The sequence below is a fragment of the Lepus europaeus genome, chromosome 4 (genome assembly GCF_033115175.1).
Source record: "Lepus europaeus isolate LE1 chromosome 4, mLepTim1.pri, whole genome shotgun sequence".
NCBI lineage: Eukaryota > Metazoa > Chordata > Mammalia > Lagomorpha > Leporidae > Lepus > Lepus europaeus.
Genome location: NC_084830.1, coordinates 138759402 through 138882591, shown reverse-complemented (window position 1 = coordinate 138882591; position 123190 = coordinate 138759402). Strand labels below are relative to the sequence as shown.

Below are 123190 nucleotides of genomic sequence, written 5' to 3'. Positions count from 1 at the left end.
TTATAATAATTCTAAGGTCGTTTTGCCCACAGTTAATGAAGTGTGAGGATAGATAAGAATGTGTTTTCTTTAAGGCAGAGTAATAAACCACCTTTCTAGATTACAGTACTTATTTGAAGGGAATACATTTCATTTTATGTACTGACATTTGTAATAATATTTTAATATTGCACGTTTGTACTGGCTGAAAATGAGCAAAAAATGTATTCTACTAAAACAAATTAGTCTTAGGTTTGCCTGAAGTACATTCACCATGACTGACAGGAGAAAGCCAGGCCATTGGGCTTTTCCAATTGGCATGAAAACATTGTTTAGTAAGGCATCTGGTTGGATACAAATCTGGTTTTCATAATTTTGAGATGCAAATTGCTATCAACTGGAGTCCATGTTTTTCCAATTACATAAATATATGATCTGTGAAAGCTTGTTGGTAAAATTAGTGCCCACTCAGCACTACTTTCGTCAGTCTCTACTTGTTATTTATGTGCTGTTTTAGGGAGAAAATATTTTCTTTGCTTCTTATCTTGGTTCCCTCCTTTGGATTTCAAGCTGACATGACTTAGGATTATATATGATCCTTCTGGGATAAAAACTGTCCATCCACATCAGCATTCTATCTCCTACATTGTAATTAAAAGGAGATAGAGGCTGGCTCTGTGGCATAGTGGGTAATAAAGTCAACCTGGCATCCCATATGCATGCAGGTCAGTCCCAGCTGCTCCACTTCCCATCCAACTCCCTGCTAATGTGCCTGGAAAAACATAGGAGGATGAGGATGACCCAAATGCCTGGACCCCTATACCCATGTGGGAAACCCAGAAAAAGCTCCTGGCCTTGGACCAGCCCAACTCCAGCCATTGAGGCCATTTGGAGAATGAATGCCTTTCAAATAAATAAGATCTTTTTTTAAAAAAAAAGATACATAAGGATAGGAAGAGGAGAGCACAATATTGTGAACATTTAAGTTATCTACAAATAATAAAATCTTGAAGCAACTAAATCATCAAATATTTTGACTGGTATTGAAAAAACATTTTCATTGATTTAAAAGGCAGAGTTATAGAGAGAAAAAGAGAAAGAAAGATCTTCCATCCATTGGCCCACTCCCTAAATGGTTGCATTGGCTGGAATCGGGAGCCAGGAACTTCATCTAGGTCTCCCACATAGGTACAGGGGCTCAAGCACTTGGGTCGTCTTACGCTGCTTTTCCAGGCACATTAGCAGGGAAATGGATTAGAAGGGGAGCAGCTGGGACTCAAACTAGTGCCCACATGGGATGCTGGTGTCACTGGCAGTGGCTTTACCCCCTGGTACCACAATGTTGACCCTGAAAAGCTTATTTTTAAATAGAAAAATATTTAATCTTTAATTATAGAAATTTAGGGAAAATGTTTTCTTCTCACAGGTATTTTGTCATCCAGAGAAACAAAACTTTACAGGAATTGAAAACTTATGACTAGTAAAAAGAGAATTGAAGTTCTCAAAGATTTTGAAAATTACCAAAAGAGAAAAAGAATTTAAGATAGACATGCTCAATTGTACTTGAAGTGTACATATAATCACATTAAAATGGCATCATTTTATGAAACTGAGCATCAAATGCATAAATCCTTAACAATCAGGAAAAATGACATTTCCTTTCATTTGAAGTACTTTGTAAAGATATTTGAATCTGATTATTTTAGTCATATTTTTTCATTGGACCACACTTAGCTGAGTTTCCATGAAGATCGGGAAAAAAGGCAAAAAAAAAAAAAAAAAAGTCACATCCAGGGAAGTATGCAGTTAGGGAAAGAACAGAGGGTAATTCCTTATTCACTTTTGAGCCAATGTATTATATGCCCCAAGACTAAAGTTGGAAGGGCTCTATGCTAACGACCATTTAGACCTGGAAGATAGAAGAACAGGTATTATTATAGTAACTTAGTTAATAAATATATTGTTAAATTCTGTTCACCTTCTCAAGAATGTATAAATCCAAATCCAAACAATGGGAATCTGGACTAAAAGCTGAAAAACAGTTACACCTTATTCTTGGTTCAAAGTTGATGTTCTTTCTGGGCCTTCAGAAATATTTTACTTTTCTGTTCGAAGACAACTTTCAAAGACTTCTTTATCTGAATATCTCATTAAATGTAGGATGGGGAAGGCATCACATGTGTAGTTCTGCTACTTTCTGGAATTTACAAACTGCATGTTTGGCCCAAGGTAAAGGAGATGATTTTATGTTTTAATAATAGTGAATTACTAACTTTTCTTCTAAGAGAGCTGATATATCCATCAATGTAAACTATTTACAAATTTTTCAATGCTGCTGCAGTTTTCAAAAAAGTAAGAGAAATTAAGTAAAAAATTGAGCCCTTCTCTCCAGAATACACTCTATGACCTTACTGGATTCTAAGCAGCTTGAAAGTAGAGTTGGTTTCTGTTTTATTCACAGTCATGTTTCTAACAGAAAGCAAATGTTTCAGACAGTAGATGTTCAACTTACATCTGCTGAATAATTGAAACATCTCTGAGAAATCAATGAATTTTCTAAGGACGTGTTTATCTGAAACTAATCTACACTGAATTTCAAAAGAACTATTTGTGTTTAGAAAGACTGAGGTACAAGAGAATAATTCCAGCTTCCATAGAACCAATTTATTATCTGATGGTTGGTCTGTCTGCTTGTTCAGATTTCTGGAGACTAGGAGAACTGTAAAATGATGTATGAATCTCCAATTTAGTTCCAAATATTGAGCTCATTCATATCTTTGATTTTGGAGACAAAGAATAAATTAAATTCAGTATTTTTGCTAATAAAATTAACTTCCTGTAATCTATATTTAAGTTCTATGGCCTCTACTTGGTGCTTTCATTCAACTTTGCTTAGTCTTCATGGTATCCAAATTAAGTGAATTTTGCACATCCAAAAGACTTTAAAAAACTTTCTGTAGCCAGTTTTTTAAAAGCATAATTCTAGATCATATGTACTCTCCTTTTTATTCCTACAAACACATCAGCTTAGAAATAATTTTGAGTATTTCCTAGATTTTCATTCTGGATTTTTAATTTTAATATGGGATTGCTATAAGACTAAGCTATATTCAAATATCAATCATTAAAACTATGCACCATACTTTTCAAAAATCTACAGCCCTCATATACTGCTTCCTTTCATATTAGGACTTTTAAAAATGTTGTTTACCTATACATCCTGCCACTATATTATTGGGTTATCTTTGGCTTCTCAGAGTAAATTGTTAGAGTTTTTCAAATCCAAAACCCTATTAGTTGCAATTTAGAGTTAGTTTTCTGTCAAGTACATATATGTTTAATCAGTTTTATTTAAATAGATTGAAACATTTAAACTCATTTTCCTTTTATTCTTTGGGTTTTCAACACTTTTGATGAACAGTATGGTATCACTGTACTCATTTTTTCATCAGTAAATAAACTTCTTCACTTTCATTTAGATTTTTCTTTATTCCTGATATTCTGACATTTTCTAGGCTACAACCTGAGATTGACTTAGTATGCTTTTCTCGGTAACTATAGTTTTTTTCATGATTTTTATATGTCAGATTTTTACAACTTGTTCTACAATTGCTATTTCCCTCTTTGTTTGAATAAATTATTTTAAGTTCTTTCCATATTGTTCTGAATCACTTTTTCTTATAGCAGAGGAATAGCTCTGTTATTTGTTGGGTCTATTTTTCCTGGTAGTTTCTCATATGTGATTTTTTTTTTAATTAATGGCGTATCTCTTATTGGTGGTTTCCTCCCCACTAGTACTGGTTTTGATAATCTTGGTATAGGGAGGAAGAAAGGTCTCATGATGATTTTAGCTCCAACCTCTGCAAATCTAAACCTTAAATAAGAATTTTAACTCCACTTTGCCACATGTGGGTAGTAGTTCTGGAAAACCCTCTAAAGATTTGTTGGAGCTGGGTCCCAGGCTCCCTCAGGTAGAACTGCTCTGCATTCGCTCTATGAAGCAAGCATCTCAGGGAAGTTCTTTCTTCTGGGCTGTCATGGTGTCTGCCAAGGCTGTGGATATGGAATCTAATGGGTAACTTTTTACTTTGCAATCTTCAGACAAAATAAACTGGTTTTGAAAAAAATGTAATAGCAACTAAAGTAATTCATGCATGGGGGATATATGGAAAACTCAGTCTTGATTCAGGTTATAAATACACATTATAATGCTCATAAATAGAGTAGTATAATCCAGGATTTCTCTGAAGTGGTGGTTCCTATTTTTTATATATATAAAATAGCATGGGACTCTGGTGATGGAAAATTGACTTGGACCTTCCAATACATCACCTATTTAGAAAACAATCTATCAAAAGTACCATCTGGTAACAGAGGTCAGAGTGAATACCATTTTTTCCATAATGGCAGGGTCTTACATGCAGAAATAGAGCATAACATAACTACTGTTGTCCAGCAGTGTCAAAAATTTGCTAACGCAGACCTCATGTACCTTTTTAGTTCACAAAAAAAGTCCTACCCTTCCTGCTGGTAAAACTGGAAACTCTCTAAGGACTAACACTGAAGTCATTTTTGCTCTGTTCCCCCAGGTTGTTATCTCAAACCTCTTTTTACGTATCAATATAAGCAATGGAACTGTATGTTTTGGTGTCTCTGGTTTTTAAAACTCTTGAAGAGTTTGTGTCCACAATGTTCTGGGTTCTCTAGAATTGAGCAACGAGGCTGTTGTATGCAGTGGTCCTGAATGACATGCACAGCTAGCTCTGTGACAGAGAAAAGTCACAGCAAAGCAGTTCTGCATTGTGCACAGAGCTGGCCAAGGAGAACAGGGTCGTAACCTGGATGACAACTTGGGTCGGAATGTGTGATTATTTTATTAATGATCAGAGGCCTGAAAGTATTGGCTGTTTAGCACTGGCACAAACAGCTGGAAAATACAGAGCATCTGAAGCACATCCCAGCACAGCCTTGTGCTGTTATTGAGTAACTAGAAGCCACCTCTTTCTTCCAAGATTACCCTACTCCAGATGAAGGACTTCCCTGCTCTCATGCATAGGATACTCAAGCCAACAGGTTCCCCATCCTTAAGATCATTTACTTGATTCAGTCTTCTCTCTCGTTCAATTTTTTCTGCTTCTGAGATGTAGATGATGAACAAGGAAACTTTAATGGACTTCTGCTCATAAGAAGGTCCCTTTATAAAAATGTGGCCTATCAGTGCTACTGGAACTTGGTTTCAGAGCTGTCACTGTCAGAGGTTTATCACAGGGATGTCAGGAACAAATGTGTTCAAGTCTTCAAAGTTAAATGGCTTCAGTATCAGCTGTTGACGAGGAAAGACTTCAAGGAGAAAGTTAACTTCTAAGACAATTTCATGGTTATAAAAAATTAAAAACCATATTCTCTAGTGTCATTTTGGTTTTTTCTTATATTGCTTTATCTCTGGGGGAATGAATGTCTTCATCTTGAATGTCTCATCCTATTCAATTTAGAGTAGACAGCTGGTTGGGTTGATGTTTTGTTGCTCAAGTTTGTTATGACAAAATGTATTCCATCATATTTTACTGTAATTTTAAAAAATATATATATTCTGGCCATCAGTGACAATAGTAGGGAGAGGACCTCTGAAAAACTCTTCTCCATAAAAGCAATGCACAAATTAGGAAAGAGGTCAGAATCAACTTTTGCTTTCTCTCTCTCTCTTTTTTTTAAAGATGTATTTGTTTATTTGGAAGGCAGAGTTACAAAGAGGCAGAGGCAAAGAGAGAGAGATCTTCCATCTGCTGGTTCACTCCCCAGATGGACTCAATCCCAGAGCTGGGCCAATCCAAAGCCAAGAGCTTCTTCAGGTCTCCCACGAGGGCACAGAGGCCCAAGGACTTGGGCCATTTTCCACTGCTTTCCCAGGCCTCAGCAGAGAGCTGGATCAGAAGTGGAGCAGCTGGGACTCGAACTGACACCAATATGGGATACCAGTGCTGCAAGTAGCAGCTTTATCCACTGTGCCACTGCACTGGCCCCCTCAAATTTTTTAAAAGATGGGAATTTAACCAAAGGTTTGCAGCAATATTTGGAGAATTTATTGAAGAAAAATAGGCTTAACTCTTGGCTAAAAAAAACAAAAACAAAACAGTGATTTTGTGGTGCTTTAACTTGCCCTATTCCCACCTTCATTTATCTAACTTCCCAATGAGCCTTAAAACCTAACAGCTTACAGTCACAGGGGAAACATTCAGTTTAGCAGCCACAAAAAAGTGAACAAACTTGGAGCTCCTTCAAGGTCTCACAGAGAACTGTCATTGTGTGGTCAGTGTGCTGGCTTCCTGGAGGTCTCCACTTGCAAGTCTGTCTTTATCTGACCCAAACCAGAGCTTACCTAGTGAAGAAAATAATTTTGAGGGCATCTGTTGAAACCATTTAGAGGCATTTATTTAATTTTACAGCTCCCAGGGTGTCACACAAAATTTGGTAAAACAATAGGCTGATGGAGTACCTGAAATGAAAAATCTGAGGAGACATCCATAAAGGCTTTGAAAAGTTCTTATATATTCCTCAGAATTCAGAAGGCCACAGGCATGTGTAGGCTTTTCATGTGCTCAGGGCTGTATGCATGGTAAGGAAAGACCTGAGGGGGATCAAAGCTCCCACTTCTAAAAGGGCTTTGGTCTCTGTGCAAGTAGGAAGGGAAGGCCAAGATGGAGTTGTCAGTTGTCCCGCTGAGTGTTGAAGGAATAGCCCAACATGAACCTGGAGTCCCTTAGCAAAGACTAGAAGACCATTGGCTCCCTGAACATAGGCGTGTCTTTGTCCAACCCTTAAGTAAACTGAGCAGAGAATTTTGTGAGCACAGATCAAAGAACACAATTTACAGAAGCCATGCAGAATACAAGTCCAGTCACCCTGTGAGCTTCATATCCATAAAGCCCTTTTCATTTTCTCTCCAGCTCTCAGAAACTGTGATTCTAATATTTGTCTGACTTCTATATTTAATGTGGGTTCACACTGTAAATGACTCAATACAAACCAAGATATCTCTTTATTCAACTGCATTGTTATTTGCACACTACTGTGGAAAAATAGAACCTAATCCTTTAGACCATGTGGCACAGTACATCATAAACTTTGCGTCATCCTAAAGTCTCCACATTCTTGTAAACAAACACATATAGCTAGTATGAATCAAACTGAAGTTTTAGAAGAACTACCTCCCCTCATTAGTTTATGCAAAGGTAAGTGGAGTTCTTTAAAGTTCCACTGGAAAAGGTGTGGGGCGACTGAGATAGCCTCTTGCTTCGTTCTCACAATTACCCCGTTTCATGTCCCGTGGTTCAACAACGTTATCAATTATACAACTCAAAGAAATAACAGTTTGCGAAGACTCTCTACACTTAAAAAATGGCTTTCCTTTGGAAACCTCAAAAAAAGAGCTTTGACTTGCATATATGAATTTCTCAGTCAAGACGCTGGGTGGCGCTGCAGGCTAAGATTGTAAATGCACAAAGAATCCTAAAAAGCTTGCGTATTCTTTTGTGTTGCAAAACGTAATAACACACGCACACAGGACGCTTTGCAAAGCAGTACGGGATGACCACCGGGTTTGGGCAAAGACATACTAAAGAAACTTAAGCTTGGGAGCAACTGTGGCGCTTCCTTCCAAGCAAGAAATCAGAACTGAATGTCTCCGGTCCTTACTGTGACTGCGGAAGGAATTAAGCACCCGGACTCCAACATGGAGCAGCCACAGAAAACTCATCCACACAGGCAAGTGGTGGCCTTTATTTTCATGGTGTTCTTGTCTCGGGTTCGTGCCGAGCCGATTCGTTACTCTGTGCGGGAGGAGACAGAGGGCGGCTCCTTCGTAGCCCGTCTGCAGGAGGACCTGGGCCTGGGGGCAGGGGAGCTGGCGGCCCGGTCGGCACGGGTGGTGTCTGATGATGACCAGCAGCCTCTGCTGCTGGATCCTCAGACGGGAGACTTGCTTCTGAGGGAGAAACTGGACCGGGAGGAGCTGTGTGGCCCTGCGGAGCCGTGTGTGCTGCATTTCCAAGTGTTCCTGGAAATGCCGGTGCAGTTTTTTCACGGAGAATTATGGATCCAGGACATCAATGACCATTCCCCGGTATTCCCTGATAAGGAAGTGCTCTTGAAAATACCCGAAAACAGCCCGCCAGGGACTCTCTTTCCTTTGAAATTAGCCCAGGATTTGGACGTGGGCAGCAACGGGCTTCAAAAATACAACATCAGCCCCAATTCTCATTTTCACGTTGTCACTAGAAATCAGAGTGACGGCAAGAAGTATCCGGATTTGGTACAGGACGAAGAACTGGACCGGGAGGCACAGGCTGAGTTCAGCTTAACCCTCACTGCGTTGGATGGCGGCGCTCCTCCCAGGTCTGGCACAGTCCTGGTTCGAATCCTGGTCATGGACGTCAACGACAATGCTCCGGAGTTTGTGCACACCCCGTATGAGGTGCAGGTCCCGGAAAACAGCCCCCTAGACGCCCCTATTCTTAAGGTCTCAGCCAGAGACTCAGATGCTGGAAACTTCGGGAGTGTTTCCTATGCCTTGTTTCAACCGTCAGACGAAATTCAACAAACATTCTCCGTTAATGAAGTCACAGGAGAAATACGACTGAAAAAGAAACTGGATTATGAAAAAATAAAATCTTACAGGGTGGAAATCGAAGCCACCGACGGAGGAGGCCTTTCTGGGAAAGGCACTGCGGTCATAGACGTGGCGGACGTGAACGACAACGCCCCCGAGCTGACGGTGTCTTCTCTCACCAGCCCCATCCCCGAAAACGCTCCCGAGACGGTGGTCGCCATCTTCCGAATTCGAGATAGAGATTCCGGGGACAACGGGAAGATGGTTTGCTCTATTCCAGATAACCTGCCATTCCTGTTAAAGCCGACTTTCAAGAACTTCTACACCCTGGTAACCGAGGGAGCGCTGGACAGGGAGGCCAGGGCCGAGTACAACATCACCATCACCGTGTCCGACCTGGGCACGCCCAGGCTGACGACCCGGCACCACGTCGCGGTGCAGGTGTCCGACGTGAACGACAACGCCCCGGTCTTCAGCCAGGCCGCCTACACCCTGCTGGTGCGCGAGAACAACAGCCCCGGGCTGCTCATCGGCTCCGTGAGCGCCAGCGACAGGGACGCGGGCGCCAACGCGCAGCTCACCTACTCGCTGCTGCCGCCGCCACCCCAGCAGCAGCCGCAGCCGCAGCCGCCCCAGCCGCAGCCACAGCCCGACGTGGCGGCGCTCGTGTCGGTGCACGCGGACAGCGGGCAGCTGTACGCGCTGCGCGCGCTCGACTACGAGGCCCTGCGCGCCTTCGAGTTCGGCGTGCGCGCCGCCGACCGCGGCTCCCCGGCGCTGAGCAGCGAGGCGCGCGTGCGCGTGCAGCTGCTGGACGCCAACGACCACGCGCCGGCCGTGCTGTACCCGCCGGCCAACGGCTCGGCCGCCTGCCCCGAGCTGGTGCCGCGCGCGGCCGACGCGGGCTACCTGGTGAGCAAGGTGGTGGCGGTGGACGGCGACGCGGGCCAGAACGCCTGGCTGTCGTTCGAGCTGCTCAAGGCCACGGAGCCCGGGCTGTTCGGCGTGTGGGCGCACAGCGGCGAGGTGCGCACGGCGCGGCCGCTGAGCGAGCGCGACGCGGCCCGGCAGCGGCTGCTGGTGCTGGTGCGGGACCACGGCGAGCCGCCGCTGTCGGCCAGCGTCACGCTGCACGTGCTGCTGGTGGACGGCTTCTCGCAGCCCTACGTGGCGCTGCCCGACGCGGCGGCGGCGGGGGCCGAGCCGGCGCGGCCCGACTGGCTCACGGTGCAGCTGGTGGTGGCGCTGGCGGCGGTGTCGTCGCTCCTGGTGCTGAGTGTGCTGGCGCTGGTGGCGGCGCGGCTGTGCGGCGGGGGCGGGGGCGGGGTGGGTGGCGGGGTGGGTGGCGGGGCGGGGTGTGCGCTTGGCGTTGGCGGCGTTGGCGGCGGCGCGGGTGCGGAGGGCCGCTTCCCGGGGCCGCTGCTGGACGTGAGCGGCGGCGGGACGCTGTCGCACAGCTACCAGTACGAGGTGCGCCTGACGGGCGACGCTGGGACCGGGGAGTTCAAGTTCATGAAGCCCATTAGCCCCAACCTCTTTGTTCAGGACCCTGGGAGAGAAATTAACGAAAATCCTAATTATAGGAATAGCTTTGTATTCAATTAAGTGTTGACCACGGCTAAGTGAATCGCATTACTTTTGCCAACTTCCCGTTGCAATGTTTGAAGATATTGTATTGCTATGTAAATATTCATAGTAGAATTCCAAACCTATGCATGTCTCTGATCACGCTGTTTGCCTTTCTTTATTGGTGTTATTTGCATTTAATATATTTAGTGATATCGGCTTTAGGGCGTGTATTTCCTTCATATTTGACCTCTCTGGTGATTAATCTTTCCACAACTATAAATTAATCAAGCAGTATAGAGAGAAATTTTATTTTAATGATGCTCTTAAGTTGGTGTCTTTTTTAATGAAACCTTCTGAAGCTTTTCCGTGATCTTGATTTTTTTTTATATTGGTGATGCCTTTTTTACCATTTATCTTTTCACGTTTCAAATTCCTTGTAGTTCCCTCCACATTTCCTGATGATGTCCTGCAGGGTTAAGACTCCTAGAGCCCTGGCATAAAGTGTGGCATTCTTGTGTCTTCCAAATTTTGTATGAACATGCACTTCATTAAAATATTAGTGCACCCTTTTCTTGTCGTACGCAGTCTTCATACTCAAGATTGTATGTTTGGTTACTACCTACCTGGCTCATTCTAAATGCCCCATAAATACCAACAATAGATTTCTACAATAATTTTTACTTACAGCAAAAGTTAAGACACTACCTCATATGATTTGCCATCCTTTTCATTAAGAAAATCTGTTCAATAACTGATTGATATTATCCTCTTTTAAAAATCTCAGACCTGAAATAAGCCATAAGCTTCTCTCAAAGAATGCACAAGGCTTGAGAGCATCATAGTTTTCCTTGCTTTTGCCTGGTAAATCCACGTCCAAGTGCACATTAATGTGTGCATTTTCCTTCGGTTTTTCTGCAGCTTTCCCCAGATTTTAAAAGAGGCATGAAATTTCTTCTGAATCTTTGCTGCTCTGCTTCATTGAGATGATCAGCTGATCTTAGATTTTTCACTTTATTTTACTTTGCAGGTATAGACAGTCTTTATCAGCAAAATAGTGCTTTTTTATGTTTAACCACCTTTTGTCTTTTTCTTTAAACTTCAGTTATTTTGAATCAATATAATTTATTAATCATACCATTACATTAGGATGAAATATGTAAATATTTTGTCCATAAGTAGATTGGGGTGATAATGAATTTAGCTGAATCATAATTGCTTTACTTTGTGTTATGTAAGCCACTTCTAACTAGTTAAATGTATGTGTATATCGCTCTAAGACAGTTCTGTTAGAATTTTGGCCATGTATAAGCTTGCTTTATAATCTAACATTTGTTCCTAAATCAGAAGTGTCATCCTACTGCAGTATACATACTTGCACTTTTGACCAAATTACTCTTTTTTCCAAAAGCTATAATTAAATAAAAAAGGAAAATTGTTCAGCATTTAAGTCATTCAGCAAACAGTTTTTGGTCTGTATTCAATTTAAATCTTAAACTTTTTTTGAAAACTAAAAAAGAAAATTTTACTTATTTTTTTAAAAGATTTATTTATTTGAATGTCAGAGTTACACAGAGAGAGGAGAGGCAGAGAGTGAGAGTGAGAGTGAGATTGAGAGAGAGGTCTTCCATCCGCTGGTTCATTCCCCAATTGGCCGCAATGGTGGGAGCTGGGCCGATCTGGAGCCAGGAGCTTCTTCTTGTTCTCCCATGGGGATGCAGTGGCCCAAGGACTTGGGCCATCTTCTACTGCTTTCCCAGGCTGAGAGCTGGATTGGAATTGGAGCAGCTGGGACTCAAACCAGCACCCATATGGGATACCAGCACTGCAGGCACTGGCTTTACCCCCATGCCACAGCGCTGGCCCTAACTCATCATAATTTAAATATTTAAAACCTTCCTACTCCAATTCACATTGGTGAATTCTTCCAACTACTTACCTAAGAATTAAACTAATTTATGCAAACTCATAGGATAGAAAAAACAATGTCCAAACCTTTTCAGTGTAAGCATAATCTGAATAGGTTATAACAACCAAACCTGAATAGGACTTTGTGGAAAAGGAAAATTATAAGCCTATATCTTTCATAAACATGGAAAAATAATCTTTTAAAAGATCAACAATTTAAATTAAATTTGCAAATCTATAAAAGGAAACAGATTATGAGAAAGTGAGGTTTATTTTAGGAATACAAGTGCATTTACTATTTGAAAATTAGTAGTATGATTCACCATAAACACAGATAAAGGAGGGAAAAATCATATAATCATCACAATGGCTATATTGAAAGTGATATGATAGATCAGTTAATGGTAAAATTGTTAGCAAATAAACTGGAAGGGAACTTTCAGAGAATCTTTAAAACCTACAGTAAATATTATTAATAGCAAATTACGAAGAATTTTGCCTGGAGATCAAGAATGAAACAAGGATGCTCACCTTTACTCCTTCAGTTTTTTATTATAGGTTGTAACTGCTGAAATAAGACAACAAATAAAATATAGAAGTTATGATAGTTTTAGTACCCAGGAACAAATCTAACACAATATTCATAATACTCTACATTAAAAACTGTAAAACACTGAGAAAATAAATGAAAATCTAAATACAGCATTTACTAGTTGGAAGATTCAATGTTGGGAATACATCAGTTTGTCCTCAAACTATCAACACAATGAAATCCTTAACAAAATTTTATCAGCTATCTTTTTAATAGTCGATGAGCTGAATATAAAGTTTATGCAGAAAAAAATGACAAAAGTAAAGAAATCTTGAAGAGAAATAAAAAAAACTGGAGATACCACAAGAAAGGCATGACCCAAAGGAGAAAGGATTGATAGGCTAAACTCCCTTACAACTCTATGCCCTGCCATACATGGTTCTAGCAAGAGAATGCAAAGACAAGCCACTGGCTGAGAGCAGATATCTGCAAAACACACATGTGGTCAAGAACTATTAAAGCTCAGCAATAAGGTAACAAACAACTTCATTTACAATGGACCAAGGAGGAGAACCGTGCGGAGAAGCAGGCTAAGCTCCACTTGGGACATCTGGATATGCTGTTGGAGTGCCTGGTTCAAGTCCTGGCTTCTGATCAGTTTCTTGATAATCTGCCTAGGAGACAGTGATGATGGCCTGACCAAGTACTTGGGTTCCTGTCACTCATGAGGGAGACCTGGAAGGAATTAGTACCTCCTGGCCTCCACCTGGCCTAGCATTTGACAAGTGAACCAGCACATGGAAGATATCTCTGTCTCTGCTTCTCTGGGTCACTCTGCCTTTCAAATAAAAAAGAAAATATTTTTATAAATGGCCCAAAGACCTTAGTAAACACTTTACCAAAGATTTTTATTTGGCAAATAAGCGTATGAAAAGATGCTCCACATCTTACATCCTCAAGGAAATGCAAATTAAAATAACAAGGAAATACTGTACCCTATTAGAATGACCAAATTCCAAACACTGATGTCAGCAAATGCTAGCGAATATGTGGCGCAACAGCAACTCCTGTTCACTGCTAGTGAGAACAGAAATGGTGCGGCCACTTTGGAAGAGAGTTGGGAAGCTTTTAAGGGAAGCACACATGCTCTCACTGTGTGATCTTGCAATCATTGCATGGAACGAAATAGCACAAGTTACATGCAATAGTAACTAAGGACGCCTGGTGGCGCTGCAGGCTTGCGAGTGTGCACGACCGGCTCTCCAGTTACCCAGGTCGCCATTAAGCTGCGAATCAGAACTCTGAAGGCTCTCTGAAAGAAGGAAGCGTTTTGGGTGAGCTCCAGGGGAGAGATGCTCAGAGAGCCTCGTTTTCAGTGCAAGTCGCTGAGGAAGGTCTAATTCGAGGGTAACCGAACTATCTGGGTGGCCGGTGTACTGAGTGGAAGAAACTGCATCTTCTGGACCAGCTCAGAACAATGGAGACTGCGCTCGCAAAAACGCCACACAAAAGGCAAGTTGTCTTTCTTGTCGTACTGTTGCTGTTGTGGGAGGCTGGCGCTGATGTACTTAGATATTCCATTCCAGAAGAAACAGAAAGTGGCCATTTTGTGGCCAACCTGGCTGAGGACCTGGGGCTAGGGGTGGGAGAACTGGCGGCTCGGGGCGCGCGAATCCATTACAAAGGAAACAAAAAGCTCTTGCAGCTTGCTAGAGAGACTGGCGATTTGCTTCTCCGCGAAAAACTGGACCGGGAGGTGCTGTGTGGGGCGACAGAGCCCTGCATTTTGCGTTTCCAACTGTTACTGGAGAACCCAGTGCAGTTTTTGCAAGCTGAGCTGCAGCTCACAGATGTAAATGACCATTCCCCCGAGTTCCTGGAGAGGGAGATCCTGCTGAAAATCCCCGAAAGCGCCCAGCCGGGCTCCGTGTTTCCTTTGAAAACAGCCCAGGACCTGGACACGGGTAGCAACACTGTTCAGAACTACACCATCAGTCCCAACTCCACATTTCATGTCGTCACTCATAATCGCGGGGACGGCAGAAAGCACCCAGAGCTGGTGCTGGACAAGGCACTGGACCGAGAGGAGCAGCCCGAGGTCGTGTTAGTCCTCACGGCGCTGGACGGCGGGGTTCCGCCCAGGTCGGGGACCGCCACAGTGCGCATCGAAGTCGTGGACATCAACGATAACGCCCCCGAGTTTTTACAGCCGCTGTACGCGGTGCAGGTTCCAGAGGACAGCCCCGTGAGCTCCTCGGTGGTCGCGGTCTCTGCCCGGGATTCGGACGCAGGAGCGTACGGTAGAGTAGCCTACGCTCTGTTCCAAGGCGATGAGGGTGCCCAGCCCTTTGTAATAGACGAGGTCACGGGAGAAATTCGTCTGAAGGGGGTGTTGGATTTCGAGACCACTAGAGGTTACAGCGTGGAAATTATTGCCACAGACGGAGGAGGTCTATCAGGAAAATGCACCGTGGCTGTAGAGGTGCTGGACGTGAATGACAACGCGCCTGAACTGACCATGGCCACGCTGACCAGCGCCATCCCAGAAAACTCGCCTGAGACCGTGGTTGCCGTTTTCAGTGTTTCTGATCCGGACTCCGGAGACAACGGGAAGATGGTTTGCTCCATCCAGAACGACCTTCCCTTCCTTTTAAAGCCCACATTCGAGAACTTCTACACCCTGGTAACGGATGGAGCGCTGGACAGGGAGGCCAGGGCCGAGTACAACATCACCATCACCGTGTCCGACCTGGGCACGCCCAGGCTGACGACCCGGCACCACGTCGCGGTGCAGGTGTCCGACGTGAACGACAACGCCCCGGTCTTCAGCCAGGCCGCCTACACCCTGCTGGTGCGCGAGAACAACAGCCCCGGGCTGCTCATCGGCTCCGTGAGCGCCAGCGACAGGGACGCGGGCGCCAACGCGCAGCTCACCTACTCGCTGCTGCCGCCGCCGCCCCAGCCCCAGCCGCAGCCTCAGCCGCCCCAGCCGCAGCCGCAGCCCGACGTGGCGGCGCTCGTGTCGGTGCACGCGGACAGCGGGCAGCTGTACGCGCTGCGCGCGCTCGACTACGAGGCCCTGCGCGCCTTCGAGTTCGGCGTGCGCGCCGCCGACCGCGGCTCCCCGGCGCTGAGCAGCGAGGCGCGCGTGCGCGTGCAGCTGCTGGACGCCAACGACCACGCGCCGGCCGTGCTGTACCCGCCGGCCAACGGCTCGGCCGCCTGCCCCGAGCTGGTGCCGCGCGCGGCCGACGCGGGCTACCTGGTGAGCAAGGTGGTGGCGGTGGACGGCGACGCGGGCCAGAACGCCTGGCTGTCGTTCGAGCTGCTCAAGGCCACGGAGCCCGGGCTGTTCGGCGTGTGGGCGCACAGCGGCGAGGTGCGCACGGCGCGGCCGCTGAGCGAGCGCGACGCGGCCCGGCAGCGGCTGCTGGTGCTGGTGCGGGACCACGGCGAGCCGCCGCTGTCGGCCAGCGTCACGCTGCACGTGCTGCTGGTGGACGGCTTCTCGCAGCCCTACGTGGCGCTGCCCGACGCGGCGGCGGCGGCCGAGCCGGCGCGGCCCGACTCGCTCACGGTGCAGCTGGTGGTGGCGCTGGCGGCGGTGTCGTCGCTCCTGGTGCTGAGTGTGCTGGCGCTGGTGGCGGCGCGGCTGTGCGGCGGGGGCGGGGTGGGTGGCGGGGCGGGGTGTGCGCTTGGCGTTGGCGGCGGCGTTGGCGGCGGCGCGGGTGCCGAGGGCCGCTTCCCGGGGCCGCTGCTGGACGTGAGCGGCGGCGGGACGCTGTCGCACAGCTACCAGTACGAGGTGCGCCTGACGGGCGACGCTGGGACCGGGGAGTTCAAGTTCATGAAACCGATTTATCCCAATCTCTCTCCCCAGATCGTTGGAGAACAAATAGGAGAAAACTCTGCCTCCCGGAATAGCTTTTTATTCTCTTAGAGAACTGATTATGAAGCAAGTTTTCTGCCTTTTATCCCTACCTTACCCAGCCATAGGAGTTGAGAATATCACTGAAAAAAAAAATCCACTTTCAAGTGTAGCTTTGTTTTCCCCTCTGTAATGGATCTGTCTATCTTCTCCAATTTTGGAAAATTCCTTTCTACTTCCTTGCATATATTTACATATTGGCGTTCCACACCCTGCATGCTGTAGATTTCCTGAGATGTTCCCTCTTCCTTGGTCTTTAATCTGATGAACTGTCTTAATAAAGTCAAACATTAATTATATTTTCTACATAGTGTACCCATTCTGATTCATCTCACTCTATTTGTATTTGGTGCTGAAAAATTTTTTTTCACATCATTTTTTCATAGGAATGCATACTTATGATAACAAATCAAGTAGGTGAGAATAGAGGATAAGACGGTGTAAGTTTGGCAGCAGTAATATTGCGGCCAAGGATGCCTGCATCTCATATCAGAAAGCCTGGGTTCCAGTCCTGGCTCAGCTCCTATTTCCAGCTTCCTGATAGTGCTCCCCGCCCCCAGCGGGGTTGGTAGTGGTGCTGGTGCTGGTGCAGTAGTCATGGTTCAGGTTATTGAGTCCTTGACACATGGGAGACCTAGATTGAGTTCCTGGTTTCTGGCTTCCAGCTGGCCCAACCCTGGCTGTCACAAGCATTTGGGAATTGAACCAGTGGTTGTAGCACACCCACCTTGCCTTTCAAATAAATAAATAAATAAATAGTAACAAATAAAAAGGCTCAGTATCCTCTACTTTATTTCCCTATATTTAATTTGTTGTTTGAAAAAGTAGCAGAAAGAGAGTGAAAGATCTTCCATCTGGTAGTTCACTCTCCAATGGTCACATTGGATAGGCCAGGCTGAAACCAGGAGCCTGAAACTCTATCTGAGAATCTCATGTACGTGGCAGGGGTCTGCTGCTTTCCCAGGAGCATTTGCAGGGAGCTGGGTTGGAAGTGGAGAGGCTGGGACTTGAACTGGTGCTCATATGGGATGGCAGCTTCTCAGGCAGAGGCTTAACACACTGTGCCACAACACTGGCCCCCAAACTATTTTTTAATTCAATTATGGCATATATGCAGAAAAGTGAATAAATCCTTAATGTACAGTTTACTATACTTTCTTTCACAAAATAAACATGCCTGGTGGCAGTAGACTGATGAAGAAAAGAAACATTATGAGTGCTCCTGTTGCCACACAAGTTACTCTGCAATCAGTACCATCCCAAGTTGTCAATTATGCTTTCTTTTTTTTAAAAAAAGATTTATTTATTTGTTTGAAAGTTGGTGTTACACAGAGAGAGGAGAGGCAGAAAGAGAGAGAGAGAGGTCTTCCATCCATTGGTTCACTCCCCAATTGGCTGCAACAGCTAGAGCTGTGCAGATCCAAAGCCAGGAGCCAGGAGCTTCTTCTGGGTCTCCCACGTGGGTGCGAGGCCCAAGGACTTGGGCCATCTTCCACTGCTTTCCCAGGCCATAGCAGAGAGCTGGATCAGAAGTGGAGCAGCCGGGACTAGAACCAGCGCCCATATGGGATGCTGGCACTTCAGGCCAGGGCGTTAACCCACTGTACCACAGCTCCAGCCCCTCTGCCAACTTTCAATATCACAGTTTAGTTTGCATCTTTTGAATTTATATAAATGGAATAATAGAGTAAGGACCACTCTGCATCAGCTTCTTTCATTCAACACTATGTTGATCAAGTGTATCCATAATAGTTTTTCATTTTAGTTCCTCCATTCTTGTTGCTGTATAGTTGCCACTGCATGAGTGTGCTACAATTTATTATCCTTTAGAGGCATATTAGGGTAGGTGCAAGGTTTGGTGTCACGAATGATTCTCCTATGAACATTCTTGTACATCCTTTGGCAGGAGGTGGATATGTGGTTCTGTTGGGTATATATCTACAGGGGCAATCGCTGCTTATTTAATAAATACAGTACATGTTCACTCTCGAAGATATTTTGAAATAATTTTCCAAAATGGTTGTACTCACACCACTGCATCAGTGAATGGATGTACAATTTCCTCCACACATTTGCCAGCATATGATACTGTCTCTTTTTTTTCATTTTATCTCATTGGAAATCACTTTTAAACCTTTATAAAAGCCCTTTTTTATTTACTTCCTTATCACTAAGGAATATGTTGTTAACAAAGACTGAATTGTGCTCTCTAACTAGGTTAATATGTTGATGCTCTAACCTCTACTACCTCAGAGACAGGAACTTTAAAGAGAGAACTACATTAAAATGAGGGTAGTTGCAGTGGGTCTTAATCGAATATTACTTACAAAAAGAGGAGAGTGGGAGTGGAGGTGAGGAAGAGGGAGTGTGGGAGGATATGGGCACACACAGCAGTGATCATGTGCAGACACCAGAGGAAGGTGGTGAGGCAAGGACAGAGGCCTCAGAGCAGGGAACCCCGCCAGCACCCTGCTGAGACCTCCAGCCCCCAGAGCCCTAGGAAGAATCCCTGCTGGTTTAAGCCTCCTGTTCTGTGCTGTTTGTGATGGCAGCCCTATAAAACATATGCAGTATTTTTTTTTCATAAACTTAGCACCAATTCCTTTTAGGATTATTGAGTACCCACCTCACTTAAAATAACTGCGGTCATCCATTCTTCACACCCAGCTTTATCACTATTCTTGGGTAGTTCCGTAGTCAAACAAACCTGTGATTACTGTTTAATTAATAAGACTTTCACTTAATTTTTTGCATGAATGAAAAGAATAACCTTTATATCTGCTTCTCCTTTAAACCTTCCAACCTCTCTCAGTTAAATTATGTTTGAATGGCCAAATTTTGATGACATTTTACAGTTCTGCAGCCATAGCTAAGAATTCCTTGTGTTGCCTATAGATCCATTTCAGAAACTGATAAAATGTATATGCCTTCCCCTTTCTCTCTCAGATTTCAGAATTTTCTCTTTCTTCGAGGTGACTTAAATTTCATAATATCATGATCTTTTTAAAATTCATTTTGCCAGAAACTGAGTGTACTGTTGTTCTAATAATTCATACCTTTCACCTCTGGAATTGTTCCCACCATTATTTCCTACATAATTGTATCTCTGGGGTTGGCGTTTGGTTAAGATGCCATTTAGGTTGGCAGTACTTAAGATGTCACCTAGGACGCCTGCTTCCCATGGTAGTGTCTGGGTTTGAGTCCCAGCTCTGCTCCTGATTCTGGCTTCCTGTTAATGTGCACCATGAGAGGCAGCAGGTGTTGGCTCAAATTCTTTGGATCATGATACCCACATGGGAGACCTTGATGGAATTTCTGGCTCCTAGCCTAATCCTGGCTGTTGTGGGCATTTGAGTAGTGAACTAGTATAGAGCAGACTCTCTCTCTCTCTCTCCTCTCTCCTCTCTCTCCTCTCTCTCCTCTCCCCGCCACCCTCCTTCCCTCCCTCTCTCCATCCCTTTCAAATAAAATGATTTTTAGTTGTATCCTTAGCTTTACCATCCTTTTCTGAGTCTTGAGCTTGTCAGATATTGACAATTCAGAATTGTATCTCCATTGTGTCTTATATTTGTTTTATCATACATCTCTGTCTTTTCCTCTACATTCTGGCAAGTCTCATTTTTTAGTATTTCTAACAAATTATTAATTTTGGGAGTGTATTTAAATACCTAAGAATGTTTTGTGACTTGATTATGCCTTTTCCATAGTATTGCTTGGCATTTTCTAGTATTATCTGTTTAGTACAGTGTCCATATTTTTCTTTATCTTTTCGCTGTGGTTGTTGGTAAGTGTTTCTGATTTTCCTGTCTGATGAGCTGTGCTTACCTGTCCACATGTAAGGAAGAACTGTGTAGATCTCTGCTCTTGTATAAGGTGGTCTCCACAAAGGCTTCTGCCCTAAGGAGAAATTCCCACAGGGTACTTGTGTGAAGCAGTGCAGGGCCAGGTTTGCAAAATGTCAGACTTTAATTTAGGGTGCACTGTGATGAGCAGGCAGGGAACTTTTTATTGGCTATGGTTCTTTCAATGCTGGAATGTCAAAGGCTTTATGCTGAGATTCCAAAACCTTGCAAATGTCTTAGTGTTCACCAGAAGATTTTTTTTTTATTTAGAAATGAGTCTTAAGCATTTTTTTGGGGAAAATTTTTCTTGAGGGAAAATAATAATTATTAATCATTATTATATATTATAGTTCATTATTATACTTTCTATGTATTTGAATATTTTTAACAATTATTTATATATACTTCAGTTAACCCTTGAAATAATGTATAGTTGATTTTCTATTTGCAATACGAACAATCTGGAACACACAGAGGTAAAGCAACTTGCCCAGGCTGCTGATTTAGTTCGGGCTGCAGTAACAAGGTACCACAGATTTGGTGGCTTACCAGGGCAGGCACTTATTTCTTACAGTCCTAGGGCCTGGAAACCCAAAATCAGAGTGCCAGGATGACTGCATTCTTGTAGGGCTCCTTGCAGATACAGCCTGCTGACTTCTCATTGTGTTCTTCCATGGCACACAGAGGGTGAGAGAGCTATCTGGGTCCCTTTTATAGGGACCCCAACCCTATTCATGAGGGACCCACCCTCCATACTTAATTACCTTCCATAGGCCCCATCTCCTAATATCATCACACTGGCAGTTGGGATTTCAGAAGGTCCCCAGCTAGTAAGTGCTAGAATCAGAATGTGAATCCAGACAATTTCCACAGGAATTGCTTCCCTATTTTATTTTACTTTATGATATTTTTAAAATTTATTAGAAATTCAAAAAGTATATACAATACTATATCCATTAATTTTCAAATAACTGTTAGTGAAATAATAGGCCATGTACCCATTACCCATTTTAAGAATCAGGTCAATGCCAAAATTTTGGAAGTTCCCATGTAGCTCCATCATAACTTCCTTTATTTCAATAAAAAACATGCTATAGCCTAAAAGTTTAAATTAATAATTTGTTATTCTCTGTAATTTCAACAGATATGCATATATTCTTTAAAATATATATTGTCTAATGTAGTCTGTCTTTGTAGCAGAGAGAAATGGCTTCATATATGGGCTCTCTTTTACTTAGTCTTTGTCGTGTTGAATTCATGAATGGTAATACAGTTCATTTATTTATATAACTTTATAGTAATCCATTGATAAATACACTTTTACCTTCCTATTAATTTTACTATGGATTGACTTTCTGATGGCTCTAAAAGTTTTGTTAAAATGGACACTGGTGGTATAAGCATTCTTCAGTATAGCTCTGCATGCATTCAAGTAAGATTCCTTTTGACTGAATACACATCAAGGAAGGGACTATTTTTTTCATATCAAGAAAATCTGAAAGTGAGTTCAATAGACAATTAATATATTCCAGCATCAAGATAACAGAGATGTTAGAATTATCTGACAAAGATTCGAAAAGAGATTTCATGAAATGTTTCAACAAGCAATTATGAACATAACTGAAAGAAATGAAAAAATACAGAGTCCAGGCAATGAAATAGAAAGTCACAGCAAAAAAAAAAAAAAAAGAAGAAGATATAAAACCACCAGTGGGGGCTGGCGCTGTGATTGTAGTGGCTAAAGTTGCTGCCTGTAGTGCCAGCATCCCATATGGGTGCCAGTTCACGTCCAGCTGCTGCACTTCTGATCCAGCTCTCTGCTATGGCCTGGGAAAGCAGTAGAAGATGGCCCAAGTCTTTGGGCACCTGCACCCGTGTAGGAGTCCTGGAAGAAGCTCCTGGCTTCTGATCAGCACAGCTTCAGCTGTTGTGGCCATTTGGGAAGTGAACCAGTGGATGGAAGACCTCTCTCTCTCTCTGCTCTCTGCCTCTCAAATAAATAAATAAATCTTAAACACACACACACACAAACACACACACACCAGTGGAGGGCCGGCACTGTGGTGCAGGAAGTGGTGGGAAGCTAGCAACCCATATCAGAATGCTTTGAGTCCTGGCTGCTCTGCTTCCAACCCAGCTCCCTGCCAATGCACCTGGGAAGGCAGCAGAACATGGCCCAAGTACTCGGGCCCCTGCCACCCACATGGGAGACCCCGATGGAGTTCTGAGCTCCTGTCTGGCCTGGACCACCCTCGCCATTGTGGCCATTTGGGGAGTAAACCAGCAGATAGAAGATGGATCTGTCTTTCTCACTCCCCCATCACTCTTCCTTTCAAATATGTAAATAAATCTTTAAAAATAAAAACATCAGTGGAAATCTTAGAAAATAAAAATACATTTGAAACAATTCAGTGGGTGGGCTCAGTAGCAGCACAGAGAGGACAAAGAACAAGTGAACTAGAATCTAGAACAATAGAAATTACCCAACCTGAACAACAGGGAGAAAATAGACTGTAAAGTAATCAATGAAGCCTCAGGGGCCTGTGGGACCTTAATGAAGTTCTGAGATTTGCATCATTTGAGCCTGGGAGAAAAGAAGAAAGAAGGTGTGACTGAAAAGTTCAAAATCTAATCACTGAAAACTTTCCAGATTTGGCAAAAGACATAGACCTAAAGGATGAAAAAGTGAAACAAATACCAAAGAGGATAAGCCCAAAGAAATCCATGCCAAGAGACATCATAATCAAACACAGGAAAATTAAGATCAGGGAAATATCTTGAAGCAGTAACAATCTGAATGACACAACCATGGAAGTCAGAAGGAAGTTGCACACTAGTTCTCAGTGCTGAAAGGCAAGAACTGCCACAGCGAGACCCTCTATCCAGTGAACATCGCCTTCAGGAGATTTTCTTGCCTCTAAACCTACTCTGAAAGAGTGGGTAAAGGAATTTTTCCAACCATACAGGAAACCTAGAACAACCACTATACAAGCTATACCAAGTGATACTCTAAAAAACTCTATAATTAAAATGAAATTCTAGGGGGGCAGGTGCCATGGCTCACTTGGTTAATCCTCCACCTGCAGTGCCGGCATCCCATATGGGCGCTGGGTTCTAGTCCCGGTTGCTCATCTTCCAGGCCAGCTCTCTGCTGTGGCCTGGGAGGGCAGTGGAGGATGGCCCAAGTGCTTGGGCCCCTGCACCCGCATGGGACACTGGGAGGAAGCGTCTGGCTCCTGGCTTCAGATCGGCGCAGCGCCGGCCATAGCGGCCATTTGGGGGTTGAACCAACAGAAGGAAGATCTTTCTGTCTCTTTCTCTCTCAGTCTATAACTCCACCTGTCAAATACATTTTTTAAAAAATGAAATTCTAGAGAAATGTTCTAATAACCCTCAGGAACTTAGAAAAACCAGAGGGGGGGGGGAAACCTAGAGCAAAGAGAAAACAAAAACAAAAAGTCAGGTTTAATCTCTACCATATGAATAATTACATTAAATGTAAATGGTTAAACTTACCAATTAAAACCAAAAATATTAGAATGGGCTTGAGAACATATTGTCTATAAGAAACTACAAATAAAATCATATGTATGTATATATATATATATATATATACACACACACATATAGGGAGGTTGAAAGTAAAAAGATGGGAAAGCATACAAACATTAAACAGGAGTGATTATGTAAATGTCAAAGTAGAAGGCAGGACAGGGAATATTTCTGTAGATAAAGTACAACACTGTAGAATGATAAAGGAAGAAACATAGCACTTCTAAGTATTTAAACACCAAATAACAGAGCTGCAAGTTATAGGAAGCACAACAGACAGAATGCATTGAAGAAACACAAATCTACAATTATAGTTGGAGACTTCAACTACACTCTCTCAGCAACTGATAAAACAACAAGACAGAAAATCAGTAGGGAATATGCAAGAACCTGATACCTTCATCCACCAAAAGGACCTAACCGATATTTATGGAACATAGAACTGACAACACCAGAATACACATTCTTCTCAAGTGCTCCTGGAATATGTACAAAATAAACCACCTGGGTCACAGAACAAATCTCAATTTAAAAGTGAGTCTTCAATGGCAATGCAATCAAACCGAAAGTCAATAATGGAAGGACAACAGGAAAACCTTCCACTTGGAAACTAAAGGTCACACTTCGAAATAATACATGAGTCAAAGAGGAAGTCTCAAGTGAAGTTTTGAAAATGCACTTAATGGGGGAGGGGGGCAGTGCTGTGGTGCAGTGGGTTAACGCCCTGGCCTGAAGTGCCAGCATCCCTTATGGGTGCTGGTTTGAGACCCAGCTGCTCCACTTCTAATCCAGCTCTCTGCTATGGCCTGGGAAAACAGTAGAAGATGGCCTAAATCCTTGGGCCACTGCACCCATGTGGGAGGCCTGGAGGACGCTCTGACTCCTGGCTTCAGATCAGCGCAGCTCTGGATGTTGCGCCCATCTGGGGAGTGAATCAGCAGATGGAAGACCTCTCCCTCTCTGCTTCTCCTTCTCTGTGTAACTCTGACTTTCAAGTAAATAAGTAAATCTCTAAAAATAAATACATAAATAAAATGAAAGGAATGGAAATTTAAAATAATGAAGTTTTATATGCTTTAAAATCCTCTATCAATCAAAGCACTATTTCAGGACAATGGTAATTAGCCTGCTAAATTAGTGTTTAAAATATCTATTGGGGCCAGTGTTGTCTCATAGTGGGTAAATCCTCTACCTGCAATGTCGGCATCCCATATGGGTGCTAGTTTGAGTCCCAGCTGCTCCACTTCCAATCCAGCTCCCTGTTAATGGCCTGGGAAATGCAGTGGAAGACGGCCCAAGTGCTTTGGCCAGTGCCATACATGGGGAAACCCAAATGAAGCTCATGGCTGCTGGCTTCAGCCTGCCCCAACCCTGGCCATTGCAGTCACATGAGGAGCAAACCAGTGGATGGATGATCTCTCTGTTTCTCCCTCTTTCTCTGTAACTATTTCAAGTAAAACTTTCAAATAAACACTTGGGCCATCCTCCACTGCACTCCCGGGCCACAGCAGAGAGCTGGATTGGAAGAGGAGCAAGTGGGACAGAATCTGGTGCCCCAACTGGGACTAGAACTCGGTGTGCCAGCGCTGCAGGTAGAGGATTAGCCTAGTGAGCCATGGTGCTGGCCCAAAAAAAGTATATTCTTGACATACCCCACTGATATATTTTTGGGGTATGTTGAAATATTATATTCTTTCTGTCATAGCTACCAGTGTTCTCAGAGGAATTTGAGTGATCTAAATTGAGTTTAACCCAAACTATATTGCTGATAACATTTGCTTTAAAATAAAAAAATAACTAAAAATTTGTGTTTGAGGATGCCTGGTGGTGCTGTAGGCAAAGAGAGAAAATAAATGATGCTGTGGATGCCATCAAGTTGGAGTTAGAACTCAGGATGTCAGTTCAGGAGGACACATTTAGGGGTAGGTGCTGTGGCACAGCACGTTAAAGCCCTGGCCTGCAGCATGGGCATCCTTCATGGGTGCCGCTGCAAGTCCCTGCTGCTCCCCTTCAGATCCAGCTTCTGCCTGGGAAAGCAGCAGAGGATGGCCCAAGTGTTTGGGTCCCTGCACCTGGCCATTTGGAACGTGAACTAGCAGATGGACGACCTCTCTCTCTCCTCTGTTTCTACCTCTCTCTGTTACTCTGCCTTTCAACTAAATACAATTAAAAAAAAATAAAGGACACATTTAGAAATGAGCTAGAAGCAGCCTGTTTCAGAGAAGACACTAAACCCAGCCAAGCACGATGTTTATTGGTTTGGCTCCATCAGCTCATTTTGTTATCCATAACCTCAAGACTCTGTTCTCAGTAACATTTACCAAGTGAGTCCTGGAGGCCAATCACATCTCTAGCTCCTTTCAGGTGGTGTTTAATTACAAAATGAGCTAAGCTGTTTAGACTTTAGATTTAGATTTATTTTACCTAGAGATGAAGTATTTTGAAAAATACTCACTTTTGGTCTTCCATCTTCTTGGCTATGTTACTTGAAGATAATTTTTCTTGAACTCAACTGATTTGACCTCTTGATAAATGTGAATTCTGAAATGAATTTTGTTTGGCCTATTTTGTTTTCTTATGTGTGCACTCAGCCACATGTTATTTACAGATCCATTTTCCAGTTAATCAGAAACTGGTGAGATAGGAATGGATAGAGCCATAGTGTTCCATAATTGATGTCATTCACCAAATTGTCAGTCACCTCATTTTTAAAGATTTTTATTTATTTGAGAGGTAGAGTTAGGGAAGCAGAGAAAGAAGGTCTTTTTTTATAAAGATTTATTTATTTGAAAAGGAACACCAAAGCCAAATTATTTATTTATAAAGAGACAGAGGCAGAGGGAGAGAGAGAGAGATCTTCCATCCACTGGTTCACTTCCCAAATGGCTGCAACAGCCATAACTGAGCTGTTCCGATGCCAGGAGCCTGGAGCTTCTTCTGGGTCTCCCACACGGTACAGGTCCCAAGCACCTGGGCCATCTTCCACTGCTTTCCCAGGCCACAAAGAGAGAGTGGACTGGAAGAGGAGCAGCTGGAACACTAATTGGAGTCCATATGGCATGCCAACTATGCCACAGCTCCGGCCCCAGTCATCGTTTCAAATCAGGTTATCTGCCCGTATTAATAAAGGATTTGGTGTCCTCTGCTGTGAAAGGATCATGGAGGTGATTTTTGAATGCTTATTTTTCTGCATTACATCACGTTCTTAAAACAGGGTAATATATTTTGACCTTAATTAAAGAGTGTAATTCAACAAAAAATCGAATACAATGCACAAACCTGAACCATGACCAAATGTACCCATACAAAAATGAAGTGGAATCCCAAAATGCTTATGATGAGTAACACTTGGTTACTCTTAGATCCCCATTTAAATAGCTTGATTTGCTTAGAATAGATAATTCTCTCAGGGGTATCTCTTGATCTCCATTCTCCTGCAAGTAGCCCAATGGTTCCCTCTCCTGCGTAGGCATAACTGCATGACAAAGTAAGTCTGTTGCTCAGGCATTCATGAGTCCTGTGACTTAGAGAATTTGCTGTTTGTTTTACATTAAGGTTGCTAACCAACTTTTACATTTTGTATAGCTTGTTGATGTGTTTTGGGGACAATTATAGAATGTATCTCTGGGACTCACAAATGCAACTGCTTCTCAGATGTAAATTGCACTGCTAAGGAAACAATTGATTATAGGAAGTTTACCTTGCCTGAGGGAATGGTTCTTAAACACCGCTTATGCATAAGAATCACTTCAGGAGACAGATTGAAGTGCAGATTCTCAGAGGAAGCACCAGAGAATTACATTCCAGAACTGGAGGGAGCCCAGGAATCGGCTTCAAAAGCAACACCAAATCCCAAGGGCAACGACAGGGCTCCCCGGTAATTTTTTATGCATGTGGCTCACACACCAGCCTAAGATGCAGTGGGAAATGGTGTTGACCTGAAAACACCCCCTGAAGTTACTAGCTTGACCGCATGGTGGCGATGCAGGCTAAGAGAATGAATGAAAACTGGAACGCTGGAACGCTTCCGCGGACTCCATTTCACCCAGAAGCTGAGGTAAAAACGCAGAAGGCAATCCAGCTAAAGCCAAGCTAGGCGCGTCCGGGGAGGCAGTTGTCGCCGGACGCGTAAGAATCGAATCAAAAGTCGACAGCACAGACATTGCAGAGGGTCTTGCGTGGTCGTGGTGATTAGGAGCTGGGAAGGATTCCTCCTCTGGATTCCGGCGTGACAACAGAGATGGCGGAAACAAAAGCGCAGCACAAGAAAAGGCAAGTGGCACTCCTCGTGGTATTGTTGCTTTTGTGGGAGGTGGGCTCAGAATCCATGCAGTATTCCGTACTGGAAGAGTCAGAGAGTGGCACGTTTGTGGCCAACTTGACAAAGGACCTGGGGCTTAGAATGGGAGAGCTGGCGGCACGGGGCGCCCGGGTTGTTTTCAAGGGGAACAGACAGCTTCTGCAGCTTGACCCGCAGACCCATGATTTGCTGCTAAACGAGAAACTGGACCGGGAGGAGCTGTGTGGCTCCGCTGAGCCCTGCGTGCTGCCTTTCCAAGTGCTGCTGGAGAACCCTCTGCAGTTTTTTCAGGCTGCCTTGCGGGTCAGAGATATAAATGACCACGCCCCGGAGTTCCCTGCCAGAGAAATGGTCCTGAAAATATCAGAAATTACTGTGCCAGGAAAGGTATTCCCTTTGAAAATGGCACAGGATTTAGACAGCGGCAGCAACGGCCTCCAGAGCTACACCATCAGCTCCAATGCTCACTTCCACGTTGTCACCCGCAATCGCAGTGACGGCAGGAGGTTCCCCGAGCTGGTGCTAGACAAAGCGTTGGACCGTGAGGAACAGCCCCAGCTCGGACTGACCCTCACGGCGCTGGATGGTGGATCTCCACCCCGGTCAGGGACCACGAAGATCAAGGTACTGGTGTTGGACATCAATGACAACACCCCGCAGTTCGCTCAGGAGCGCTATGAGGCACAGGTGCCTGAGAACAGCCCCCTGGGCTCTCGCGTTATTGCTGTTTCAGCGAGGGATTCGGATGCAGGACCCTTTGGGGAGGTGTCTTATGCGCTATTTCAGGTAGATGACGTCAACCAACCCTTTGAAATAAACGAAATCACAGGAGAAGTTCGGCTGAGACAGACTTTGGATTTTGAGGAATCTCGAATTCATCATGTGGATATTGAGGCCACAGACGGTGGGGGCCTGACAGGGAAATGCTCCTTAATCGTCAAAGTCCTGGATGTGAATGACAACGCCCCCGAGCTGACCCTGTCCTCACTCACCAGCCCCATCCCTGAAAATTCGCCAGAGGTCATAGTGGCAGTGTTCAGTGTTTCAGACGCAGACTCCGGACACAACCAAGACGTCGTTTGTTCTATAGATGATAATCTCCCCTTCCTCCTAAAGCCATCCGTGGAGAACTTCTACACCCTGGTAACCGATGGAGCGCTGGACAGGGAGGCCAGGGCCGAGTACAACATCACCATCACCGTGTCCGACCTGGGCACGCCCAGGCTGACGACCCGGCACCACGTCGCGGTGCAGGTGTCCGACGTGAACGACAACGCCCCAGTCTTCAGCCAGGCCGCCTACACCCTGCTGGTGCGCGAGAACAACAGCCCCGGGCTGCTCATCGGCTCCGTGAGCGCCAGCGACAGGGACGCGGGCGCCAACGCGCAGCTCACCTACTCGCTGCTGCCGCCGCCGCCCCAGCAGGAACCGCAGCCGCAGCCGCCCCAGCCGCCGCAGCCCGACGTGGCGGCGCTCGTGTCAGTGCACGCGGACAGCGGGCAGCTGTACGCGCTGCGCGCGCTCGACTACGAGGCCCTGCGCGCCTTCGAGTTCGGCGTGCGCGCCGCCGACCGCGGCTCCCCGGCGCTGAGCAGCGAGGCGCGCGTGCGCGTGCAGCTGCTGGACGCCAACGACCACGCGCCGGCCGTGCTGTACCCGCCGGCCAACGGCTCGGCCGCCTGCCCCGAGCTGGTGCCGCGCGCGGCCGACGCGGGCTACCTGGTGAGCAAGGTGGTGGCGGTGGACGGCGACGCGGGCCAGAACGCCTGGCTGTCGTTCGAGCTGCTCAAGGCCACGGAGCCCGGGCTGTTCGGCGTGTGGGCGCACAGCGGCGAGGTGCGCACGGCGCGGCCGCTGAGCGAGCGCGACGCGGCCCGGCAGCGGCTGCTGGTGCTGGTGCGGGACCACGGCGAGCCGCCGCTGTCGGCCAGCGTGACGCTGCACGTGCTGCTGGTGGACGGCTTCTCGCAGCCCTACGTGGCGCTGCCCGACGCGGCGGCGGCGGCCGAGCCGGCGCGGCCCGACTGGCTCACGGTGCAGCTGGTGGTGGCGCTGGCGGCGGTGTCGTCGCTCCTGGTGCTGAGTGTGCTGGCGCTGGTGGCGGCGCGGCTGTGCGGCGGGGGCGGGGGCGGGGGCGGGGTGGGTGTCGGGGCGGGGTGTGCGCTTGGCGTTGGCGGCGGCGGCGTTGGCGGCGGCGCGGGTGGGGAGGGCCGCTTCCCGGGGCCGCTGCTGGACGTGAGCGGCGGCGGGACGCTGTCGCACAGCTACCAGTACGAGGTGCGCCTGACGGGCGACGCTGGGACCGGGGAGTTCAAGTTCATGAAGCCCATTAGCCCCAACTTCCCTCCGCAGCTCTCTGGGAGCGACGTGGAGGAACGTCTCAGCATTCGGAACAGCTTCCCATTCAGTTAAGTATTCTACTAAACCTTGTCTAGAAACGTCTTTTTAAGTTACTTGTTGATGCATGTTAATTGATGGTTCTCTGTCTTGCTTATTTTACTACCATTTTAGGGTCAAGGTTTTACAAAGATGCTAGGGGTACACAGTTTTTCTCTAATTGTATTTTATAGTTTTAAAGTACTCCCACTTCTCTGTTTTTGACAACTTAAAAAGCTAACATTTTTTGCACAAGTTAAAAAATTTGAAATTGTCACCTTTTAGGGAATGTTCCAAATTGCTTTTTTGAGAGTGTTTTTCTAACAGTTGGCTACAGTTGTTTCAGTACTGCTATATTGGAATATTCTTAAAATGCATTTGAGCTTAATTTTCCAATAGAAGTTAACTTGCTGGTAACCTCTCCATGTGAACAGCACTAAAGATGGCTAAAGCTCACAGGACCTTTCACAGCTATATGTATATGGTAGTAGCGTATATTTCTATAATATAAACATTACTGTGAACTTCATTTGAAAACATGATGGTCTTTTGAAGAAACACAATGTCAATTGTAACTGTCGAATAAATATTAGCTGAATGAAAATTTTGCATTTCCTATGAGTCTAGAAATGCTAATGTTGTTATATTAAAACACTATTGAAATTATTAAATAGAAAGTTTATTTTAAAATTTCATGAAAATTCATATTATGAAGAAATAATGCATAGATTTCAATATTTTTTGCAGAAAATAAAGTTGTCATTCAACTCCATTTTCCCAAGAACTTTCCACATCCCCTTTTATTACTAGTTAAATCAGTTATGTTTCCCTTCAAAACAGAAAACACTCTTCCACTCACCGTTTATTACAAAACATAGAATGCTTGAGAAGACATTTGTCTCCTTGTCTTTGTTTAAAAATAGGAAAACTCAAAGGTATTGTTTTGTCAACTTCGATTTTTCATACTCTTTCTCTTGCTTCCTCAAGCTTCTAGGACTGCTATCTGCCAAGATCTAAGTCAGATTTAGTGGCCATTTATCAGTGTAAGATTTTTCCTTCTTGTGCTGTGTAAGCTTCATCTGTCTGTAATTAACACAAATTATTTACTCTTGCAGTTTAGCCCAAGTTTGGTCATTTGTGTAGGTGATATTTGCCATATTTTATGAAAAAAACTCTAACTTCCTTTCAAGAGCAGGCAGTTTATATTCACATGATAATTGAGTGAATTTTTATTTTCGTATTTAATTAAAATGGAACTAGGACTATCTAAAGTATATTTGGCTGTGTTTTGTGGCCAAATAAGTGAACTGACATGGATGGCTACCAGCTGGTTACTGTTCTGCTTTCTCAGATATTTGCTGTGTTCCTTGGAATAGGATTCTCCTTCTTGGGGGGGGGGGGCTGCTTTCTCCACTGTTCCCACTCCAGCCCATTTCAGTGGGAGCACTGAGGATCTTCCATAACCCCTTCCTCATAGTCCCAGAGGATATACAGAGGGATGGGCCCCCAATCCAGTGCACATCGGTCAAATCCTTCCTCAGAAAGTGTAGTTTTGATTCTTTTATCTTCTTCATGTTTGTAGAAAAGACGTTGCCTGGATTCTGAGCTTACCTGGTTTCTAATAAAACAAATGGTTATTTTCCCTCACCTTCACTGGGCATTACACACATTGAATTTATAAAGAAAAAAATATTTCCAAGGGTTACATAGCCCAAAGACTGACAAGAAATCACACTTAAAATTTATTTCGGAAGTAAAAGCACATTACAATTTGTGAGTAGAATTTTAAAATCCATAAATTTGTCTAACAAAAACAGATCAGCATTTTTGTAATAAAAATGTAAACTCTCCAAGAGCAAGGATTTTTGTGTGGTATTTACCTGCGTTATCTCAAGAAGCTAAAAGAGTGCCGGCACAGATACTTATTCAGTGAATACAAATTTATCTCAGCAGCATTTTATGTACTGAATGTGTACATTTATAAAGAAAGTGAATACAGACATGGGTAACACTTCTGATTTCACAACTACTGTTTGTTACCTGAACAGGACTACGGAACAGGTAGGAGAAGGGGGGGTTATAACCTGCTGTGACCTGTTAAGCCACAATGCATTTCAGCTGTTACAAACGTGCTTTGAAACGAAAATTATCTGAGGTTGTAAAGCAGAACGCTTGGTGGCGCTGCAAGCTAAGAAAATGAAAAAACGATGCAGAATCCGTGCCTCCTTAAAAGCTGAACAGTCTGGGAGCTTGAAAAGGAAACATTTTACACTACAGGAGACAGAAGGCTTCAGAGAGGTAGCTATTCTTACCTCGTCAAGGAGAGCAACTCCAGATCACTACATTTAATCGAGCTGGCTTAGAGCATTTGTGGTGATTAAAGACTGCGCCTTTGGACCCTGAGGAAGATGGCGACGACGCTCCCCGAAGCACTGCAGAAAAGGCAAGTGACCGCCATTACGTTCTTATTACTGTTGTGGGGGGCGGGCAGCGCGACCCTGAAGTATTCTGTTCTGGAAGAGAGGGAGAGTGGCTCTTTCGTGGCCAACCTAGCAAAAGATCTGGGGCTGGGAGAAGGGGAGCTGGCCGCGCGGGGCGCCCGGATTCTTTCCAAAGGGAACAAACAGCACTTGCAGCTGGAACCGAAGAGTGGAAATTTGCTCGTCAAAGAACAAATGGACCGGGAGGAGTTGTGTGGTGACACGGATCCATGTATACTGCACTTCCAGGTGTTGCTGAAAAACCCAGTGCAGTTTATTCAAGGTGAACTACAGCTGCAAGATGTAAATGATCATGCTCCAGAATTCTTAGAAAATGAAACCCTCCTCAAAATCTTGGAAAGCAGCCACCCTGGGTCTCTGTTTCCTTTGAAAATAGCTCAAGATCCGGATGTGGGGAGCAACACGGTTCAGACCTACACAATCAGCACCAATTCCCATTTCCACCTTTTCACCCGCAATCACAGCGATGGCCGGAAATACCCCGAGCTGGAGCTGTACAAAGCGCTGGACAGGGAGGTGCAGCCAGAGTTCAGGTTAACCCTCACAGCGCTGGACGGCGGGTCACCGCCCAGGACGGGGACTTCGCAGGTCCTCATCCTAGTCCTAGACGTCAATGATAACGCCCCCGAGTTTGCTCAGCAGCTGCACCATGTGCAAGTCCCAGAGAACAGCCCCATAGGTGCCCTCATTACCACTGTGTCCGCTAGAGACGTGGACGCTGGGACATACGGCGAGCTCTCCTACTCATTTTTTCAATCCTCAAATCAAATCATGCAGGCCTTTGAAATAAATACAGCCACAGGAGAAATCAGATTAAAGAGACTACTGGATTTTGAGGAAACTCGGTCTTACCGAATGGAAATTGAAGCCTCAGACGGCGGAGGTCTTTCAGGAAAATGCACTGTGGCCATAGACGTGATAGACGTGAATGACAACGCCCCCGAGCTGACCATGTCAGTACTCACCACGGACATCCCCGAAAACTCCCCGCAAACCGTGGTCGCTGTGTTTGGAATATCAGATCCAGACTCAGGAGACAATGGAAAAATGGTGTGCTCCATTGAAGAAGATCTCCCCTTTATTCTGAAACCGACCTTAGAAAATTTCTACACCCTGGTAACCGAAGGAGCGCTGGACAGGGAGGCCAGGGCCGAGTACAACATCACCATCACCGTGTCCGACCTGGGCACGCCCAGGCTGACGACCCGGCACCACGTCGCGGTGCAGGTGTCCGACGTGAACGACAACGCCCCAGTCTTCAGCCAGGCCGCCTACACCCTGCTGGTGCGCGAGAACAACAGCCCCGGGCTGCTCATCGGCTCCGTGAGCGCCAGCGACAGGGACGCGGGCGCCAACGCGCAGCTCACCTACTCGCTGCTGCCGCCGCCGCCCCAGCAGCAGCCGCAGCCTCAGCCGCAGCCGCCCCAGCCGCCGCAGCCCGACGTGGCGGCGCTCGTGTCAGTGCACGCGGACAGCGGGCAGCTGTACGCGCTGCGCGCGCTCGACTACGAGGCCCTGCGCGCCTTCGAGTTCGGCGTGCGCGCCGCCGACCGCGGCTCCCCGGCGCTGAGCAGCGAGGCGCGCGTGCGCGTGCAGCTGCTGGACGCCAACGACCACGCGCCGGCCGTGCTGTACCCGCCGGCCAACGGCTCGGCCGCCTGCCCCGAGCTGGTGCCGCGCGCGGCCGACGCGGGCTACCTGGTGAGCAAGGTGGTGGCGGTGGACGGCGACGCGGGCCAGAACGCCTGGCTGTCGTTCGAGCTGCTCAAGGCCACGGAGCCCGGGCTGTTCGGCGTGTGGGCGCACAGCGGCGAGGTGCGCACGGCGCGGCCGCTGAGCGAGCGCGACGCGGCCCGGCAGCGGCTGCTGGTGCTGGTGCGGGACCACGGCGAGCCGCCGCTGTCGGCCAGCGTCACGCTGCACGTGCTGCTGGTGGACGGCTTCTCGCAGCCCTACGTGGCGCTGCCCGACGCGGCGGCGGCGGCCGAGCCGGCGCGGCCCGACTGGCTCACGGTGCAGCTGGTGGTGGCGCTGGCGGCGGTGTCGTCGCTCCTGGTGCTGAGTGTGCTGGCGCTGGTGGCGGCGCGGCTGTGCGGCGGGGGCGGGGGCGGGGGCGGGGGCGGGGTGGGTGGCGGGGCGGGGTGTGCGCTTGGCGTTGGCGGCGGCGGCGTTGGCGGCGGCGCGGGTGGGGAGGGCCGCTTCCCGGGGCCGCTGCTGGACGTGAGCGGCGGCGGGACGCTGTCGCACAGCTACCAGTATGAGGTGCGCCTGACGGGCGACGCTGGGACCGGGGAGTTCAGGTTCATGAAGCCAGTACTTTCTAACTTCCTAGGAGAGAGCGCAGATATGAACACCGAGGAGGACTCTAACTTTAGGAATCATTTGGCGTTTAGTTAGGAATCTAACTTTGAGAGCATGTGATAATTCATGGTATTCACTAACCTGGAATTCTCTAACCTTTTCATTCCCATAAATAGTGTGCACATTCAAACAGTGATTACTGTTATATAGCTATTTCAACCTATTGACTTAGTTTATGTTTCCTATGTTGTGCATCTCATATGCAAAGAGAAATCGTGTTTCCTGAATTTTCTTTCGGTGAGATTTTCAGAAGTCACAGATGTTTTCAAGTTTCTGCTGTTTGAGCTTGTTCGTTGTATTGTTAGGATTAAGAGAACTGTGTTCTAGACTTCCTGAGTAGCATCAGCATGAGCTATTATAAATGATGGCTTTCAGTTCTAAAAATATCTTCATTTATGCAAAAATTCTAGTAATATAAATTGTTGGATTTCTGTTTTGTCATTTCCATACACTCTTGTCTTTCCTCAACTGGACCAGTATCTATTTGGATGTTGTTTTCTAAATTGAGTAATTTCTTTGAACAGTAGAACATCTGTTATTCTAAATGATTCAATTCCTGTTACATTAAGAAAAAGGATAGAAAAAGTGTTGGTAGACTTGTGACTACTTTTTCTTAATAAATGGCTTTGGCATGTAAATAATGACTCTCATTCTTTAAAAATAATATATAGAGGACAGATGCTATGGTGTGGTTGATTAGGCTTTTCACTTGGGACCCTATGTCCCATGTAAGAGTGTCAGAGTCCTGGCTTGTCTAACTAAGATCCAGCTTCCTGCTAGCATGCCTAGGGTGGTGGGGAGTGGTCCCACAAGTGTTTAGATCCCAGACACCTGCATGGGAGACCTGGGTGGATTTTGGGGCTCCTGGCTTCTGCCTGGTCCAGCCCTGACTGCTGTGAGCATTTAGGAAATGATCCAGTGAGTGGAGGATCTCTCTCTCCCCCTTCTCCCTCTCCCTTCTCTTCTCTCTCTGTTGCTCTGCCTTTCAAATAAATAAATATTCAGAAAAAATATATACAGGCAGGCATTTGGTTCAGAAGTTAAGATGCAGTTTGCTACTCCTACACCCATATCAGAGTGCCTGGGTTGGAGTACCAGCTCCACTTCTGATTCTTGCTAATGCAACACCCTGGGAGGCAGCAAGTGATGGCTCAAATATTTGTGTCCCTGCCACCCTTGTGGGAGACTAGGATTGTGTTCCAGGATCCTAGGTTGGCATGACCCAGACCCAGCTGTGGCGGGCATTTGGAAGATGAACCAAAAGATGGAAGACTTGAGTCTCTCCACTTTTTCAATAAAAATTCAATGTAAATATAATAGTATGTAACATGGCTCAAACATATAGTGAATACAAAGAAGAAAGGATGTTAAAATTATTATACCATTCAGAAATAATTAAGTCAAAATCTTTTTAATGATTTGTATGATGCATATAAGAATAGACAGTAATAATTTTATAAGATAGATCTATAATAACTTGATAGGTAATAATTAAAACTTTCAGATTGAATATAATAAAACAAATGTGAAGCTTTGGAACTTAAGCTTAGATAAATAATTACTATAAGGTTAAAAATATTTGACCCATGTGAAGATACTAGCATCTCTTAACTACCCACTTAAAAATCAATACATTACCATTCTTATACCTCCTCCTCCTTCTCATCACTCAGACTTTTTGCATTTTTATCTGATGCTGCCTTATAAATATTTGTAATATTTGTGCATTTTGAAAGGAAAAGTCCCATGGTTTTATATTTAAAATTTTTAATCTGAAGTCACAAAATGCTACATTTCTAAAAATTTGCATTCAAATCTGACCATCCAGAGGTAACCACTTTTGAGGATTTTGTTTTTTTCCTCATTTCTTTGATATTTTGTGAAAAGACTTATTTACTTATTGGAAAGGCAGAGTTACAGAGAGAGAGAAGGAGACACAGAGATCTTCCATCTAATGGTTCATTCCCCAAATAGCCTCAACAATCAGGCTTTCCAGGAGCTTCTTACCTGTCTCCCATGTGGATACAGGGGCCCAAGGACTTGGGCCATCTTCTACTGCTTTTCCAGACACATTAGCAGGCAGCTGGGTTGAAAGTGGAGAAGCTGAGAATCAAACAGGTGCCCATTTGGGATGCCAGCACTGCAGGCTGTGGCTTTAACCTGCTGTGCCACACCACCAGTCCCAGTTTCTATTTCTTTAGTGAGATAAAGTTTACATGTCATAACATTTACCTTTAAAATATAACTCAATGGGTTTTAACATATTTAAAAGCTTGAATAATTATTGTACCACCACCTAATTTCAGGACATTTTCCAATTTTATTGTCCCCAAAAGAAACCTGGTACCCATCAGCGGTCACTTCTAGCTCCTAGTTATCATTAATATTCTTTCTGTCTCTGGATTTGCCTGTTTTGGACATTTCATATAAATGGAATCATACTGTATGTGGCTCTGTGTCTGGCTTATTTATTTTCACATGATGGTTTTGAGATTCACCAATATTATAGTATCTATCACTACCTCATTCCTTTTTATGACTGAATAATATTCCATGTTATGGATGGGCTATATTGTTTGTCAATTCATCAGTCATTGGACATTCAGATTTGTACTACTTTCTAGTTATTTTTAATAATGATGGTAATGAGCATTCTAAGTTTGCATGTGGGCACATGTTTTCAATTCTCTTGAGTACATATCAAGGATTGGAATTTCTGGATCATATAGTTACTCTAGAACCTTTGTAACCTTTTAAGAAATTGTCAAACTGTTCTTCAAAGTGATTTTACAATTTTGCATTCCTGTCTACATCGTTTGAGGGTTCTAATTTGTTTATACCTTGAACATTTGTTATTTTCTTTTTGCCTGTAACCATCCTAAAAGGTGTGAAGTGGTATATTTTTGGGTTTCATTGGCATTTCCCAAATGAGTGACGTTGTGATGGGCATCTTTTCAGATGATTATGGGCCACTGGAATATCATCTTTGGAGAAATATCTATTCCAATTCTTTGCTGATCTTATAGGTGACTTTCTAGTCTTTTTATTGTTGAATTGTAGTCATTCTTTACATATTCTAAATACTATGATTTACGGATATTTTCTCCTGCCCTGTATGTTGTCTTTTCCATTTTATTGATAATTTCCTTTGAAGAACAAAGGTTTTTTTTTTATCCAATCTATTTTCTCTTTGGTTGCTTGGACCTTAAGGATTTATATCTAAGAAATCATCACCTAGTCCAGGGTATGAAATTTTATACCTGTATTTTTTTTAAGGATTCTTTGGTTTTAGTCCTTACATTTATGTCATTAATTTATATACAGCTTTTTTTTTTGCTTTATCACATAGGCTAGGTCTTTCCTTATACCTCTGAAGATATTTATTTTATATTTTAATTTTTTCTTCTGATTCTAGCATTCATTTTTCTTCTGAGTTACATTCTTCAGCTTTGATCTCTGCCTTCAAGTTAGTGATTTTCTTTATTACACTGCTTGGCTATATGTTTTTAATTTTTAATATGCCCTAAAAACTGACTAGTCATTGTATGTTTTGTAATGAAAGGAGGGAGATGACTTTTATCTGCTGGTTCACTCCCCCAAAATGGCTGCAACAGCCAGGGCTGGGCCAGGCTGAATCTAGGAGCCTGGAACTCCATGCAGGTCTCACACATGGGTTACAAGGACCCAAGTACTTGTGCTATCTTCTGCTGGCTTCCCAGCCACATTTGAGGATGCTAGATCTGAAGCAGAGCAGCTGGGACCTGAATCATCATTCCAGTATGGGATGCCAGCATTGCAAGTGGCAGTTCAACCTGCTGCACACAACTCCAGTCCTGGAAACATTTTTGTTTAGGGACCAAAAGTTAGTATCTGTAAATCTTTTCTCTTGAGCCCACATCATTCTTGGGGAATTAATTCAATGAGCATAGGGATGACAGAGATAGGGTGGATACTGTAAAGGTGGCCTCCAGCACTTTGAGAGCTCCTTGGCTTGAGGAAGAAATCCTAATTAGCATGTAATACTTTCACCCTCTTCTCATTAATGTCTGAATCCTGTGCTGGTGTCTGTCCACAGGCTTTTTTATTTAATTTCTGCAGATATTATACTCCCATTTTCTGTCACTGTAAGAAAGTACAAGGCAGCTTGCTGTACTGACTAGGAAAGGAATTCTCAGATTTAAGTACTCATATAGATTTTCAGTCAAATGTTATTTTTTTTGCCTCTTCTTTGATCCAAAATATGAACCATTACTTTAGCTATATTTTATTTTCTGTTTGTAAACTTTCCCACTTCTCATGTGGGAGCAGAAAGAAAGGAAATCTGTCAGTTACCAAAGCTGGTGTGCTTTGCATTTTCCAAAATGCTAGTGACTGTCTCCCTTCTCTCCTCTTCTATCCTCCCCTCCCCTCCCCTCTCCTCCCTTCTCCTCTCCTTTCTTTCCTTTTCTCTGATTCTTTCCATTTTTATAGATTCATATTTATCTTATTTATTTATTTATTTATTTATTGACAGGCAGAGTGGACAGTGAGATAGAGACAAAGAGAAAGGTCTTCCTTTTGCCATTGGTTCACCCTCCAATGGCCGCCACGGCCGGCGCGCTGTGGCCGGCGCACCGCGCTGATCCAAAGCCAGGAGCCAGGTGCTTCTCCTGGTCTCCCATGGGGTGCAGGGCCCAAGCACTTGGGCCATCCTCCACTGCACTCCCTGGCCACAGCAGAGAGCTGGCCTGGAAGAGGGGCAACCGGGACAGAATCCGGTGCCCCAACCGGGACTAGAACCTGGTGTGCCGGCGCTGCAAGGCGGAGGATTAGCCTAGTGAGCCACGGCGCCGGCCTAGATTCATATTTAAACCTTTTATCTCCATCATTTAAATTGAGATTAAACTCAGGGGCTCAAAGTGTAATTCAATATAGTCCTTGTTATCAGTCCTATCCCACCAACTTCTCCATGACTGAATCATTATTGCTGTTTTATCTCTTGACTTGCTTCATTTCATCAGATGTAGGTCTTCAGGGTGTTTATGGGTGCTGTGTTTCTTGAATTTATCTATGTTTGAGAAGTAAAATATAGCTTGGTACTAAATTCTTCACTCAACTTTCTTTTCCTCAAAGACTTTTTTACATCAAATATTACATTAATTCTTTCAACATAGGTTCTCCATTCATCTGCAGGTTAGCTGAATTTCATCCTTAAGCAATTTTTTCAGTAAGCACTCATGACTCTAATTCAGTCTTTTATGAATTCTTTCCTTCATTTATATTCATACTTGAGCAACATCTTAGTCATAATCTGTTTCCCTCAGAACCTTGCAAACTTTTCCATTATTTTTGGTATTAAATGTTGTACAGGGTATGTCTGGAGCCTGTTTTCCTCCCCTGTGGGTAATTTGCTTCTATCATTGACATTCATTATCTTTACCAGATTATGCCTTACTAATTATCACTGTTTCCTGAACTTAGTAAGCCTTTCACTCTGTTGCATGCAAAAAAAATTCAAGTATGACATTTTTATTTATATATTTTAGAGACATAACTAGTATTAAAATCTATTTGACACTTCTTTTTAAAAGATTTATTTATTTATTTGAAAGTCAAAGTTACACAGAGAGAGAAAAGAGAGGCAGAGAGGGAGAGAGAGAGAGGTCTTCCATCTGATGGTTCACTCTCCAATTGGCTGCAGTGGCCAGAGCTGTGCCGATCTGAAGCCAGGAGCCAGGAGCTTCCTCCAGGTCTCTCACACGGGTGCAGGGGCCCAAGGACTTGGGCCATCTTCCACTGCTTTCCTGGGGCATAGCAGAGAGCTGTATGGTTCTCGGACTGGTGCCCATTTGGGATGCCAGCACTGCAGGCAGCAGCTTTACCCACTATGCCACAGCGCCGGCTGCTGTTTGACACTTCTAATATCTGAAGTATGTGTGGACCTATCTGCTTATTTTGTTTTCATGTCTTCTCATTCATGTTGTGTTTGTTTCTTTATGTGACTCATGTGGTTGATTACCCTTGAAAATTCATATGACTGTAAAGCCTAGACTACATGTCCCATGCTTCAAAATGAATTTTCATTGTTTAAGTCAGAATAAGGGAACACTATCAGTAGGTAGACCATCAAACCAAGTTTATGGCTTGAGTTTCCTTGCAACACAAACCATACAATTCATATCACAAGTATATACAAGGACCAATCTGTAGCTACAACTTTCCAAGCATGTTTTCTTCCCTTTTCTTTTTCTTCGGCTCTGTGTGATGGTCATGAAGTTGGAGAGAGAAGGGAGGTTTAAAATTATTGGAGTTTCCACTGTGTTTACATTATGGGTGTAAACACATTAAGCATCTTTTAACAAGGAGAAGATCTTTCTGTATGCTGCAACTTTAACTACTCCTGAGCCTTGGTTTATATTTCTTTAATCCCACATAGCTTTGATCAAAGCTAAGGACAAATATTTTCAAATGCTGTGAGGGCATAAGAAGTTTTTTTCCCCAGATATATCACTATCCTTCATCATAGGCTCCCATCAAGAATTGGACCTTTTTTTCACTGTGGTTTCTACCATGGTTTTGGCTTTTCTATATTTTTGAAGTTTTTTTTTTAAATCTTGTCCATGATTGTTTGTTTTCTACAGGAAGGTCATGTGGATTGTCTATTCCATCATTTTCCAAAATAGAATCTCTGTCTAGTGCCTTCTCAGTTTGAAGATTCAGTTTTTCCATCATTTCAGTTATGTTTCTTCTTCATTGAATCCAGTTTTCCTTTCATTGTTGGGTACTCTGCTCAGAAAAATCAATGATTGGCTGGCGCCGCGGCTCACTAGGCTAATCCTCCGCCTTGCAGCACCGGCACACCAGGTTCTAGTCCCAGTCGGGGCATCGATCCTGTCCCGGTTGCCCCTCTTCCAGGCCAGCTCTCTGCTGTGGCCAGGGAGTGCAGTGGAGGATGGCCCAAGTGCTTGGGCCCTGCACCCCATGGGAGACCAGGAGAAGCACTTGGCTCCTGCCTTCGGATCAGCGCCGTGGCGGCCATTGGAGGGTGAACCAACAGCAAAAAGGAAGACCTTTCTCTCTGTCTCTCTCTCACTGTCCACTCTGCCTGTCAAAAAAAAAAATTTAAAAAAAAGGAAAAAAATCAATGATCTCTCTTCTTTACTACACAATAATGTGCTCATGGAGAGGGATCTTTATCTTAAAGACTTTGAAAAATATATATTGAAATGAATATAGATGACTGAGCATTGAATAAATTTCCATTTTTGTCATCCCACTAAATAACTTCAAAACTATAACAAAATGTTTTATTCTTTATTTTCATAAAAAACTCACTTTTTATTTATCCTATTTGCCTTATTCACTTAACATTATGTCATTTGGAATATGTGAGACAGTTTTCATCTTTTAAAATGTAGGATGTGGCCGGCGCTGTGGCTTAACAGGCTAATCCTCTGCCTTGTGGCACTGGCACACCGGGTTCTAGTCCTGGTTGAGGTGCCGGATTCTATCCCGGTTGCCCCTCTTCAGGGCCAGCTCTCTGCTATGGCCCGGGAAGGCAGTGGAGGATGGCCCAAGTCCTTGTGTCCTGCACCCACATGGGAGAGCAGGAGAAGCACCTGGCTCCTGGCCAGCCGCAGCAGCCATTGGAGGATGAACCAAAGGCAAAAAGGAAGACCTTTCTCTGTCTCTCTCTCTCACTATCCACTCTGCCTGTCAAAAAAATAAATGTAGGTTGTAGGGATGGGTGTTTTGGTACAGAGAATGAAGCCACTGCTTGGGTCACTTGCATCTCATATCAGAGTGCTAGTTCAAGTCTTAGCTGCTCTGCTTCCAATCTAGCTTCCTGATAATGCTTTCTGGGAAACAGCAGGTGATGGCTTATGTGCTTGGCCCCTTTCCATCCATGTAGGATACCCAGATGGAGTTCTGGGCTCCTGGTTTGGGGCTGGCCCAGCCCTGAGTATTGCAGGCATTTGAGGTCTACTAAGGTTTCTCTTTTTCTATATGTCACCCTGCCTTTTAAGGAGATGAAAATAAACATTTTTAAAAACTAAATATAGGAGGTGATATTGAGCCCTTTCAATTTGTGTTTACAAAATGGAAATTTGACTTACTGTGTTACATGTTAAGGGAGAAAGAAAGAGTCTATGATTCAGCTTCTGGCTATATTCTGTTTTTTTAAAATACATACATGAAGAGCAGATGATACCCTAACAATTAAGATGCCTGCACCCCACATCAGAGCATCTGAGTTTGATTTCTGGCTCTGGTTATGACTGCAGCTTCACACCAATGTAGATTCTGGGAGAAGCAGTTATTGCTCAAATAATTGAGTCCCCACCACTCACATAGGAGACCTACAATGTGCCCCAGATCCTGGCTTTGGCCTGACCCAGTCCCAGCCATTGCCAATATTTGGAGAGTAAATCAGTAGATGAGAGTGCTCCCTGTCTCTCTCTCCCTCTGCCTCTAAATTAAATAATATCTATCATCTCTATCATCTATCTGTTTATCTATCAATCTACCTATCTATCATTGCTGGATTGGACATGCACCTTTAATTTGTCTCCTCTATAACTTCACTACCAAAAAGCTACATATGTTTAAAAAATAAATCTACAAAGATGAATTGAATAATATGGAAGACAACATACAAGAATTTTAGAAGTTGGAAATCAGATAGATAACTTAGTAGACCTGACAAACCAATTACCATTACTAACATTGGAAAATCTGAGAACCAATCCTGTTTAGAGTACAGAACTTTTAGAGGCATCAGATCTACCAGCACTAGATATTCTAGAAGTGATGATAAGTTTTCAGGTAAGAAGCATTCTGTTAAAACTGCCTGAGAAGCGATAAATTTCTAGCATTTAGATCATGTTTCTCTCATACCAGTTACTGTATAACCTACCACCCTGACCTTAACAGAAATATTGAGAATTTTTCTTTTTAAAAAAGTGATTAGTTAATTAATTAATTTGAAAGGCAGAGTGACACAGGGAGAGTGAAACAGGGAGAGATCTTCCATCCACTAGTTTACTCCCCAAACGGCCACAATGGCAGGTCATGGGCCAGGCTGAATGTAGGAACCAGGAACCAAGTTCAGATCTCCTGTGTGGATGATAGAGGCCCAAGTACCTGGGCCATAAACTACTATTTTCCCAAGCACATTAGCATGGAACTAGATCATAAACAGAAATATCTAGGAGTCCAATCCCAATATGAGGTGTAGGTACTGCAAGAACCACTATACCACAACAGCAGCCCCTTCATTTTCTGACAAGTACAAAAGGAGGGGTCATTATAGTCCAGGTTCTATTGGTAAAATTGAGGACAAGGGTAATATGAGTAGGGTAAAGTAAGAAACCGTCTAACTACTGATGGTTGATTGTTGAAATGGATTGTCATTAGAACAAGTTACAAATATTTCAGTTCTTAGAAACATTGTAACATTTCATTCTAATTCTTTTTTCATTGTGTTTAACCATGCAATATCCTTTGGCCAATAAAATGTGAAAAGTGTTTGGGCTGAAGTTTTTGGAGGCTGTCAGTGCATGATTTAACACACTTACTCTTCCCACTTTGTACTGTAAGAAATAAATCATCATTCTCTGTGTCAAGTCTTTGAGATTTGGGAGAATTGTTTGGTATTAAAGCATAATCTACTCTCTCCTGATGCAAATCTCCACTCCTTTTCCTCCTCTTCAACCTTTTACTTTTCTACAATCCATACCTTTTCCTTCTGCATAGGACATTTTAAAATCAGGTAATCTGACCAGTTCAAGTATAAAGACCTAATCACATGGAACCATCAGTGCTCCCAGTTCACTGATAATGGAGGTGAAAATGGATAGGCACTACCAACCTGCTGAGACCTATCACTCAGCGCTTTGGTCTACCAGACTGAATGAGGGTAACTTGGAGAAAACGGAATATTTGCAGAGAGAAGGATATTTGCAAAAAAACCTGTTATTAATTAATATCAGATGAAAAATAAGTCATTGTATCTAAGAAATAAGTATAAAAAGAGAGCTTTTGGAATGGGCATGGTGGAGCTGGGGGTTAAGTCATCACTTGGGACACCCACGCTTTCTGAAAATGAGAAAGAATCCAAGAGTGAAGCACAGAAGGAACAGAAACAAAAAGCTCCAAAACAGGGCAGAAGTGTGATGAGGCTCCAGATGGGATTCCAGCAGACAACTATGGGTCAAACATAGCCAACAGCCAATAGTTCACTTTGGATCTCAGTGACTCAAGACACAGGTACTTTGAAGGGTGTTATGAACAAACCTGTGACACTGTATCACCTTTTCAGTCAGATGGATCTACTGGTGGATGTACTATACAAAAGAAACAGAGCAAATGGAAAATGAAGATGGTATAAAATTCCATAAGTAGGAAATTCAATCAGAACAAAAGGCAAAGAGAATTCCACGAATGGAAGCAAAGGAAAGTTCCCGGGTGATGGCTGAACAGTAGATACAGAAATCAACCATCAAATTTAAAGAAAACTTCATGTCTCCAGAGGGATTGCAATGACAATGTGGATAATTGTACTAATAGGGTATTCGGATTGTGGAAAGAACATGTGATAGGGTAAAGAAAACCAAGAAAATGAAAGGTCAAAGCAGTTATTAACTTTGAGGGGGGAAAGTGGGAAAATACAGTTGGTACACAATGGTGTTCCAAATAAACTGCAATAAAAAGAAGACATGAAAGGTTTGGAACTTAATCTAACACATGAAGGAACCATTTCATATTGCCTCAGATGAATTTATACATATCAGAATACAGATTAGTGGTGCAGAAGACAAGAAGTTTGCAGAGGTTGTCTCTTGAGAGAGGGACTAGAAAAGGTGAGGATGGAAAGGACAAAAAAACCTTTGTATTTTCTTATAGGCTCCTTAGTGCCTTTTTATTTTTAATCAAGCTTGTAAATTATTTTTTAAAAATGCATTTAAAAATACCAGTAATTGGTGCTGGTGTTCCAATTGTGTGGCAGGTTAAGCTGCCACCTGTGACACTGGCATCTCTTATGGGCACCTGTTGGAGTCACAGTGGTTCCACCTCCAATCCAGTTCCCTGATAACGAGTCTAGAAAAGTAACAGGAGATGGCCCAGATGCTTGTGCTCTTGCACCCACTTGGGAGACCTGGATGAAGCTTCTGGTTCCTGGCTTCTGGCTTTGGCCTGGCTCAGCCCTGACTATTGCAGCCATTCGGAGAAAGAACCAATGGATGGAAGACCTCTCTCTCTTCCTTCCTCCTCCCCTCTCACTCTGCCTCTTTTCTGTAACTCTTTCAAATAAATTATTGTATTTTAAAAATACCAGTAAAATAAAGTTTTTACAAATCTCACGTTAAAAGGAGATAAAATTTCTACACATTACTAATAAAGATATAAGTAAATGCAAACAATATAATTAAAACATAATACCAAGAAATTCATAAGGGGAGGCATTTATCCCAGCAGCTAAGGTACTGCTTAAGCTGCTCACATTCCACATCAGATGCTCAATTCTTGGCTCCTGACTCCAGCTTCCTGCTAATGCAGACCCTGGGAGACCGTGGTGATGCTTCAAGTGATTGCATTTCTGCCGCCCACATGGGAGATCTGGATTGGGTTTCTGGCTCAGAGCTCTCAGCTTTTTCTGGGTTGCAGGCATTTGGTAAAGAACCAGTGTACATGGGGCCGGCACTGTGGTGTAGTGGGTAAAGCCGCCACCTGCAGTGCCCGCATCCCATATGGATGCCAATTTGAGTCCCAGCTGCTCCACTTCCCATCCAACTCTCTGCTATGGCCTGGGAAAGCAGTAGAAGATGGCCCAAGTCCTTGGGCCCCTGCACCCACATGGGAGACCTGGAAGAACCTCATGACTCCTGGCTTTGGATTGGTGCAGCTCTGGCCATTGTGGCCAGTTGGGGAGTGAACCAGTGGATGGAAGACCCTCTGCCCCCCGCCGCCTCTGCTTCTTTCTCTGTGTGACTCTGCCTTTCAAATAAATAAATAAATAAATAAATCTTTTAAAAAGCAAAACAAAACAGTGTACAGAGGGGCCAGCACTGTAGCATAGCTGGTAAAGACACCGCCTGCAGCATCAGCACCCCATATGGATGCTGGTTCTAGTCCCAGTTGCTCCTCTTTTGATCCAGCTCTCTGCTATGGCCTGGGAAAGCAGTAGAAGATGGCCCAAGCGCTTGGGCCCCTGCACCCTCATGGGAGACTTGGAAGAAGCTCTTGGCTCCTGGCTTCAGATCAGTGCAGCTCTGGCCATTGCAGCCATTTGGGGATAGAACCATTGGATATAAGACCTCTCTCTCTCTCTCTCTCTCTCTCTCCCTCCCTCCCTCCCTCCCTCCTTCCTCTTTCCTTCCCTCCCTCCCTCTCTATCTCTCTGCCTCAGTCTCTCTATAACTCTGCCTTTCAAATAAATTTTAAAAATCCTTAAAAAATTACCAATGTACATGTTGTATGTATATATACTTATATAATAAACCTTCTCAAAAAGAAAATTTGTAAACTAGGCAAAAGACTTTTTAAATAGAATACAATTCACTTAAAAGTAAACAGGACCTGAACAGATGAACAACCAAAGGGAAAATGGAAACAGTAGTCTTATATCTAGTACCAGTGAAGACAGCAAACCCAACCAGTTAAAAAAGCAAGTAGTAGTTAACATGTAGAAACAAACAATAATACGCCTATATAAAAAACTCTTCTGTTGTATAAAGTAGATGGAAAGCTTATTAACACATTCTAGGAGGCCAGAATGATGGTTTAATACCAAAATCGTAGGAGTTACACAAAAACCCACCCACCCACAGAACATAACACAGGCCAGAAATGGAATAAAGGCATTACTTTACCAACATGAACATCATTATTTTTAAGTGGTTTGCAAATAAAAGACTCTCAGCTAATACTGGTTAACCTCTTGATAGAAGTTTGGTTTTATTTCACATTCTTCCCATCAATTTTTAAAATAGAAGGGTTTCCTCTTCGGCTTTTGGTGGGAAGTGTTTAATTTCATATCCCTGGATTTAAGAAAGCAGATTTGTTTTTCCATGATCTCGGATCATCAGAGTGGGTAGGGACATAAACTACTACTTACTAGCATTTCTGTGACCCTTGAGGGGAAAGATAGAACAAAATGCCAAAGACAGAAAACAGTCACTCCTGCCGCAAATTCCATTAATCCGCCATCTTTTTCTTCTATTTTTGAGAACGGGAATAACACGCACAAAACGCAAGGTGGCGCTGCTGACTAAAAAGACAAAATACCGCACCAAGGAGGTGACGGACTGCGGGGGTAAAGAGGCAATCTGACTAAGGAGGAGGAACGGAAACCGCGGTAACAGGAGTGAGGGGAAGTCGGGGACTCTCTCCCCACAATCATAGCTACTATCCAGCTCCTTTCTAAGGATTCGTTGGCTGCCTTTTCCGAGAGCTGCCTGAGGCCAAGTGGGAGTGATTTTGAGTGATGCAGCGGAGAATGGAGGCCAGAGGGGAGCGGGCCGTGCAGAAAAGGCAAGTCCTATTCCTTTGTGTGTTTCTGGGGGTGTCTCGCGCTGGCGCGGAACCGCTTAGGTATTCTGTGGCAGAGGAAACTGAGAGAGGCACCTCTCTGGCCAACCTGGCCACCGACCTGGGATTGGGGGTGGGGGAGCTGTCAGCCCGGGGAGCTAGAATTGTTTCAGACCAGCACCTGCGATTTTTACTGCTCAATCTGCTTACTGGGGATTTACTTCTAAATGAGAAATTGGACCGAGAGGAACTGTGCGGCCCCACGGAGCCCTGTGTGCTGCCTTTCCAGTTGTTACTGGAAAAGCCTTTTCAGATTTTCCGTGCTGAACTGCGGGTCACAGACATCAACGATCATTCTCCAGCATTTCTAAATAGAGAGATTCCCCTGAAAATATCAGAGAGTACCGCGCCAGGGGCGGCATTTCTGCTCGAAAGTGCCCAGGATCCAGACGTGGGAACCAACAGCCTGAGCAACTACACCATCAGCCCCAATGCCTATTTCCATCTCAATGTCCTTGGTGATGGGGAGGGGAGTGTGCTTCCCGAACTGGTTCTGGAGCAGGTGCTGGACCGAGAGGAGATGCCTGAGCTCAGTGTAACTCTCACGGCCTTGGACGGCGGCTCTCCGCCGCGATCCGGAACCGCCCTCCTGCGCATCCGGGTCGTGGACATCAATGACAACGCTCCCGAATTTGTGCAGTCCCTCTACAAAGTGCAGGTGCCCGAGGACAGCCCCACTGGTTCCCTGGTTGTTGCTGTGTCAGCTAGAGATCTAGACGCCGGGAGCTACGGGGAAATAGCCTATGCATTCTTCTATGCCACGGAACGAATTCTCAAAACGTTTCAGATCAATTCGACCTCTGGCAATCTTCTTCTTAAAGGCCAATTGGACTATGAAGCAATTCAAACTTACACACTCACCATTCAGGCCCAAGACGGTGGAGGGCTCTCCGGAAAATGCACCGTGGTGGTTGAGGTAATAGATATAAATGACAATGAACCAGAACTGATCATGTCATCGCTAAGTAGTCCAGTTGCAGAAAATTCACCTGAGACCGTCGTCGCCGTTTTTAGGATCAGAGACAGAGATTCAGGCAACAATGGGAAAATAGTGTGCTCCATTGAAGAAGGTCTCCCCTTCCTCCTAAAGCCATCTGTAGAGAATTTCTACACCCTGGTAACCGAGGGAGCGCTGGACAGGGAGGCCAGGGCCGAGTACAACATCACCATCACCGTGTCCGACCTGGGCACGCCCAGGCTGACGACCCGACACCACGTCGCGGTGCAGGTGTCCGACGTGAACGACAACGCCCCAGTCTTCAGCCAGGCCGCCTACACCCTGCTGGTGCGCGAGAACAACAGCCCCGGGCTGCTCATCGGCTCCGTGAGCGCCAGCGACAGGGACGCGGGCGCCAACGCGCAGCTCACCTACTCGCTGCTGCCGCCGCCGCCCCAGCAGCAGCCGCAGCCGCAGCCTCAGCCGCCCCAGCCGCCGCAGCCCGACGTGGCGGCGCTCGTGTCGGTGCACGCGGACAGCGGGCAGCTGTACGCGCTGCGCGCGCTCGACTACGAGGCCCTGCGCGCCTTCGAGTTCGGCGTGCGCGCCGCCGACCGCGGCTCCCCGGCGCTGAGCAGCGAGGCGCGCGTGCGCGTGCAGCTGCTGGACGCCAACGACCACGCGCCGGCCGTGCTGTACCCGCCGGCCAACGGCTCGGCCGCCTGCCCCGAGCTGGTGCCGCGCGCGGCCGACGCGGGCTACCTGGTGAGCAAGGTGGTGGCGGTGGACGGCGATGCGGGCCAGAACGCCTGGCTGTCGTTCGAGCTGCTCAAGGCCACGGAGCCCGGGCTGTTCGGCGTGTGGGCGCACAGCGGCGAGGTGCGCACGGCGCGGCCGCTGAGCGAGCGCGACGCAGCCCGGCAGCGGCTGCTGGTGCTGGTGCGGGACCACGGCGAGCCGCCGCTGTCGGCCAGCGTCACGCTGCACGTGCTGCTGGTGGACGGCTTCTCGCAGCCCTACGTGGCGCTGCCCGACGCGGCGGCGGCGGCCGAGCCGGCGCGGCCCGACTGGCTCACGGTGCAGCTGGTGGTGGCGCTGGCGGCGGTGTCGTTGCTCCTGGTGCTGAGTGTGCTGGCGCTGGTGGCGGCGCGGCTGTGCGGCGGGGGCGGGGGCGGGGGCGGGGTGGGTGGCGGGGCGGGGTGTGCGCTTGGCGTTGGCGGCGGCGCGGGTGCGGAGGGCCGCTTCCCGGGGCCGCTGCTGGACGTGAGCGGCGGCGGGACGCTGTCGCACAGCTACCAGTACGAGGTGCGCCTGACGGGCGACGCTGGGACCGGGGAGTTCAAGTTCATGAAGCCGGTTATCCCTAGTTTCTTTTCCCAAAGTACAGGGAGAGAAATTGAAGAAAACCCTTCAATTCAAAACAATTTGGGTTTCTGATAAGGAATTAATAATAAATACCGTGTGTCTTGGACTTTTTCTAATTAGAATCTTATCCTGAGATGTCTGTGAAGTTGTGTTCTCACATGATTTCAAGTTTTCAGATGTCAAATAATTTATCTTTTTGAAATTTATTTAAAGAGTGTCAGTGTTGTGCCCAGATCGTTAGATCCCCGCAGAGACCCCCCAGAGAGTCGATCACACCGAACTGCAAAAGCAAGGTTTATTCGGGAGTACAAGATGCAACAGGGACCCCATCCAACCAACCAGCGCAGCGCAGGAAGGAGTGAGGCCCCGGTCTTTTTTGGGAGAGTTTTTAAAGGAAAAAAGGGCTACATCAGCAGGAAAAGAGTTACATACAGCACGGGAGCTTTGGGTACAGGGAGTTACAGCGGGGGCTCACAGCACAGGAGCTCTGGGCACAGGGAGTTACTTTGTTCAGCAGTCTCTACTGTGCTGTCCTTGGTCTACCCAGCTAGCTGTCCCTGGTGAGCTTTGATATCTCCGGAATGCCTGAATGCCTGCTTTTACAAGGACTCGGGTCTGCTACGGGAAAAGGAGGCTGCTTTTTTTATTGTTTTAAAATGGAGACACTTTGGCTCTTTATCAGAAAGAGGGAAAGAGGGTGTGGTGGAGGGGTAAAGAGACAAGACACTTGTATTTGATGGTGCCAAACAGTAGCAGCAGGCAGGGCAGAGCCAGGAGCCAGGAACTCCATTCGGGTGTCCTATCTATGCGCTAGGAACCCAAGTACTTGAGCCATCATCTGTTGCCTCCCAAGCACTATAGCAGGAAACTGGATTAGAAGTGGAGGTGGGACTGGATTCCAGCCTTTCGGATATGGGATGCAGGTGTCCCGAATGGCAGCTTAATCTGCTGGGCCACAATTGCTTTACACAGAAAATAACCCAGCTTTAGCCCTAAGAAACCTGGACAAAGCAAAGAATGTGTGCGCCATGTTTTATCTGTTTTTAATGTACAGTCCATTTAATGACAAGTGGTGAGATATTTTCAGTTGTTTTCCTTTTGTCTTCATAGTTTATTGCTTTGATTTTCTGACTAGAATGCTGCACAGGTAGACCTACAATAAGTTTAGGAAGCATAGGTTGCAAAGTATCTTTAAAAATTTTTTGAGTGGCACAGTCAGAGCTCCCATTTGCTGGTTCACTCCTGCAAATTGTGTGCGGGAGGGGGTGGGGCTGAGTGGAGGCTGCAGCCAGGAGCCTGTCTAGGTTTCCCACAGGAGTGGCAGGAGCATTCATCTGGACAAACCAGGTCTCCCACGTGGGTGGAAGGGGCCCAGACACTTCAGCCATCACCTGTGGCCTGCCAACACCAGCAGGAAGCTGGATCAGAATTTTTGCATGGAGGCCTTCTGAGTATATTATAAATTAGAGATGGTAACACAAAAATAGAGGTATTGCTATACCCACCAGTGGCATATAGGATAAAAGCAAAAAACTCATTAAATTGTTTTCATAGTCTCATGATAAAATTATCTAGTTTGGGCTGGCACTGTTGCTCACTAGGCTAATCCTCCACCTGCGGCGCTGGCACCCCAGGTTCTAGTCCCAGTCAGGGCACCGGTTCTGTCCTGGTTGCTCCTCTTCCGGTCCAGCTCTCTGCTGTGGCCCGGGAAGGCAGTGGAGGATGGCCCAAGTACTTGGGCCCTGCATCGAATGGGAGACCAGGAGAAGCACCTGGCTCCTGCCTTCAGATCAGCATGGTGCACCGGCCGCAGCGTGCCAGCCGCAGTGACCATTGAGGGATGAGCCAATGGAAAAAGGAAGACTTTTCTCTCTGTCTCTCTCTCTCACTGTCCATTCTGCCTGTCAAAAATAAATAATAAAAAAATCTAGTTTGTCCAACTAATACATTACATGGAGATAAGGAAAAGATATTTACATAATTAAAGAACTTAGGAAGGCAGTCCCAAAGGGACAAATATCATATGTTCTCCCTGATCTGTGACAACTAACTGAGCACCTAAATGGAAACCTGTAGAAGTGAAACGGACACTATGAGAAACAATGACCTGATCAGCCCTTGTGCTGACTGACGAGGAACAACTTACTATTTTATTCCTTTTAGTATTTTTTGTTCTACTTAATACCATTGGTTGAACTCTTTAATTAAAACACAATTATTCTTAGGTGTTTAAGTGTAACTGAAAAGTGATCCCTGATAAATATAAGAGTGGGAATAAAAGAGGGAGATACAGTTGGGCAATGCTCACTCGGACTTACTCCTAATGGTAGAACTAGAAACGTGGCAGGGGATTCCAAACCAATCCTATCAAGGTGGCATGTACTGATGCCATCTTACTAGTCAAAGTGATCAGTTTAAGTTCATAATTGATCATGATGATAGAATTAAGTGTCAAAGGGATCACATAAACAAGACTAGTGTCCGCTAATAATAACTGATAGAATTCAAAAGAAGAGAATGATCCAACATGGGAAGCAGGATACACACCAGACTCATAGAATGGCAGATGCCCTAACCAGCACTCAGGCCTCAGAATCAGCCCTTGAGACATTCGGATCTGGCTAAAAAGCCCATGAGAGTTTCTCAGGCATGGAAAGCCAAGACACTATGAATAAAAAAATGACCTATATGAAAGATCTATGTGAGACAGATCCCAGCATAAAGAATGGGCCATCAAAGAAGGAGGTACCTTTCTCTGAAGTGAGAAGAGAACTTCCACTTTGATTAATGGCCTTGTCTAAATAAGCTCAAAGTTTGTGAACTCAAGAGGCTTCCATAGTCTTGGCAGCTTATGACGAGAGCTTTGGGTGATTACTGACGTCATAAATAAAAGTGTCAATTTTAAATCAACAATGGGAGTGACTGTGCACTTACTCCCCATGTAGGATCTCTGTCCTTAATGTGTTGTACTATGCGAATTAATGGTAAATCTAGTACTCAAACAGTACTTTATACTTTGTGTATCTGTGTGGGTGCAAACTGTTGAAATCTTTACTTAGTATATACTAAGTTGATCTGTATATAAAGATAATTGAAAATGAATCTTGATGAAGAATGGGATGGGATGGGAGAGGGAGTGGGAGAAGGGATGGTTGTGGGTGGGAGGGAGGTTATGGGGGGAAAAGCCACTATAATCCAAAAGTTGTACTTTCAAAATTTATATATATTAAAGTTTTAAAAAAAAAAGAAATGGCCGGCACCGCGGCTCACTAGGCTAATCCTCCACCTGCGGTGCCAGCACCCTGGGTTCTAGTCCCTGTTGAGGCAATGGATTCTGTCCCAGTTGCTCCTCTTCCAGTCCAGCTCTCTGCTGTGGCCTGGGAGGGCAGTAGAGGATGGTCCAAGTGCTTTGGGCCCTTCACCTGCATGGGAGACCAGGAGAAGCACCTGGCTCCTGGCTTCGGATTGGCGCAGCGCACTGGCGCACTGGCCGTAGCGGCCATTTGGGGAGTGAACCAATGGAAGGAAGACCTTTCTGTCTGTCTCTCTCATGTCTAACTCTGCCTGTCAAAAAAAAAAAAAAAAAGAACTTAGGAGACCTATCAACCAAATGGAATGTGTGGTGGACATTGTATCTTGATTCAAAAGACAACCTTAATATGAGAGAAATCTGAACATGGATGGATATTAATATCAATTTAATGTTTAAAGTTATTAAATTAGTAATGGAATATGAACTGTGGGTGAAAGTTTAAGTTTTCTGGGATGTGGAGATGCTAGACGAATACAGTTGAGAATTTATGGCGGAGTGAGCATTTTTGCACCTGCTAATGAGAGCATGGAGGTTATTCTTTCTTTATGGGATCTGAAAATTTTTCAAAACAGCATTTAAATTGATACTGTGAGAAGTGGAGGTAACAAAAAGGGACAGCTTTTTGAGATACAGAATCATCACTGCTGTCATAGACTGTGCCTCTATATAGACAACCTCTCCAGCCTTTCCCTGTTCAGTCGCCATCACCTGACATGATAACTGCGTTCTGGAATAGTCTTCATCATGCATTCTTCTACAGTGTGAATTTGGAGGTGTTTTTCTAGTGATCCCCGTGGATTCATGCAGACTTAGCTACATGGTGGCATGGCATTGCTGTATATGATCTATAAGGTTAATTTCTTAATGTGCCAACTTCCCATCAGTAAAGTGGAGAATTCATAACAGCCCTTTGTGGTAGGTAAAATTACTATCTTCACCTTATGCATGAGAAAACTAAGGAGGAGGGAGGTTAAATAATTTGTGACTCACTTTTCCATGTTTTGTGGCAGTAAAAGTATTTAATTCTGAAACTTTCTTATTCCAATTATATATTTTTAAAAATTTTCCTGTATATATAATTTACTTACAGTCAGACTATTACCTAGATGTTTTCCTTTTGCCCTAAATTTTGTTTATATCATTGAAAGAGTCCCTACCAATGTCATTTTTCTTGAGTGGCCAATAAGATCTGCCACGGCAAAGGTGGCGTTGTGATCTTATATCATAGCCCCGGGGTAACGACAGAGTTAAAAACGGCATCCGTTTTTCACCCCCTAAAATGCAAGCTCCTATGAGGACGCGTGGTGGCGCTGCAGGATAAGCCGGTACAACCCGGAACGCCGCTGAGGCGCCCTTCCCAGACAAAACAGCCCGCAGAGGCTGGAAGCCCGCGAGAAGCCGGGATGCGGGAGAGAGAGACGGGCCGGCTCCTCTAAAAAGGCCTACTCCCCGAAGTCCTTCTGCCGCCTCGTGCAAGAGCCGCAGTAGCAGATACTGGGGCGCTCCACAGCTCAGCGGACCCGCCTTCGCTGGAAGCTCAACCATGGCGGCCAGGCGCAGGCTCCCTGGCAGACAAAGGCAAGTGCTTTTCTTCCTTGTCTTCTCGGGCTTCTCTCTGGCGGGCGCGGCGAAACCTAGGCTCTATTCCGTGGTGGAGGAGACTGAGGGCAGCTCCTCTGTGACCAATCTAGCAAAGGACCTGAGTCTGGGCCAGGGGGAGCTCTCCAGGCGGGCGGTTAGGGTCGTCTCCAAAGGGAACAGGCTCCGTTTGCAACTCGATCCGGAGACCGGGGATTTGCTGCTAACTGAGAAGCTGGACCGCGAGGAAATCTGCGGGCCCGCGGAGCCCTGCGTGCTGCGTTTCCAGGTGTTGCTGGAGAACCCCTTGGAGTTTTTCCAAGCTGAGATACAAGTAATAGACATCAATGACCATTCTCCCGTGTTCCCGGACAAAGAAATGTTGCTGAAAATATCAGAGAGCAGTCCTCCCGGGACCACGTTTCCTCTGCAAAACGCGCAGGACGTGGATGTAGGCCCCAACGACGTCGACAGCTATATCATCAGTCCCAACTCCTACTTTCGGGTCCTCACACGCAAACGCAGCGATGGCAAGAAGTACCCCGAGCTGGTGCTGGACCAAGCGCTGGACCGCGAGGAGGAGCCCGAGCTCAGGCTGACGCTCACAGCCCAGGACGGCGGCTCTCCGCCCCGCTCTGGCTCCGCGCAGGTCCGCATAGAGGTGGTGGACGTCAACGATAACGCCCCTGAATTTGAGCAGCCTCTCTACCGGGTGCAGGTCCCCGAGGACAGTCCCACAGGCTTCCTGTTCCTCACGGTCTCCGCCACGGATGCAGACGCCGGGCTCCACGCCCAGATTTCCTACTCACTCTTCCAGGCTTCAGACGAGATCAGCAAAACCTTTGAGCTCAATGCCCGGACAGGAGAAATTCGACTGAAAAAGCAACTTGATTTCGAGAATATCCAGTCGTATGAAGTCACCATCGAGGCGAGAGACGCCGGCAGCCTTTCTGGGAAATGCACCGTATTGATCCAAGTCTTGGATGTGAACGACCATGCTCCAGAAGTTACCATCTCTGCACTCACCAACCCCATTCCCGAGAACGCGCCTGAGACGGTGGTGGCAGTTTTCAGTGTATCAGATCTTGACTCAGAAGAAAACGGGAAGATTAGCTGCTCCATTCCGGACGATCTACCCTTCGCGCTAAAATCTTCTGTGGAAAACTTCTACACCCTGGTAACGGATGGAGCGCTGGACAGGGAGGCCAGGGCCGAGTACAACATCACCATCACCGTGTCCGACCTGGGCACGCCCAGGATGACGACCCGGCACCACGTCGCGGTGCAGGTGTCCGACGTGAACGACAACGCCCCGGTCTTCAGCCAGGCCGCCTACACCCTGCTGGTGCGCGAGAACAACAGCCCCGGGCTGCTCATCGGCTCCGTGAGCGCCAGCGACAGGGACGCGGGCGCCAACGCGCAGCTCACCTACTCGCTGCTGCCGCCGCCGCCCCAGCCGCAGCCGCAGCCTCAGCCGCCCCAGCCGCCGCAGCCCGACGTGGCGGCGCTCGTGTCGGTGCACGCGGACAGCGGGCAGCTGTACGCGCTGCGCGCGCTCGACTACGAGGCCCTGCGCGCCTTCGAGTTCGGCGTGCGCGCCGCCGACCGCGGCTCCCCGGCGCTGAGCAGCGAGGCGCGCGTGCGCGTGCAGCTGCTGGACGCCAACGACCACGCGCCGGCCGTGCTGTACCCGCCGGCCAACGGCTCGGCCGCCTGCCCCGAGCTGGTGCCGCGCGCGGCCGACGCGGGCTACCTGGTGAGCAAGGTGGTGGCGGTGGACGGCGACGCGGGCCAGAACGCCTGGCTGTCGTTCGAGCTGCTCAAGGCCACGGAGCCCGGGCTGTTCGGCGTGTGGGCGCACAGCGGCGAGGTGCGCACGGCGCGGCCGCTGAGCGAGCGCGACGCGGCCCGGCAGCGGCTGCTGGTGCTGGTGCGGGACCACGGCGAGCCGCCGCTGTCGGCCAGCGTCACGCTGCACGTGCTGCTGGTGGACGGCTTCTCGCAGCCCTACGTGGCGCTGCCCGACGCGGCGGCGGCGGCCGAGCCGGCGCGGCCCGACTGGCTCACGGTGCAGCTGGTGGTGGCGCTGGCGGCGGTGTCGTCGCTCCTGGTGCTGAGTGTGCTGGCGCTGGTGGCGGCGCGGCTGTGCGGCGGGGGCGGGGGCGGGGTGGGTGTCGGGGCGGGGTGTGCGCTTGGCGTTGGCGGCGTTGGCGGCGGCGCGGGTGCGGAGGGCCGCTTCCCGGGGCCGCTGCTGGACGTGAGCGGCGGCGGGACGCTGTCGCACAGCTACCAGTATGAGGTGCGCCTGACGGGCGACGCTGGGACCGGGGAGTTCAAGTTCATGAAACCCATTTTACCTAATTTCCAAGGCCACTCCCCCGAATGAGCAATGGAACCAAACTCAAACTTTAAGAATGAATTTGATTTCAGCATGCGGTTGAATTAATGGTTTTCATATTCCATATTATAAATTTTTGTGATATTTCACAAAGAATTGCCTACAGGAGTTCTTTCGTTGTGAAGTCGCTTTAACCTGTATCTCATCTTTTTTTTATGACAATGTCAGGATGAATGCTTCTAAAGATTCCCTTTCAAACACTGATGAGGTCAATAGTTGTGCAAATTCTTTTTGTAGGTTACCTTAGAGAATGGTTAAGAAGGAAAACTGAATCAAGGTCAATTGTAGGTCCTTGTAAGTTTTCTTAGTGGTTGTTAAGCCGAGGTAGTTAATGCACTATCCCCTGAGTTCTATCCAGGAAGGCGAGGAAATTTGTGCAATTGGAATGTCTGGCTCTTGCTTTATTTTGCCCTTTATGCAGATGATGTTTTCTGTTAAAATGCTACAAAGCTGTGATTCCTTTCATTAACTATCACTGGTTGCTCAATGTAATTTCAAATAGTTTTCCAGATAGTTTCTTTGGTGTTCCAAGTGGGAAAATCCTGCTCCATATTTATCTAGTGAGACGAAGTAGAATGGTAGTGAAACTGGCTTTTCCCCTTTGGGAGATACTGACTCTTGGTGATAGAAACTGCAAGGGTGATATCCATTTATTTTTTTCCATCTTGAGTCTAAATTTCACTTAGGGCATTAATGTACCTATTCAAAAGATTACATTTCTCCTCACCTCCTTAGTGGTTAAAATTGGACTTAAGACAGGTTGTAGTCAATGAGATTTATGTTGAAATGCTGTAAAGGACTCCCAAGAAGACTTCTTAAGTGGTTATGATTCATCCAGGAAGAGGTCTCCCTTTTTCCTTCTTTAACTGCTCCTTGCTGCCTGGTATGCTAATGTACAGACAGCTATGTTGCACGTTAATTATGGAAACCATGAACTAAGACATTCTGTACATAAGAAACTTAAGGATAAGGGTTCCTGGTAGCCTTGGGGTCAGTGTCATCCCTAGATGACCCACTTTTGGATTTGTTTTTTTAACTCAGAAAGAAATTGTTTTATTAAAGCCATCATATTTAGTTTAGCTACTTCCAGTGGAATCTAATCATTTCTTCAACAGTAAAAATTTTATTAACGTGATAAATATAGTGAAATGCCTAGATCTTAAGTGTACAGTTTGATCTGATCTTTTCAAAGTTTTTATTTCTTGTTTAAAAGCTTTACTTATTTATTGAAATGGCAGAGTTACAGAGAGAGGGAGAGAGAGATTGATTTTCCATCTACTAGTTCACACTCCAAAAAGCTACAACAATCAGGTCCGGGCCAGGCCATAGCCGGGAGCCAGGAGTTTCATCGGGGTCTCCCAGATGCGTGCATGAGCCTAAGTATTTGGGCCATTTGCTGCTGCCTTCCAAGGTGCATTAACAGGGAGCTGGATCAGAACTAGAGCAGCCAAGAGTTGAATTGGTGCCCTGTGGGATGTTGGCATCACAGGCAACAGCTTGACCCACAATGCCTCTCCCAAAGCTTTTATGTCTTTATTGATAATTGAAAATTTAGTGAAAAGTAGTGTATAGAGTGCATTATATTCATCTTCTTTTTAATCCTCCAAACTCTGAGAAAACTGGTTTATTATCCCCTTTTTGTATATGAGAAAACTGAAGCTTAGAAATATTAAGTAAATTGGTCAAATTCTGCATAATAAAAGGAAACATTTTAAATATAAGTGTAGCTGAATCAAATGCCCCAGATATTGATCAGTATGCTGTATCATTAACTGGTAGCATTGTTCCCATAACTAAGGAAGTGAAATCCATCTACTATTCCTACTCCTGTTCTATAACTTTTAGCCTCTAGTTCACATTTGTTTCTATACCAAGGGCCACACTGCTGTAGACCAGTAAGCCCAAAATTCTTATAAAAGCACTGGGTCAAACACTGCAACTAGTCTTCATGATGAGCAAATCAGTCTGATTATATTTTTGTCATAATACATTCATTATTGCCAAAATGGGTGCCCTGAGTCCCAGAGCCACCCTGTGGCTGCATTTGTTGAATTTGCTATGTTCTTTCTACACACATACACACACACTGGCACATGCACACACATTTTCTTTGGGAAATTTTATAAATTAATTGATTTACTTGAAAGGGAGAGTTACAGAGCCAGAGAGAGAGAGAAAGAGAGAACGAGAGGTCTTCCATCCACTGGTTTACTCCCCAAAAGGCTGCAACAGCAATGCAGGTGGTGGCCTTACCCATTATGCCACAGCACCAGCCTCTCTTCTGAATTACATTTTCAGAAGTTCTTTATTCAATTCAATATACCAGATTACTTTTCATGTTTCTTATGGTTGAAAGCAGTTGCTGTTGTAGTATGAGTTTTAAATGAAGTATCTAATTTCAGAAAAGTATAGACAATGTTGTGGGGGAATTTTTATGACAACTTAGAGATTCTGGAAATTTGTTATGAAATTTGATAGGTTTCAGTTGTTTTCTATTAAAATTTAACCAAAAGACTTTGGCAACTTGTCTCAAAAATTATGTTGAAAAAAATGTGTAGGGATCATGTAGTTGACTGAAACAATAAAAAGGTATTTACACTTCTGTAGATTAGAAGTCTCCCTGGGCTACACTCAAGGTGTCAGCAGGGAGGCATTCCATTCTGGTGGCTCTAGAGAAGAATCTAGTTCATTGTCTTCCAACTTGCAAACATTATCCACATTACTTGATCCATGGCCCCTTTATCCATCTCTAAAACCAGCAATTTGGCTTCTCTGACCTTGGTTGAGTAGTCATCTCTCCCTCCAACTATAGCCAGGAAAGGTTCAGCTCCACAGCACCAAATAATACAGGATAACCTGCTCTTCACAAGGTCCTTACTTTTAGTCACATTTGCAAATAATTTTTTTTGCCACAAAAGGTAACATATTTACAGATATTGTTACATATGTTAGTAGTCATTATTCTATCACAGGTTTGGTGCTTAGAAGAAAATTACCCAGTATAGCAGTACCACCTGTGGTCAAAGAAGGACATGTAAAGCTTTTAAAGAAGTTTAGACATCATTGATTTGATGCTTGAACCTAAGTTTAGCTAGTTAAAAAACTTCTAAAACTTCTTAACAAAAACACTACATTGATAAAATGTGCCATGAATTTATTTGGTTGAAATTATGGAAATGCAAAACTTGAATCCAAATATGATGAGGTACTATATGTAGAGTACATGAAGAACTCTTAGAAGTCAATTATAAAAGGACAGATAATGCAGTTAAAATGGACAGGAGGGACAGGTGTTTGGTACAGCAGTTAAGATGTCACCAGGATGACCACATCCCGTGGGTTTGCATTCACTCCCGCTTCTGCCTCAACATCCTGCTGTGGCACAACCTGGGAGGCAGCAGGTGACTGCTCGATGATACGCACAGTAGATCCAACATTGAATTTTGAACTCCTGGCTTTAGTCTCACCCAGCACAGGCAGTTTTGGGTATTGGGGAATAAACCTGTGAATGTGAGACCTCTCTATCTCTTTCTGCCTTTCAAATAAATATAACGAAATATTTTAAATGGGCAAAGGCCTGAACAGACATTGCTGTAAGGAAGATATATGAATGATGAGCAAACACATAATCAACATGATTAGTTATCAGAGAAATACAAATAAAAATCACATGAGCTATGTCTTAATACCAGTTAGGATGATTTGTAGCAAAACAATAATAGTGTTGGGAAGATGTGGAAAAATTGGAACTCTGGTACATTGTTGGTGGGAATGTAAAATGCCATGGCCACTCTGGAAAAGTCTGGCAGCTCCTCAAACAACTGAACCTGAAGATACCACTTGGCCCAGCAGTTCTGCTGGTGCAATGAAAAGATATCCATACAAATGTATGCACATGAATATTCATGCAAGCATTACTGATAACAGCCAAAAGGTGGAAATAGCCCAGTATCTACAGAGAGAGTGATGGATAATCAAAATGTTTTACATCTGCACAATAGAATGTTATTCAGCCATAAAAAGGAATGAAGTAGTGATACATGTCACAACTTGAATGAACCTTGAAAGAAAGCATTATGCTAAGTGCAAGAAGTCAATCATGAAAGTCCATGTCCTATTATTGCATTCATATGGAAGTCCAGAACAGATAATTCTACAGAAACAGAATGTAGGTTAGTGCTTTCTTGTAGTTCAGGGTAGGACTGGTAAGAGTGCGGGATTCACGTAGGTTATGGGGTTTCTTTTGGATGTGATGATGGATGTGCACCTCTGTAAATACATGAAAAGCCATGGAATTCTGTATTTTAAATGGAGAAACTATATGTTACTTGAACTGTCTCAGTAAAAATTTTTCCCCTAAAAGAATAGAATGAATTTTTCTTACTGTTATTAAAAAGAGGAAAACAGGGGCTGGCACTCTGTAACTCTGCCTTCAAAATAAATAAAATAAATTTGGAAAAAGGAGGAAAAACAAACCCAAAAGCATGGCATACCCAAACTTGAGACCTGCTTATTTGGGAAATAATTTTCAATAATTAGAAAGATGCAAAAGTTCTGATTTCTTAGACTTAGCTGTAGAAAGGAAGAGGAAGTAACCAATTCTTTAATAAAGCATTGGTTAAACACATTTTTTTAGAACTGCCTGTGATTGCAATTTTCCAGTGTACACTATTTTGTAAATTCTGTAACATGTACCATAAAAAAAGATCCACTTGTGAAAGCTCTTCTCATGATACTATGGAAACATTTTCATCTTCAGAGTACATTCTTGGCTTAAATGTTAATTAAATTATTTTATTTAATCATCAACAATTTGTCAGCATTAAATGGCAGGTAACATAAGGCATAGGTTTCTCTTCGTACTCCTGTGCAACATCTCAGAACTCTGTCTGTGCACACACACGTCACAAGAAATTAAGATTTTTAAATTACATAGCTTATTTGGTACTTTGGAATTTTGCATCCGATGAAAGCCAGAAAACATGACTCAGTAAGAACGCATGGTGGCGCTGCAGGCTAAGAGGATGGAAAAACCAGCATTACCTCCCAGCTCCAGTATCTAGCCAGTTAAGGCACCGCCTGAAAGCAGAACTGCTTTCTCGGCCGGAGCAGAAGCCAGAGTGAAACCTCGTTAAAACTCGAGTAGCGCAGCTTGGTTCCTGAGTTCTGGACTGCAAGACAGCGCTGTCAGAATCCTGAGCATATGGGAAACTCCTGAACAGAATTTTTGAGAAAGAGCAATGGAGACTGGATGGATGCGCAATGGGAGATCAAGGCAAGCTGTGCTTTTCTTTGTTTTGCTGAGCATGCTTGGGGCGGGCGCGGATCTGGGGCCCTACGCAGTGGTGGAAGAAACGGAGAGAGGATTCTTTGTGGCAAATCTAGGAAAAGATCTAGGGCTGGGGCCGAAGGAGCTGTCCTCCCGTGGGGCCCGGATCATTTCCCAAGGAAACATAGAGCATTTGCAGCTCCGGGTTCAAACTGGGGATTTACTCATTAATGAGAAACTGGATCGAGAGGAGCTATGCGGTCCTCTTGAGCCTTGCGTGCTGTATTTCCAAGTGCTGATGGAAAAACCCTTAGAGATAATTCAGGCTGAACTGAGAGTGGCAGACATAAACGACCATGCCCCTGTGTTCTCTGAAAGAGAAATGATTCTAAAAATACCAGAAAACAGCCCTCTAGGAAGCGCGTACCCCCTGAATAATGCTCTGGATTTGGACGTAGGAAGCAACAACGTTCAGAACTATAAAATCAGCCCCAATTCCCATTTTCGCGTTCTAACCCGCGAACGCAGCGATGGCAGGAAATACCCTGAGCTGGTGTTGGATAAAGAGCTGGACCGGGAGGAGGAGTCTGAACTGAGATTAACTCTGACGGCGCTGGATGGCGGCTCTCCGCCCCGCTCTGGCTCCGCGCAGGTGCGCATTGAAGTTGTGGACACGAATGATAACGCCCCCGAGTTTGCGCAGCCACTCTACAGGGTGCAGATTCCGGAGGACAGCCCCGTGGGCTCCCTGGCTGTCACGGTATTCGCCACTGATTTAGACAGCGGGGCTTATGGGAAAATATCGTACACACTCGTTCAGCCTTCAGAAGATATCAGCGAGACTTTGGAGGTAAATCCTGTGACAGGAGCAGTTCGACTGAGAAAACAAATAGACTTTGAAAGAGTCCAGTCTTATGAAGTGGACATCAAGGCCACGGACGGCGGAGGTCTTTCAGGAAAATGCACTCTGCTCCTGCAGGTGGTGGACGTGAACGATAATCCGCCAGAGGTGAGGATGTCTGCACTCAACAGCCCCATCCCGGAGAACGCGCCCGAGACTGTAGTTGCTGTTTTCAGCGTCTCGGATCCTGATTCCGGGGACAACGGGAGGACCGTTTCCTCCATCCAGGAAGACCTCCCATTCGTTCTGAAACCGTCAGTCAAGAACTTCTACACCCTGGTAACGGATGGAGCGCTGGACAGGGAGGCCAGGGCCGAGTACAACATCACCATCACCGTGTCCGACCTGGGCACGCCCAGGCTGACGACCCGGCACCACGTCGCGGTGCAGGTGTCCGACGTGAACGACAACGCCCCGGTCTTCAGCCAGGCCGCCTACACCCTGCTGGTGCGCGAGAACAACAGCCCCGGGCTGCTCATCGGCTCCGTGAGCGCCAGCGACAGGGACGCGGGCGCCAACGCGCAGCTCACCTACTCGCTGCTGCCGCCGCCGCCCCAGCAGCAGCCGCAGCCTCAGCCGCAGCCGCCCCAGCCGCCGCAGCCCGACGTGGCGGCGCTCGTGTCGGTGCACGCGGACAGCGGGCAGCTGTACGCGCTGCGCGCGCTCGACTACGAGGCCCTGCGCGCCTTCGAGTTCGGCGTGCGCGCCGCCGACCGCGGCTCCCCGGCGCTGAGCAGCGAGGCGCGCGTGCGCGTGCAGCTGCTGGACGCCAACGACCACGCGCCGGCCGTGCTGTACCCGCCGGCCAACGGCTCGGCCGCCTGCCCCGAGCTGGTGCCGCGCGCGGCCGACGCGGGCTACCTGGTGAGCAAGGTGGTGGCGGTGGACGGCGACGCGGGCCAGAACGCCTGGCTGTCGTTCGAGCTGCTCAAGGCCACGGAGCCCGGGCTGTTCGGCGTGTGGGCGCACAGCGGCGAGGTGCGCACGGCGCGGCCGCTGAGCGAGCGCGACGCGGCCCGGCAGCGGCTGCTGGTGCTGGTGCGGGACCACGGCGAGCCGCCGCTGTCGGCCAGCGTGACGCTGCACGTGCTGCTGGTGGACGGCTTCTCGCAGCCCTACGTGGCGCTGCCCGACGCGGCGGCGGCGGCCGAGCCGGCGCGGCCCGACTGGCTCACGGTGCAGCTGGTGGTGGCGCTGGCGGCGGTGTCGTCGCTCCTGGTGCTGAGTGTGCTGGCGCTGGTGGCGGCGCGGCTGTGCGGCGGGGGCGGGGGCGGGGGCGGGGCGGGGTGTGCGCTTGGTGGCGGCGGCGCGGGTGGGGAGGGCCGCTTCCCGGGGCCGCTGCTGGACGTGAGCGGCGGCGGGACGCTGTCGCACAGCTACCAGTATGAGGTGCGCCTGACGGGCGACGCTGGGACCGGGGAGTTCAAGTTCATGAAGCCCATTAGCCCCAACCTTCCTTCCCAGGGCACTGGGAAAGAAATAGAGGAAAACTGTACTTTTCAGAGTAGCTTTGGGTTTAATTACTGAAAGGAACCCATTTAATACACATTTCCTCTTGAGACTGCCTTTTTATTCATCACCTCCAGCAGGGTGCTACTTAATTTTGTTAGATGTGTCATCAGTTTCCTATTTGCCTAACTGTGCAAGTTTCCATTTTCTCATATGAGACATTTTCCTGGAATATCAGTGATTGAAATGGTCTTTATCTTCAAAATTCATATTATTTCAAAGACTCTCTTCCACCTTATATATTTCTTTATTGATTATATATTCATTCTATCATTAATATTAGTTTCCCTTTTGTAGGACTGTTTCAATTATTAAAATATTCTGTTGCATGTATATTTACTATTTAATATTTCTTTTATTTTCATTCTAAGCTGACATTCTTGTTGGTTTTTCCACTTTGATCTTCATTGTTAGTCTTCTATTAAACTGTTGCTCATTTTTAGAAATTCTATCTTCCCTGAATTTATCTCTTTTTTAAGAAAAATTTATTTATTTGAAAGGCAGAGTTAACAGAGGCAGTAGCAGAGAGGGAGAGAGAGAGAAAGAGAGTTAGTTCTTCCATCTGCTGGTTCACTCTTCAAATGCTGCAACAGCCAGAGCTGGGCAGATCTGAAGCCAGGAGTCAGGACCTACTTAGGTCTGCCATGCAGGTGCAGGGGCCCAAGGACTTGGGCCATCTTCCATTGCCTTCCCAGGCCATAGCAGAGAGCTGGATCAGAAGTGGAGCCAGGACTCCAACTGGCACCCATATGGGATACCGACACTACAGGCAGTGGCTTTACCCACTGTTCCACAGTGTTGGCCCCAGAATTGATCTCTCCTTACTTACTATGTTCCTATCAAAAGTGATATGATAGATCACTGATCAGCCTTATCTAAAACTAAGAAAGAATGTCACCATAAGGCATTCAGTGTGTATAAATGTTTTAAGGTTGGAAATTAAAAGGCAGTCATATATATTGTATCATGTAGAAATATTTAGCAAATTGTTACTTTTAATCTTTTCTTTAAAAAAGCTGAGGTCCTTTGTTAATATTTTAATGGCTAACAATCCACTTCCTTCAAATCTCATCAAGTAGGTTTATGTGGGGTGACTTTTACATTCAGCAGTGTTTGGGGCAGTATCTAGCCCTTTGTCTGTTCCACATCATTAGGTTTAATCTGAAACCTTGCTGTATATGGGGAAAATGGAGCTTCTTTCTGGATACCAGGATTTTGAATAAAATTATGCATGAAGCAAGATGTTATAATGCTATTCTTAGTTTCAATAATGTTAGGATAGGTGTTAAGTTTGTTTTATTCTTTACCTCCTTTATTTAGTGTAGAGCAACTATTATATTTTAACTAAGAGAGACCATAAAATAATGGTCAGTCATTCTTTAATTCTGCACATTATTTTGAAGCTAATAAAAGGAAAAAAGACAAGTGAAAAGGAACAGAAAGTGCAAAGTATGGCTGAATGAAGAATACAAGTTTCAAACATTAGGGTTTGGGAAGCACTGACTATGGTTCCTTGTCTATCTGCTATAGTTTATGTATGTCTTAATACAACAGGCATTTAGTGAGTGACTAATTTGCCACATAAAGATGGCAAAGACACCATTCCCATCCTCAAGAAACTCACAGATTAAAAAGACTGCACAAAACAAGAAAGAATATTTTCAGGCTAGTTGTAGTCATATGTGTGTTTATGAGGGGCACCGAAGAGGAACAGCCTACGTGTTTAGTTCTGATTACAAAGTAATGATTCTCTTCAGGCAATGTCTTTCAAAGGATTTTGTTGACATTTGAAGTTGTGAGACAAACTGCTTTGGCCAATCTTTGTTATTCCTACGCCCAATGTTTCTGGAAAGGTAAAAATGTATTATTTTGGTGGTCACAAAAGGTGCTCCCACTTTTCCCTTTGGTCACATGGGGTTGTGTCACAGGTGAAAGGCCCGATACATGGATCAATCTAGAACAGTGAGGTGAAGAGCGACTGCTAAAATCCTGGTTTTTGTCAACTGTTGAATGTTTAACTTTGCCCATGAAGTAGTGAAGAATCCCAACAAAATCCATGGTTGTATATCTCAACACTTTTTCTTGAAGAATGAATGAAAGGAAAATGAAAAATTTAAATAAGCCACTAAATGAAAACTTACAAATACATACACAAACAAAAATTGGTTGCAGCCTTTGAGTTTGCTGAAAGCCACGCGGTGGCGCTGCAGGCTAAAGAGTTGAGGAAAAACTTGATCTGAGGTTGCTACGGAAGTCACTGACAACAAAGGCAGATGACGGCAGATGGGCTGAGAAGAAAAGCTGCAGCAGCCCAGAGTAGGGGAAGAGGGAAAACATCTTCGATCCTTGCCACTACACGGCATAGGTCTGGAGCTGGAGACTGCTGTTTCTGCTGGGTGCTGTGACTGTGACCAACATCGACAAAAGAAGCAGTTATGGAGGCCAGAGAGTTGCACTTCCGGAGACAAAGGCAAGTCCTATTTCTCTTTCTGTTTTGGGGAGAAGCCTTGGCAGGTTCTGGGGTCCGGCGTTATTCAGTGACAGAGGAAACAGAAAGAGGATCGTTTGTGATCAATCTGGCAAAGGATCTGGGACTACGGGAGGGGGAAATGGCTGAAAGGAGAACCAGGGTGATTTCAGATGATAACAAACAACACTTGCTCCTGGATTCGCGTACTGGGGACTTGCTCACAAATGAGAAGCTGGACAGGGAGGAACTGTGCGGCCCCACGGAGCCCTGTGTGCTGTATTTCCAAATCTTAATGGATGACCCCTTTAAGATTTACCGGGCTGAACTGAGAGTCAAGGACATAAACGATCATTCACCTGTGTTTCGAGACAAAGAAATGGTCTTAAAAGTTCTAGAGAATACAGTTGAAGGGACAGCGTTTCGACTAGAAAGAGGGCAGGATTCAGACGGAGGACATAATGGCATCCAAAACTATACGATAAACTCCAACTCTTTTTTCCATATTAAAATTAGCGACGGTGAAGAAGGCATGATATATCCAGAGCTAGTGTTGGACAAAGCGCTGGACTGGGAGGAGCAGCAGGAGCTCAGTTTAACACTCACAGCTCTGGATGGTGGGTCTCCACCCAGGTCTGGAACCACCTCCATACGAATTGTGGTCCTGGATGTCAACGACAACCCCCCACGGTTTCCCTACGAGCTCTATGAGACCCAAGTTCCAGAAGACAGCCCCATAGGGTCACTGATTATTAAAGTATCTGCAGGAGATGCAGATTCAGGAGTTAATGGAGAGGTTTCCTATTCATTCTTTGATGCTTCCGAAGATATTCGAACAACCTTTCAAATCAATCCTTTTTCTGGGGAAATCATTCTTGGAGCATTGCTTGATTATGAGATAGTCAAGTCTTACAGAATAAATGTGCAGGCAATGGATGGTGGAGGGCTTTCAGCAAGGTGCACGGTTTTGGTGGAGGTGTCAGACACCAATGACAACGCCCCTGAGCTGAGCATATCGTCACTTTCCAACCACATTGCTGAGAACTCTCCTGAGACAGTGCTGGCTGTTTTTAAAATTAAAGACAGGGACTCCGGAGAAAACGGGAAGATGGTATGTTATATTCAGGAAAACCTGCCTTTCGTTCTGAAACCCACTGTAGACAACTTTTACATTCTAATGACAGAAGGACCGCTGGACAGAGAAAGTCGAGATGAGTACAACATCACCATCACCGTGTCCGACCTGGGCACGCCCAGGCTGACGACCCGGCACCACGTCGCGGTGCAAGTGTCCGACGTGAACGACAACGCCCCGGTCTTCAGCCAGGCCGCCTACACCCTGCTGGTGCGCGAGAACAACAGCCCCGGGCTGCTCATCGGCTCCGTGAGCGCCAGCGACAGGGACGCGGGCGCCAACGCGCAGCTCACCTACTCGCTGCTGCCGCCGCCGCCCCAGCCACAGCCGCAGCCGCAGCCGCCCCAGCCGCCGCAGCCCGACGTGGCGGCGCTCGTGTCGGTGCACGCGGACAGCGGGCAGCTGTACGCGCTGCGCGCGCTCGACTACGAGGCCCTGCGCGCCTTCGAGTTCGGCGTGCGCGCCGCCGACCGCGGCTCCCCGGCGCTGAGCAGCGAGGCGCGCGTGCGCGTGCAGCTGCTGGACGCCAACGACCACGCGCCGGCCGTGCTGTACCCGCCGGCCAACGGCTCGGCCGCCTGCCCCGAGCTGGTGCCGCGCGCGGCCGACGCGGGCTACCTGGTGAGCAAGGTGGTGGCGGTGGACGGCGACGCGGGCCAGAACGCCTGGCTGTCGTTCGAGCTGCTCAAGGCCACGGAGCCCGGGCTGTTCGGCGTGTGGGCGCACAGCGGCGAGGTGCGCACGGCGCGGCCGCTGAGCGAGCGCGACGCGGCCCGGCAGCGGCTGCTGGTGCTGGTGCGGGACCACGGCGAGCCGCCGCTGTCGGCCAGCGTCACGCTGCACGTGCTGCTGGTGGACGGCTTCTCGCAGCCCTACGTGGCGCTGCCCGACGCGGCGGCGGCGGCGGCCGAGCCGGCGCGGCCCGACTGGCTCACGGTGCAGCTGGTGGTGGCGCTGGCGGCGGTGTCGTCGCTCCTGGTGCTGAGTGTGCTGGCGCTGGTGGCGGCGCGGCTGTGCGGCGGGGGCGGGGTGGGTGGCGGGGCGGGGTGTGCGCTTGGCGTTGGCGGCGGCGGCGTTGGCGGCGGCGCGGGTGCGGAGGGCCGCTTCCCGGGGCCGCTGCTGGACGTGAGCGGCGGCGGGACGCTGTCGCACAGCTACCAGTACGAGGTGCGCCTGACGGGCGACGCTGGGACCGGGGAGTTCAAGTTTCTGCAGCCTATCTTGCCTAAGGAACAGGGCCTTGGGAAGAATAGTGAAGAACATCCCACCTTTTAAAACAATTTTGCATGTAATTTTAAGTGAAATTTTCTTCGTTTTCTTGTTCTTTTGAAATGTTAAGTACTAATATTTAATTTTTTCGTCCCTTCAGTTAAAGTTTTATGGAATCCCACTAATTTTAAGTATTCACAATGACTCTGGTCTACATTTTACAGTGGTTTTTCATAATTTTGCATTGTCTTGATTTATAATACATTTTATAAATTGTAGCTTTAAAGGCTGACCCCCTTCCGGCGTGCCAGGGTTTGTTTACTATTATTTCTCCTTCTAGAAAGCCGGGTTTTTTGCTTTTCTCCTAGTGTGGTTCAGAGCCTGCATCTCCTGATCCTAACTCCCTGTCTGTTGTACTGCATTCATGTAAGAAAATATATCTGCACTTCCAACCTTATTCTTTATTCATGTTTTTGAAGCATGTCACAAGTTCTAAATCATAGCATGTAAAATGAATGAAATATTACTCTATTACTGTGCCCATGGCAAATGAAGCAGGCCATTTAAAAATTCTGTGTTGGACTTCAATAATCTTTGTAAAATTGCTATTATTTTATTTCCTTTAAACACATTACTGTTTCTTGGCTCACATTTTCTTGCTGGTGTAGGAAATATATTAAGATTTATAATGGAAATACAGTGTAGTAACCTGCATGACACTACACATTTTTAAAACAATTTGAAAATTTGTGTGTGAGACTATTTTGGCCTGTTGGAAAGATATTCACTTTACAGTTTGCTTTTAAATGTAATTGTTAAATGTTAAAATGAAGATTAGCTAAAGCTTATAAAGAAAATGAATAGTTTCATCAGTCTCTATGTCCTTCTACAGAGTGGGCATTTCTAGAATTAATATCAATATCTCTAAATAATATGTTTATTATTATATCTTGGTGATCAGTTTTATATTTTAATTGGTTCTTGCTAGGATAAGAAAAGTAGTTCATTTTCCAACTAACAAATATACTACACACACTACAATTCCCATTTCCTATTCATCCTTTGAAATTGTCAGTTTTTGAAAGTTAAATTATTAGTTAATGTCTGTATTACTAAAATTTCATCAAATATACATTCATATGATTATAATTCCTTTCTTGAAAAGCTTCTTTACTGGAGTTGGTAAATTTTTTTGCACTTACTTAGTTTTCTATTTATTGCTATTGGCTTTTCACATTCCCTTTCTTGAATATCAATCTTTCTCCTCAAAATACTCAAATATATCAGATATCTCTTAATCATGTTTATCTCCTGGAGATTTTTCACCCAAATATCTGTTTCATTTATGCTGGTTGCTAAATAGGCTCTCATCATGGAACTTTTTTCTTTTGAAATTTTCCCGTTTTGATCCTCTTTTACAAGATGCACTATGTTCTTCCTTATTCAGCTAACATACATCTCTCATTAACTTCAAAAAATGGATGCAGAGAAGGTAAAAAAAATTGAGACCTGGGATCATGAAGTTATCTTTCTTTTTCATTTGAATGATACTTTGTGTGTAAAATTCTATACTGAAACTTTTTAGAAGAACTCTAAAGCATGATTCCTTTTCCTGACTGCATGTGGAGTTTATTAAAAGGAGGGACTTCAATTTCTTTTCGTGTGATTTTTTTTTTCTTTCTGGAAACATTGAAAACCTTTAGTACTGGCTGCCCATTATTCACTGTTATGGTCACGTGGATGCATGACATGTTTAGAGTGTCACTTTCTGTTCTGAGAAATGTTCTTGTTTTGTTCATAACTTCCCCCTTGACTTTTCTATGGTCTTACTTTAATCAGAATCGCACTTAAATGTTGGACCTCTAGGATTGATTGTGTAAGACTTCCATTTCTTTCAACATTTACCCTACTTGTTTGGACAGTGTATTAGATCTCCTTCTTTTTTTGAGCTTTTCTTCTGTAAGTACTCTTTTGGATTCTGGTTTTTATAGTATCCTGTTACAGATTTATAAATGTGATATCAGCTCACACTATAATTTATTCTTTTAACTTTATTATGCAAAAATGCATTACATAGTGTTGTTATATTCATTTTTAAAATGAGAATGAGTCAAGGGAAGTTAAGAATTTGTCCAAAGTTATGATGCTAGTAAGGGGCACTTAAGTTTTTTTTTTTTTTAAGATTTATTTATTTATTTATTTGAAAGAGTTACAGAGAAGGGGAGAGGGCAGACAAATTTTCCATCCACTGGTTCATTCCCCAAATGGCCAAAACAGCTGGAGCTGGGCCCATGCAAATCCAGGAGCTTCTTCCAAGTCCCTCATGTGGGTGGCAGGGATCCAAGCAGCTAGGACATCTTCCACTGCTTTCCCAGGTGCATTAGGAGGGAGCTGGATCTGAAGTGGAGCAGCCAGGTCTCAAACCAGCACACATTTTGGATACCGGCACTGCAGGCAGAGGCTTTACCCACTATGCCACAGTGCTGGCTCCTTGGGGCATTACGTCTTAATCTATTCTTAATCTTAATAATAAGAACACATATTTCATGTACTTACTATTAAAATTAGATGGATAAGGGCCAGCACTGTGGTTTAAGTGGGTAAAGCTGCCGCGTGCAGTGCTGGCATCCCATATGGGCACCAGTTCAAGTCCTGGCTGCTCCACTTCCAACACAGCTCTCTGCTATGGCCTGGGAAGCAGTGGGAGATGGCCCAAGTCCTTGGGTCCCTGCACCCACATGGGAGACCTGGAAGAAGCTCCTGGCTCCTGGCTTTGGATTGACGCAGCTCCAGCTGTTGCAACCATCTGAGGAGTGAACCAGTGGATGGAAGACCTCTCTCTCTCTGCCTCTCTTTCTCTCTCTGTGTAACTCTGCCTTTCAAATAAATAAATAAACCTTTAAAAAATTAAATGGATAAATGCATATGAAGCACTTAGAATAATGGGTGGCACACAGTGAGTACTAAATAATTATTAGTAGCGTTGATTTCTCAATTAAATTTTATTTATCTGAAGATATTAATCACACATCTTGAAAGGCTTTCTTCTACTTTCTATGTTATATCTGGTTTCTCTTCTTCCTTTTTCCCTGTGGTGGTATTGGTGGTTTTGGCATTTGTTTCATGTCATCTGCATTTCCCCAATGTCTTGTCATCCTTGCTTGTCTTCTGCTTTTTAAGAAGTATGATATGTCACAGTGCTGACACTTTACTCTGTGAGTGAATGGGGTCTGACACTGGCAAGGATTCACTCCATTGTAACTCTGCTGCATGGGGCTCTTACCTTGGAAGACCCTGAAACATCTGTATATGTACATCTTTATTTGGTCCTTTCATCTTCTCTAGGGTAGGATTCTATGATACGCACTGTTTGGGGGTCAGGAAGGCTCAGGTGTACACCTTGCATCCAATAATGACAGTATTGCATGGCAAAAGACTGCATGAAAAGATTTTGCTTAATTTACCTTCCTTATTTTTAGTTTCACACCTCACATTTGCACTGCATCCTACCAGGGTCTCCAAGACTAGGGAAAGTTCTGTTTAATTTCTCAAGAGAATCAGTTTTCCATTGCCTATCTTAGAATTACCTTCCTATTTTGGTATGATGGTGAGAGTAATAGAGAATTAAATTCTGCCATATACCTACTTTTTTAAAAATAGCTTTTTGTCAGTCCTTAACTAACTTCAGTCTTCTTATTATCTGGTCCCTCCAAATATATACCTATATGGGATTACTTGAGACAAACCCACTTGTTTCTCCAGTGCAGGAACGTTAAACATTTCTTGGAACTGCTACATTGATTTGCTTTCTGTCATGAAAAAAATGTGTTTACTTGTGCATTCTTAGTCTTTGTTAGTTTGCCTTATTCCTTGTCATTTTAGTGGGTGTTTTAAAAGGAGGCGAAATGACTATATCTAGTCAGTTCATGTAATTTCCAATTTCTACCTATTTGTGCTGATTGATTTTTCAATCATGTATCTAATTTATATTTTTTGAACTGTAATATGAACCTAAAACTTTTAAATTTTCAATATTTTATATCTTTCATCATTTTTTTAAGTATACGTTTACTTTCTCCTTTAGTGGCCATCACTGATGAGCTCCTTAGCATCTGTTCCAAATGTCTTCTCTCAGTATGTAGTAATCAGGCACTTTGGCTAGGACTGAAACCACTCCAAGCTTAGAAGGTGGCCCCAGACACCATTAAATGAAACTAGCATTTCTTTATGAGAAGCTGGAACGACAGTATGGATTTATGTAGTGTGTTCCGCCACAACATTTCACTTCATTTTCTACCAATGCACAATTCATTGCTATTAAGGAACTCTCTAGAGATGCCTTCTCGTGATATAGCAGTTCTCTGGTATGTGCCGTCTCATGGTTCACCCAGTTTCACCCTCTCTGAGAGAACTTCCACAGTGAGGCAGGTGTACTCTTTCCTTCCCATGTGAGTCAGGGAGGTGGAGCCAAGACGGGATTTCACTCAGCTTGACAATCAGTTACACCCTCTATGTTCCTAGTTTACAGTCTTCTCAGAGAGATTACAAACTGCTGGAGACTCTAGGCACAACTTGTATTTCTGTTTTCTTAACAACTAAGCACATTTGGTCGTGTGAAGAGCGGGGAGGAATACTTCATAAATGTTTTAAAATAAATAAGTTTATCACAAAATATAAAGAATATAGACTATTTATTATGAAAGGTAGAATGTATTTGTAATCAAACACAGTAACAGCATTTGTTTCCAGAGAACCTTTATGTGAATAGAATTCAGGCAGCTTTCATCAAACTGTGAAAATCTGTGGCGTCGCATGGTGGCGCTGCAGGATAAGATCGGGAAAAAACTAAACCGGATGACGCTGTGGATGCGCCCAGGGCACACAAAAAGACTGACGAGCCAGGCATCAGGGGCGACCTGGAAGCCATTCAGTAAGGCTCAAGTGCTTAGGCGTCTGAGGACTTGGTGGACAAATTAGAGGTCCGCTGCAGCCATTCTTCAGAGAGCGTTCGTGACGGGAGCCATGGAGGACGGAGGGGCAGGCGCTCAGCGGACCAGGCAAGTCGTGCTTCTCTTTGTTGTGCTGGGAATGGCTCAGGCTGCCTCTGAGCCTGGGCGCTTTTCGGTGGCCGAGGAAGTGCACAGTGGGAGTTGTGTGGGCAATTTGGCAAAGGACCTGGGCCTGGAGGTGGGTGAGCTGTCCTCCCGGGAAGCTCGGGTGGTCTCTAACGATAACAAGCAGCCTTTGCGGCTGGACACAGACACTGGGGATTTGATCCTCGGCGAACCGCTCGACCGGGAGGAGCTCTGCGGCTCCACGGAGCCCTGTGTGCTGCACTTCCAGGTGATAATGAAAAATCCTTTGCAGTTTTTACGGATTGAGCTTCAGGTCATGGATATAAATGACCACTCTCCCGTCTTCTTAGAAAAAGAAGTGCTCCTGGAAATCCCAGAAACTAGCCCTGTTGGTGCTGTGTTCTTACTAGAGAGGGCACAGGATTTAGATGTTGGAATCAACGCTGTGAGCAGCTACATGATAAGCCCCAACTCTCATTTCCACCTTAAAATGAGAGTCTATCCAGACAGTGGCAAATACCCAGAGTTAGTCCAGGACAAGGCGCTAGATTACGAAGAGCAGCCCGAGCTCAGCTTCACCCTCACGGCTCTGGATGGCGGGTCTCCGCCCAGGTCCGGGACTGCCCTCGTTCGGGTGGTGGTCGTGGATACTAACGACAACTCCCCCGAGTTTGAGCAGCCATTCTATGAAGTGAAGATTCCGGAGAACAGCATCCTTGGCTCTTCAGTTGTCACTGCCTCGGCTTGGGATTCTGACTCGGGAACAAATGGAGAAATAACCTATACCTTTTCCCATGCCTCAGAGGATATTCGCAAGACGTTTGACATTAATCGAAAATCTGGAGAAGTTACTCTAACGGGACCTTTAGATTATGAAACAACTCAATCGTACTCAATCATCATTCAAGCCACAGATGGGGGTGGACTCTTTGGGAAATCCACAGTCAGAATTCAGGTAATGGATGTGAATGACAACGCTCCTGAGATCACCTTGTCCTCAATTAGCGGCCCAATTCCAGAAAATGCGCCTGAGACTGTGGTTATGGTCTTTAGTATCCGAGACAGAGACTCTGGGGACAATGGGAAGATGGTTAGTTCCGTGCCAGAGGACCTCCCATTCGTGTTAAAGTCTTCATTTGCTAATTACTACACCCTGGTAACCGATGGAGCGCTGGACAGGGAGGCCAGGGCCGAGTACAACATCACCATCACCGTGTCCGACCTGGGCGCGCCCAGGCTGACGACCCAGCACCACGTCGCGGTGCAGGTGTCCGACGTGAACGACAACGCCCCGGTCTTCAGCCAGGCCGCCTACACCCTGCTGGTGCGCGAGAACAACAGCCCCGGGCTGCTCATCGGCTCCGTGAGCGCCAGCGACAGGGACGCGGGCGCCAACGCGCAGCTCACCTACTCGCTGCTGCCGCCGCCGCCCCAGCCACAGCCGCAGCCGCAGCCGCCCCAGCCGCCGCAGCCCGACGTGGCGGCGCTCGTGTCGGTGCACGCGGACAGCGGGCAGCTGTACGCGCTGCGCGCGCTCGACTACGAGGCCCTGCGCGCCTTCGAGTTCGGCGTGCGCGCCGCCGACCGCGGCTCCCCGGCGCTGAGCAGCGAGGCGCGCGTGCGCGTGCAGCTGCTGGACGCCAACGACCACGCGCCGGCCGTGCTGTACCCGCCGGCCAACGGCTCGGCCGCCTGCCCCGAGCTGGTGCCGCGCGCGGCCGACGCGGGCTACCTGGTGAGCAAGGTGGTGGCGGTGGACGGCGACGCGGGCCAGAACGCCTGGCTGTCGTTCGAGCTGCTCAAGGCCACGGAGCCCGGGCTGTTCGGCGTGTGGGCGCACAGCGGCGAGGTGCGCACGGCGCGGCCGCTGAGCGAGCGCGACGCGGCCCGGCAGCGGCTGCTGGTGCTGGTGCGGGACCACGGCGAGCCGCCGCTGTCGGCCAGCGTCACGCTGCACGTGCTGCTGGTGGACGGCTTCTCGCAGCCCTACGTGGCGCTGCCCGACGCGGCGGCGGCGGCGGCCGAGCCGGCGCGGCCCGACTGGCTCACGGTGCAGCTGGTGGTGGCGCTGGCGGCGGTGTCGTCGCTCCTGGTGCTGAGTGTGCTGGCGCTGGTGGCGGCGCGGCTGTGCGGCGGGGGCGGGGGCGGGGGCGGGGTGGGTGTCGGGGCGGGGTGTGCGCTTGGCGTTGGCGGCGGCGGCGTTGGCGGCGGCGCGGGTGCGGAGGGCCGCTTCCCGGGGCCGCTGCTGGACGTGAGCGGCGGCGGGACGCTGTCGCACAGCTACCAGTACGAGGTGCGCCTGACGGGCGACGCTGGGACCGGGGAGTTCAAGTTCATGAAGCCCATTAGCCCCAACCTTACAACCCAATACCCCGGGAAAGAAATAGAGGAAGCTCCCACTTTCCACAATGCGTTTGGATTCAATATTCAGTGACAATCATTGATTTTATATTGCCTATGTGTGCTATTTTTGGCACTGTGTGTGCTTTAAATTGCCTTGATGTTGCGTTTATATTTTATTGGCATTGTGTTCTCACCTTTGTTTTTCAATAGGCATTTGTAGTTGTAATGAAGTGGTTACTACCTTGGAGGTCTTAATTTATAATTATTTTGCCTTCTTTATTGACATCAAATCATTCTCATTAAATTTCACTCACAATTATGCTTATGGTAAAATAAAACTACACTTTAAAAGTAGTTTATATTCAAGCATTTGTTCATTTGAATCTTTTTGCAGTTTTTTTTTCTTGTGGTTTAGTAATGGCAGCGATTCAGAAATATCTTTCTGAAATTCACTGAATTTTTAGTTATCATTAAAAATGTTTACCAGTGTTAAAAATAAATTTGAAAAGGCCGGCGCTGTGGCTCACTAGGCTAATCCTCTGCCTTGCGGCGCCAGCACAGTGGGTTCTAGTCCTGTCCAATCCTGTTCTGTCCTGGTTGCCCCTCTTCCAGGCCAGCTCTCTGCTGTGGCCAGGGAGTGCAGTGGAGGATGGCCCAGGTCCTTGGGCCCTGCACCCCATGGGAGACCAGGATAAGCACCTGGCTCCTGCCATCGGATCAGCGCGGTGCGCCGGCCACAGCGCACCTGCCACGGCGGCCATTGGAGGGTGAACCAACGGCAAAAGGAAGACCTTTCTCTGTGTCTCTCTCTCACTGTCCATTCTGCCTATCAAAAAAGAAAAAAATAAAAAATAAAAAGATGGTAAAAAAATTTTTGAAAAAAATATTCTATGGTCCAACCATTAACTGTAAAAACCTGGTTAGAAAAGGCCAAAAGGCAAGCGACTCATTGGCTTTTCCTTATTCATTCTGGGGAGTGGAAAGACAGGTCAGGCTATGGCTGCTCACGGACTCTTCCAACGTGAAGTTGTAGTTTTCCATATGTATCACTAATGTTACAAAGCAAAAATGTGATTCAGTTGAATTCAGGCATCTGAATTATAATTTAACAACAAAATTACAAAGAAATATTTTATAGATTTGGTCAACCTTTTTTGATACAATCTGAAATTGCAATATTATTCCTTATTTAATTTTCAGATGTGATTATGATCCATTAAATGACATCTTGTCCTAATGAGTAGTAACCCAAAGTTTGACAATTACTTTTTGGAGGTATAAAAGTGTGATATGTGTGGAGCACTGAGAAATACCAAAAGGTAGTTCTTTGTGTTCTAATCCTTAATAAAAAGTTCAAACCAGGCCGGCGCCGTGGCTTAACAGGCTAATCCTCCGCCTTGCGGCGCTGGCACACCGGGTTCTAGTCCCGGTCGGGGCACCGTTCCTGTCCTGGTTGCCCCTCTTCCAGCCAGCTCTCTGCTATGGCCCGGGAAGGCAGTGGAGGATGGCCCAAGTCCTTGGGCCCTACACCCGCATGGGAGACCAGGAGAAGCACCTGGCTCCTGGCTTCAGATCAGCACAGTGCTAACAGCAAAAAGGAAGACCTTTCTCTCTCTCTCTCTCTCTCACTATCCACTCTGTCTGTCAAAAAAAAAAAGTTCAAACCATTGTATAAGGAAATTTGGCCTTCTGCTACATAGCCAGCAACAACCATTCTGCCCATAGTGGTCTGACAGTATGACCCAAAAGCCCTTCATGGTTTCCCATAAACTTCTTCATAAAGTTTAAAGTCAGTATATACCATGGAAGGAACATGTGGATGAACAAAATGAGTAAAGATAGTGAGAGAAGGCGGGGGGTGGGGTGGGGAGAATGGGCATGCAGGTTAGAGAGAAGGTAGGGAAAGAGGAAATGAACAGGGAAAAATTAAATGTTTGCTTCTAGTACCAGAAACTTTCTCTTGAAGATACTTCAAAACTTAAAATTATAGAATGGTTAAATATTAGTGCATTGATAATGCCAGGAGCTACAAGCTCTCGCTCTACTATATCCAAGATAACCTGATGTTTACACTTCTTAAAGGCTAAGCCTTCCTTAACGATTTGTTGAACTGTGCAGACTACCTTGTAGTCTGCATCCAAGAGGAATGAAGAGAACAGGGGTCAACCGTGTTGTGTGCCCTGAACTGTAATGCTGAGGTGGAAAGAGGAGTCCACACAGCTCAGGCAGGAAGGTGAAACCGAAGCAATGGCAGAGCAGAGGACCAGGTGCAGTTTCAGGTCTGCCCAGCGATCTGGGCAGCAGGACTTCTCTTTTGCTGGAAAGAACTATATGTTTCCTCACTCTAATGGAGGTTAGCCAAGTCTGCAGGAGCTCATATGCCCAGATTCAAGTAACCAACTAAGTCTCCTAAAATGTATTACAAAAACCAAAATTTTCTCTTATGCTTCACACATCTTATTTATAGCTAAATTTAAGCCAGTGTGTACAAATCAAGCTGCACTGGTCAATTTTACCCTAAATAGCTGTAAATGGTAAGATATTAAGGAAGTGGTTATTACCTCCAATGGAGGAAAGTCTACATGGAAAATCAGGACACAAGAACTGATGGAGCTTCCCAGAATGCATTTTCTTGAAAACCCTTACCAGTAAAAGCCACGTAACTGTTTAATTTGGAATTACTCAAGAGTATTGGGGAAAAAGGACCTGTGGACAGTCTGGCATACTCACACTCTTCTCATCTTCCTGTCAACCAAAGTCCTGGGTCCACTGATAATCTTAGAACATGACTTCTCAGTCCCTAGGACTGGACCTATATCACGATTAGTGTCCTAGCCATCTCCTGTACTTTTCTATCACCACAGATGTTATTTCTATGATAGTCTCAGGAATCTCCCTCTGAGAGCACTCTTCTCTGCCTTAACCCTCTCCTCTCATCCTGCTCTCCTCTCGCCTCTTGTCTTTGATCCTATCAATACCTGCATTCCATGATGTGGCTACCAGCTATCAACCTCTCCTGCTTCCCTGGGTTAACACTCCCAATCACTCTCACACTCATACTTCATTCCTGTGTTCAATTTTTCTTCACTCAAATCCCTGATGAAACTCCACTCTAGATGAATCCTCTCTAGTACCTGGGCTGCTGAACTCTATAAAACTTAGAAAAGTGTAAATCCACTGCCACTATGAATTTGTTATATCAAATTCAGTTGGGGTTTTGAGACCAAGAAATCCTTTTTTAGTTTTCTTAATCAGATTTCTATTCTCCACAACTATTTTAAAACCAACTTACCAGCCTGTGCTGTGGCTCACTAGGCTAATCCTCCACCTGCAGCACCAGTAACCTGGTTTCTAGTTCCAGTCGGGGCGCCAGAATCTGCCCCGGTTGCTCCTCTTCCAGGCCAGCTCTCTGCTGTGGCCCGGGAAGGCAGTGGAGGATGGCCCAAGTGCTTGGGCCCTGCACCCGCATGGGAGACCAGGAGGAGGCACCTGGCTCCTGGCTTCAGATCAGCGCAGCGTGCCTGCCATAGTGGCCATTTCCGGGGTGAACCAATGGAAGGAAGACCTTTCTGTCTCTCTCTCACTGTCTAACTCTGCCTGTCAAAAAAAAAAAAACTTAGTTTAAACTCCTTATCCTACCACTTACTCACATATCCCCTCTCCTTTATCAGATGAATGTGTAATCAACACATAGGAAAGAGACTCAGTCATTTGGAAATTATTTCAATTTCCTGTCCTGCAGGAATCCACACCTTTGACAGCATCTGTTCCTATGTGTTCCTCCTGTTGAGATCCCTTCTGCCCACCTAAGTCTAATCCCTTCATATACTGTCTCCATCCCATCCTTAACCACTTTTTGGGCCCTCACATTGATTACCTCCTCTGTATCTTACTTTTTTTTAAAAAAAATTATTTTATTTCTTTGAAAGACAGAGTTACAGAGAGAGGTAGAGCCAGAGAGAGAAGTCTTCCATTCTGCTGGTTCACTCCTCAACTTGCCACAATGACTGAAGCTGCGCTGATCCGAAGCCAGGAGCCAGGAGCTTCTTCTGGGTTTCCCATGTGGGTGCAGGGGCCCAAGGACTTGGGCTACCTTCCACTGCTTTCCCAGGCCATAGCACAGAGCTGGATCGGAAGAGGAGCTGAACCAGTGCCCATATGGGATGACAGTGCTGCAGGCTAGGGCCTTAACTTGCTGCACAATGGTGCCGGGGCCTGAGCATTTTACTTTTCTCCCTTGCTACCAAGTATTACACATTAGCACATTAAATGTGTTCAAGTTTCTCTAGTCTTCCCCCACCCCTCTAGTCCTAAAAGAACCCCTTAAGTCTGAATTCTCCTCAGATACCAATCTATTTCTTCTTTTTACAGCTTTTTCTTCTTTTATAAATTCCTTAAGTGTTGTCTATGTTCTTGTTCCCTCACCCTTCCCATTTGTCAACAAAGTACAATCTAATGTTCATCTCTACTAAAATTACCACTGTAAAGGTCATCAAACACTTAAAATATAAATTATGTAAAGGTTGCTGAAGCAAAGAAACGCAATTACACAATAGCTTGTCAAAATGTGTGTCTCCTACATGTGTCAGTTCAAATGTAAATGATAAAATATTCTCATTGTGTTTCTGGAATTGAATTTTGTTGTAACTGAACATTCCCTTGGGTGATGTCATATCTGCATGGCTGTAGCGGTGTCACTACTACCACCTTTGTGTTCCTGTGGCTTCACGGGGAGACATATTGAGATGTCTTCTCTTTTGCCTGGAAGTGGCAAACAAAATTTCTCACAATCCATTTATGAGAACTTAAGTCACTTGGCCACACCTAACCACAAGGGAGGCTGGGACAGGCCATGTTTCTGGGTGTAGTTCCATTACTGCAGAGGAAACCGAACCGTTTTTAACAGACACCATGAGTCCTCTGTAATGGCCATCTTCTTAAATCCAATAGATAATTTTAATGCATATTTTTTTCCTGACTGTTTGGAAGCATTTACTGCAGTTGCTCTTCCTTGTCTCCTTGAAATATTTTTTTTTTAATTTTTTTTTTATTTTTGACAGGCAGAGTGGACAGTGAGAGAGAGACAGAGAGAAAGGTCTTCCTTTTTGCCGTTGGTTCACCCTCCAATGGCCGCTGCGGTAGGCGCGCTGCGGCCGGCGCACCGCGCTGATCCGATGGCAGGAGCCAGGTGCTTCTCCTGGTCTCCCATGGGGTGCAGGGCCCAAGCACTTGGGCCATCCTCCACTGCACTCCCTGGCCACAGCAGAGAGCTGGCCTGGAAGAGGGGCAACCGGGACAGAATCGGTGCCCCGACCGGGACTAGAACCCGGTGTGCCGGCGCCGCAAGGCGGAGGATTAGCCTGTTGAGCCACGGCGCAGGCCTCCTTGAAATATTATTTACTTTTAGTTTCATTATTTTGAACTCTGGAGCTTCCCTTCTTCAGCCAAGACAAAGTACAGATGTGATCATTTTAATCAAATGTTTAAAATCCTACATTATATTTGTACTACACTTATGATAAAATCCAAGAATATGTGATAATACCTATGCAATCATCTATGTTCTTAACCTACTTTTTTCTTTAATCTCTTTTAAAAATATTGCCTATCCATGGTTTAAAGTTTGAGGCATCCTTACATTTCTATATTTTTCAAAATCCTTGTATGAAACATTTTCTCCTTCTCTTAACTAGCTTCTTCAGATCACAAAGTATAGTTTTCTATCTTAGGAAAGCTTTAACTTGTGTCCCCAAATCTGGGTTATATTTTAATCATTTTTAACAGATACTTAATGAGCAGTTACTAACCAATTTGTAAATAATATAACTCACTAGCTTCCTATGTTAATAATCGGGGAGGTAAATGCTATGTATCTGAGGAAAGAGGCACATGACTTGCTCAAACCTGTAGATAGAAAGTGGCAGCACCAGGATTCTAACGTTGACATTTTGGTCCCTGAACACATTTTCCTAACTACTATACTATACAGGGGAAAGATGTCCCTTCAGCTATTCCATATTATTATTTAGTTATGCATGAATTGTGACCCACTTTAATTACTCATCTGTCAATTTTTCTATTTCATGACATCCATAAAGACAAGAATTATCTCTAACTTCTTGTGCCACGTCCTCACATATGTATTTTTTAAATATGAAAGTAATTATATTACTAAATGAACTCAACAAATATTTACAAAAGTGGAGGAGATAATATATTTGTAATTGTTCATGAAATAGCCTGAAAAATACTGTTTCTTCAATACAGAATATTTCGATGGGTCCTTTTGTATCAAGAATTCAAAATAATAACATTAAATGCAATGTGTGGGTCTTATTTGGATTCCAATTCAAGCAAAACAATGGTAAAAGACATTTTGGAGACAACTGAGAAAACGATAAATATAGGCTGAGTAAAAATTATATAAAGGAATTATTACCACATTTTCTTTTTTAAAAAAGATTTATTTATTTATTTGAGAGGCAGGGTTACAGAGAAAGAGAGAGACAGAGATAAGTCTTCCATTTGCTGGTTCACTCCCCAAATGGCCACAATGGCTGGAGCTGGCAGACCTGAAGTCAGGAGTTTCTTCCAGGTCTCTCACATGGATGTAGGGGCTCAAGCACTTGGGCCATCTTCTGTCTTCCCAGGCCACAGCAGAGAGCTGGGTCAGAAGTGGAGCAGCCCGGACTTAAACTGGTGCCATATGGGATGCTGGAGCCACAGGCGAAAGCTTACTCTACTAGCCACAGCGCCGGCCCCACTAAATTTCCTTATTCTGATACTGGTATTATAGTTTGAGTCCTTATCCATTAGAGATATTAGTGGTGTATTTACAGGTAAAAATTATGATATCTGGGACTTGCTTTTGCACACTCCAGATGCATTCATGAATTTCCAAGTCAGAGGAAAATTTTTTAATGAAAAAATCCATAGAGACACATGGTGGCGCTACAGGATAAGAAAAACAGTCTTCAGGCTTCATTATTATTCAGAGCAGAGAAGAGCCAACCCCCTGAGAGGGAGGTATTAAGGATTGTCACCTGCAGAGCCGCCTGAGGGCTGCACCCTCTCCAGCGGTTTCCTATCAAGGAATCAGGCCTTCACTCACCAAAGTTAGAGCTGAGCCTGAAATTCTCCACAAAAGACGCTGTCAGGAGGAACCATGGAGGGCAGAGAGGCGCTCCCTCCGCGAGGAAGGCAAGTCCTGATTTTCTTTGTTTTGCTGGGATTGTGTCAGGCGGGTTCTGAATCTGTGCGATATTCCATGGCAGAGGAAACAGAAATTGGTTCTTTTGTGGCTCATCTGGCAAGGGACTTGGGGGTGGGGGTGGATGAACTGTCCTCGCGGGAGGCCCGGGTAGTGTCTGATGATAATGAGAACCACTTGCGCCTGGATCCGCTGACCGGCGATTTGCTCCTTAATGAGAAACTAGACCGGGAAGAGCTGTGCGGCACCACTGAGCCCTGTGTGCTGCCTTTTCAGGTGTTATTAAAAAACCCTTTACAGTTTTTTCGGGCTGAGCTACACATCAAAGATATAAATGATCACTCTCCCACATTCCTGGACAAGGAAATACTTGTGAAAATATCAGAAAATACTGCTATCGGAACCACATTTCTAATGGAGAGTGCTCAAGATATGGACATAGGAACCAATTGTCTGCAAAACTATACAATTAGTCCCAACTCTCATTTCTACATTAACATTCGAGACAGTGGTGATGGAAAGATATACCCAGAGCTGGTCCTACACAGAGCATTGGATCATGAGGAGGAACCCGAGCTCAGACTGACACTGACAGCAGTAGACGGTGGGGCCCCGCCCTTGTCTGGAACAACCTTGGTTCTCATTAAGGTCTTGGACATCAACGATAACTCCCCTGAGTTTGCTGAGAACCTCTATGAGGTGCAGGTGCCTGAGGACACAGACGTTGGCTCCCGGATTATCACTCTCTCTGCTAAGGATATAGATGCAGGAAGTTTTGGGAAAATTTCTTACACACTTTTCCATGCATCAGAAGATGTTCGGAAAACCTTTGAAATCGACCCAGTAACTGGGGAAGTTGGTCTGAAATCACACCTGGATTTTGAAGTAATACAAACGTACACTATAACTACTCAGGCAACAGACGGTGGGGGTCTCTCAGGAAAATGCACTCTTGTGATTAAGGTACTGGATGTAAACGACAACCCACCAGAAGTGACCATTTCATCAGTCACAAACAGCATTCCAGAAAACACACCAGAGACTCTTGTCGCCATCTTCAGTGTTCGAGATCCAGACTCTGGAGACAATGGAAGAATGGTTTGCTCTATTCAGGATGACCTCCCCTTCCTTTTGAAGCCCACTTTCAATAACTTCTACACCCTGGTAACGGATGGAGCGCTGGACAGGGAGGCCAGGGCCGAGTACAACATCACCATCACCGTGTCCGACCTGGGCACGCCCAGGATGACGACCCGGCACCACGTCGCGGTGCAGGTGTCCGACGTGAACGACAACGCCCCAGTCTTCAGCCAGGCCGCCTACACCCTGCTGGTGCGCGAGAACAACAGCCCCGGGCTGCTCATCGGCTCCGTGAGCGCCAGCGACAGGGACGCGGGCGCCAACGCGCAGCTCACCTACTCGCTGCTGCCGCCGCCCCAGTCGCAGCCGCCCCAGCCGCCCCAGCCGCCGCAGCCCGACGTGGCGGCGCTCGTGTCGGTGCACGCGGACAGCGGGCAGCTGTACGCGCTGCGCGCGCTCGACTACGAGGCCCTGCGCGCCTTCGAGTTCGGCGTGCGCGCCGCCGACCGCGGCTCCCCGGCGCTGAGCAGCGAGGCGCGCGTGCGCGTGCAGCTGCTGGACGCCAACGACCACGCGCCGGCCGTGCTGTACCCGCCGGCCAACGGCTCGGCCGCCTGCCCCGAGCTGGTGCCGCGCGCGGCCGACGCGGGCTACCTGGTGAGCAAGGTGGTGGCGGTGGACGGCGACGCGGGCCAGAACGCCTGGCTGTCGTTCGAGCTGCTCAAGGCCACGGAGCCCGGGCTGTTCGGCGTGTGGGCGCACAGCGGCGAGGTGCGCACGGCGCGGCCGCTGAGCGAGCGCGACGCGGCCCGGCAGCGGCTGCTGGTGCTGGTGCGGGACCACGGCGAGCCGCCGCTGTCGGCCAGCGTCACGCTGCACGTGCTGCTGGTGGACGGCTTCTCGCAGCCCTACGTGGCGCTGCCCGACGCGGCGGCGGCGGCCGAGCCGGCGCGGCCTGACTGGCTCACGGTGCAGCTGGTGGTGGCGCTGGCGGCGGTGTCGTCGCTCCTGGTGCTGAGTGTGCTGGCGCTGGTGGCGGCGCGGCTGTGCGGCGGGGGCGGGGGCGGGGGCGGGGGCGGGGTGGGTGGCGGGGCGGGGTGTGCGCTTGTCGTTGGCGGCGTTGGCGGCGGCGCGGGTGCGGAGGGCCGCTTCCCGGGGCCACTGCTGGACGTGAGCGGCGGCGGGACGCTGTCGCACAGCTACCAGTACGAGGTGCGCCTGACGGGCGACGCTGGGACCGGGGAGTTCAAGTTCATGAAGCCCATTAGCCCCAATCTTCAAGTCTCTGACGCTTGTAGGAATATAGAAGAAAGTGAAAACTTCCGTAATAGCTTCGGATTCAACATTGAATAATTTTTTTTAAACTTCTTATCTTTTATTCTCGTAAAACTGCTGATACTTTTTTGTCTAAACTTTAATGAATTTTAGATCATCTGGTAGTTGCATGCATTATTTCTTATGCTGTCTTCAGAGTTTCTTTAGAACTCATTCAATAACTGTGCATCCATGCTTTCTGGGTTTTTATTTAGTCAAAAGTGTATTAATGAAGTTACTACTACTTCTTGCTATGATAGTGATGTGCAAGACAATATTTTTAATTATTTGCATATGGAACCTAAAGTATTAAGACTATGTCATTATTAATTTACTTATACACACCATCAAAACATAGACAAATCAGAAATAAAAATGTTGAATGAGTACAAAGAATATTGGTTTTATTGCACTGTTTTATAAAATTTTTCATCATAAATGTAACATACTATCGCCTGTTTTTGATTTCTAGAGAAAGTTATTTTTCAAGAATTCATGTTGTAGCAACATTATAGTGATTACATTGTAAGTGATCGATTTCTTAAGTAGTTTTTTCTTTAAGTATTTTTGTTTTTTAATGCTTATCATGAGGAGTATTGTAATATTCTGGGCTTTGGTATTACTATATTGTTTTCTTTAAATATTTCAGATTTACTCATTTTTAATAGATTTATGTTTTTACTTGAGAGGCAGTTACAGAGAGAGGGAGAGAAAAAGAATATTCACCATCACTCTTGAAATGATGGCAACAGCAAGGGCTGGGCCAGGCCCAAGCCAGGAACCTAGAACTCCATCCAGATCTCCTATTTGAGTGCAGAGGCCCAAGCACTTGGGCCATCTTCTGCTGCTTTCCCAGGAATATTCACAGGGAGCTGGATCATAAGTGGAGCAACCTGGACTTGAACCTGTAGCCATATGGGAGGCTGGCGCTGCAGGCAGTGGCTTAACTATGCCAGAATGCCAGCCACCAGCCGTGTTTACTCATTTAAATTTGTATTTAGATTGTTCTTTACTAAAACAGATAATAGTTCATGGTCTCATCCTGAAGAACTTCATGAAAGAATAAAGGGCAAAAGCTTCTTAAGAAATTAAAATGGGGCGGGGGGGGGGCTGATGCTGTGGTGTAGTGGTCTAAGCCTCCACCTGCAGCACCAGCATCCCATATAGACACCAGTTCAAGTCCTGGCTGCTCCTCCTCCTATCTAGATCTCTGCTGTGGACTGGGAAAGCAGAAGATGGGCCAAATGCTTGGGCCCCTGCACATGCATGGGAGACACAGAGGAAGCTGCTGGTTCTGGCTCCAGATAGGCTCGGCTCCAGCCATTGTGGCCATTTGAAGAGAGAACAAGGAGATGGTTCTATCTCTTCATCTATATCTGTAACTCTACCTCTCAAATAAATAAATACAAAATCTTAAAAAATATGCTCAAATTAACATTTAAAAAAAAAGAAATTAAAATGAAGGGGTCAGCACTGTGGCATAGTGGGCCAAACCTCTGCCAGAGGTACCAGCATCCCGGCTGCTCCACTTCCCATCCAGCTCTCTGTCGTGGCCTGGGAAAGCAGTAGAAGATGGCCCAAGTGCTTGGGCCCCTGCACCTTCATGGGAGATCCAGAGGAAGCTCCCAGCTTCTGGTTTTGGATTGGCTCAGCTCCAGCCATTCTGGGCATTTGGGGAGTGAACCAGCAGATGGAAGGCTTTTCTCTCTGGCTCTTACCCTCTCTATCTGTAACTCTACCTCTCAAATAAATTTTTAAAAAGAAATTAAAATGAAGATTTAAACTGTTAAAAAGAGTTAAGTTTACTTCATCATTAAGAGTAAATGTGAAACATCATTTGTGATTTCAAAAATCTTTGGAGAATTGGTCCTCATTTATGATTTATAGGTACCTCACTAACAAATAATGTCTTAAATCTATAAGTGGTCAGTTAGATGGAGGGAAAGTAGAGATTTTCATAACTAGAATAAAGTGCATATATGGGGGCAAGTGTGCATATATATTTCTCTTTTCAAAAGTATTTACTTGAAAGAGTGACAGAGAAAGAGTGAGAGCTAGAGAGGGAGAATCTTCTGTCCACTTGTTCCCTCCCCAGATGCCTGCAACAGCCAGGGCTAGGCCAGACTGAAGTCAGAAGCCAGGCACTCCATCCAGGTTTCCAACTTGGGTGGAAAGGACTCAAATACTTGAGCCATCATCTGCTGCCTTCCCGGGTCCATTAGCAGGAAGCTGGATTGGAAAAGGAGTAGCCAGAATTTGAAGCGGACCATCTGATAATGAATTGTGGGCATCCCAAGTAGCGGCTTAACCTGCTGTGTCACTACCAGCCCCAGAATATAGATTTCTGTAATTGCCTTCATAAAATTAAATGCTATAGTATAGATGCTATAATAAAATGGAAATTGTTTTGTTGTATTTTAAAGATTCATAAATTGTAAGGCAGAATGACAGGAGAGACAAATCTTCCATTGATTGGTTCACTCTCCAAATGTCCTCAATAACTGGGGCTGGACCATCCCAAAGCCAAGAGCTAGGAACTCCATCCAGGTCTCCCATGTGGGTGGCAAGAACCCAAGTACTAGGGCCATCATCCACTCCTTACAGGTGCATTAGCAGAAAACTGGATTGGAAGCACACAAGAATAGCTCAGATTGAAATTGGCTCTCCAGTATGGAATGGCTTTAACCCCCTATGCTGCAACATGTGCTTGGTAAAATGGACTTTCACTTGGCATTGTGAAATAGATAAAACAAATTCCAGTTTCCTTTTTCCTTAGGAATCTTTTCTCATTCTGCCTCTTACAATCTTTTAAAAGATTAACCTGTTTTTTAATGATTTATTTATTTATTTTGAAAGTTACAGAGAGAGGGATCTTCCATCCACTGGTTCCCTCCTCAGGTTGCCAAAACAGCCAGGGCCAGGAGCCAGGAGCATCATCTGGGTCTCCCATATGGGTGTCAGGGCCCCAAACACTTGGACCACCTTCCACTGCTTTTCTCAGGCCATTAGCAGGAAGCTGGACTAGAAGTGGAGCAGGCTAGACTCAAACTGATGTCATCTCAGGCAATGGCTTTATCCACTACACCACAATGCTGGCCCCACTTCATGTGATTTTAACTGGTTCTATTTTTTGTTTCAACAAATATTTATTAGTTATATGACTTAAATTGATATTTAAATCATAAAATCATGGAAAGAACAGTTAAGCACTCATTATCCATCAGATTCCTAAGAAGTCAAAACAACCCATAAAAGCCACTGGTAGGTCCAACAAGTAAACACTGAAGAAAGATATATTGAAAAAATATAATTAAAAGATGGAAAAGATGTGAAATGGAAAGAATAAGAGAATATATATTTACTCACACATTTACCCAGTTAGAAATGAAAAGTTAAAATAGTAATTGAAACTATTGTTTCTAGGAAATAACCTAACGACAAAGGCAGAAAATCTTTGTGGAAAATGAATAATATCAATAAAGCAATATAATGAAATGTCCCAATAAATTAAAAAGATACTGGCCCCTTAACAGAACATGTCAACATGATAAAGATGTCTATTCTTCCCAGAATAATCTATAAATTCAATGCATTTCCAAGGAAGTCTATGACAAGTAGATGAGGATTTAGAAATGCTTCTTAATACTGACATAGAAGGAAAAGTTGATGAAGAACTAAGGTAGTCTTTTTATTAAAAATATTTTTCTGTATGGATAATAGAACATATTTAAAAATCTGAAGTAAGGGGCCGGCGCTGGCACAGTGGGTTAACACCCTGGTCTGAAGCTCTGGCATCCCATATGGGCACTGCTTCTAGTCCCAGCGGCTCCTCTTCCAATCCAGCTCTCTGCTATGGCCTGGGATAGCAGTAGAAGATGGCCCAAGTCCTTGGGCCTCTGCACCCATGTAGAAGACCCGGAAGAAGCTCCTGGCTTCAGATCAGCGCAGCTCCAGCCATTGCAGCCATCTGGGGAGTGAACCATCGGATGGAGAACCTCTCTCTCTGCCTCTCCTCTCTCTGCATAACTCTGACTTTCAAATAAATAAATAAATAAATCTTTTTAAAAATCTGAAGTAAAAAAATCAATTTGAGTGATATAGCAACAGACTCATCAGTTACCAGATAGAAGCAGATCTGTTTACTGTAGCATAAGAGCTGGTCGTGATAGAGGAATGTCAGAATTACCAGGCAGGGTTTGGGCGAGGGCAAGAGAAGAGAGATTGATTACCTAGCCAATGTTTTTTGGAAAATTCGCTCAACATGGAAACAAAGTTCTTGTATAAAATCCATATGTATTTAAACGGTGAATTTAAGTATTAGAATTGGAAAAATGAAGTAATCTTTGATAAAAATATGACTTTAGCATTGGTTTGAATTTCTTAACAAGTCTTTAAAGTATGAACAATAAAAATACAAATGAGTACATATTACTTCCTCAAAACTGAAGGCTAGCACAAACTAGCAGATGATGGGGAAAAGTCACAATATTTTAACTAAGAATATTTAAATTATTCAAATAACCTTTGAAAATCAGCAAAACACCAAAAAGGGGTTTTAAAAGGCAAACAGCAAGTCCAAAAAGAGCTTGAAATTATATTCAGCCCCATTGTTGGTGAAATACACTAAAATCAACACCAATTTACATCCACAACATTAGGAAAGATGAAAAAATTAAATAATATCAAGTGGATTAATAGGAAATCACAGTGCAACCTATTTAGAGAGTGATCTAGTAGTATTTAGTGAAGTTTAATTTGTACATAACCTGTGGTACATCAATTTTACTTTGATTTAACAAGCCAGAAAACTCTTTCACAGCTTTACAAAATGGGGTAGATGACTACATTCAACTTAGAAAAATAGGAATGAGAATCCACTTTCATAAACAATAAAGATCCCCAAAATAAAATATAGAGCATGCTTGTGAAGGATTATTATGCAGTCATCAAAAGAAATAAGCTATACATCCAGCTACATGGATAAATCCTACATGTTTTATTTATGTATTTTAAAAATAAGCTTATCTTTTAATTTCATTTTTCCACAAACTTATAAGAATGTTTTTTGAAAGAGTAACAGAGAAAGAGAGGGAGATCAAGAGAGGCAGAGAGATCTTTAATCCACTGGTTCACTCACCACATAACTACAAAGGCTGGGACTGGGCCAGGCAGAAGCCAGGAGCCCAGAACTCCCTCAGGGTCTTCCATGTGGGTGACAGGGGCCCAGGCACCTGGCCGTCATCCACTACTTTACCAGGCAGGAAGCTGGATCAAAAGCAGAGAAGGAGCTGGTGCTGTGGCTTAGTGGGTAAAGCTGCCTACAGTGCCAGAATCCCGTATGGGGTTCACTTGGCTAATCCTCCACCTGCGGTGCCGGCACCCTGGGTTCTAGTCCCAGTTGCTCCTCTTCCAGTCCAGCTCTCTGCTGTGGCCCGGGAGTGCAGTGGAGGATGGCCCAAGTACTTGGGCCCTGCACCCGCTTGGGAGACCAGGAGGAAGTACCTGGCTCCTGGTTTTGGATTGGCGTGGCGCGCCAGCCGCAGTGCACCAGCCGTAGTGGCCATTTGGGGGGTGAACCAATGGAAAAAGGAAGACCTTTCTCTCTGTCTCTCTTTCTCACTGTCTAGCTCTGCCTGTCAAAAAAATAAATTAATAAAAATAAATAAAAAATAAAAACCCACAAACATATTTACAGTCCATATCCTATTTTTGAGACTCATAAAATATTTAAATATAAATATGGGAAAGAAGATAAAGATATAGAAAAGAAGTTACAGAAGACTTATAGGATAAGATATGCATGTGAGTATATAGGGCAGAAATGTTATAAATAGGAACCAGCACTGTGGTATAGTGGGCTAAGCTTCTGCCTGCAGCTCCGGAATCCCATATGGGCGCTAGTTCAAGTCTCGGCCTCTCCTCTTCCGATCCAGCTCTCTGCTGTTGCTTGGGAAAGCAGTAGAAGGTGGCCCAAGTCCTTAGGCCCTGGAAGAAGCTCCTGGCTTCATATCTTCATATCTCTCTGTAACTCTACCTCTCAAATAAATAAATAAAATCTTTTTTAAAAGAAAATGTTACAAAGAAAAATGGGTACAAATATCAATGTCAACAACAGAAGCTGTCTCTTGCAACAGCTTGTGTAATTAATTGCATCATGGGGCAGGCACTGTGGCTTAATAGGTTAAGCCACCACCTGCAGTGCTGGCATCCCATGTGGGTGCCAGTTCATGTCCCAGCTGCTCCACTTCGATCCAGCTCTCTGCTATGGCCTGAGAAAGCAGTAAAAGATGACCCAAGTCCTTGGGCCCCTGTACCCTCGAGGGAGACCCAGAAGAAGCTCCTGGTTCCTGGCTTCGGATCGGTGCATCTCTGGCCATTGCAGCCAACTGGGGAGTGAACCAGTGTATGGAAGACCTCTCTCTCTCTTCTGCCTCTCCTTCTCTCTCTGTGTAACTCTGACTTCCAAATAAATAAATCTTAAAAATAAATTAATTGCATCATTATAGGGATGATTTGATTGATCAGTTGAAGGTTAAATAAACATTTCTCTAGCCTTTTTAAAGATTTATTTATTTACTTGAAAGTCAAAGTCACACAGAGAGAGAAGGAGAGGCAGAGAGAGAGAGAGAGAGGGAGAGAGAGAGAGAGGTCTTTCATCCACTGGTTCACTCCCCAGTTGGCCGCAAAGGCTGGAGCTCTGACAATCCGAAGCCAGGACCTAGGAACGTATTCCAGGTCTCCCATGCAGGTACAGGGGCCCAAGGACTTGGGCCATCTTCTACTGCTTTCCCAGGCCACAGCAGAGAGCTGAATTGGAATTCGAGCAGCCAGGACTTGAACTGGCACCCATATGGGATGCCAGCACTGCATCCGGCAGTGGCTTGATGTGCTACTCCACAGTGCCAGCCCCTGTCTAACCTTTCAAGATCAGTTGCCTGCACACCATGAAAGCTAAGAATTCATGTGTGATTGAGGTGTAACAATATACCTGAGACTATATCTTTAATAAGAATGGCATAATTCATGTATACCTATCCTTTCTCTGAAAATAATTAGCTGTTAGGACACTAATATATTGTTGGGTCAAAGTTATCATTAAAAGGAAACTCAAGAATTAAGTGGGCAGAAAATCTACCTTTCCCTTGAGAACATTTGGAACTTGAGAATCGGAACCTCCATGTAGAGGGGAGAATCAAAGCCCAGCAACCTGAGCTTGCAGAAGGCCCTCCCATTAACAAGCATGGATCTCTACACTCACAGTGAGCATGAACTAGAAGTTGGTGATTCCTTGGAATTTCAGCCTTGAACTTGATTTTTAACTTTAAACTTGTTTTAAGGTGATCATTCTCAAGTAGTGCTCCCAGGTCCTGTCAAAGTTAAATGAAGATCTTCTATGAAAGAAGTTTTATTCACTCTAAACCTCAAATTATTCACGTAACTAATTTTAATGTTATTAACTTCAACAAAGTAAAAGATAAAAGATTACTGCATATACACTATGAGTGACAGCCAGCAGAAGAAAAAAACCCACAAAAATAAACTTGGAAGCACTTCAGATAGTGTCGTTATCACAGTCTCTTTATGCTAATCACTTTAACGGAACTAAAAGTTAAACCAAACAATGTATAGAGAATAAAAAACTATGATATATTAGAAAAGAACAAGATACAACTCCTAGAAATGGATGCAGAAGAGATGGTTAGGAACATAGAGTAAAAGGTTCTGGCACATACTTAACCAGAACTCCAGAAACAGAGATAAAAAAGATTGATCAGAAGCAAACTTTGAAGAAATAATTACTAGGAGTTTTCCAGAATTCAGGAAAAAAAATCAATGAACAGATTCATTTACAACCTAAATAAGCCTAACATGATAGATTCAAAAGATATGTGGGATTGGTACTGTTTCACAGCAGGTTAAGCCCACCCCCCCGCCAATGATGTCAGCATCCCATAAGGGCACTAGTTTGAGTCCCAGCTGCCCTACTGCTAACATGACTGGGAAAGCAGCAGCAGATGGCCCAAGTTCTCGAGCTCCTGCTACCCACATAGGAGACCTTCATGAAGCTCCTGGCTTTAGCCTGGTCCAGCCCTGGCTGGTGCAGCCATCTGGGGGAATGAACCAGCAGATGAACGATCTCTCTCCCTCCCTCCCTCCCTCCCTCCCCTCCACTTCCTTCCCTCTCTATAACTTTGCCTTTGAAATAAATAAATCTTCTAAAAAATATGTGATGCCTACAGATACCATAGTGAAATTTCTCAAAACCAAAGGAAAAAAAGGAATCTTTTTAAAAAAGTCATAGGAAAAAGTTACTTAACCCTGAAACAGATGACAAACTGATAGCTATATTTCATGTTTCTCATCAGAAGCAACAGAAAACAAAGACATCTTCAATGGGCTAAAAGAAATTAGTGAAATTCCTACCTAATCAGTCTCTGTATATAAGAGTTATCAAATAAGAATCAAACCAGTTGGTATGATTTAAATCAATATAGTAGTATAGTTTAAAATTAATCAAGATCATTGGAAAGAAGTGCTAACAAACACATTCTCTGTCTCAAATAAAATTTCCTATAGTCATCTTTGCCCATCCTTTGCCACAATTCTGGTCCAGGAGCTTGACCTATCTCTGTCTAGCCTTCTTCATCTCTGACGACGTTTGTTTGTGCTCCAGTCTGGTGGCCATGACTGTGGTTACTCTCTGGAGACAGTAGTCTTTGAGAGATGCATAATTTCTGAAATCACAAACTCAAAACATCCTTCTTGGGGTCGGCGCTGTGGCACAGCGGGTTGACACCCTGGCCTGAAACGCCGGCATCCCTTATGGGTGCCGGTTCTAGTCCTGGTTGCTCCTCTTCCAATCCAGCTCTCTGCTGTGGCCTGAGATAGCAGTGGAAGATGGCCCAAGGTCTTGAGCCCTTGCACCCATGTGGGAGACCCGGAGGAGGCTTGAGGCTCCTGGCTCCTGGCTTCGGATTGGTGCAGCTCCGGCTATTGCGGTCATTTGGAGAGTGAACCAGCAGATGGAAGACCTCTCTGTCTCTGCCTCTCTCTGTAACTTTTTCTTTCAAATAAATAAATAAATCTTAAAAAAACCCAACCTTCTTTTAGTCTATAATTTAATATCTTTCTTAAAGGACTTCCATCACCAATTGTTCCAATGAATTCTCCAATTTATCTCTGCAACCAAACCATTTCCTTCTTTTTTGTAATAGAAGATCATCTATGTGCTATTTATGTGTATGTCCTATGAACACCTCAAACTTAACATATTTTAAGTTAAAATTTTCCCTTTCAAAACTAAATATATCTTCTCCAGCTCCATATCTATTTCTCTCCCTTCTCCTCTTCCTGTATTTACTCTATCAGCTAATAGCACCAACACTCAGTTCCCTAAGCCTGAAAATGAAGTACATTTTCTTCATTTCCTTCCTACCTTACTCTCTCTATGTCTAATCTGCCACCACACTTCATGTTACTTTGTCATTCCAATAAAACCCCATGGCTGCATTTCTAGTTGAAGCCACTCTCTTTAGCAGTTTTACTACAATAACTTCTAATCAGTCTCCAATCTTAACCTAAACTCTTCTTTAATGTTAACTTTGAAACAAGATGATCTTTTTGAAAAACAACAACAAAAAAGCATGAGCATGTCACTTTACTCTTTAAAACCCTACAATCATCTTCCATTCCTACTGGTGTAAAGTCTAAATGCCATGGGATGGCACACAAAATGTTTGTATATCTTTTTTTTTTATTTTTGACAGGCAGAGTGGACAGTGAGAGAGAGAGAGAGACAGAGAGAAAGGTCTTCCTTTGCTGTTGGTTCACCCTCCAATGGCCGCCGCGGCCGGCGCACCGCACTGATCCAAAGGCAGGAGCCAGGTGCTTCTCCTGGTCCCTCATGGGGTGCAGGGCCCAAGCACTTGGGCCATCCTCCACTGCACTCCTGGGCCACAGCAGAGAGCTGGCCTGGAAGAGGGGCAACCGGGACAGAATCCGGCGCCCCGACTGGGACTAGAACCCAGTGTGCCTGCGCTGCTAGGCAGAGGATTAGCCTGTTGAGCCACGGCGCCGGCTGTATATCTTTCCAATTTCAACTCCCACTAATTCTCTCCTTTTGCTGTGTGCCTCAGCCATATTGATTTTCAATTACTCCAATTGAACTCCAATTGAATTGATAACTCCAATTCAATTCTCTCATTTTGGATTCATGCAAGAATATTTTAGTCTGGAAAATATTACCCCATGCCCAGTCTTCATTTGAATTATTATTACTTTTCATATATCAATATAAAGAACATTTTCTCTAGAAAAGTCTTTCCTGTACTTCAAATCCTGGTTAGATGACCCTCACCTATTTCCCTATAGTAGCATGAACTTTCCCTGCCACGGCATTCAGTATGTACTATTTTTTTCTCTAGCCCTCTTTCATGGAAGGAACTATTCTATTACTATTCTAACCCTAATACTTATCACTATGCCTAGCACAAAATATTTGCTTAATAAATTTTTGCTGAACAAATTAAAGAATCTCCTCTGGAAAGCCTGGGTCTGCAAAGTGATAAAATGCAGTTTCATAGTCAAACTGGGGTCTAGTCTGTTTGACTTGATTACGTTGTCAGAAGCTTTACTCATAATTACTGAGCACTATTTTCTATTTCTGTCTGGTAAGTCTCCTACAGAGTATTTCTAAATTACTTTTACTTGTCTACCTAACCTGAAATATCCAACCTCCCCAAAACAACTATCTGTATATACCAGGTTCAATTTCAAGTACATGCCTCATTCTTACTGTCTTTTTCTAGGAGTTTTTGCTGATAGCTTTAGAAGACTAAAGCCTCTGCTTCCCATCTCTGATTTCCCTGAAAATCTCTTGCTTATTAAGTCAACTACATGTAAGAGTTTAATTATCTTTAGTTGTTTAGTACATTGTCTTCACAGAAAGATCATAACTTACTTGAGGCAGGGACCATATTTTAAACATGCTTTTTACATCCACCACAGCTCTAGTAGATTGTGGTTTTTGTGTTAAAGACTGAATCACACACCACAAAAAATGCAACTCAGAAAACAATATGAATATAGGAAAAACATAATTTAAATTAATAAGCACACAAGATAAATTAGTATTTTGCCTCAAATTTATTAGTTTGTCTAAAACCTTAAAATCTGCAGAGTCGCATGGTGGCGCTGCAGGATAAGATGGTGAAATGTTTTTAACAGCAGAAGGTCTGGTTTCCCCTTAAAGCGTGGAGCTGAGAGCGTTGGAGAAGCAGAAGAGGGCCTTGGAAAGGAAATGTAGAGCACAAACCCTCGAAAACAGGATTACAAATCTGTAGGTTTCCAAAGGTCCTGGCTGATGATGAGAGGAGCCATTCCAAGAGCTGCTAGAGATTTGGTTTGAAAGGTTTCTGAAGAAAGACGTTTGACTACGCAGCCATGGAGCTGGGAGAGGGAAGCTCGCCGCCGATCAGGCAAGTGCTGCTTTTCTTTGTTTGCCTGGGAGGGTCTTTGGTGTGTTCTGAGACCTGGAGCTATTCAGTGGCAGAGGAAACAGAGATTGGCTCCTTTATAGCTAACGTGGTGAAAGACATGGGTCCCAGCACGGAGGATCTCGCTGCACGGAGGGCCAGAGTGATTTTTGACAGCTATAAACCTTATTTGCGTTTGGATCTGCAGACTGGTAACTTGCTCGTAAATGAGCGACTAGACAGGGAGGCACTCTGTGATATCACTGAGCCATGTGTATTGCATTTCCAGATATTATTTGAAAATCCTTTGCAGTTTTTTTGGGCTGAGCTTTTGGTCAAAGACATCAATGATCACGCTCCCACCTTCCTAGACAAAAATATACTTCTAAAAATCTTAGAAGGTACTACTTCAGGAACCTCATTCCCAATGGATAGTGCTCAAGATTTAGATGTAGGAAAGAATGGTGTCCAAAATTATACAATAACCCACAACCCTCATTTCCACCTTAAATTGCAAGACAATGATGATGGCAGTACATACCCAGAGCTGATACTGGATGGACCCCTAGACCGTGAAAAGGAGCCAGAGCTTAGTTTGATGCTGACAGCCTTAGATGGCGGGTCACCGCCCAGGTCTGGGACTGCCCTGATTCGCGTGGTGGTCCTGGATATCAATGACAACGCCCCTCAGTTTGAGAAGCCGGTATATGAAGTTCAGGTGCCAGAAAACAGCCCTGTGGACTCCTTGATCATCAAGGTGTCCGCTTCAGACTTAGATGCAGGGATAAACGGTGAACTCTCCTATTCGTTTTCCCACGTCTCCAGAGATGCACGAAAAACATTTGAAATCCATCCGATTTCGGGTGAAGTTCATTTAAAAGCACTTCTAGATTTCGAGACAATTCAGTCTTACACAATTAACATTCAGGCCATTGACGGCGGAAGTCTTTCTGGAAAAGCAACCATTTTAGTTCGTGTTGTAGATGTGAATGACAACCCACCTGAAATAGCCATGACGTCGCTCATCAGCCCCATCCCAGAAAACTCTTCACCTGAGATGGTGGTCGCTGTTTTCAGTGTTCGAGATCCTGACTCTGGAGACAATGGAAGAATGGTTTGCTCCATCCAGAACGACCTCCCGTTTCTTTTGAAGCCGACTTTCAAGAACTTTTATACCCTGGTAACTGAGAGCCCACTGGACAGAGAGACCAGGGCCGAGTACAACATCACCATCACCGTGTCCGACCTGGGCACGCCCAGGATGACGACCCGGCACCACGTCGCGGTGCAGGTGTCCGACGTGAACGACAACGCCCCGGTCTTCAGCCAGGCCGCCTACACCCTGCTGGTGCGCGAGAACAACAGCCCCGGGCTGCTCATCGGCTCCGTGAGCGCCAGCGACAGGGACGCGGGCGCCAACGCGCAGCTCACCTACTCGCTGCTGCCGCCGCCGCCCCAGCCACAGCCGCAGCCGCAGCCGCCCCAGCCGCCGCAGCCCGACGTGGCAGCGCTCGTGTCGGTGCACGCGGACAGCGGGCAGCTGTACGCGCTGCGCGCGCTCGACTACGAGGCCCTGCGCGCCTTCGAGTTCGGCGTGCGCGCCGCCGACCGCGGCTCCCCGGCGCTGAGCAGCGAGGCGCGCGTGCGCGTGCAGCTGCTGGACGCCAACGACCACGCGCCGGCCGTGCTGTACCCGCCGGCCAACGGCTCGGCCGCCTGCCCCGAGCTGGTGCCGCGCGCGGCCGACGCGGGCTACCTGGTGAGCAAGGTGGTGGCGGTGGACGGCGACGCGGGCCAGAACGCCTGGCTGTCGTTCGAGCTGCTCAAGGCCACGGAGCCCGGGCTGTTCGGCGTGTGGGCGCACAGCGGCGAGGTGCGCACGGCGCGGCCGCTGAGCGAGCGCGACGCGGCCCGGCAGCGGCTGCTGGTGCTGGTGCGGGACCACGGCGAGCCGCCGCTGTCGGCCAGCGTCACGCTGCACGTGCTGCTGGTGGACGGCTTCTCGCAGCCCTACGTGGCGCTGCCCGACGCGGCGGCGGCGGCGGCCGAGCCGGCGCGGCCCGACTGGCTCACGGTGCAGCTGGTGGTGGCGCTGGCGGCGGTGTCGTCGCTCCTGGTGCTGAGTGTGCTGGCGCTGGTGGCGGCGCGGCTGTGCGGCGGGGGCGGGGTGGGTGGCGGGGCGGGGTGTGCGCTTGGCGTTGGCGGCGGCGGCGTTGGCGGCGGCGCGGGTGCGGAGGGCCGCTTCCCGGGGCCGCTGCTGGACGTGAGCGGCGGCGGGACGCTGTCGCACAGCTACCAGTACGAGGTGCGCCTGACGGGCGACGCTGGGACCGGGGAGTTCAAGTTCATGAAGCCCATTAGCCCCAACTTCCCTCCGCAGGACAGTTACCTGGAGAAAGCTGCTGCTTTCTGAAAGGGTTGTGTTCAAGCAGGGATCTTATTATTATGCTAAACTCTTAGAATTGCTCCATTTCTTTGGTATTTTGTTCATTATAAAGCTCTTCATTTTGGCAACTTCATTTTCCTAATGAGCTTTGAAACCTCAGTGATTTGATTCTATTTTCTGTGTTCCTTATTTTGTGAAAAAATCGAGAGTTAGGAGTTGTTTCATTTTCAAGATTGAACCCCAAATAATTTCCCCTTCAATTTTAATTGCATACTAGGCTTAATCGTATTTTCTGGGTGTTCTGGCTATAGGTTCTTTCACCAAAACAGTTTATAGTGTTTATAGTATAATTTAACAGTTTTAAATAACAGTTTATAGTATAATTTATAGTGTTTCTATAGTGGAAAATGCATGATATGAATAAAGAACTAATTGCTACCTTGTTGGATTGGTTTTTAAGATGCTAAGTTTTTTTACAGCTTATTGTTTCCATTCTACTTCCTTGCCATATATTGCAGAGAATTTTTGCTACACTTAGGCATTTCCTTCACAAATATTTTGTGAGCTGTATATATTGCTGGTAGATATTGGTTTATTTTTAAGATAAGTTCAGGCCGGCGCCGAGGCTCACTTGGCTAATCCTCTGCCTGTGGCGCCGGCACCCCAGGTTCTAGTCCTAATTGGGGCGCCGGATTCTGTCCCGGTGGCTCCTCTTCCAGTCCAGCTCTCTGCTGTGGCCTAGGAAGGCAGTGGAGGATGGCCCAAGTGCTTGGGCTCCTGCACCCACATGGGATACCAAGAGGAAGAGCCTGGCTCCTGGCTTCGGATTGGCGCAGCGTGCCGGCCTTAGCGGCTATTTGAGGGGTGAACCAATGGAAGGAGGACCTTTCTTTCTGTCTCACTGTCTAACTCTGCCTGTCAAAAATAAATAAATTCAAAACATTGTTTGGTTTAAGATATACCTCCAAGCTGTGTTCCTTTCTTGTCTGAGATCATCCTTTTACTGCCTAATGCAGTCATTATCAAGATGTTTATTTCATTTTACTTTGCCTCTCCTGTCCATTTTTTTATTGGTTGTGTGATAGACTCCTAAATAAAGCTGGATCATCACATTCTCCAAACCCTTAAGTTTATTGTTGATAGAGTTCATCTAGTTTTTCCTCTTGACTGCTTGTAACAAGGAAATAGATGCTAAGGACAGAGTTGAGATAGCCATGTTTATACTCCTGCAGGATGGAAACATAGAAGGGCTGAGAGAGGGAGGCAAGGAAAGGAGTGAAAGAAGAAAGGGAGTAAAAGGAGAAGGAATAAGGAGTGGAGGGGGCAGAAGTGTAGAAAACAACAGAGAGTAAGATACCTGCTGGTTCTAAACCCACTAGTTCCTGATTGTAGTTCCTCCTAAATGCCCAATGTCTAGTTGCCCTTGTGTTCTACAGGAAGTCTTCAGGTTCCCAATAGTATGATTACTTTAACCTGTATTGGAAGAGCTTTCTTGAGACCAAAATAGATATGAAAGACATATACAACCTTGGCTACTCATATAATATCGCATCAAATTATAATATTTTATTGTATGTTTCTAATATTAATGAATAGAATATAGGATCACAAGCTTAGTTATACCTGATTCTAGCAAAGGACTTTGTAACAAAATTTAATTTTATGCATAACTGATGAGGTCTTCAGACAGATAAATGTAACAAAGGGATTTGTAGAATGTCTTGTTAACTTGGGTTTCCCTCATTATTTTATCTTCCCCAAGATTACTTTTAAAAAGTGGAACTGAAATTCTTCTGGTTGTAGCATTTACTCAGGATCATTGTACCCTCCTTTATCAGACTCTGTCTTTTAGAAATTATTTACTAAGCTCACTGTGAATGGCATTATCATTTAGTGAAAAATCTTCAGGTATTATAAATAATCCTAATTTATATATAATATGGGTAGTTTCTGATTTGGGTTACAGAAACAAGTATTATTTGATTGACATATACTCCAGTACTAGAAGATCTCATGAAAAATTTTCAGTCTTCTTCCAAGTCTAGGGTCTTAAATCTTGGGAGAAAATATGTCTGGGAGATGAAAGAAGGGACTAAAACACCAACTTTGATCCACTGGCTTGCTGAAACAGGTTCCAACTACTACCCCACTAATATGAAAAAATGCATGGATATTCAGGGCACATTTTCTTAACTCCATAATAAAGAACTTGGATCCATGACCAAGATATTTCCATAAGAAAAACTGCCCATCAGATTTTAACTGTAACCATCATCTTCTCATATTTTGAAATATTAAATAAATTTGTTTCACTGTGTAGAAGGAAATACTCTAAAGTACAATATTGATTTTAGTGATTTGTACCTTAATGGAATTAAACCAGTAAGAAACACAATGCTTATAATTGGCCCATGCTAAGTTTTTACAGATAGTCAGATCATCAGTGTGCCATAATTCATGACAGTGTCTATTATTTAAGTGATATTATTAAAACACTAGCTGGGAACAGCGTTGTGGTACAATATAGTTAAGCTGTCACTTATGATGCATGTATCCTATGAGGACGCCGGTTCAAGTCTTGGCTGCTCCACTTCTGATCCAGCTCCCTACCAATGTACCTGGGAAGGCAGCAGAGGATGACCCAAGTACTTGAGCCCCTGCACCCACATAAGGTGCCCTGGCTATTGCTACCACTTAGGGAGTGCACCTGCAGAGGGAGGACCTCTCTGTCTCCTCCTCCTTTCCCTGTAGCTCTGCCTCTCAAATAAATAAATAAACCTTTAAAAATATATTAGCTAAAGTTTGGTATCATTGGAAAGACCCCTGGTCTTCTCCCTCCCAAGACGTTTTCCCCTACCCTAGGAGTAAGAGAATTTCAGTTCTATGTGAAGATGCCAAGATCCCGAGCTGTCCACAAAAAGGCATGTGAGTTGTTTAGTAAAAGTGAGTTCAGAAGCTTCCTAATTGGGAATAAGTTTAATCTTTAGATTAATCTTACTTTCTTCAGAACTTTCTTTTTCAGTCCAGCTTCAGGTTTTAGCTCTGTGACCCCTTTTCAGGATCTCAGTGAATTTCAGCTGCAATGCTGTGTATCTTAGCTTTAGTAATAGATATATATGCTCTTGAGTAATTGTTTTTTGGATAATGGAATGAGTTAATGTAACAAGCTTACACAATATCTACAAATAAGTTATCCACAGTTCTTTGAACTGTCTATTGAGTGCCCAACACACCAATTCTATTTGGTCTGTCAACTGAATTTATACTATGGAAATATCTTCACCTACTGTGTTAAGAGTAACTTAAGAGTTTAATGGTGTGTATTCTTTCTTTAGAAATTGACTGATAAATGCACACTTTTTCTGTGCACTTTCCCTAAAGCACTTAGTATTCAACATAGCAGACATAAGTTTCATGAAGTCAGAAAAGGAACTTGTATTCACAGTAGTTGGTACAGTGCTAGATGCAAATAGGAAACCGGTATTTCTTGAACAAATAGGTAAGATACTTGAAAAAGTTCATGGAAAATTGAATTAAAAGATAAGTTTATTTTGCTGTTTTTTCCAAATATGCATCTTCTATGAAGTTTTTCAAGATTCCACATACTAACTTTGTACTTGCCTCATTTCCCAAAGTGTCTGGTCATAAACCACCCCATAAATATAATCAGTGGGTTTTTGCATAAATCTAAGTGAAATACTCCACGGTTTGTTGCAGTTAACAAGTTACTGCATATAACACATGGTGGCGCTATAGGCTAACGTTAAAGAGAAACAGCGCAGAGAAGGGTTGCTATTCCGGCAGCCATTAAGTAGATTTGCGTGAGAGAAGAGGCTTTCTTAACCCCAAACTGCACCGGGCAAGGACTGAGTCCGAGAGCAGACTACAGACAGGCATCCGGATCCTAAAGTCTTTGGTGTTGGAGAAATGGGGGCTGAGATGGACCGCTTTCCTGCTCTAAGGCAAGTTCTGTTTCTCTTTGTTTTGCTGGCTCAGACTGTCGCGGAGCAGAAGGTTTATATTATTGCAGAAGAAGCAGACAGCGGTTCTTTTGTAGCTAATCTAGCCAAGGACCTAGGGCTAGGGGTAGGAGAGCTGGCTTGGCGGAAGGCTAGGGTCATTTTTAACAATAACAAAAACCATTTTCAGCTGAACCTCCAGACTGGCGATTTGCAAGTAAATGAGAAACTGGATCGGGAAGAATTGTGTGGCTCCATTGATCCTTGTGAGCTGCAATTCCAGGTGTTACTGGAAGAACCCTTGGAGGTATATCGGTTTAAACTTTTGGTCAATGACATAAATGACAATTCCCCTGTTTTCCCAGAAGCAAAAATGCTTTTGAAAATCATGGAAAATACTCTTCCAGGAACTGTATTTCCCCTGAAAACTGCACAAGATTTGGATGTGGGCATCAATAACATCCAAAACTACACCATCAACCGCAACTCCCACTTCTGTGTTCTCACCCGCAATGGTGGTGAGGGCAGAAAATACCCGGAGCTGGTTCTGGACAAAGCCCTGGATCGTGAGGAGCAGACTGAGCTCAGGTTAACGCTGATGGCAGTAGATGGGGGAGCTCCTCCCAAAACTGGGACTGCACTGGTCCTCATTGATGTCTTGGACGTCAACGATAACGCCCCTGAGTTTGCACAGCAGCTGTATCAGGTGCAGGTCGCAGAGAACAGCCCCATCGGATCTGTCATTGCCACTGTTTCCGCTAGAGATCTGGACACAGGGATTAATGGTGAAATATTCTACTCATTTTTTTATGGTGATGAAGAGATTTCCAAGACATTCGCAGTTAATGAACTCACGGGAGAAATTAAAATAATTAGGATGTTAGATTTTGAAAACATTGTGTCATATGAAGTGGATATTAAAGCATCTGATGGGCTGGGCTTATTTGGAAAATGCACTGTCATAATACAGGTCTTGGATATCAACGACAATGCTCCAGAACTGAAGGTGGCTAAAGTTGTAAGCCCTGTACCTGAAAATGCCCCTGTAACCACGGTAGCACTTTTCAGTATTCGAGACCGAGACTCTGGGGAAAATGGAAGGATGGTTTGCTCCATCCAGGACGATGTTCCATTTACGCTGAAATCTTCCGTGGAGAATTTCTACATTCTAGTAACAGAAGGAGCACTGGACAGGGAGGCCAGGGCCGAGTACAACATCACCATCACCGTGTCCGACCTGGGCACGCCCAGGATGACGACCCGGCACCACGTCGCGGTGCAGGTGTCCGACGTGAACGACAACGCCCCGGTCTTCAGCCAGGCCGCCTACACCCTGCTGGTGCGCGAGAACAACAGCCCCGGGCTGCTCATCGGCTCCGTGAGCGCCAGCGACAGGGACGCGGGCGCCAACGCGCAGCTCACCTACTCGCTGCTGCCGCCGCCGCCCCAGCCGCAGCCGCAGCCTCAGCCGCCCCAGCCGCCGCAGCCCGACGTGGCGGCGCTCGTGTCGGTGCACGCGGACAGCGGGCAGCTGTACGCGCTGCGCGCGCTCGACTACGAGGCCCTGCGCGCCTTCGAGTTCGGCGTGCGCGCCGCCGACCGCGGCTCCCCGGCGCTGAGCAGCGAGGCGCGCGTGCGCGTGCAGCTGCTGGACGCCAACGACCACGCGCCGGCCGTGCTGTACCCGCCGGCCAACGGCTCGGCCGCCTGCCCCGAGCTGGTGCCGCGCGCGGCCGACGCGGGCTACCTGGTGAGCAAGGTGGTGGCGGTGGACGGCGACGCGGGCCAGAACGCCTGGCTGTCGTTCGAGCTGCTCAAGGCCACGGAGCCCGGGCTGTTCGGCGTGTGGGCGCACAGCGGCGAGGTGCGCACGGCGCGGCCGCTGAGCGAGCGCGACGCGGCCCGGCAGCGGCTGCTGGTGCTGGTGCGGGACCACGGCGAGCCGCCGCTGTCGGCCAGCGTCACGCTGCACGTGCTGCTGGTGGACGGCTTCTCGCAGCCCTACGTGGCGCTGCCCGACGCGGCGGCGGCGGCGGCCGAGCCGGCGCGGCCCGACTGGCTCACGGTGCAGCTGGTGGTGGCGCTGGCGGCGGTGTCGTCGCTCCTGGTGCTGAGTGTGCTGGCGCTGGTGGCGGCGCGGCTGTGCGGCGGGGGCGGGGGCGGGGGCGGGGGCGGGGTGGGTGGCGGGGCGGGGTGCGCGCTTGGCGGCGGCGGCGTTGGCGGCGGCGCGGGTGCGGAGGGCCGCTTCCCGGGGCCGCTGCTGGACGTGAGCGGCGGCGGGACGCTGTCGCACAGCTACCAGTACGAGGTGCGCCTGACGGGCGACGCTGGGACCGGGGAGTTCAAGTTCATGAAGCCCATTAGTCCTAATTATCAGGATGCTGTCAGTAACTTGGAGGAAAACTCCACATTTGTTAGTGGTCTTGGATATAGTTAGCAAACTTGATTTTTCAGAGCATTTTACGTAAGGAATAGTTGGGTTTTTTCCTGTTAGTTTCTATTAAGCTTTTGTTGTTGTTGTTGTTCATATGGAAATCCTAGTGTTTGCATCAGTTTCCTAGTTAGGAGTTTATAGATCTTATTGGATTGTACCTCCACAGCCTCTTATCATTTATGCTTGAAGGAGACAAATGGATTTTCAACCTTATTTATTACTGAAAAGTCACCAATATTAGTTAAATTTATCAATTTTTCAACATCCCGTTTGGAGATGTTCCTAGTGCCATTCTCTGATTGTCGTCTAGGAACTTCAGAATTCCGGATGCCTAAAATACAAGCACGATGTTTTGAATGACTAGGACTTCTGTATAATCTGACATAATGCTTTCCTGCCTGGAATACTTGTATTTAAATGGAGAAATTTCTGCGAAATCTGCATGCTTTTGTCTACAGCGTTATTAAATGGGAAAGAGTATAATTTCTTCCAAACCTAAAGTCTTTTTTGTTTTTTATATCAACTTTCACTATAAATGAACTTCAAAAAGTTCATGGAATATGGAATTAATAGATAAGTTTCTTTTGATGTAAAATGTTGAAAACCATGCAGGTTTTTTCCATGATATCCATTTCTACAAACTTTTTGGGAGACTGCATATTTTAGTGTTATTGAAAGATCATTAGATTATCTCAAGATTTTAAAATCATAGATTCCTTTTTTGGCATCTGTCCAGCTCACCCCTTCTTTTTCTGGAAACTCCCCTCTACGTACCATTGCAACCATGTTAGTTTTCCATGACACATCTCTTTCTGTGTTTTTAGGCAATCGATCAATTTAGGCAATTGATCTAATGATTGTATTTTTTAAAATGGCTTTAAAAACTAGATATAGGCTCTCTGTTTGGAACTTAACAATAAAATTAAGTCATGTTTGGCTGAATATATTGAAAGACATACAGAAAGTCGGTTCACTGAGATACAAGAAGTGGAGAGCCCAAAGAATAACCTCAGTGTAGATTTTCCAGTCCATCCCAAGGATACTTTCTCCTTTGGGTTTTTGGAAATCAGTAGTGCTCTTTTAATAAATTCCTGCCAATTAATACAGCTAAGCGAGGGAGGGTTCTTGTTAAAATTATGTTTAGATTTTATTGCATGGATTTGTAAGTTAGACCGTATTACTTTGAGATTTTTAAAATGTGGCTTTCATAATGTTTAACATTTGTGACTTTAAAAGATTGTAGAATATTAGCATGTCTGTAAAGGACATGCAAAGCTTTTGTTATAGTATACTGTTTTTAAAAATGATGGTTTCATTTACTTGCAAGGCAGAGTGGTGGAGAGAAAAGGAAAAACAGACAAAAGCTCAGTCAGACAGAAGCCAGCACTCCACTTGGGTCTCCTACATGGGTGGCAGGGGCCCAAGTACTTTTGAGCCATCTTCTGCTGCTTTCCCAGGAGCTGGTGCTGTGACATGAGCTGCTGGCATCTCAGGCAGAGGCTTATCTACTGTGCCACAGTGCCAGCCCCTAACATACACAATTTTGAGGATAACTGAAGAGGATTTTCAGTGATAGTTTTTAGAATATTTAACAGAAATTCTTGGCCGGCACCGTGGCTTAACAGGCTAATCTTCTGCCTTGCAGCGCCGGCACACCGGGTTCTAGTCCCGGTTGGGGCGCCGGATTCTATCCCGGTGGCCCCTCTTCCAGGCCAGCTCTCTGCTGTGGCCCGGGAAGGCAGTGGAGGATGGCCCAAGTCCTTGGGCCCTGCACCCGCATGGGAGACCAGGAGAAGCACCTGGCTCCTGGCTTCGGATCAGCGAGATGTGCCAGCTGCAGTGGCCATTGGAGGGTGAACCAACGGCAAAGGAAGACCTTTCTCTCTGTCTCTCTCTCTCACTATCCACTCTGCCTGTCAAAAAACAAAAACAGAAATTCTTAGAAAATTCTCTATAAGATTATCCCTTTCAATATCAGTTATGTCATAATACCAGATGAAAGAACACTGACAATATAAAATGTGTCTAAAAGAGATGTAAACCATTTTTGTAGAATACTTATAACCTTGTTATATTCTTTCATTTGTAATGTATCTCTCTGCTTAGTGAACATCTGGGTCTTTCTCCACTTAATGAAAAGATATTTTAAATCATTCTGAGTTGTTTCAAATTACTACTCAAAGTGGCATAAAAATACCTACTTGGGAACATGCTGTCTTCTTCATCCAGCTTCTATAATGAACTGGAGTCCCAGCTAAAGAAAATCAATCTGTCAGAGTTTTTAAATTGTAATTCATTCATTGATCCATTCGAAGAATACTAGTTGAGATGTATTATGCTCCAGGGATTATTTTAGATGTTCTGACCGCAGCAGGGTACAAAACAAGTTTTTAGTGCTCAGGGATGACACAGAGAAAAATATATAGATTAATGCTATGTCATATGATGAGTGTTAGGAAGAAAAAGCAGGACAACATATACAGGAAATGTCTTCACATAAATTTTCCCATATTTCACGCAATTTATAAAACTATAACTCTCTGACCTTATGTAGAGAGAGTATCATAAGCTGGAGTGAATTTGCAGCCTTTCTCTCAATGTAATCCAACCAGTGGGAACCATAATTCTGCTACATAGGCTGCCTAGAATAGGAAAGAAAATCTAGAGCAGTTAATACTTCTTGAGTAAGATAAATTTAAGAAATCACAGGCTGTATGTTATTGTTTTTACAAGGTGACTGGTCGCTATAGTGTCATCTTCTGCCTCAGTTTCCCCCAGAACACATTCACTAAGCCAACATGCTCCAGAAGGTAGGGACCAAATCTGGGTTGTTTATTGATATGCGTGTCAGAACCTGGTACATAGGTATCAATAACACTTCTTTGAATAAAGGAAAGAAGAATTTTAATGGCATGATTTAGCGATTACAGCGTTCTCCCCAGTTTCCAAACACCTAATACCCCAATGGATCAGAACAATTGTTAGCAATTCGTTTGGAATCAAAAACAACGCATGGTGGCGCTGCAGGCTAAGAGTTCATCAGAAAAAGAGCCGCGTAAACGCTGCAACCTCTACTTCAGATCTTCAGCAGCAGGGAAACGCCGGGAAGCAGAGCTCGGACCAGTGAGTCTTCGGAGAATGCTTCCCACCCACGTTTCCGGACGGGTTATCCACTGACAAATCAGTCCCCGTCTCCATCCCGTCGCCCCCGGAGGCATTGCCGGCCCCTGGTCCTGGACAGGCGAATGCGGAAGACAAGATGGAGGCCGGAGGGGAACCCTTTCCTAAACAAAGGCAAGTCCTGATTATCTTTCTTTTACTGGGAGCGGCTCAGGCGGGTCAGGAGCCCCGCCGCTATTCTGTGCTGGAGGAAACCGAGAGAGGCGCTTTTGTGATCAACCTGGCCCAGGACCTGGGGCTGGCAGCGCGGGAGCTAGCAGCGCGGGGAGCCCGGGTGGTCTCTGAGGATAATGGCCCACACTTGCAGCTTGATCTGCAAACCGGGCAGTTGCTACTAAATGAGAAACTGGACCGGGAGGAGCTGTGCGGGCTCACAGAGCCCTGTGTAATGCACTTCCAAGTGGTACTGAAAAAACCGGTGGAGGTATTTCCAGTCGAGCTCCTGCTGAGAGACATAAACGATCATTCTCCTGAGTTTCCTGAAAGAGAAATGACCCTGAAAATCCGTGAGACCAGCCCTGCTGGGACCGTGTTTCCTCTGACGAAAGCGGAGGACATGGACGTGGGCAACAACAGCGTCCAAAACTACGCTATTGGCGCCAACCCCCACTTCCATGTCTCCACTCGCCACCGGGGAGATGGCAGGAGATACCCGGAGCTCGTGCTGGACAAGGAGCTGGACCGTGAGGAGCAGGCGGAGCTCAGCCTAACGCTCGCCGCGCTGGACGGCGGCGTCCCGCCCCGCTCGGGCACCGCGCAGATCCGCGTCCTGGTGCAGGACGCCAACGACAACGCCCCCGCGTTTGCGCAGCCGCTCTACGAGGCGCAGCTCCCGGAGAACAGCCCGGTGGGCTCGCTGGTTGTCAGGGTCTCCGCTCGGGACTTAGACGCCGGCACGAATGGGGAGATTTCCTACTCCCTTATTTATAGTTCTCAGGAAATAAGCAAAACGTTTGCGCTAAGCAGCCTTTCCGGAGAAGTTCGACTCATCAAAAAGCTGGATTTTGAGTCAGTGTCTTCCTACGAGCTAGATATAGAGGCTACTGATGGTGGGGGGCTTTCTGGAAAATGCTCTGTCTCCATTAAGGTGCTGGATGTTAACGATAATCCTCCAGAACTGACTATTTCATCACTTACCAGCCCCATTCCCGAAAATTCTCCCGACACGGAAGTAGCTCTGTTTAGGATTCGAGACCGAGACTCTGGGGAAAATGGAAGGATGGTTTGCTCCATCCAAGACGGTGTTCCATTTACGCTGAAACCTTCCGTGGAGAATTTGTACTGGCTGGTAACCGATGGAGCGCTGGACAGGGAGGCCAGGGCCGAGTACAACATCACCATCACCGTGTCCGACCTGGGCACGCCCAGGCTGACGACCCAGCACCACGTCGCGGTGCAGGTGTCCGACGTGAACGACAACGCCCCGGTCTTCAGCCAGGCCGCCTACACCCTGCTGGTGCGCGAGAACAACAGCCCCGGGCTGCTCATCGGCTCCGTGAGCGCCAGCGACAGGGACGCGGGCGCCAACGCGCAGCTCACCTACTCGCTGCTGCCGCCGCCGCCCCAGCCCCAGCCGCAGCCTCAGCCGCAGCCTCAGCCGCCCCAGCCGCCGCAGCCCGACGTGGCGTCGCTCGTGTCGGTGCACGCGGACAGCGGGCAGCTGTACGCGCTGCGCGCGCTCGACTACGAGGCCCTGCGCGCCTTCGAGTTCGGCGTGCGCGCCGCCGACCGCGGCTCCCCGGCGCTGAGCAGCGAGGCGCGCGTGCGCGTGCAGCTGCTGGACGCCAACGACCACGCGCCGGCCGTGCTGTACCCGCCGGCCAACGGCTCGGCCGCCTGCCCCGAGCTGGTGCCGCGCGCGGCCGACGCGGGCTACCTGGTGAGCAAGGTGGTGGCGGTGGACGGCGACGCGGGCCAGAACGCCTGGCTGTCGTTCGAGCTGCTCAAGGCCACGGAGCCCGGGCTGTTCGGCGTGTGGGCGCACAGCGGCGAGGTGCGCACGGCGCGGCCGCTGAGCGAGCGCGACGCGGCCCGGCAGCGGCTGCTGGTGCTGGTGCGGGACCACGGCGAGCCGCCGCTGTCGGCCAGCGTCACGCTGCACGTGCTGCTGGTGGACGGCTTCTCGCAGCCCTACGTGGCGCTGCCCGACGCGGCGGCGGCGGCCGAGCCGGCGCGGCCCGACTGGCTCACGGTGCAGCTGGTGGTGGCGCTGGCGGCGGTGTCGTCGCTCCTGGTGCTGAGTGTGCTGGCGCTGGTGGCGGCGCGGCTGTGCGGCGGGGGCGGGGGCGGGGGCGGGGTGGGTAGCGGGGCGGGGTGCGCGCTTGGCGGCGGCGGCGTTGGCGGCGGCGCGGGTGCGGAGGGCCGCTTCCCGGGGCCGCTGCTGGACGTGAGCGGCGGCGGGACGCTGTCGCACAGCTACCAGTACGAGGTGCGCCTGACGGGCGACGCTGGGACCGGGGAGTTCAAGTTCATGAAGCCCATTAGCCCCAACTTCCCTCCGCAGCTCTCTGGGAGCGACGTGGAGGAACGTCTCAGCATTCGGAACAGCTTCCCATTCAGTTAAATATTTGATCAACCTACGAACTCCTGCTGATAAGTTTGCAAGTCTCTTTGAACTTGAAGTTAGGTGGTATGATGCATGTTGGCACCCTGTGTTACGTGTGTCTGATGGGGACTCTGATATTAGTTTTGTTCAGATTTTCCAACCCTAGTTTCCCCCATATTCCAGGCCAGAACTCAAAAGAAATCAGAGCATGTTGGAAACTTCTGGATCAATTTAAGCCTCCGAATGTTAGTGTGTTTCCTTAGCTTTTCACTTTTCTCTCCCTCTTTCCTTTTTTTTTTTTAACCCTACAATCTTCAACTGTATTTCTTTTTATATTTTCTAATTTCCCTGGTAATATTGTTGTTTTCTTGGTCCCATTGTCGTTATTGTAATCATTTTCCAATTATTGTATTAGTAGTAACTAATTTATATAAAAATTGCATATTATTGAACTTTTGGTACTCATTCTCACAGGATGACAATTAACACCCCTGATATAATTGTAATTTTAAAAGTACATTTCACACTTTATGAAACTACATAAGAATATATGATTCCTTTTTACCATAGGTTATTTTTTAACTTTCGCAAATGTTTTAGTTTCTATTATTTACACTGTCCTGACTGTGTGGTGTAGACCCAGAGTGTAATCACATCCACTTTCCAAGCTACCTTTTTGGTTTTTGAATACGCAGCAGAATTTATCATTTCAAGGTATTTAATTCAAAATCACAAATCATTAAACTTTCACTCTTAACAAATATGTTATCCTGTGAAGATGTATCTGCATCATGTGTTCCCTCTCATCTAAATTAATGTAGAAAGATTTACGGGTTCTTCCCTATGTCTTACTCAAGTTAGGGTCCTAGTAAGGCGCTAGACGTGTTTACTGATACCCCCGGTGATTGTGTGTAAGGTGTTCCTTTAAGGCCAGTGGCCTTGGGGACCCAGTAATGCATTTCCTGCAACTGCCTCTTGCAGTGACACAGACATTCTCAAGTGTACTCCAAATTCTGGGCTTGGGGGAGCTTGTGGTGGTGCAGCATGCCCGAGTCTACTGGCCTTTGAATAATGCCACTGTTTTGGTTGGTAAGGAATTTTTAAAAATACATGTTAAAATTAATAATAGTTAACCAAATGAAAATGTTTTGAAGGATATGTTGGTGAAGGAGTTGAGTGATTTGGAGAAATAGTTTTATCTGTTGTCAGGAATCCTCTATTGAGCTCCAGGAGCCTTTCAGCCTTGCAGATGGGATAGAATGGTGTAGTGAGCAAAATAATGTCCCTCTAAGGAAATTGTGAACATGTTATATTATATTGCAGGGGGGAATTAAGAATTAAGAATGGAGTGGAATTAAGGTTGCTAATCAGATGAATTTAAAATAGGAGGATTATCTTGGGAAATCAAATGGGCCTGATTCAATGAGTCGAAAGGCCTGGAAAGAAGAATTGAGCCTTCCCTGAGAGGAAGAAGTCATTCTACATAGGACAGCAGCTGTAACTGTGCCAGGAGCCGCAACTTGCCCTCCTTTCAAGCCCACCACACAGATTTTAGTCCTGTCTTGCCACTTCCCACAAATAAGTCACTTTTTGCAGTAAATCTCTTCATATCTGTCTTCTGTTGCCTTTGCTTCTCCCTTTGAACCCTGCCTGATAAATTTTGGTACCTAGAAACAGGTGCTGCTGTAACAAATACATAAAAAATGTAGAGGAGGCTTTTGAATGGGGCAGTGGATAGACAGGAAGAATTTTGAGAAATATGATAGAAAAAATCCTAGATTGCTTTAGAAGACTGTTAGTATAAACACAAATATAGTATTGATATAAATATATATATATAAATTTATATAAATATAGTGAGGGCCCAAATACTCCATTAGAGAATACTTAAATCATTTTAAGCAGACTGTGGTAAAATTATAAATATTAAAGTTACTTAGAGGGAGGCTCAGCGAATACTTTTAAACAGCCGTTTAAAACTTACCTGAACTGTGCAGCTATGTGGGAAGAACTTGTGAGCAATTTATTTGGATTTTTAGCTGAAAATATTCCTGGGCAAAGGACTGAAAGTGCTGTCTGTCTTCTGCTTGCTGCCCGTGGTACAATGTGAGAGGGAAAATAGGAGAGGAATTAGGTTGAAGGGAGAAATTTTAAGCACAAGGGAACCAAGACTTGATGATTGGGGTAGTTGTCAGTCTATTCAGATTGCAAAAAGATGTTAAAATTAGGAGGTCCACTGTCAGGAGAGCATGTTCTGGAGAGAAAGCCAGGATTATAGCAGGACAGCATTTTAGAGTAGTCGAACTTCCAGAAAGCGCTTTGAAGAGTCTAGGCCTCTGACTCATGGACATCTTCGGCCACCTCAGCAGCATATTCATGGAATTATTCAGGAAAGAACTAATAAATTTCTTATCTAATGAACTTAATCCCTGCGACATCCACAGGAGATTCATAAGGTGTTCGTGAATGTTTTATCAGCAAAAATGCTAACAGCTTGAACTGAAAGGGGTAGAGAGAGAAAATTTAAAGAAGGATTTTGTGCATCCAGATTTGATAAGGAAGAAACAGACTTAGCGACTTCCTTGAAAACATGGACGCCCTCTAATGAGAAGGGAAGAATAGTTTAAAGAATGGAGCCTGAAGCCCAGCCCACAGAGGATCAGTCTCAAGTCTTGGGTTTTCCTGGATGGATTGCTACTTTTCTCAGACAGGTGATCACTTTTTACTTTTCATTTGTAGCCATTTTTGAGCTGGTGTCCAAAACTGTTGTCCCATGCTTGTCTTAGCATTGTATGTTATGGGGGTGGTGGTGACAGATAACTTACTTAGTTTCGCAGATCCAGAGATAGAGAGAAATTATGTGCAGGATGTCTAGAGTCTTACCCATACCTGATTTGTACACTTTAGAGGATGATTTTTGAACTGATGAGACTTGGATGACATTTTGGGCTTTGTGTTGGTGCTGTAAGGAGATAACTTTGGGAATGAATGTGAATCTTTGAAAGCCAGATGATGTAGTCTGAAATAGTGACCTCCCAAAGATGTCCTTGTCCTAATCCCCAGAACCTGTAAATATGTGTGTGTCAGAGGGGAATTAAAGTTGCTGTGCAGTCAAGATTAATAACCAGCTTTCCACAAAACAAGGAGAATATCGTAGATTATCCAGTTGGACCCCGTGTAATCCCAGGAACTCTTAATAAGAAGGCAGAGAAAGGGTATCACTATGGTGTGATGTGACAAAGGCTCCACTGTTCATTACTGACACTGAAGATGGGTGTGGGGCAGATACAAGCAGCCTCTAGAAGCCGGATAAAGCGAGTCAGTGGATTCCCCTGTGGAGCGTCCTGCAAGGAGTGCCCATCTCAGACTGCTGACCTCCGGAACTGTAGGATAGTGCATTATTTTTTAACATTAAGTTTGTAGTAATTTGTTACAGCAGCAACAGAAAAGTAAAACAAGTGGCTGCTAAAGCCATTTCTGTGCCCCATTTTTTCTTTAGCTTCTCCTACTCTAGGCAAAATATTCATATTTCCATTATCCCTTCAGGTAGGATTGTCATATTATTGTCCGTGATACAAAAATATAATTAGGGGATAGGACTTTTTCAGTTTTAAAGGTTTATTCATCGTTTTATTCATACTAGATACTAGAGGGAATAAATAATATGGGTTTTAAAAAATTTATATGAGGTAAACAAATTTCATGTAGTTCCTATGTACAGAACATGGTGTACTGCCCACCCCACCCTCCCTCCCACAGCACAGGGCTTAAGAAAGAGATTTTCCAAAGGGCTAGTGTGAGGTGGCATGTTCTTTAGGCTCTTTGCCCTTCTTCCTTTTTCTTCACTGGCAAGGTAATAGGAAATAAAAGGAGATGAAGCAGCCAACTTATAACCATGAAATGAATACCACAAGACAAAGCCTTAACACCAAGTATGATAAAACGGAAAGCTCCTGAATTTCTGTTAGCATCATTGAGCTATTATAGCAATCTTATACTTACTACTGTCTCCCATGCTTTCTGTTGTGTGATGTAGATCAGCAGCTGTAGTTGTGTTTTCTGTTGAGTAAGGACAAACACGTTCCACACTGACCAGATATCTCCTTCTCACAGGTGAGGTTTGTTTACACAGTTGCCTGGCTAGGTCTCAGGCTATTGTAGATGTGTGACATGCTTATCAGAAAAGTAGCTTTGCTTTCCCTTAGACATTATCAAGGGAGAGTGACAAACATACAAAACTTACTGACCTTTCAAGGAATACTCCTGGCTGGTAGAATCCCCCAAAATTGAGTTTTGGACAATAAAATGAAGAAAGTGAACCAATAAATGCCAGGCATACTTTAATTTTTTAAAGATTTATTTATTTATTTGAGAGGTAGAGTTACAGTGAGAGGGAGAGACACAGAGAAAGGTCTTTCTCCCACTGGTTCACTCTCCAAATGGCTGCAACAGCTGCACTGATCCGAAGCCAGGAGCTTCTTCCAGTTCTCCCACGTGGGTGCAGGGGCCCAAGCACTTGGACCATCATCCACTGCCTTCCCAGGACATAGGAGAAAGTTGGATTGGAAGAGGAGCAGCCGGGACTAGAACCGGTGGCCGTATGGGATGCCAGTGCTGCAGGCGAAGGATTAACTTACTGCGCCACAGCGCTGGCCCCGTCAGGCGTACTTTAAAACCTGTATTGGCTGGCGCCCCAGCTCACTAGGCTAATCCTCTGCCTGCGGCGCCGGCATTCTGGGTAATAGTCCCAGTTGGGGTGCTGGTTCTGTCCCAGTTGCTCCTCTTCCAGTCCAGCTCTCTGCTGTGGCCCGGGAAGGCAGTGCAGGATGGCCCAAGTGCTTGGGCCCTGCACCCGCATGGGAGACCAGGCAGAAGTACCTGGCTCCTGGCTTCGGATTGGTGCAGCACGCCGGCCATAGCGGCCATTTGAGGGGTGAACCAACGGAAGGAAGACCTTTCTCCTCTCTGTCTCTCTTTCACTGTCTAACTCTGCCTGTCAAAAAAATCTATATAAAAAAAAAACCTGTATTAATAGTGTCCCAAGAAAGAGGACTGTGATGTTTATGCAGTGATCCAAAATACCTGCTTTTCAGGCAGGGAGGTAGCAGGGTCAAAAATTATACTTAGTAAAATAAATCCTGAAAACCTTCCTAAGCAGCTCACTAACGTAAATATTTTGGTAAAATGTAATTGGTGGAAGGATCAGAAACAAATTATACTCTGTGACACAGAGCACCTGGAGTAGTCTTGACTATGAGTGACAAGTCATTGTTTATTTTTAAAAGATTTATTTATTTGTAAGGCAGAGTTTACAGAGAGAGAGAGAGATAGATTTTCCATCCGCTGATCGGATCAGTCTGAAGCCAGGAGCAAAGGGCTTCTTCCAGGTCTCCCATGTGGGTGGCAGGGTCCCAAGCACTTGGACCACCCTCTGCTGCTTTCCCAAGCACATTAGCAGGGAGCTGGATCAGAAGTGGAGCAAGTAGGCCATAAACTCGTGCCCATAAGGCATGCCGGCATTGCAGTTGGCAGCTTTACCTGCTATACAACAACACCAGTCCCAAAGTCAATGTTTATTAATGAATGAGTTAAGAATAATAAATAAAGTTTCCTGGAAGCTACCAGGATACTCTTCCATCAGTACAAACAGAACCATGTATTTTACCTCCTATTTTATTCTCCAGACTTTTTAAGATTTCCTTTGAGATTTCTTTAAGTCTCAACTTATCTTTTATACCATAAGCCTAAGGCCACTGAGCCTTTTTTCTTTATTTCTCTTGCTTCCCTGTATTTTCCCCAAACCAAGTTTGGGATATTTATGTATTTGTGGTTGTGTAACAGGATTATTAAGGTGGACAGTGCCTTATTCTGGTAACTGTAAAGTGGAGGAGAACCTGAATTCTTTCCACAGACATTTAAATAGGGGAAAAAATTGAGAATCCCCCTCTGCTCTGTTTTTCATATAATGAACGCAGGCTGTAGTATCTCTTTTCTGTCTTTCAGACCACTGTTGCAAACATCATGATGCTACTTCTAGTCTAGTACTGCTAGCACAAACATGGAAATTATTCTTGACAGTTACTTTGGTCAGCTTTTTGATACTTTAACTAAAATATCTTTTTTTTTTTTGACAGGCAGAGTGGACAGTGAGAGAGAGACAGAGAGAAAGGTCTTCCTTCTGCCGTTGGTTCACCCTCCAATGGCCGCCGCGGTAGGCGCGCTGCGGCCAGCGCACCGCGCTGATCCGATGGCAGGAGCCAGGTGCTTTTCCTGGTCTCCATGGGGTGCAGGACCCAACCTGACTTGGGCCATCCTCCACTGCACTCCCGGGCCACAGCAGAGAGCTGGCCTGGAAGAGGGGCAACCGGGACAGAATCCGGTGCCCCGACCGGGACTAGAACCCGGTGTGCCGGCGCCGCAAGGCGGAGGATTAGCCTAGTGAGCCGCGGCGCCGGCCGTAACTAAAATATCTAAGAGGAGCTACCTAGGAGGAAGGATGGTTAATTTCAGCTTAACAGTTTTAGTGGTTCAGAATCCAAAGACTGAGCAGTTCCCTTGTTTCAGGCCTCTGAAGAGGCCAGAGAATGGCAGAAGAATGATTTCACGGTAGACCAGAGAGAAAGAGGAGAGCATGTTCAGCTTATATAACCAACCGTCTCACAAGCACTCTCTTATGAGGGTAGGCACCCAAGGACCTAAAGACCTCCTATTAGAACCACCTCCATACACCAGAATTAGATGGTTTCCACTTTTAATACATTAACCATTAACATTAATCCATTAACTATCAACATAAGACTTTGAGGTTTAAACATCTACATGAATTTGTGGAGCCAAATACTGTTCAAACCTAACAACAATGTAGCCAGTGCTGCTATATGAATGTATGTGAAATAACCCCACTATGTCTCATGGTTGTATTTCTGAAAAAATATCTTCTTAAAGGTTGGAAGTTTGGCCATGGTGGTATCTCCAGATGTTATGAAATCATGATGGATTGTTGTTGAGTTTTCTTGGAATAATCCACTAATGGATCTCATGAATTCTAGATGAGCACTCCATGATCACAAAACACAGAGCAGTCATGAAAAGCTAATCCAGTGCCTACTCCTGTAAAGCCAGTAGAGTATAGGGACTAAAACAGGAAATAGCTTTCATGTGTATGTAGTGCCAATCTATATAGGGAGAAACTTGTGTCTTTTTTTCCCAAACAAAGCAAAATAGCATTCACTGAGAGTTCAGTTTGCTGGTATTTAATGGAAATTTAGCTGAGAGACTGCCTTGTTTGCAATACTTTATATCCAGAAATTTGAGGAAAAACTGATGGCCTTTATGCAGGGAAATGTAAAAATTAATCAGAATATTGTCTCCATTACTGGGGCAATCGCCTGGAAGTTCCACAGGCTGTGGCACCCTCTTGTGTCATGAATCACTGCAATGTGGGTGAACAGGTCAAAACCCAGGAATGCTTAGAGGCAGGCATTTGTCCTGGAAGTTAAGGTGTCAGTTAGGATGACCATAATCCACGTCAGAATACCTGGCTTTGAGCCCCAGAACCAGTTTGTAACTCCAGCCTCCCTTCTAAATGGGGAGGTGTTAGTTATGGTTCAACTAATTGTGCTCCCTTTGTCCATGTGGGAGCCATGAATTGAGCTCCAGATTCCTGGCTTCAGCTCTCTTGTTGTAAGCATTTGGGAAGGGAATCAGTACATGGGAGCTCACTCACTCACTTTCTCTGTCCCTTTGTGTGTGTGTATTATGTATCTGCCTCTCAAAAAAATATCACTTCAACCAATGATATTTAAATAATCGAAAATGCCCAAACAAGTAGTTCTATAAATACCCCAACATTGTTTGGACATTAAGTTTGACATGAAATAAAAAGACATATGACTTTAAAAAAGATTTATTTATTTATTTGAAAGTCAGAGTTACACAGAGAGAAGGAAAGGCGGGGGGTGGGGTAGAGAGGTCCTCCATCCACTGGTTCACTCCACAATTGGCCACAACAGCCGGAACTGCACCAATCTGAAACCAGGAGCCAGGAGCTTCTTCCAGGTCTCTCATGTGGGTGCAGGAGCCCAAGGACTTGGTTCATCTTCCACTGCTTTCCCAGGCCATAGCAGAGAGCTGGATCAGAAGTGGAGCATCTAGGACTCGAACCAGTGCACATATGGGATGCCGACACTGCAGGCCTCAGTTTTATCCTCTACACCACAGTGCCGGCCCCAACATATGACTTTTTTTTGGCCAAATTTTGTCTCTTTCTGGTTGGAAATTTCTGACTATTATTTAAAAATCTTGTCTGTCCCAGAAAGGCAGACATCCATAATTTTGGCAGACACAAATAATGAAGGTTAAATATATTCCCGAGCATGCTTCTTGAAGGAACTTTGTCCAGCTCTACTAATGTCTCCAAAGCTTTTTCCTCAAATTGTTTCAACTGCTTTCAACTTTGAAAATCCTCTTTGAAATCATATATCCTTTCACACATTTTCATGGACTGATTTAAACATCCCTTTTGGAAATGCCTTTTATGGTAACAGAAAATGTAATAACCAAAAAGGTCTCTTGCAGACAACTTCTCTGTTAGTCCAAATTCTTTTGATTGCAAGCAACAGAAATCCAGTTATACTAGTTCAAGAGAAAGAAACAGCATTCATTGACAGGATATTGGGACTTAAAATGTAATGTTTTAAAAGATTTTTATTTTATTTGTTTGAGAGGTAGAGTTACAGACAGGGAGAAAGAGAACAGAGAGAGAGGTTTCCCAGGTGCTGGTTCACTCCCCAACTGGCCACAATGGCTGGAGCTGGGTGTGTCTGAAGCCAGGAGTCAGGAGCTTCTTCCAGGTCTCCCACGCAGGGGTAGGGACCCAAACACTTGGTCCATCTTCTACTGCATTCCAAGGCTGTTTTCAGAGAGCTGTATCAGAAGAGGAGCAGCCAAGACTACAACTGGCACCCATATGGGATGCCGGTGCCATAGGCAGAGGCTTAGCCACCACAGTGTCAGCCCCTATAATGTAATTTACGATATGTTTAGAAATAAAGCTGATTGAAGGGGAAGACTTTAAGACAAGCAATTACA

At 45.7% G+C, this 123190-nt stretch overlaps 13 protein-coding genes across 13 annotated transcripts; all 13 read left to right on the top strand.

Moving 5' to 3' along the window:
- Window positions 1-7542: 7542 nt before the first annotated feature.
- On the top strand, window positions 7543-11220 carry PCDHB4 (protocadherin beta 4). Its single transcript, XM_062188987.1, has one exon. The coding sequence runs from the start codon at window positions 7655-7657 to the stop codon at window positions 10187-10189; it is 2535 nt and encodes an 844-aa protein (XP_062044971.1). The 5' UTR covers window positions 7543-7654; the 3' UTR covers window positions 10190-11220.
- A 2653-nt stretch (window positions 11221-13873) lies between these two features.
- On the top strand, window positions 13874-16823 carry PCDHB5 (protocadherin beta 5). Its single transcript, XM_062188988.1, has one exon. The coding sequence runs from the start codon at window positions 14068-14070 to the stop codon at window positions 16528-16530; it is 2463 nt and encodes an 820-aa protein (XP_062044972.1). The 5' UTR covers window positions 13874-14067; the 3' UTR covers window positions 16531-16823.
- Window positions 16824-27968: 11145 nt separating this feature from the next.
- LOC133757971 (protocadherin beta-6-like) lies at window positions 27969-31178 on the top strand. The gene has a single exon (XM_062188986.1). The coding sequence runs from the start codon at window positions 28153-28155 to the stop codon at window positions 30622-30624; it is 2472 nt and encodes an 823-aa protein (XP_062044970.1). The 5' UTR covers window positions 27969-28152; the 3' UTR covers window positions 30625-31178.
- A 1387-nt stretch (window positions 31179-32565) lies between these two features.
- Window positions 32566-36046, top strand: LOC133757970 (protocadherin beta-17-like). The gene has a single exon (XM_062188985.1). The coding sequence runs from the start codon at window positions 32997-32999 to the stop codon at window positions 35484-35486; it is 2490 nt and encodes an 829-aa protein (XP_062044969.1). The 5' UTR covers window positions 32566-32996; the 3' UTR covers window positions 35487-36046.
- A 12731-nt stretch (window positions 36047-48777) lies between these two features.
- Window positions 48778-51393, top strand: PCDHB7 (protocadherin beta 7). Its single transcript, XM_062189747.1, has one exon. The coding sequence runs from the start codon at window positions 48916-48918 to the stop codon at window positions 51391-51393; it is 2478 nt and encodes an 825-aa protein (XP_062045731.1). The 5' UTR covers window positions 48778-48915.
- Window positions 51394-56002: 4609 nt separating this feature from the next.
- Window positions 56003-61097, top strand: LOC133757969 (protocadherin beta-8-like). The gene has a single exon (XM_062188984.1). The coding sequence runs from the start codon at window positions 56178-56180 to the stop codon at window positions 58596-58598; it is 2421 nt and encodes an 806-aa protein (XP_062044968.1). The 5' UTR covers window positions 56003-56177; the 3' UTR covers window positions 58599-61097.
- A 2417-nt stretch (window positions 61098-63514) lies between these two features.
- LOC133757968 (protocadherin beta-16-like) lies at window positions 63515-66517 on the top strand. The gene has a single exon (XM_062188982.1). The coding sequence runs from the start codon at window positions 63851-63853 to the stop codon at window positions 66305-66307; it is 2457 nt and encodes an 818-aa protein (XP_062044966.1). The 5' UTR covers window positions 63515-63850; the 3' UTR covers window positions 66308-66517.
- A 1592-nt stretch (window positions 66518-68109) lies between these two features.
- Window positions 68110-71973, top strand: LOC133757967 (protocadherin beta-9-like). The gene has a single exon (XM_062188981.1). The coding sequence runs from the start codon at window positions 68725-68727 to the stop codon at window positions 71164-71166; it is 2442 nt and encodes an 813-aa protein (XP_062044965.1). The 5' UTR covers window positions 68110-68724; the 3' UTR covers window positions 71167-71973.
- A 474-nt stretch (window positions 71974-72447) lies between these two features.
- On the top strand, window positions 72448-78761 carry LOC133757966 (protocadherin beta-11-like). The gene has a single exon (XM_062188980.1). The coding sequence runs from the start codon at window positions 76123-76125 to the stop codon at window positions 78607-78609; it is 2487 nt and encodes an 828-aa protein (XP_062044964.1). The 5' UTR covers window positions 72448-76122; the 3' UTR covers window positions 78610-78761.
- Window positions 78762-85568: 6807 nt separating this feature from the next.
- LOC133757965 (protocadherin beta-14-like) lies at window positions 85569-88459 on the top strand. Its single transcript, XM_062188979.1, has one exon. It carries the CDS (start codon window positions 85684-85686, stop codon window positions 88159-88161), a length of 2478 nt encoding a protein of 825 aa, XP_062044963.1. The 5' UTR covers window positions 85569-85683; the 3' UTR covers window positions 88162-88459.
- Window positions 88460-99255: 10796 nt separating this feature from the next.
- Window positions 99256-102307, top strand: LOC133757964 (protocadherin beta-18-like). The gene has a single exon (XM_062188978.1). It carries the CDS (start codon window positions 99565-99567, stop codon window positions 102007-102009), a length of 2445 nt encoding a protein of 814 aa, XP_062044962.1. The 5' UTR covers window positions 99256-99564; the 3' UTR covers window positions 102010-102307.
- Window positions 102308-105775: 3468 nt separating this feature from the next.
- Window positions 105776-108391, top strand: LOC133757963 (protocadherin beta-15-like). Its single transcript, XM_062188977.1, has one exon. It carries the CDS (start codon window positions 105910-105912, stop codon window positions 108376-108378), a length of 2469 nt encoding a protein of 822 aa, XP_062044961.1. The 5' UTR covers window positions 105776-105909; the 3' UTR covers window positions 108379-108391.
- A 3231-nt stretch (window positions 108392-111622) lies between these two features.
- Window positions 111623-115436, top strand: LOC133757962 (protocadherin beta-15-like). The gene has a single exon (XM_062188976.1). The coding sequence runs from the start codon at window positions 111635-111637 to the stop codon at window positions 114116-114118; it is 2484 nt and encodes an 827-aa protein (XP_062044960.1). The 5' UTR covers window positions 111623-111634; the 3' UTR covers window positions 114119-115436.
- The last annotated feature ends 7754 nt before the right edge of the window (window positions 115437-123190 follow it).

Coding starts and splice junctions, on each gene's coding strand:
- PCDHB4 (XM_062188987.1), top strand. CDS start 7,655: ATGTCTCCGGTCCTTACTGTGACTGCGGAAGGAATTAAGCACCCGGAC.
- PCDHB5 (XM_062188988.1), top strand. CDS start 14,068: ATGGAGACTGCGCTCGCAAAAACGCCACACAAAAGGCAAGTTGTCTTT.
- LOC133757971 (XM_062188986.1), top strand. CDS start 28,153: ATGGCGGAAACAAAAGCGCAGCACAAGAAAAGGCAAGTGGCACTCCTC.
- LOC133757970 (XM_062188985.1), top strand. CDS start 32,997: ATGGCGACGACGCTCCCCGAAGCACTGCAGAAAAGGCAAGTGACCGCC.
- PCDHB7 (XM_062189747.1), top strand. CDS start 48,916: ATGCAGCGGAGAATGGAGGCCAGAGGGGAGCGGGCCGTGCAGAAAAGG.
- LOC133757969 (XM_062188984.1), top strand. CDS start 56,178: ATGGCGGCCAGGCGCAGGCTCCCTGGCAGACAAAGGCAAGTGCTTTTC.
- LOC133757968 (XM_062188982.1), top strand. CDS start 63,851: ATGGAGACTGGATGGATGCGCAATGGGAGATCAAGGCAAGCTGTGCTT.
- LOC133757967 (XM_062188981.1), top strand. CDS start 68,725: ATGGAGGCCAGAGAGTTGCACTTCCGGAGACAAAGGCAAGTCCTATTT.
- LOC133757966 (XM_062188980.1), top strand. CDS start 76,123: ATGGAGGACGGAGGGGCAGGCGCTCAGCGGACCAGGCAAGTCGTGCTT.
- LOC133757965 (XM_062188979.1), top strand. CDS start 85,684: ATGGAGGGCAGAGAGGCGCTCCCTCCGCGAGGAAGGCAAGTCCTGATT.
- LOC133757964 (XM_062188978.1), top strand. CDS start 99,565: ATGGAGCTGGGAGAGGGAAGCTCGCCGCCGATCAGGCAAGTGCTGCTT.
- LOC133757963 (XM_062188977.1), top strand. CDS start 105,910: ATGGGGGCTGAGATGGACCGCTTTCCTGCTCTAAGGCAAGTTCTGTTT.
- LOC133757962 (XM_062188976.1), top strand. CDS start 111,635: ATGGAGGCCGGAGGGGAACCCTTTCCTAAACAAAGGCAAGTCCTGATT.